Below are 107,095 nucleotides of genomic sequence, written 5' to 3'. Positions count from 1 at the left end.
AGAAAGATAGAGAGAGAGAAAGAAAGGAATAAAGAGAGAAAGATAGAGAGAGAGAAAGAAAGGAATAAAGAGAGAAAGATAGAGAGAGAGAAAGAGAGGAATAAAGAGAGAAAGATAGAGAGAGAGAAAGAAAGGAATAAAGAGAGAAAGATAGAGAGAGAGAAAGAGAGGAATAAAGAGAGAAAGATAGAGAGAGAGAAAGAAAGGAATAAAGAGAGAAAGATAGAGAGAGAGAAAGAAAGGAATAAAGAGAGAAAGATAGAGAGAGAGAAAGAGAGGAATAAAGAGAGAAAGATAGAGAGAGAGAAAGAGAGGAATAAAGAGAGAAAGATAGAGAGAGAGAAAGAAAGGAATAAAGAGAGAAAGATAGAGAGAGAGAAAGAAAGGAATAAAGAGAGAAAGATAGAGAGAGAGAAAGAGAGGAATAAAGAGAGAAAGATAGAGAGAGAGAAAGAAAGGAATAAAGAGAGAAAGATAGAGAGAGAGAAAGAAAGGAATAAAGAGAGAAAGATAGAGAGAGAGAAAGAAAGGAATAAAGAGAGAAAGATAGAGAGAGAGAAAGAAAGGAATAAAGAGAGAAAGATAGAGAGAGAGAAAGAAAGGAATAAAGAGAGAAAGATAGAGAGAGAGAAAGAAAGGAATAAAGAGAGAAAGATAGAGAGAGAGAAAGAAAGGAATAAAGAGAGAAAGATAGAGAGAGAGAAAGAAAGGAATAAAGAGAGAAAGATAGAGAGAGAGAAAGAGAGGAATAAAGAGAGAAAGATAGAGAGAGAGAAAGATAGAGAGAGAGAAAGAGAGAAAGATAGAGAGAGAGAAAGAGAGGAATAAAGAGAGAAAGATAGAGAGAGAGAAAGAGAGGAATAAAGAGAGAAAGATAGAGAGAGAGAAAGAGAGGAATAAAGAGAGAAAGATAGAGAGAGAGAAAGAGAGGAATAAAGAGAGAAAGATAGAGAGAGAGAAAGAGAGGAATAAAGAGAGAAAGATAGAGAGAGAGAAAGATAGAGAGAGAGAAAGAGAGGAATAAAGAGAGAAAGATAGAGAGAGAGAAAGAGAGGAATAAAGAGAGAAAGATAGAGAGAGAGAAAGAGAGGAATAAAGAGAGAAAGATAGAGAGAGAGAAAGAGAGGAATAAAGAGAGAAAGATAGAGAGAGAGAAAGAGAGGAATAAAGAGAGAAAGATAGAGAGAGAGAAAGAGAGGAATAAAGAGAGAAAGATAGAGAGAGAGAAAGAAAGGAATAAAGAGAGAAAGATAGAGAGAGAGAAAGAAAGGAATAAAGAGAGAAAGATAGAGAGAGAGAAAGAGAGGAATAAAGAGAGAAAGATAGAGAGAGAGAAAGAAAGGAATAAAGAGAGAAAGATAGAGAGAGAGAAAGAGAGGAATAAAGAGAGAAAGATAGAGAGAGAGAAAGAAAGGAATAAAGAGAGAAAGATAGAGAGAGAGAAAGAAAGGAATAAAGAGAGAAAGATAGAGAGAGAGAAAGAAAGGAATAAAGAGAGAAAGATAGAGAGAGAGAAAGATAGAGAGAGAGAAAGAAAGGAATAAAGAGAGAAAGATAGAGAGAGAGAAAGAAAGGAATAAAGAGAGAAAGAGAGAGAGAGAGAGAGAGAGAGAGAAAGATAGAGAGAGAGAAAGAAAGGAATAAAGAGAGAAAGATAGAGAGAGAGAAAGAGAGGAATAAAGAGAGAAAGATAGAGAGAGAGAAAGAAAGATAGAGAGAGAGAAAGATAGAGAGAGAGAAAGAAAGGAGGATGTCGGGAAAGAAGGAGTTTGATATGAAACAGATCCTCAGGCTGCGTTGGCGCTGGTTTAGTCATTCATCCCAGAGTTCTGCCGGAGGAGGAGGAGGAGGAGGAGGGGGTGGAGGAGGAGGAGGAGTAGGATGCCTCCAGGAGAGCTTTGATCACAAAGGGACCCCAGTCCAGGGCAGACTGAAGAATCACTCCCGGGACAGAGGTGGCAGTGGAGGGGGACTCCGGAAGCAGAACAGCAACAGTCCGGTCCATAGTATCCTGGCCCCCACGCCTGTCTATGTCAGAGCCAGTAATCAATCATGGCAACAGCAGAATATTATTCAGCACCTGCAGCAGCAGGGCGGCCACAAGCTGCCTAAGAACAGCAGCTCACCTAACAACACCAGGAAGGAGGACTGCTCCAAGAGCAGCCAGGAGAATGTGAAGAGTGTTGAAGAGTCCTTAGAGGCGGATGCAAGAGACAGGTATGTCAAAGCAAGAGACATGTATGTCAAAGCAAGAGACAGGTATGGCAAAGCAAGACACAGGTATGTCAAAGCAAGAGACAGGTATGTCAAAGCAAGAGACAGGTATGTCAAAGCAAGAGACAGGTATGTCAAAGCAAGAGACAGGTATGGCAAAGCAAGAGACAGGTATGGCAAAGCAAGAGACAGGTATGTCAAAGCAAGAGACAGGTATGGCAAAGCAAGACACAGGTATGGCAAAGCGAGAGACATGTATGTCAAAGCAAGAGACAGGTATGTCAAAGCAGGAGACAGGTATGTCAAAGCAAGAGACAGGTATGTCAAAGCAAGAGACTGGTATGTCAAAGCAAGAGACATGTATGTCAAAGCAAGAGACTGGTATGTCAAAGCAAGAGACATGTATGGCAAAGCAAGAGACAGGTATGGCAAAGCAAGAGACATGTATGTCAAAGCAAGAGACAGGTATGGCAAAGCAAGAGACAGGTATGGCAAAGCAAGAGACAGGTATGGCAAAGCAAGAGACAGGTATGTCAAAGCAAGAGACAGGTATGGCAAAGCAAGAGACAGGTATGGCAAAGCAAGAGACAGGTATGGCAAAGCAAGAGACAGGTATGGCAAAGCAAGAGACAGGTATGGCAAAGCAAGAGACATGTATGTCAAAGCAAGAGACAGGTATGTCAAAGCAGGAGACAGGTATGGCAAAGCAAGAGACAGGTATGTCAAAGCAAGAGACAGGTATGTCAAAGCAGGAGACAGGTATGGCAAAGCAAGAGACAGGTATGTCAAAGCAAGAGACAGGTATGTCAAAGCAGGAGACAGGTATGAATGGAACTGAGTCACAACAATCATAGTAATTTAAAGAACAAAGTTCAGTGAATCCCTAGGTGGTTGTATTTTCCAAAAGGTAAGTGCTTTGGCACCTTGTTTCTGTTCACAGTACGCTACGGTAGAAGTTCACCATATAAGTCTGAATTGACAAATGTCAACATGTTAGCCTGTTATTACTCCAAATAGGTGAAGGCCTAAATTGAGTTGCATTATTTTATGTGTCCATGTATATATGGTATATATTTTACGATACATATTGTCAGTCAAATACAAATACAATGATCAGGTTTGTTTTGTGTTTTTTTTGTATTTGAGGATAATTTTCAGCATGAGTTCCCAATGATTAACTATAGAGTAGCTACTAAATTAGCTCTGTAGCTATCATTTTCAAATGAACTCCAACTGGTACAGCTGTCTTTATAACTCAGCTGGGGGGTAGTTCACTGGTACAGCTGTCTTTATAACTCAGCTGGGGCGTAGTTCACTAGTACAGCTGTCTTTATAACTCACCTGGGGGGTAGTTCACTGCTACAGCTGTCTTTATAACTCACCTGGGGGGTAGTTCACTGGTACAGCTGTCTTTATAACTAACCTGGGGAGTAGTTCACTGGTACAGCTGTCTTTATAACTCACCTGGGGAGTAGTTTACTGGTACAGCTGTCTTTATAACTCACCTGGGGAGTGGTTCACTAGTACAGCTGCCTTTATTTCTCGCTCACACAATCTAGTCTACAGGACGAAGAAACGCAAACCAATAAAAAATATTAAATTATTAATTGGACGTCATGCATGGTATCACAGACGAGACGACTTCATGTTTTTGTGCAGATAAAGCTTCCTAAGCCTTTGCTTTATTGCTGTGGGAATAAAGAAGTATATATTGAGTTTGACTCAACCTGGTACCAGACAGCAGCAGCAACAGAGATTTTATTATTAATGTATTCATCCTGGGAGTTAAAGTGGCTACAGGAAGAACACACATTACATCAGAGAGAGAGAGAGAGAGAACACAGTCACCGGCAGACAGACAGGCCCTATAAAACAGAAAGAGAGAGAGAGAGAACGCAGTCACCGGCAGACAGAAAGGCCCTATAAAACAGGTAGAGAGAGGGAGAGAGAAATAGAGAGAGAGAGCGCGCGCGAGAGAGAGAGAGAACACAGGCACAGGTAGACAGGCAGGCCCTATAAAACAGAAAGAGAGAGAGAGAGAGAGAGAGAGAGAGAGAGAGAGAGAGAGAGAGAGAGAGAGAGAGAGAGAGAGAGAGAGAGAGAGAGAGAGAGAGAGAGAGAGAGAGAGAGAGAGAGAGAGAGAGAGAGAGAGAGAGAGAGAGAGAGAGAGAGAGAGAACACAGGCACAGGAAAATAGACAGGCCCCATAAAACAGAAAGAGAGACAGAGAGAGAAAGAGAACACAGGCACAGGAAAGCAGACAGGCCCTATAAAACAGAAAGAGAGACAGAGCGAGAGAGAGAGAGAGAGAAAGAGAGAGACAGAGAGAGAGAATGCAGGCACAGGCAGACAGACAGGCCCTATAAAACAGACCAACCAAGGAGGGCCTACAGCAGCACCTAGATCTTCTGCACAGATTCTGTCAGACCTGAGCCCTGACAGTAAATCTCAGTAAGACAAAAAATAATGGTTTTCCAAAAAAGGTCCAGTCACCAAGACCACAAATACAAATTCCATCTAGACACCGTTGCCCTAGAGCACACAAAAAAACTATACATACCTCGGCCTATACATCAGCGCCACAGGTAACTTCCACAAAGATTTCAACGAGCTGAGAGACAAGGCAAGAAGGGCCTTCTATGCCTTCAAAAGGAACATAAAATTTGACCTACCAATTAGGATCTCTCTGCAAAAACTTGAATCAGTTATAGAACCCATTGCCCTTTTTGGTTGTGAGGTCTGGAGTCCGCTCACCAACCAATAATTCACAATTCATAATGGGACAAACACCAAATTGAGACTCCGCATGCAGAATTCTGCATAAATATCCTCAGTGTATAACGTAAAACACCAAATATCAAAAAGTAACACAATAAAATAATATTACATGTTCTTATGAAAGAGAAGACTTTCAATTGTTCTCCAGAAACATATCTCAGATTCTGATATTAAACTCCCACCGACATATATTCTTTACCTGTTTGGCTGTTCATTTGCTAGTTCCTTTCTGGCATTTTATTTTATCGGAAAGCAACCTCGAAAAGGATTATGTTGAAATACATCCTTGGGAGTTTGGGCTGTGTGATCTTGTGTTGTTGTGTACATCTTATAGCCCGTGTATATTCCAGGGGATTTCTGGGGTGATATCTTGTTCTGCTTGTGTTGTAGCAGGGAAGTAAACAGGTGTTGTTGTTGAAAGGTGAGCACTAAAAGCCAATCAGAGATGAAGATGATCTGTCTCCCTTTATCCTCTCTATGGCAAACTCAGGTGATGAGCCCTTCACAGACACTGATACCAAAACAAGGCTTTCTATACCTGTAGATAACTTCTGGGGACCCCATTTCTTTACCGAGAACTTCTGGGGACCCCATTTCTTTTCTGATAACTTCTGGGGACCCCATTTCTTTCCCGAGAACTTCTGGGGACCCCATTTCTTTACCGAGAACTTCTGGGGACCCCATTTCTTTACCGAGAACTTCTGGGGACCCCATTTCTTTACCGAGAACTTCTGGGGACCCCATTTCTTTACCGAGAACTTCTGGGGACCCCATTTATTTTCTGATAACTTCTGGGGACCCCATTTCTTTCCCGAGAACTTCTGGGGACCCCATTTCTTTACCGAGAACTTCTGGGGACCCCATTTCTTTACCGAGAACTTCTGGGGACCCCATTTCTTTACCGAGAACTTCTGGGGACCCCATTTCTTTACCGAGAACTTCTGGGGACCCCATTTCTTTCCCGAGAACTTCTGGGGACCCCATTTCTTTACCGAGAACTTCTGGGGACCCCATTTCTTTCCCGAGAACTTCTGGGGACCCCATTTCTTTACCGAGAACTTCTGGGGACCCCATTTCTTTTCTGATAACTTCTGGGGACCCCATTTCTTTACCGAGAACTTCTGGGGACCCCATTTCTTTATCGAGAACTTCTGGGGACCCCATTTCTTTACCGAGAACTTCTGGGGACCCCATTTCTTTCCCGAGAACTTCTGGGGACCCCATTTCTTTACCGATAACTTCTGGGGACACTATTTCTTTACCTAGAACTTCTGGGGACCCCATTTCTTTACCGAGAACTTCTGGGGACCCCATTTCTTTACCGAGAACTTCTGGGGACCCCATTTCTTTACCAAGAACTTCTGGGGACCCCATTTCTTTACCAAGAACTTCTGGGGACCCCATTTCTTTACCAAGAACTTCTGGGGACCCCATTTCTTTACCAAGAACTTCTGGGGACCCCATTTCTTTACCAAGAACTTCTGGGGACCCCATTTCTTTACCGAGAACTTCTGGGGACCCCACCCCTACGCAAATCTAATGACACAACCTTCAAATCTGTGAATATTCATTTTTACATCAACAAATAATGTATTTAATGTTCATCTCACATCTCACTCACCAAATTGTTTCATATATTGTCCCATAAAATAATCGGTACACTACCCCCCCACCCCCACCCCCCCAACATGCAACAATTTCAAACATTTTACTGAGTTCAAATAAGGAAATCAGTCAATTGATATAAATGAATTAGGATCTAATCTACTGATTTCACTTGACTGGGAATACAGATATGCTTCTGTTGGTCACAGATACCTTAAAAAAAACTGTCAGTATCTGGTGTGACCACCATTTGCCTCATACAGCATGACACATCTCCTTTGCGTAAAGTTCACCAGGCTGTTGATTGTGGCCTGTGGAATGTTGTCCCACTCCTCTTCAATGGCTGTTGCTGGATATTGACGGGAACTGGCACACAGTGTCATACACGTGCTCAATGGGTGACATGTGTGGTGAGTATGCAGGCCATGGAAGAACTTGGACATTTTCAGCTTCCAGGAATTGTATACAGATCCTCGCATTATCATACTGAAACATGAGGTGATGGCGGTGGATGAAGGGCAAGACAATGGTTCTCAGGATCTCTTCATGGTATCTCTGTGCATTCTAATTGCCATCAATAAAATGCAATTGTGTTCGTTGTCCGTAGCTTATGACTGCCCATACCATAACCCCACCGCCACCATGGGGCACTCTGTTCACAATGTTGACATCAGCAAACCGCTTGCCCACATGATGCAATACACATGGTCTGCTGTTGTGAGGTTGGTTGGATGTACTGCCAAATTCTCTAAAACAACGTTTGAGGTGACTTATGGTAGAGAAATGAACATTCAATTCTTTGGCAACATTCTCAGACATTCCTGCAGTCAGCATGCCAATTGCACGCTCCCTCAAAACTTTAGACATCTTTAGCATTGTGTTGTGTGACAAAACTGCAGATTTTAGTGGCCTTTTATTGTCCCCAGCACAAGGTGCACGTGTGTAATGATCATGCTGTTCAATCAGCTTCTTGTCAGGTGGATGGATTTACTTGGCGAAGGAAAAATGCTCACTAACATGGATGTAAACAAATCCGTGCACAACATTTGAGAGAAATACGCTTTTTTTTTGTGCATGGAAAGTTTCTAGGATCTTTTATTTCAGCTCATGAAACATGGGACCAACACTTTACATGTTGTGTTTATAATTTTGTTTATTTAGACATTTTGCTGACCCAACTGCAATTGACCACAACTTTGAATACCACTGTGTGTAGATGGATAGAATATATCATAGGAACGTGTTCCTTTGTTTTTGCTGAATCTTATTGTTAAAAAAAGGGGTTTTGAATTGAATATTCTGGAGGATGATAAGTATAATGTTACCAAAATTAATAGAATGTTACCAAAATTAATAGAATGTTACCAATATTAATAGAATGTTACCAAAATTAATAGAATGTTACCAAAATTAATAGAATGTTACCAATATTAATAGAATGTTACCAATATTAATAGAATGTTACAAATATTAATAGTGCTACCAATATTAATAGAATGTTACCATTATTACGAGAGTTAAATCAAATCAAATTTTATTTGTCACAGTGAAACTCTTACTTACAAGCCCTTAAAAAACACAGTTTTAAGAAAATAACTAACAAAAGTAAGAGATAAGAATAACAAATAATTAAAGAGCAGCAGTAAATAACGATAGTGGGGCTATGAGATGGCGCTGGAGAAGAAGGCAGACATTTTACATGCCCCCAGCCGATTATGTTTTTGTTCGTTTATTTGCGTTGTTTGTAACAATTTTCTAGACATCAGGACTGCGATTACTCACCATAGACTAGCAGAATCCTTTTTTTCCTTTCACGACTCTGACGAGCCCGATGTGAAGGACATACTGCTTCCTCGGGAACAGGCCCCGATCCCCGTGCTTTGCGTGAAGAGGAGGCGGAGAAAGAGTAGCCGAAGGGCAGGCTGCCTTCTGAGAATTCGTTGGCGATCAAATAATCCCCCACTTCCTTCCATTCTACTAGCAAACGTGCAATCCTTGGAGAATCAAATCGATGAGTTACCCGGAAGATTAAACTACCAATGGGACATTAAAAACTGTAACATCTTATGCTTCACGGAGTTGTGGCTGAACGACAACAATATCAACATACAGCTGGCTGGTTATACGATGTACCGGCAGGATAGAACAGCGGCGTCTGGTAAGACAAGGGGCGGAGGGCTATGTATTTTTGTAAACAACAGCTGGTGCACGATTTCTAACGAAGTCTCGAGCTATTGCTCGCCTGAGGTAGAGTATCTCATGATAAGCTGTAGACCACACTACCTACCGAGAGAGTTTTCATCTGTATTCTTTGTAGCTATTTACATACCACCACAGTCAGAGGCTGGCACTAAGACAGCATTGAATGAGCTGTATTCCGCCATAAGCAAACAAGAAAACGCTCACCCAGAGGCGGCGCTCCTAGTAGCCAGGGACATTAATGCAGGGAAACGTAAATCCGTACAGTGACCGTGCGTGCATGCCCCAACCAGAAGCCATGGATTACAGGCAGCATCCGCACTGAGCTAAAGGCTAGAGCTGCCGCTTTCAAGGAGCGGGATTCTAACCCGGAAACTTTTCAAGAAATCTCGCTATGCCCTCCGACGAACAGGCAAAGGACAGGACTAAGATAGAGGACTAAGATCGAATCATACTACACCGGCTCTGACGCTCGTCAGATGTGGCAGGGCTTGCAAACCATTACAGACTACAAAGTGAAGCACATCCGAGAGCTGTCCAGTGACACGAGCCTACCAGACGAGTTAAACTACTTCTATGCTCGCTTTGAGTCAAATAACACTGAAACATGCATGAGAGCACCAGCTGTTCCGGAAAACTGTGTGATCACTCTCTCTGCAGCCGATGTGAGTAAGACCTTTAAACAGGTCAACATTCACAGGGCCGCAGTGCCAGATGGATTACCAGAATGTGTACTGCGAGCATGCGCTGACCAACTGGCAAGTGTCTTCACTGACATTTTCAACCTCTCCCTGTCCAAGTCTGTAATACCAACATGTTTTAAGCAGTCCACCATAATGCCTGTGCCCATGAACACTACGCTAACCTGCCTAAATGACTACCGACCCATAGCACTCACGTCTGTAGCCATGAAGTGCTTTGAAAGGCTGTTCATGGCTCACATCAACACCATCATCTCAGAAACCCTAGACACACTCTAATTTGCATACCGCCCCAACAGATCCACAGATTGTGCAATCTCTATTGCACTCCACACTGCCCTTTCCCACCTGGACAAAAGGAACACCTATGTGAGAATGCTATTCATTGACTACAGCTCAGTGTTCAACACCATAGTTCCCTCAAAGCTCATCACTAAGCTAAGGACACTGGGACTAAACACCTCCCTCTGCAACTGGATCCTGGACTTCCTGACAGGCCACCCCCAGGTGGTAAGGGTAGGTAACAACACATCTGCCACGCTGATCCTCAACACAGGGGCCTCTCAGGGGTGCGTGCTTAGTCCCGTCTTGTACTCCCTGTTCACTCATGACTGCATGGCCAGGCACGACTCCAACACCATAATTACATTTGCCGATGACACAACAGTGGTCGGCCTGATCACCGACAACGTTGAGACAGCATATAGTGAGGAGGTCAGAGAGCTGGCCGTGTGGTGCCAGGACAACAACCTCTCCCTCAACGTGATCAAGACAAACGAGATGACTGTGGACTACATGAAAAGGAAGACCGAGCACGCCCCCATTCTCATCGACGGGGCCGCAGTGGAGCAGGTTGAGAGCTTCAAGGTCCTTTGGTGTCCACGTCACCAACAAACTAACATGGTCCAAGCAAACCAAGACAGTCATGAAGAGGGCACGACGAAACCTATTCCCCCTCAGGAGACTGAAAAGATTTGGCATGGGTCCTCAGATCCTCAAAAGGTTAAAAAAAATATAAACCACCCCCAACCAATCACTGCACCATCGGAAAGCTCCTATATGCTCATCACTGACATCCAAACGACCTCTCATTGCTGCCAAACAAACAACGTCTCAACCCTGCTTTCTCTGAAATATACAACATAACCCCAAATAAATAGAAACCCTGACCCCTTCTTATAAAACACTAACAGAGGTTTGAGTCAGCAGCTTTAACCATGAGTAAATTATATCTCAATTCCCCCTCAATCGTCTTGGGAGAGAAATATCAAAATCTTCTCTCTATCAACGGCAGTAACTCAGTTGTTTTTCACGATGGCTTATAGGTTCTCAGTTGGTGGTTGACACCCAGTCTGACGTAAAGATCCCATAATGCTTGTGGGAATACGCGAGCAGTAGGAGGATGTATAGCCTAAATAACAAAGGAATTGTTACAGAATTTGCAAGATACAAAGAAATCAAACAATCAACTTTTCAATTAAAATGTTGTTTTGTTTTCTATTCTTTAAATGTGTTGCTATTGATCTAGCCAAACAGTTATCTGTATGAACGTTCTTATTAAAGCAAACATTGTGTGGATCTTAATGTTTCTTAAACCGACATCAGCAAACTAGGGGAAGCGGTTTGCTAACACATGCACATTTTCCACTTAAATGTACATTTCCACTTTCCTGAAGTCCCCCAGGCCTCGGCAGAGTAATCATATAGGTCATCTATGGATGTGGAATGCCAAATCTCACGAAGGAATTGAATGTAGTAGTTTTCCTTACCACTGCAAATACTATATTTCTCCATGTAATATGTTTTCAGCAGCACATCAAGCATATTTTATACACATACGACATGTCAGCAAGTGCTTGGAACACACACACACCGCTGTAAATATGAACGATTGAATCAGCAAACGAAACCACTAATTCTATAGGGCGGCGGGTAACCTAGCGATTAGGAGTGTTAGGCCAGTAACCGAAAGTTCTCTGGTTTTTGACTCAAATCTGTCGATGTGCCCTTGAGCAAGGCACTTAACCCTAATTGCTCCTGTAAGTCTCTCTGGATAAGCGACTGCTAAATTGCTAAAGTGTAAAAAAAAGAAGAAAAAAAGAAGTCAGATTGATGCCTTTCCATTTAAACCAACTCAAGGTTTCCTCCTCCTCTGATATATTATTCAATATTGAAAAAAATGAGTCAATACCTTACCGGCTATAGCCTTCATTATCTATCAAGGCTTGGTAGACATTAAGCTGACAAGACGTTACAACACTACTTTACTGATATAATTTACAACGCACAGTGTTGTCGCAAATAGCACCCTATTCCATATATAGTGCACTACTATTGACCATGGAATAGGGTGCCATTTGGGACTCAGCCAGGGGGGGTCGTAATAGCGGGGAGGGAGAGATATATTGGGGGCAATAACCATTCTCCATTAATTGCCGTAGCAATTTTCCTCCATGTGCTCTCAAACACAAAGAGGCCTGTGTTTGTTCTGCCAACCAGATACCCCTGGTAGGTACAGACACAAAGAGACCTGTGGTTGTCCTCTCAACCAGATACCCCTGGTAGGTACAGACACAAAGAGACCTGTGGTTGTTCCTTCAACCAGATACCCCTGGTAGGTACAGACACAAAGAGACCTGTGGTTGTCCTCTCAACCAGATACCCCTGGTAGGTACAGACACAAAGAGACCTGTGTTTGTTCTCTCAACCAGATACCCCTGGTAGGTACAGACACAAAGAAACCATACTGTTAAAGAAGCTGGCTAGCCTTTAGGCCACACAGACATACCCATATTAAAGAATATCTGTAACAACAAAATGAAACAGCAGACACAAAACCATTAGCTATCTGACTGTCAGTATGGTGAGGATGGTGGGTGACAGAATTATCTGCAGCTCAGGCTTGGTAGTCTCTTGCTTGACTGCTGGGATGAAGTGATATCACTGAATGAATGAATGAATGAATGAATGAATATGAGTCTCTCTGCCCAACACATCTGAATGCTAGCATGGCAGATTTACCATAAAGGAAGCAGAGACATGACATTATCTAATGGACTCGGTTACTCTCTGTGGACTGACTTGGCATGCCATGTGGGTCTTTGTCTGAGTCGTTTCTCTACCAACCTAATGCAGAGAGAGTGGGGAAGTGGGCTAACTGCTGTAATCCTGATCAGACTTATAGTTATAATAGGACTTATAAACCATGACCTTTAAATATTGCTTTGGAATGAGTAATCCTAGGAGACGTGCAAATATCCAAATCGGGTCCTCTGTTGGCTGTTGGTAGACCATGGTGCTTGAAACACAGTGACCGTCGGGACGGCCCGTTCGAAAATGTATACGTGCATGACTGTAAATTGCTTTGGATAAAAGCGTCCGCTAAATGGATTATATTATAGATTATTATTACATAACAAGATATTCTAAAATATTGCGTAGGCCTACAAGATAGGCCTACAAGATCAATAGGAGAAAGGGGAAAGGGGGATACCTCGTCAGTTGTTCAACTGAATGTATTCAACTGAAATGTGTCTTCCTACATTTAACCCAACCCCTTCAATCCAGCAACCTTCTGGTTACTGGCCCTACGCTCTAACCGCTAGGCTACCTGACACCCTAAAGAGAGAGTTTTAATATAGTTGATATTTGAATGTACACTTTTTCAGACTCAGTTTGAATTTACTTTGTCAGATAATGGTGTGAAATAGGTCCCGAAAACAGTTTAATTGTGCTGCTGTTACAGATTGGCATACTGGTAGCTATTTTGTTGAATCTATCATATTAGAGAAATATATTTATGTTGTTGAATCTGTCATATTAGAGAAATATATTTATGTTGTTGTAATCTATCAGATTAAAGCAGTATTTCTGTGTTGTAATCTATCAGATTAAAGCAGTATTTCTGTGTTGTAAACTATTAGATTAAGGCAGTATTTCTGTGTTGTAAACTATTAGATTAAAGCAGTATTTCTGTGTTGTAAACTATTAGATTAAAGCAGTATTTCTGTGTTGTAATCAATCAGATCAGTCGTTATTTCTGCTTATATCAAGCTCCACAGTGTTCAGTGTGGAGGGTGTGGGAGGAGGAAGCTGCTGCATCTGTGACCCTACAGCTAGTAAACAGAAAACTGTAGAATTACAATACTATGGCCCAAACGGCACTCTATTCCCTAGATTGTGCACTATGCATAGAATAGGTGCGATTTGGGATGGACGTATTCTGGAAGGAAATGGAGATTCTGCTTGCAGTGTTAGGTGCTTGACATTCATATGACATTCAACCGCGATGAATGTTTTAAAAGCTGTTATCCACTACCTGTGTCATTCACTACAATGCTGGACTTCAAACAATATCTTGACACTTCCTTCAGGGTTACGAGGAGTAACGAGTATCGTTGCTTTAGTTCTGCAGTACTTACCTATACGTAGTACTTACCTCGTACTTACTGTACCTCTGCAAAATGTATTTACTGTACCTCTGACATATTTACTTACTGTACCTCTGACATATTAACTTACTGTACCTCTGACATATTTACTTACTGTACCTCTGACATATTATTTACTTTACCTCTGACATATTAACTTACTGTACCTCTACAATATTAACTTACTGCACCTCTGATATATTAACTTACTGTACCTCTACAATATTAACTTACTGCACCTCTGACATATTATTTACTGCACCTCTGCAATATTAACTTACTGTTCCTCTGACATATTAACTTACTGTACCTCTGACATATTATTTACTGTACCTCTGACATATTATTTACTGCACCTCTGACATATTATTTACTGTACCTCTGCAATATTAACTTACTGTACCTCTGACATATTTACTTACTGTACCTCTGACATATTATTTACTTTACCTCTGACATATTAACTTACTGTACCTCTGACATATTATTTACTGCACCTCTGACATATTATTTACTGTACCTCTGCAATATTAACTTACTGTACCTCTGCAATATTAACTTACTGTACCTCTGACATATTAACTTACTGTACCTCTGACATATTAACTTACTGTACCTCTGACATATTAACTTACTGTTCCTCTGAAATATTAACTTACTGTACCTCTGACATATTAACTTACTGTACCTCTGACATATTATTTACTGCACCTCTGACATATTATTTACTGTACCTCTGCAATATTAACTTACTGTACCTCTGCAATATTAACTTACTGTACCTCTGACATATTAACTTACTGTACCTCTGACATATTAACTTACTGTACCTCTGACATATTAACTTACTGTACCTCTGACATATTAACTTACTGTACCTCTGACATATTATTTACTGCACCTCTGCAATATTAACTTACTGTACCTCTGACATATTATTTACTGCACCTCTGCAATATTAACTTACTGTACCTACAAAACGTTACAGCGTTCCTTTGAGCCCGTACAGAGGTGATACATATCGGTTTTACAGCCCCAGTCCTTATTCAGTCTAGTTTAGTGGTGCCAAGCAAGGCTGTGTCACAAATGGCCCCTGGTCAAAAGTAGTTCACTATATAGGGAATAGGGTGCTATTTGGTATGAGCGCAAGACTCCCTGAGTCAGACAGGGCAATAAATTACAGATTAATATATCATAAAGCTCCCCAATAAAGGTTTCTACTATAGGCTGTGGTCCACAGCCTCGTATATACTGTATAAAATATTTTCTGAAAAGACGAAAGCCACAAGTTCTCCTGTATGTGTGGATTCTGTTTCTATGGTGGTGTAGACTGATAACATACCGCCATAGAGGTTGACATTTCTTACATTCTCCCATGTACAGTGTGTTCCCAAAAACTTTGAAAACTATGAATCTCCTCATAGAAAAAGCTTTTAGAAACAGTTAATTCTCTCTGACAGTTGCGACTGATTATTCAGTGTAACAAATGACTTGAATGTCAGCAAGTGGATTTGCCCCCCGTGAAGGACACCAAAGTAACTGGGCCTGAATTATTTGCCACAAGTCTGAAGGATTATTTATACTCTGTAAAAACAGCATGGAATCTTCCGGTCTTTGGGGAGCGGGGCTCAGAATACAGCATTAACACAATACTGTGAACGAGAAGCCAGCTCATTTGCTTAGTCCATGTCTATAAAAAACAACAACATTTTGTTTGGAAGGCGAGGCGGGAGTTGCCTAGATTGTAAGCAGCCTGTCCCGTTGGAGTTAGCGCTCCGTTTCTTTATCCGCTTAGGTACGCAGTTTAGTTGTTACACTTTTAATTCGGCTCAGACTGGTGGAGGAAGATGGCGGTTTAGTCTATAAAATGATGTTTGCCTGCCGCATAGCAAGTTGTGTTTTATCGTATCACTATGATGACTGTGTTACTTTGATTATGATACAATATACCTTTTAGGTCTGCTAGGTACGCACTCATTGTACCTAGCAGTAACGAGCATCGTTGCTTTAGTTCTGCAGTACTTACCTATAAGTAGTACTTACCTCGTACTTACTGTACCTCTGAGATATTTACTTACTGTACCTCTGAAATATTAACTTTCAGAGGGGGGGGGGGGGGGGATTCTACCAAATGTGGATTGCATTCCACTTATCAAATAATATGTTTTATTCACAGTCCCATTTCTGGTCTAAAACATTTTGATATTAGTAGCATTAAATGGTCATGTAACTTCTTCCGTGTAGGGCTATAACCATGATTATTTACATATATCCTTCTTCTCCTCCCTCTCCTCCTCCTCCTCCTCCTCCTCCTCCTCCTCCTCCTCCTCCTCCACCTCCACCTCCTCCTCCTCCTCCTCCTCTTCCTCCTCCCCCTCCTCTACCTCCTCATCCTCCTCCTTCTCCTCCACCTCCTCCTCCTCCTCCTCCCCCTCCTCCTCCTCTTCCTCCCCCTCCTCCACCTCCTCCTCCTCCCCATCCTCCTCCTCTTCCTCCCCCTCCTCCACCTCCTCCTTTTCCTCCTCCACCTCCTCCTCTTCCTCCTCTAGGATGAGCTCCAACGGCTCGGATGAGTTCTTCCAGGCTACAAACCATGCGGAACAGACCTTTCGCAAGATGGAGACTTATCTTCAGCACAAGCAGCTGTGTGATGTCGTCTTGATAGCGGGAGATCATAAGATCCCGGCTCACAGGTCAGTGCCTGCTGCTCTTCTTAAATGTAATTTCACCTGCCCACTGGGTTAGAGCTATACTGGAAACACTTCAGGATCAATATGCCCGAGTCCCAAGTGACACCCTATTCCCTATAAAGTGCACTACTTTTGACCACGGCCCATAGGGCTTTAGTTAAAAGTAGGACACTATATAGGGAACCAATATCATTAAGATAGCCACATGTAAGAGTCCTTTCACTGACCACCATCTCAGACAACACAAGACTTTGATCAACTGTACAGTCAATAGTACTGTCTAATTAACCAGGGGTGCTCTTATTTCAGAAGGGCTTGCATCAGATAGCAATTTGAGGGCCCAGAAATGACTGTTAACAGAGTGGGTGTGATTTTAAAAAAGCAACACAAAAAAAAAAATAGACTTTGATAAAACATGTTTGCATGGCTTCAACAGGGCAATCGAAAAACTTGTCATGACCCCTTAAACATAAATAATTGATATGACAGTTAGTACAACCTGAATATATCATGCATTTACAAACGTTGTTCTGTAGAGGACAGACCATAATAACCTCTGATTTCAGTATTAAACACATCTCAAAGAAAACTAATTTCCTTGTGCTAGCAGCTTTTAATTACTCTCCACTTCAGTTCTTACATTAGCAGACTTGTGAAGCAAAGCAGATGGAGACAGAAACACGATAACATCTCTTGAGTCTTTTATCGGTTGGAAGTAATTGTAAATGTTGTTTATGAGTTACTTTCATTTCCATTTTTTTCATGCGCTGGTTCAACAAATTGGATGTCGTTATGCAGAACACAAGGGGAAGCTGTTAGGGGCAGTTAGAGAATCCATGAGCTGTATCCCAACATCACTGAAACATCCAGCCAGCCAGCCAACCAACGATTCTACCTGTAAATCACTGAGGTGTGTCCCAACATCACTGAAACACCCAGCCAGCCAGCCAGCCAGCCAGCCAGCCAGCCAACCATTCTACCTGTAAATCACTGAGGTGTGTCCCAACATCACTGAAACACCCAGCCAGCCAGCCAGCCAGCCAACCATTCTACCTGTAAATCACTGAGGCGTGTGCCAACATCACTGAAACACCCAGCCAGCCATCCAACCATTCTACTTGTAAATCAAAGATGGATTCAGGGCTACATGTGAAAACATGGCACCATAATTGCTCAAGCTGGTAAACTGTCTGTCTGATATACCACCTGGTATACTGTCTGTCTGATATACCACCTGGTATACTGTCTGTCTGATATACCACCTGGTATACTGTCTGTCTGATATACCACCTGGTATACTGTCTGTCTGATATACCACCTGGTATACTGTCAGTCTGATATACCACCTGGTAGACTGTCTGTCTGATATACCACCTGGGATACTGTCTGTCTGATATACCACCTGGTATACTATCGGTCTGATATACCACATGGTATACTGTCTGTCTGATATACCACCTGGTATACTGTCTGTCTGATATACCACCTGGTATACTGTCTGTCTGATATACCACCTGGTATACTGTCTGTCTGATATACCACCTGGTATACTGTCTGTCTGATATACCACTTGGATTACTGTCTGTCATGGAGCAGCATTTGGATAGTAAATACAGGCCATATATTAATGATAAAACGTGCTACTCAAACTGGCCTTTGTACACCAGAACAGCCTCCCTCTCAGCTTCCCCACAGCTCCCTCTCAGCTCCCTCACAGCTTCCCCTCAGCTCCCCCTCAGCTCCCCCTCAGCTCCCCCTCAGCTCCCTCTCAGCTCCCTCTCAACTCCATCTCAACTCCCTCACAGCTCCCTCACAGCTCCCTCAGCATGTCATCATGTAACGGATAATCAATGCATATGAAGACATCAGTACAGCCTGGTTGTGTTGTGTGTGCAGACTGATCCTCATTGCAGTGACTGTGTGTCCCAAATGGCACCCTGTTAACTCTACAGTTATATACTGTAGTGCACTACTTTTGACCAGAGAGTAGTGCACTAAATAGGGAATAGAATGCCATTTGTGACGGGCCCTCTGATTACTTTGCTGGTTGTTGCTGTGTGCAGACTGGTCCTTAGTGCAGTCTCTGACCACTACCTTGTTGGTGTTGTCCTATACAGACTGGTCCTTAGTGCAGTCTCTGACCACTACCTTGTTGCTGTGTGCAGACTGGTCCTTAGTGCAGTCTCTGACCACTACCTCGTTGCTGTGTGCAGACTGGTCCTTAGTGCAGTCTCTGACCACTACCTTGTTGCTGTGTGCAGACTGGTCCTTAGTGCAGTCTCTGACCACTACCTTGTTGTCCTATACAGACTGGTCCTTAGTGCAGTCGCTGACCACTATCTTGTTGATGTTGTCCTATACAGACTGGTCCTTAGTGCAGTCTCTGACCACTATCTTGTTGATGTTGTCCTATACAGACTGGTCCTTAGTGCAGTCTCTGACCACTACCTTGTTGGTGTTGTCCTATACAGACTGGTCCTTAGTGCAGTCTCTGACCACTACCTTGTTGTTGTCCTATACAGACTGGTCCTTAGTGCAGTCTCTGACCACTACCTTGTTGGTGTTGTCCCATACAGACTGGTCCTTAGTGCAGTCTCTGACCACTACCTTGTTGGTGTTGTCCTATACAGACTGGTCCTTAGTGCAGTCTCTGACCCCACTACCTTGTTGGTGTTGTCCTATACAGACTGGTCCTTAGTGCAGTCTCTGACCACTATCTTGTTGGTGTTGTCCTATACAGACTGGTCCTTAGTGCAGTCTCTGACCACTACCTTGTTGGTATTGTCCTATACATACTGGTCCTTAGTGCAGTCTCTGACCACTACTTTGTTGTTGTCCTATACAGACTGGTCCTTAGTGCAGTCTCTGACCACTACTTTGTTGTTGTCCTATACAGACGGGTCCTTAGTGCAGTCTCTGACCACTACCTTGTTGGTATTGTCCTATACATACTGGTCCTTAGTGCAGTCTCTGACCCCACTACCTTGTTGGTGTTGTCCTATACATACTGGTCCTTAGTGCAGTCTCTGACCACTACCTTGTTGCTGTGTGCAGACTGGTCCTTAGTGCAGTCTCTGACCACTACCTTGTTGGTATTGTCCTATACAGACTGGTCCTTAGTGCAGTCTCTGACCACTACTTTGTTGTTGTCCTATACAGACTGGTCCTTAGTGCAGTCTCTGACCACTACCTTGTTGGTGTTGTCCTATACAGACTGGTCCTTAGTGCAGTCTCTGACCACTACCTTGTTGGTGTTGTCCTATACAGACTGGTCCTTAGTGCAGTCTCTGACCACTATCTTGTTGGTATTGTCCTATACAGACTGGTCCTTAGTGCAGTCTCTGACCACTACCTTGTTGGTGTTGTCCTATACAGACTGGTCCTTAGTGCAGTCTCTGACCACTACCTTGTTGCTGTGTGCAGACTGGTCCTTAGTGCAGTCTCTGACCACTACCTTGTTGGTGTTGTCCTATACAGACTGGTCCTTAGTGCAGTCTCTGACCACTACCTTGTTGCTGTGTGCAGACTGGTCCTTAGTGCAGTCTCTGACCACTATCTTGTTGGTGTTGTCCTATACAGACTGGTCCTTAGTGCAGTCTCTGACCCTACTATCTTGTTGGTGTTGTCCTATACAGACTGGTCCTTAGTGCAGTCTCTGACCACTACCTTGTTGCTGTGTGCAGACTGGTCCTTAGTGCAGTCTCTGACCACTATCTTGTTGTTGTTGTCCTATACAGACTGGTCCTTAGTGCAGTCTCTGACCACTACCTTGTTGTCCTATACAGACTGGTCCTTAGTGCAGTCTCTGACCACTACCTTGTTGTCCTATACAGACTGGTCCTTAGTGCAGTCTCTGACCACTACCTTGTTGGTGTTGTCCTATACAGACTGGTCCTTAGTGCAGTCTCTGACCACTACCTTGTTGCTGTGTGCAGACTGGTCCTTAGTGCAGTCTCTGACCACTACCTTGTTGGTATTGTCCTATACAGACTGGTCCTTAGTGCAGTCTCTGACCACTACCTTGTTGGTATTGTCCTATACAGACTGGTCCTTAGTGCAGTCTCTGACCACTACCTTGTTGGTATTGTCCTATACAGACTGGTCCTTAGTGCAGTCTCTGACCACTACCTTGTTGGTATTGTCCCGTACAGACTGGTCCTTAGTGCAGTCTCTGACCACTACCTTGTTGGTATTGTCCTATACAGACTGGTCCTTAGTGCAGTCTCTGACCACTATCTTGTTGGTATTGTCCTATACAGACTGGTCCTTAGTGCAGTCTCTGACCACTACCTTGTTGGTATTGTCCTATACAGACTGGTCCTTAGTGCAGTCTCTGACCACTATCTTGTTGTTGTTGTCCTATACAGACTGGTCCTTAGTGCAGTCTCTGACCACTACCTTGTTGGTATTGTCCTATACAGACTGGTCCTTAGTGCAGTCTCTGACCACTATCTTGTTGGTATTGTCCTATACAGACTGGTCCTTAGTGCAGTCTCTGACCACTACCTTGTTGGTATTGTCCTATACAGACTGGTCCTTAGTGCAGTCTCTGACCACTACCTTGTTGTTGTCCTATACAGACTGGTCCTTAGTGCAGTCTCTGACCACTACCTTGTTGGTGTTGTCCTATACAGACTGGTCCTTAGTGCAGTCTCTGACCCCACTACCTTGTTGATGTTGTCCTATACAGACTGGTCCTTAGTGCAGTCTCTGACCACTACCTTGTTGTTGTCCTATACAGACTGGTCCTTAGTGCAGTCTCTGACCACTACCTTGTTGCTGTGTGCAGACTGGTCCTTAGTGCAGTCTCTGACCACTACCTTGTTGCTGTGTGCAGACTGGTCCTTAGTGCAGTCTCTGACCATTACCTTGTTGGTATTGTCCTATACAGACTGGTCCTTAGTGCAGTCTCTGACCACTACCTTGTTGATGTTGTCCTATACAGACTGGTCCTTAGTGCAGTCTCTGACCACTACCTTGTTGGTGTTGTCCTATACAGACTGGTCCTTAGTGCAGTCTCTGACCACTACCTTGTTGGTGTTGTCCTATACAGACTGGTCCTTAGTGCAGTCTCTGACCATTACCTTGTTGGTATTGTCCTATACAGACTGGTCCTTAGTGCAGTCTCTGACCACTACCTTGTTGATGTTGTCCTATACAGACTGGTCCTTAGTGCAGTCTCTGACCACTACCTTGTTGGTGTTGTCCTATACAGACTGGTCCTTAGTGCAGTCTCTGACCACTACCTTGTTGGTGTTGTCCTATACAGACTGGTCCTTAGTGCAGTCTCTGACCACTATCTTGTTGGTGTTGTCCTATACAGACTGGTCCTTAGTGCAGTCTCTGACCACTACCTTGTTGATGTTGTCCTATACAGACTGGTCCTTAGTGCAGTCTCTGACCACTACCTTGTTGGTGTTGTCCTATACAGACTGGTCCTTAGTGCAGTCTCTGACCACTACCTTGTTGCTGTGTGCAGACTGGTCCTTAGTGCAGTCTCTGACCACTATCTTGTTGGTGTTGTCCTATACAGACTGGTCCTTAGTGCAGTCTCTGACCCCACTATCTTGTTGGTGTTGTCCTATACAGACTGGTCCTTAGTGCAGTCTCTGACCACTACCTTGTTGCTGTGTGCAGACTGGTCCTTAGTGCAGTCTCTGACCACTATCTTGTTGTTGTTGTCCTATACAGACTGGTCCTTAGTGCAGTCTCTGACCACTACTTTGTTGTCCTATACAGACTGGTCCTTAGTGCAGTCTCTGACCACTACCTTGTTGTCCTATACAGACTGGTCCTTAGTGCAGTCTCTGACCACTACCTTGTTGTCCTATACAGACTGGTCCTTAGTGCAGTCTCTGACCACTACCTTGTTGTCCTATACAGACTGGTCCTTAGTGCAGTCTCTGACCACTACCTTGTTGGTATTGTCCTATACAGACTGGTCCTTAGTGCAGTCTCTGACCACTACCTTGTTGGTATTGTCCTATACAGACTGGTCCTTAGTGCAGTCTCTGACCACTACCTTGTTGGTATTGTCCCGTACAGACTGGTCCTTAGTGCAGTCTCTGACCACTACCTTGTTGGTATTGTCCTATACAGACTGGTCCTTAGTGCAGTCTCTGACCACTACCTTGTTGGTATTGTCCTATACAGACTGGTCCTTAGTGCAGTCTCTGACCACTATCTTGTTGTTGTTGTCCTATACAGACTGGTCCTTAGTGCAGTCTCTGACCACTACCTTGTTGTCCTATACAGACTGGTCCTTAGTGCAGTCTCTGACCACTCTCTTGTTGGTGTTGTCCTATACAGACTGGTCCTTAGTGCAGTCTCTGACCACTACCTTGTTGGTATTGTCCTATACAGACTGGTCCTTAGTGCAGTCTCTGACCACTACCTTGTTGGTATTGTCCTATACAGACTGGTCCTTAGTGCAGTCTCTGACCACTACCTTGTTGGTATTGTCCTATACAGACTGGTCCTTAGTGCAGTCTCTGACCACTACCTTGTTGGTATTGTCCTATACAGACTGGTCCTTAGTGCAGTCTCTGACCACTACCTTGTTGGTGTTGTCCTATACAGACTGGTCCTTAGTGCAGTCTCTGACCACTACCTTGTTGGTATTGTCCTATACAGACTGGTCCTTAGTGCAGTCTCTGACCACTACCTTGTTGGTATTGTCCTATACAGACTGGTCCTTAGTGCAGTCTCTGACCACTCTCTTGTTGATGTTGTCCTATACAGACTGGTCCTTAGTGCAGTCTCTGACCACTACCTTGTTGGTGTTGTCCTATACAGACTGGTCCTTAGTGCAGTCTCTGACCACTATCTTGTTGGTATTGTCCTATACAGACTGGTCCTTAGTGCAGTCTCTGACCATTACCTTGTTGGTATTGTCCTATACAGACTGGTCCTTAGTGCAGTCTCTGACCACTACCTTGTTGGTATTGTCCCGTACAGACTGGTCCTTAGTGCAGTCTCTGACCACTACTTTGTTGTTGTCCTATACAGACTGGTCCTTAGTGCAGTCTCTGACCACTACTTTGTTGTTGTCCTATACAGACTGGTCCTTAGTGCAGTCTCTGACCACTACTTTGTTGTTGTCCTATACAGACTGGTCCTTAGTGCAGTCTCTGACCACTACCTTGTTGTCCTATACAGACTGGTCCTTAGTGCAGTCTCTGACCACTATCTTGTTGGTGTTGTCCTATACAGACTGGTCCTTAGTGCAGTCTCTGACCACTCTCTTGTTGGTGTTGTCCTATAGAGACTGGTCCTTAGTGCAGTCTCTGACCACTCTCTTGTTGGTGTTGTCCTATACAGACTGGTCCTTAGTGCAGTCTCTGACCACTACCTTGTTGTTGTTGTCCAATACAGACTGGTCCTTAGTGCAGTCTCTGACCACTCTCTTGTTGGTGTTGTCCTATACAGACTGGTCCTTAGTGCAGTCTCTGACCACTACCTTGTTGGTGTTGTCCTATACAGACTGGTCCTTAGTGCAGTCTCTGACCACTACCTTGTTGGTATTGTCCCGTACAGACTGGTCCTTAGTGCAGTCTCTGACCACTCTCTTGTTGGTGTTGTCCTATACAGACTGGTCCTCAGTGCAGTCTCTGACATCACTACCTTGTTGGTGTTGTCCCATACAGACTGGTCCTTAGTGCAGTCTCTGACCCCACTACCTTGTTGATGTTGTCCTATACAGACTGGTCCTTAGTGCAGTCTCTGACCACTACCTTTTTGGTATTGTCCTATACAGACTGGTCCTTAGTGCAGTATCTGACCACTACCTTGTTGGTATTGTCCTATACAGACTGGTCCTCAGTGCAGTATCTGACCACTACCTTGTTGGTGTTGTCCTATACAGACTGGTCCTTAGTGCAGTCTCTGACCACTACCTTGTTGGTATTGTCCTATACATACTGGCCCTTAGTGCAGTCTCTGACCACTACTTTGTTGTTGTCCTATACAGACTGGTCCTTAGTGCAGTCTCTGACCACTACCTTGTTGGTGTTGTCCTATACAGACTGGTCCTTAGTGCAGTCTCTGACCACTACCTTGTTGGTGTTGTCCTATACAGACTGGTCCTTAGTGCAGTCTCTGACCACTACCTTGTTGTTGTTGTCCAATACAGACTGGTCCTTAGTGCAGTCTCTGACCACTCTCTTGTTGGTGTTGTCCTATACAGACTGGTCCTTAGTGCAGTCTCTGACCACTACCTTGTTGGTGTTGTCCTATACAGACTGGTCCTTAGTGCAGTCTCTGACCACTCTCTTGTTGGTGTTGTCCTATACAGACTGGTCCTTAGTGCAGTCTCTGACCACTACCTTGTTGGTGTTGTCCTATACAGACTGGTCCTTAGTGCAGTCTCTGACCACTCTCTTGTTGGTGTTGTCCTATACAGACTGGTCCTTAGTGCAGTCTCTGACCACTACCTTGTTGTCCTATACAGACTGGTCCTTAGTGCAGTCTCTGACCACTATCTTGTTGGTATTGTCCTATACAGACTGGTCCTCAGTGCAGTCTCTGACCCCACTACCTTGTTGGTGTTGTCCCATACAGACTGGTCCTTAGTGCAGTCTCTGACCCCACTACCTTGTTGATGTTGTCCTATACAGACTGGTCCTTAGTGCAGTCTCTGACCACTACCTTGTTGGTGTTGTCCTATACAGACTGGTCCTTAGTGCAGTCTCTGACCACTACTTTGTTGGTGTTGTCCTATACAGACTGGTCATTAGTGCAGTCTCTGACCACTACCTTGTTGGTGTTGTCCTATACAGACTGGTCCTTAGTGCAGTCTCTGACCACTACCTTGTTGGTGTTGTCCTATACAGACTGGTCCTTAGTGCAGTCTCTGACCACTACCTTGTTGTTGTCCTATACAGACTGGTCCTTAGTGCAGTCTCTGACCACTACCTTGTTGGTGTTGTCCTATACAGACTGGTCCTTAGTGCAGTCTCTGACCACTACCTTGTTGGTGTTGTCCTATACAGACTGGTCCTTAGTGCAGTCTCTGACCACTACCTTGTTGTTGTCCTATACAGACTGGTCCTTAGTGCAGTCTCTGACCACTACCTTGTTGGTATTGTCCTATACATACTGGTCCTTAGTGCAGTCTCTGACCACTACCTTGTTGGTATTGTCCTATACATACTGGTCCTTAGTGCAGTCTCTGACCACTACTTTGTTGTTGTCCTATACAGACTGGTCCTTAGTGCAGTCTCTGACCACTATCTTGTTGGTGTTGTCCTATACAGACTGGTCCTTAGTGCAGTCTCTGACCACTACCTTGTTGGTATTGTCCTATACATACTGGTCCTTAGTGCAGTCTCTGACCACTACTTTGTTGTTGTCCTATACAGACTGGTCCTTAGTGCAGTCTCTGACCACTACCTTGTTGGTGTTGTCCTATACAGACTGGTCCTTAGTGCAGTCTCTGACCACTGTCTTGTTGTTGTTGTCCTATACAGACTGGTCCTTAGTGCAGTCTCTGACCACTAACTTGTTGCTGTGTGCAGACTGGTCCTTAGTGCAGTCTCTGACCACTACCTTGTTGCTGTGTGCAGACTGGTCCTTAGTGCAGTCTCTGACCATTACCTTGTTGGTGTTGTCCTATACAGACTGGTCCTTAGTGCAGTCTCTGACCACTACCTTGTTGGTGTTGTCCTATACAGACTGGTCCTTAGTGCAGTCTCTGACCACTACCTTGTTGTCCTATACAGACTGGTCCTTAGTGCAGTCTCTGACCACTACCTTGTTGGTGTTGTCCTATACAGACTGGTCCTTAGTGCAGTCTCTGACCACTACCTTGTTGGTGTTGTCCTATACAGACTGGTCCTTAGTGCAGTCTCTGACCACTACCTTGTTGTCCTATACAGACTGGTCCTTAGTGCAGTCTCTGACCACTATCTTGTTGATGTTGTCCTATACAGACGGGTCCTTAGTGCAGTCTCTGACCACTACCTTGTTGGTGTTGTCCTATACAGACTGGTCCTTAGTGCAGTCTCTGACCACTACCTTGTTGGTGTTGTCCTATACAGACTGGTCCTTAGTGCAGTCTCTGACCACTACCTTGTTGGTGTTGTCCTATACAGACTGGTCCTTAGTGCAGTCTCTGACCACTACCTTGTTGCTGTGTGCAGACTGGTCCTTAGTGCAGTCTCTGACCACTACCTTGTTGGTATTGTCCTATACATACTGGTCCTTAGTGCAGTCTCTGACCACTACCTTGTTGGTATTGTCCTATACATACTGGTCCTTAGTGCAGTCTCTGACCACTACTTTGTTGTTGTCCTATACAGACTGGTCCTTAGTGCAGTCTCTGACCACTACCTTGTTGGTGTTGTCCTATACAGACTGGTCCTTAGTGCAGTCTCTGACCACTGTCTTGTTGTTGTTGTCCTATACAGACTGGTCCTTAGTGCAGTCTCTGACCACTACCTTGTTGCTGTGTGCAGACTGGTCCTTAGTGCAGTCTCTGACCACTACCTTGTTGCTGTGTGCAGACTGGTCCTTAGTGCAGTCTCTGACCATTACCTTGTTGGTATTGTCCTATACAGACTGGTCCTTAGTGCAGTCTCTGACCACTACCTTGTTGGTGTTGTCCTATACAGACTGGTCCTTAGTGCAGTCTCTGACCACTACTTTGTTGATGTTGTCCTATACAGACTGGTCCTTAGTGCAGTCTCTGACCACTACCTTGTTGGTGTTGTCCTATACAGACTGGTCCTTAGTGCAGTCTCTGACCACTATCTTGTTGGTATTGTCCTATACAGACTGGTCCTTAGTGCAGTCTCTGACCACTACCTTGTTGGTGTTGTCCTATACAGACTGGTCCTTAGTGCAGTCTCTGACCACTACCTTGTTGGTGTTGTCCTATACAGACTGGTCCTTAGTGCAGTCTCTGACCACTACCTTGTTGTCCTATACAGACTGGTCCTTAGTGCAGTCTCTGACCACTACCTTGTTGCTGTGTGCAGACTGGTCCTTAGTGCAGTCTCTGACCACTACCTTGTTGGTGTTGTCCTATACAGACTGGTCCTTAGTGCAGTCTCTGACCACTACCTTGTTGCTGTGTGCAGACTGGTCCTTAGTGCAGTCTCTGACCACTATCTTGTTGTTGTTGTCCTATACAGACTGGTCCTTAGTGCAGTCTCTGACCACTACTTTGTTGATGTTGTCCTATACAGACTGGTCCTTAGTGCAGTCTCTGACCACTACCTTGTTGGTGTTGTCCTATACAGACTGGTCCTTAGTGCAGTCTCTGACCACTACCTTGTTGGTGTTGTCCTATACAGACTGGTCCTTAGTGCAGTCTCTGACCACTATCTTGTTGGTATTGTCCTATACAGACTGGTCCTTAGTGCAGTCTCTGACCACTACCTTGTTGGTGTTGTCCTATACAGACTGGTCCTTAGTGCAGTCTCTGACCACTACCTTGTTGGTGTTGTCCTATACAGACTGGTCCTTAGTGCAGTCTCTGACCACTACCTTGTTGTCCTATACAGACTGGTCCTTAGTGCAGTCTCTGACCACTACCTTGTTGCTGTGTGCAGACTGGTCCTTAGTGCAGTCTCTGACCACTACCTTGTTGGTGTTGTCCTATACAGACTGGTCCTTAGTGCAGTCTCTGACCACTACCTTGTTGCTGTGTGCAGACTGGTCCTTAGTGCAGTCTCTGACCACTATCTTGTTGTTGTTGTCCTATACAGACTGGTCCTTAGTGCAGTCTCTGACCACTACTTTGTTGTCCTATACAGACTGGTCCTTAGTGCAGTCTCTGACCACTACCTTGTTGTCCTATACAGACTGGTCCTTAGTGCAGTCTCTGACCACTACCTTGTTGTCCTATACAGACTGGTCCTTAGTGCAGTCTCTGACCACTACCTTGTTGTCCTATACAGACTGGTCCTTAGTGCAGTCTCTGACCACTACCTTGTTGGTATTGTCCCGTACAGACTGGTCCTTAGTGCAGTCTCTGACCACTCTCTTGTTGGTGTTGTCCTATACAGACTGGTCCTTAGTGCAGTCTCTGACCACTACCTTGTTGGTATTGTCCCGTACAGACTGGTCCTTAGTGCAGTCTCTGACCACTACCTTGTTGGTATTGTCCTATACAGACTGGTCCTTAGTGCAGTCTCTGACCACTATCTTGTTGTTGTTGTGCTATACAGACTGGTCCTTAGTGCAGTCTCTGACCACTACCTTGTTGGTGTTGTCCTATACAGACTGGTCCTTAGTGCAGTCTCTGACCACTATCTTGTTGGTATTGTCCTATACAGACTGGTCCTTAGTGCAGTCTCTGACCACTACCTTGTTGGTATTGTCCTATACAGACTGGTCCTTAGTGCAGTCTCTGACCACTACCTTGTTGGTATTGTCCTATACAGACTGGTCCTTAGTGCAGTCTCTGACCACTATCTTGTTGGTGTTGTCCTATACAGACTGGTCCTTAGTGCAGTCTCTGACCACTACCTTGTTGGTATTGTCCCGTACAGACTGGTCCTTAGTGCAGTCTCTGACCACTCTCTTGTTGGTGTTGTCCTATACAGACTGGTCCTTAGTGCAGTCTCTGACCACTACTTTGTTGTTGTCCTATACAGACTGGTCCTTAGTGCAGTCTCTGACCACTACTTTGTTGTTGTCCTATACAGACTGGTCCTTAGTGCAGTCTCTGACCACTACCTTGTTGTCCTATACAGACTGGTCCTTAGTGCAGTCTCTGACCACTGTCTTGTTGTTGTTGTCCTATACAGACTGGTCCTTAGTGCAGTCTCTGACCACTACCTTGTTGCTGTGTGCAGACTGGTCCTTAGTGCAGTCTCTGACCACTACCTTGTTGCTGTGTGCAGACTGGTCCTTAGTGCAGTCTCTGACCATTACCTTGTTGGTATTGTCCTATACAGACTGGTCCTTAGTGCAGTCTCTGACCACTACCTTGTTGGTGTTGTCCTATACAGACTGGTCCTTAGTGCAGTCTCTGACCCCACTATCTTGTTGGTGTTGTCCTATACAGACTGGTCCTTAGTGCAGTCTCTGACCACTACTTTGTTGATGTTGTCCTATACAGACTGGTCCTTAGTGCAGTCTCTGACCACTACCTTGTTGGTGTTGTCCTATACAGACTGGTCCTTAGTGCAGTCTCTGACCACTACCTTGTTGGTGTTGTCCTATACAGACTGGTCCTTAGTGCAGTCTCTGACCACTATCTTGTTGGTATTGTCCTATACAGACTGGTCCTTAGTGCAGTCTCTGACCACTACCTTGTTGGTGTTGTCCTATACAGACTGGTCCTTAGTGCAGTCTCTGACCACTACCTTGTTGGTGTTGTCCTATACAGACTGGTCCTTAGTGCAGTCTCTGACCACTACCTTGTTGTCCTATACAGACTGGTCCTTAGTGCAGTCTCTGACCACTACCTTGTTGCTGTGTGCAGACTGGTCCTTAGTGCAGTCTCTGACCACTACCTTGTTGGTGTTGTCCTATACAGACTGGTCCTTAGTGCAGTCTCTGACCACTACCTTGTTGCTGTGTGCAGACTGGTCCTTAGTGCAGTCTCTGACCACTACCTTGTTGGTGTTGTCCTATACAGACTGGTCCTTAGTGCAGTCTCTGACCACTACCTTGTTGCTGTGTGCAGACTGGTCCTTAGTGCAGTCTCTGACCACTATCTTGTTGTTGTTGTCCTATACAGACTGGTCCTTAATGCAGTCTCTGACCACTACTTTGTTGTCCTATACAGACTGGTCCTTAGTGCAGTCTCTGACCACTACCTTGTTGTCCTATACAGACTGGTCCTTAGTGCAGTCTCTGACCACTACCTTGTTGTCCTATACAGACTGGTCCTTAGTGCAGTCTCTGACCACTACCTTGTTGTCCTATACAGACTGGTCCTTAGTGCAGTCTCTGACCACTACCTTGTTGGTATTGTCCTATACAGACTGGTCCTTAGTGCAGTCTCTGACCACTACCTTGTTGGTATTGTCCTATACAGACTGGTCCTTAGTGCAGTCTCTGACCACTACCTTGTTGGTATTGTCCCGTACAGACTGGTCCTTAGTGCAGTCTCTGACCACTCTCTTGTTGGTGTTGTCCTATACAGACTGGTCCTTAGTGCAGTCTCTGACCACTACTTTGTTGTTGTCCTATACAGACTGGTCCTTAGTGCAGTCTCTGACCACTACTTTGTTGTTGTCCTATACAGACTGGTCCTTAGTGCAGTCTCTGACCACTACCTTGTTGTCCTATACAGACTGGTCCTTAGTGCAGTCTCTGACCACTATCTTGTTGGTATTGTCCTATACAGACTGGTCCTTAGTGCAGTCTCTGACCGCTATCTTGTTGGTGTTGTCCTATACAGACTGGTCCTTAGTGCATTCTCTGACCACTACCTTGTTGTCCTATACAGACTGGTCCTTAGTGCAGTCTCTGACCACTATCTTGTTGGTGTTGTCCTATACAGACTGGTCCTTAGTGCAGTCTCTGACCACTCTCTTGTTGGTGTTGTCCTATACAGACTGGTCCTTAGTGCAGTCTCTGACCACTACCTTGTTGTTGTTGTCCAATACAGACTGGTCCTTAGTGCAGTCTCTGACCACTCTCTTGTTGGTGTTGTCCTATACAGACTGGTCCTTAGTGCAGTCTCTGACCACTACCTTGTTGGTGTTGTCCTATACAGACTGGTCCTTAGTGCAGTCTCTGACCACTACCTTGTTGGTATTGTCCCGTACAGACTGGTCCTTAGTGCAGTCTCTGACCACTCTCTTGTTGGTGTTGTCCTATACAGACTGGTCCTCAGTGCAGTCTCTGACCCCACTACCTTGTTGGTGTTGTCCCATACAGACTGGTCCTTAGTGCAGTCTCTGACCCCACTACCTTGTTGATGTTGTCCTATACAGACTGGTCCTTAGTGCAGTCTCTGACCACTACCTTTTTGGTATTGTCCTATACAGACTGGTCCTTAGTGCAGTATCTGACCACTACCTTGTTGGTATTGTCCTATACAGACTGGTCCTCAGTGCAGTATCTGACCACTACCTTGTTGGTGTTGTCCTATACAGACTGGTCCTTAGTGCAGTCTCTGACCACTACTTTGTTGTTGTCCTATACAGACTGGTCCTTAGTGCAGTCTCTGACCACTACCTTGTTGGTGTTGTCCTATACAGACTGGTCCTTAGTGCAGTCTCTGACCACTACCTTGTTGGTGTTGTCCTATACAGACTGGTCCTTAGTGCAGTCTCTGACCACTACCTTGTTGGTGTTGTCCTATACAGACTGGTCCTTAGTGCAGTCTCTGACCACTACCTTGTTGGTATTGTCCCGTACAGACTGGTCCTTAGTGCAGTCTCTGACCACTACCTTGTTGGTATTGTCCTATACAGACTGGTCCTTAGTGCAGTCTCTGACCACTACCTTGTTGTCCTATACAGACTGGTCCTTAGTGCAGTCTCTGACCACTACCTTGTTGGTATTGTCCTATACAGACTGGTCCTTAGTGCAGTCTCTGACCACTACCTTGTTGTCCTATACAGACTGGTCCTTAGTGCAGTCTCTGACCACTACCTTGTTGGTGTTGTCCTATACAGACTGGTCCTTAGTGCAGTCTCTGACCACTACCTTGTTGGTGTTGTCCTATACAGACTGGTCCTTAGTGCAGTCTCTGACCACTATGTTGTTGGTGTTGTCCTATACAGACTGGTCCTTAGTGCAGTCTCTGACCACTACCTTGTTGGTGTTGTCCTATACAGACTGGTCCTTAGTGCAGTCTCTGACCACTACCTTGTTGGTATTGTCCCGTACAGACTGGTCCTTAGTGCAGTCTCTGACCACTATCTTGTTGATGTTGTCCCGTACAGGTTGGTCCTAAGTGCAGTCTCTGACCACTACCTTGTTGGTATTGTCCCGTACAGACTGGTCCTTAGTGCAGTCTCTGACCACTACTTTGTTGTTGTCCTATACAGGTTGGTCCTCAGTGCAGTCTCTGACCACTACCTTGTTGATGTTGTCCCGTACAGGTTGGTCCTCAGTGCAGTCTCTGACCACTACCTTGTTGGTATTGTCCCGTACAGGTTGGTCCTCAGTGCAGTATCTGACTACTTTGCTGCCATGTTCACCAGCAACGTGAGAGAGGCCAAACAGGAGGAGATCAAGATGGAGGGGGTGGATCCAGAATCCTTGAGATCTCTGGTCCACTTTGCATACACTGGTGAGTACTCCGCAACACTCAAATATGTATCTCAAATGACACCCTATTTCCTATGAAGTGCACTACTTTGGACCACGGCCCAAAGGGCTTGGTCAAAATAATGCTCTAAATTAGGAAAAAGGTGCCATTTGAACGTATCCATCCAGTAATACCCATGGAGCCGGCTGGTGCATAAAGGGCAGCATCAAATCCCCACGTCTGTCAATCTGCCATTTTCTCCCCTGTGTCCGAAGGCATGGTAATGTTTTTAGTTATTTTCTCTCCTGTTCCCCAGGCCTGGGGATGTTTTTAGTTATTTTCTCCCCTGTGCCCCAGGCCTGGGGATGTTTTTAGTTATTTTCTCCCCTGTTCCCCAGTCCTGGGGATGTTTTTAGTTATTTTCTCTCCTGTGCCCCAGGCCTGGGGATGTTTTTAGTTATTTTCTCCCCTGTGCCCCAGGCCTGGGGATGTTTTTAGTTATTTTCTCCCCTGTGCCCCAGGCCTGGGGATGTTTTTAGTTATTTTCTCCCCTGTGCCCCAGGCCTGGGGATGTTTTTAGTTATTTTCTCTCCTGTGCCCCAGGCCTGGGGATGTTTTTAGTTATTTTCTCCCCTGTGCCCCAGGCCTGGGGATGTTTTTAGTTATTTTCTCCCCTGTTCCCCAGGCCTGGGGATGTTTTTAGTTATTTTCTCTCCTGTGCCCCAGGCCTGGGGATGTTTTTAGTTATTTTCTCCCCTGTGCCCCAGGCCTGGGGATGTTTTTAGTTATTTTCTCCCCTGTGCCCCAGGCCTGGGGATGTTTTTAGTTATTTTCTCCCCTGTGCCCCAGGCCTGGGGATGTTTTTAGTTATTTTCTCCCCTGTGCCCCAGGCCTGGGGATGTTTTTAGTTATTTTCTCCCCTGTGCCCCAGGCCTGGGGATGTTTTTAGTTATTTTCTCCCCTGTGCCCCAGGCCTGGGGATGTTTTTAGTTATTTTCTCTCCTGTGCCCCAGGCCTGGGGATGTTTTTAGTTATTTTCTCTCCTGTGCCCCAGGCCTGGGGATGTTTTTAGTTATTTTCTCCCCTGTTCCCCAGGCCTGGGGATGTTTTTAGTTATTTTCTCTCCTGTGCCCCAGGCCTGGGGATGTTTTTAGTTATTTTCTCTCCTGTGCCCCAGGCCTGGGGATGTTTTTAGTTATTTTCTCTCCTGTGCCCCAGGCCTGGGGATGTTTTTAGTTATTTTCTCTCCTGTGCCCCAGGCCTGGGGATGTTTTTAGTTATTTTCTCCCCTGTGCCCCAGGCCTGGGGATGTTTTTAGTTATTTTCTCTCCTGTGCCCCAGGCCTGGGGATGTTTTTAGTTATTTTCTCTCCTGTTCCCCAGGCCTGGGGATGTTTTTAGTTATTTTCTCCCCTGTTCCCCAGGCCTGGGGATGTTTTTAGGTATTTTCTCCCCTGTGCCCCAGGCCTGGGGATGTTTTTGGAGCTCATATGAAGCTCTGCTTCCATTGTTCTCTGTAACAACATATCTTGCTAATGTTGCAGGTGTCCTTGAATTGAAGGAGGAGATCATAGAGAGTTTATTGGCGGCAGCCTGCCTTCTACAGCTCTCGCAAGTCATTGAGGTCTGCTGTAACTTCCTCATGAAACAACTCCATCCATCTAATTGCCTGGGGATACGCTCCTTCGCTGACGCCCAGGGATGCATGGATCTGCTCAACGTGGCCCACAACTACACTATGGTAGGAATCTAACCAGATTTACACTCCAAAGAATTACATTCACATATGTTTTTTTGGGCTGTTTGCATGTATTCCGTTTGTAGGTTGCATTAGGTTTACATCACATTGTTAGGGGTTGGATGGCCATTGAATGCTTAGCTAAAGTACAAATATAATTTTAAACTCTAGGATTTGATTGAAATACATTTGTGTTGTCCTTTTTTGATCAAGGTTAGCTAATTTGTGGCTAATAATGTTGAGGCATGTCGGCTAACGTTTTGACAGGTAGGTTGGTTTTAACCAAAATACAGCTGTAATATTTATTTCAAACATTTTTTCACAGGATCAAGAAGATGCAGTATTTATTTACTAGATAATGTCCTCTGCTGTCTCCGGCCGACGGAGTAAACAACTTATGGAGATAGCTGTTCTATCTACTGGGCTCTGTTTAAATAGAGCCCAGTCTTAACCTCTGTTAATCTATGCACGAACACTTCCTGTTCAATCCCTCCAATAAGGAACATGGAAGAAATGTCCCAAATTGCACCTTATTTGCTATACCTTTGACCAGAGCCAAGTGCACTATATAGGGAATAGGGTACCATTTGGTACACAACGGAGAGTCACAGAGCTTCCTGTACAACTGTCATCTGGGTTCTGAATCAACAGCTTGTTATTTTGATAAGGATGTTTTTTCCCCCGCTAGTTTACGCTGGATGAATGTTCTATGTTTTGTGAAATCCTGTTCCTTTGTGAGAGGAAGTGTAATTTTTCCTCTATATAGACTCAATCACGCTGTGTCCTAAACCTTGACCTGCTTTCTTTGAGCAAGGCCCTGTTGTTAAAGTCCTCATGTTAGATTTCAGTAGTCTTTTGTCAGAATTAGCCACAAAAAAAAACATTTCAGATTAGTGCCCTTTTAATTGATGCTAGAAGTTCTGTTTCAACTTAAACAAACTCAACCAAAGCATCTCATGCATATTTTTTAAAATCTTTCTTCTTGGGTAGATCAACACGTTTCTTTCCCCCACTGTTTCTTACCTCAGGTTTGTCTTCTTGTATAATGAATGGGGTGTGTCTGAAATGGCATCCGATTCACTATATCGTACACTGCTTTTTACCAGGGCCCACAGGGTTTTGGTTAAAAAGTAGTGCACTATATAGGGAATAGGGCTCTGGTTGAAAGTATTGCACTATATAGGGAATAGGGCTCTGATGAAAAGTATTGCACTATATAGGGAATAGGGCTCTGGTCTAAAGTAGTACACTATATAGGGAATAGGGCTCTGGTTGAAAGTAGTGCACTATATAGGGAATAGGGCTCTGGTTGAAAGTAGTGCACTATATAGGGAATAGGGCTCTGGTTGAAAGTATTGCACTATATAGGGAATAGGGCTCTGATGAAAAGTATTGCACTATATAGGGAATAGGGCTCTGGTTGAAAGTAGTGCACTATATAGGGAATAGGGCTCTGGTTGAAAGTAGTGCACTATATAGGGAATAGGGCTCTGGTTGAAAGTATTGCACTATATAGGGAATAGGGCTCTGATGAAAAGTAGTGCACTATATAGGGAATAGGGCTCTGGTTGAAAGTAGTGCACTATATAGGGAATAGGGCTCTGGTTTAAAGTAGTGCACTATATAGGGAATAGGGCTCTGGTTGAAAGTAGTGCACTAGGAATAGGGTGTCATTTTGGACTCAGACTTTAAATGTCTGTGAATCGAAGAGTCTGCAGTGTAGCCAGCAGAATCAATGTATTAAGTTTGTTGTCAGCATTCTGGCTGATGGTAATTACAAATAATGAATCTATACCAACGTCAAACAACAGCGTGTAGGATGTAAGATCTGTCCTTCTGTATTACCAGAACAGATCAATGAAGGAGACTAAATTTCATTAGGCTTGTCGCTGCTAAGATACTAATGCCCAATCATGATAGATTCTGTGAAGCCAACTGTAATTTGTAACAGATTAATGATCAATTAATAATGCTTACTTTTCGTAGGCACTTGCATCTAAGCAATGTTAAATGCGTCAACGTTTATTCTTGCTGGTGCAATAAATAACAGCTCAGGGTCTTGTTCCTAGACAACAGATTTTGTTCTAGTCCTTTATATCTCCTGCATGTTGAACATTACAGAGCAGCATAAAGGGCTTTTATATAGCATCGTCTGGTACTATCCAGAGAGAATCATTATTGAAGAAGCTAGTAGAGACAATAACACAAAGCCCTAGTATATATATACACATGTACTGTGTTTATAGCCTGGTTATAGCCTGGGATGATGACCAACAACTGGAAAATGAATCTATATAAAGATGTATAGCAAGCTCCAAATTGAACATACTCTTTATTTTCTAAACTAGCACCAATCTGACTGTTACGGGTGTATTTTACCTCATACGGACTAAGTTTCAGACTAACAGTTAATCACTTGCTTGCAATCAGAACATGTTTAGTCATTACATTTCTGGCAGTGTGTTGTCACTATGTTCTCTGCTAGCATAGAGATCTGATAACAGTTACGTGATTAATCTGTGGTAAATACGGAAGACACTATCACGCCCTGACCTTAGAGATCCTTTTTATGTCTCTATTTTGGTTTGGTCAGGGCGTGAGTTGGGGTGGGCATTCTATGTTTTTGTTCTATGTTGTCTATTTCTATGTGTTTGGCCGGGTGTGGTTCTCAATCAGAGGCAGCTGTCCATCGTTGTCTCTGATTGAGAATCATACTTAGGTAGCCTTTTTCCCACCTGTGTTTTGTGGGTAGTTGTTTTCTATTTTGTGTGTCTGCACCAGACAGGACGGTTTCGTTGTGTTCCACTTATGTTATTTTTTGTTCTAGTGTTCAGTGTTATTAAAAGTCATGAACACGTACCACGCTGCACCTTGGTCCTCTCCTTTCTTCTTCAAACAGCCGTTACAGACACATCTCAGTTGAATGCATTCAGTTCTACTATCGACGAGGTACACTTCCCCACCGCCCTTTCCTTTCCGCTCTGTGGCTTACAGGTCAGTTCTACTATCGACGAGGTATACTTCCCCACCGCCCTTTCCTTTCCGCTCTGTGGCTTACAGGTCAGTTCTACTACGACTAGGTATACTTCCCCACCGCCCTTTCCTTTCCGCTCTGTGGCTTACAGGTCAGTTCTACTACCGACGAGGTACACTTCCCCACCGCCCTTTCCTTTCCGCTCTGTGGCTTACAGGTCAGTTCTACTACCGACTAGGTACACTTCCCCACCGCCCTTTCCTTTCCGCTCTGTGGCTTACAGGTCAGTTCTACTACCGACGAGGTACACTTCCCCACCGCCCTTTCCTTTCCGCTCTGTGGCTTACAGGTCAGTTCTACTACCGACTAGGTACACTTCCCCACCGCCCTTTCATTTCCGCTCTGTGGCTTACAGGTCAGTTCTACTATCGACGAGGTACACTTCCCCACCGCCCTTTCCTTTCCGCTCTGTGGCTTACAGGTCAGTTCTACTATCGACGAGGTACACTTCCCCACCGCCCTTTCCTTTCCGCTCTGTGGCTTACAGGTCAGATCTACTATCGACGAGGTACACTTCCCCACCGCCCTTTCCTTTCCGCTCTGTGGCTTACAGGTCAGTTCTACTATCGACGAGGTACACTTCCCCACCGCCCTTTCCTTTCCGCTCTGTGGCTCACAGGTCAGTTCTACTATCGACTAGGTACACTTCCCCACCGCCCTTTCCTGTCCGCCCTGTGGCTCACAGGTCAGTTCTACTATCGACGAGGTACACTTCCCCACCGCCCTTTCCTTTCCGCTCTGTGGCTTACAGGTCAGTTCTACTACCGACTAGGTACACTTCCCCACCGCCCTTTCATTTCCGCTCTGTGGCTTACAGGTCAGTTCTACTATCGACGAGGTACACTTCCCCACCGCCCTTTCCTTTCCGCTCTGTGGCTTACAGGTCAGTTCTACTATCGACGAGGTACACTTCCCCACCGCCCTTTCCTTTCCGCTCTGTGGCTTACAGGTCAGATCTACTATCGACGAGGTACACTTCCCCACCGCCCTTTCCTTTCCGCTCTGTGGCTTACAGGTCAGTTCTACTATCGACGAGGTACACTTCCCCACCGCCCTTTTCTTTCTGCTCTGTGGCTCACAGGTCAGTTCTACTATCGACTAGGTACACTTCCCCACCGTCCTTTCCTTTCCGCTCTGTGGCTTACAGGTCAGTTCTACTATCGACGAGGTACACTTCCCCACCGCCCTTTCCTTTCCGCTCTGTGGCTTACAGGTCAGTTCTACTACCGACGAGGTACACTTCCCCACCGCCCTTTCCTTTCCGCTCTGTGGCTTACAGGTCAGTTCTACTACCGACGAGGTACACTTCCCCACCGCCCTTTCCTTTCCGCTCTGTGGCTTACAGGTCAGTTCTACTATCGACGAGGTACACTTCCCCACCGCCCTTTCCTTTCCGCTCTGTGGCTTACAGGTCAGTTCTACTATCGACGAGGTACACTTCCCCACCGCCCTTTCCTTTCCGCTCTGTGGCTTACAGGTCAGTTCTACTACCGACGAGGTACACTTCCCCACCGCCCTTTCCTTTCCGCTCTGTGGCTTACAGGTCAGTTCTACTACCGACGAGGTACACTTCCCCACCGCCCTTTCCTTTCCGCTCTGTGGCTTACAGGTCAGTTCTACTACCGACGAGGTACACTTCCCCACCGCCCTTTCCTTTCCGCTCTGTGGCTTACAGGTCAGTTCTACTACCGACGAGGTACACTTCCCCACCGCCCTTTCCTTTCCGCTCTGTGGCTTACAGGTCAGTTCTACTACCGACGAGGTACACTTCCCCACCGCCCTTTCCTTTCCGCTCTGTGGCTTACAGGTCAGTTCTACTACCGACGAGGTACACTTCCCCACCGCCCTTTCCTTTCCGCTCTGTGGCCTACAGGTCCTGTTGGCCCATGTTAGCAGCATTGATGTCCACATTTTGTTGCTCGTTAGTTTTAAATAAGTTCACCGTCTGATTTATCGGCTGATTTGTTTCCTATGTCAGTCAAATTCGGAGAATCCATCAACCCGAGTAACAAATGAGGCCTTCGGTCGGTATTGACTGTATATTTAGGGCCTGAGACAGACAGCTCAGGATGTTTCTTAATCACGTTTTCCAAGAATGTATGATTCTACTCCTGATTTCGGGTACGTAGATAATTCTTTGTTGTTGTAAACAACAATACACATACCGATAAAATTGTTTACCCTAGATCTACCTAACCGATTTATCAACCTAATGTACTTATTTACCCAATGAATGATTAACTCCTACATGCAATAAGTGATGTCTTCTTTCATTTATACATTGTATTTTCTATCCAGGCAGCACCTGAAAATTGCATGTAAGTATTTTGCAACTCAACGTCCAGATGAAACTCGGGTTTTGGTGACCCTCATCTGTAAGATTGGGTTGCAGTATTTTCCCTTTCCCACTAAGTCCTCCTCCCTGTTACATCCCTGTTTCAGGAGCACTTCCTAGAGGTGATTCAGAACCAGGAGTTTCTCCTGCTTCCTACAGCTGAGATCGTCAAACTCTTGGCCAGTGATGACATAAACATACCAGATGAGGAGACCATCTTCCAGGCTCTGATGATGTGGGTGCGGTTCGATGTTCAGCATCGCCAGCAGGACCTTGGGGTGCTCCTGGCCGAAATCCGCCTGCCTCTTCTACCTCCACAGGTAGTCAGTAGGTTATCAATGACTTTATCACAAATGGCACCCTATTCCCTATATAGTGCACTACATTTGACCAGAGGACAATGGACCCTTACTGGTTACTGCTTCCTGGTTGAATGTTACTGCTTCCTGGTTGAAAGACGTACATTTATGTTATACAATCACACTGTTTTTTGTGTGTGTTGTGTATTTTCATACATCTTTTTTTTATGCTGCACATAAAATTGCCATTAAGGTATAATAACGATTAACTGAACTGAACAGAAAATAACTCTCCTTTGAATTCCAGCTCCTAGCTGACCTGGAGAACAACACAATGTTCACAGACAACCTGGAATGCCAGAAGCTTCTAATGGAAGCCATGAAGTACCATCTGCTCCCGGAGCGTCACCTCATGTTCCAGAGCCCCAGGACTAAACCCAGGAAGTCCACTGTAGGAGTACTCTACGCTGTGGGAGGCACGGACGCTACCAAGGGTTAGACCTACGCTGCATTCCCTTACTCCCTCTATATAGTGCACAGGGCCCATAGGGCTCTGGTCAAAAGAAGTGCCCTATATAGGGTTTTGCGTCCCAAAGGGCACCCTACTCCCTATTTATATAGTGCACTACTTTTGACTAGAGCTCGATATAGGGAATAGGGTGCATTTCATAGTCTTGGGGTAGAGACAAGAACAAAGACAGGTGAAGCGGATCATGGTGTGACATCCACAGGTTTTGATCAATGAGTTTTGATCATTACCAAGATGGACGCCGGCTAATGTGTGACGTCACCGTCGATCTCGCCCGACCATGACGACGCTTTTATTGTTCCAGACTTCAGGTCTATTAGGCTACTAACGTAATACAGCTCAATCCACACCACGGAGGTTAACCCTTTCATTCCATGGACAAACACACATTTATCTGATACCTAAATGGATCCTATACAGTCTAGATACACACCACCGTTCAAAAGTTTGGGGTCATTTAGAAATGTCCTTGTTTTTGAAAAAGCAAAAAAAAAAAATCCATTAAAATAACATCAAATTGATCAAAAATACAGATTAGACATTGTTAAATGATTATTGTAGCTGGAAACGGCAGATTTTTTATGGAATATCTACATAGGCGTACAGAGGCCCATCACTATTGTGTTCCAATGGCACGTTGTGTTAGCTAATCCAAGTTTATCATTTGATAAGGCTAATTGATCATTAGAAAACCCTTTTGCAATTATGTTAGCACAGCTGAAAACTGTTGTCCTGATTAAAGAAGCAATAAAACTGGCCTTCTTTAGACTAGTTGTGTATCTGGAGCATCAGCATTTGTGGGTTCGATTACAGGCTCAAAATGGCCAGAAACAAAGCACTTCCTTCTGAAACTCGTCAGTCTATTCTTGTTCTGAGAAATGAAGGCTATTCCATGAGAGAAATTGCAAAGAAACTGAATATCTCGTAGAAGGCTGTGTACTACTCCCTTCACAGAACAGCGCAAACTGGCTCTTACCAGAATAGAAAGAGGAGTTGGAGCACAACTGAGCAAGAGGACAAGTACATTAGAGTGTCTAGTTTGAGAAACAGATGCCTCACAAGTCCTTAACTGGCAGCTTCATTAAATAGTACCCGCAAACGTCAACAGTGAAGAGGGTACTCTTGTATGCTGGCCTTTAATGTGCTTTTCTTTAAAAAAACAAGGACATTTCTAAATAACCCCAAACTTTGAACGGTAGTGTACATTTAATAGAACACATTACCAAGTGTGTTTGATAACACACAATATAGGAAAATGTAGATGTTTAATCAAACACTATGATAGATATAGAGGGTCCTAGGAATCAGAACAGAATAAGATTCAACGCTAAACCTCCAAAAACGATCACCTAAAGTCGTCAGCATCATCCTCCGTTTGTATAGGATCTGTAGATCTCCTTGTCTGTTCTTATAGGATCTGTAGATATCCTTGTCTGTTCCTGTAGGATCTATAGATCTCCTTGTAAGTTCCTATATGATCTATAGATCTCCTTGTCTGTTCCTATTGGATCTATAAATCTCCTTGTCTGTTCCTATAAGATCTATTTATCTCCTTGTCTGTTCCTATAGGATCTATATATCTCCTTGTCTGTTCCTGTAGGATCTATAAATCTCCTGGTCTGTTCCTGTAGGATCTATAGATCTCCTTGTCTGTTCCCATAGGATCTATAGATCTCCTTGTCTGTTCCTATAGGATCTGTAGATCTCCTTGTCTGTTCCTATAGGATCTGTAGATCTCCTTGTCTGTTCCTATAGGATCTGTAGATCTCCTTGTCTGTTCCTATAGGATCTGTAGATCTCCTTGTCTGTTCCTATAGGATCTGTAGATCTCCTTGTCTGTTTCTATAGATGTCCTTGTCTGTTCCTATAGGCTCTACAACCATAGAGAAGTATGACCTGCGGACCAACACATGGACCCAGGTGGGGGTGATGAACGGCCGGAGGCTGCAGTTCGGGGTGGCAGTGATCGACGACAAGCTGTACGTGGTGGGGGGCCGAGACGGGCTGAAGACATCCAACATGGTGGAGTGTTACAACCCTTTCAACAAGGTCTGGTCCACCATGCCTCCTATGTCTACACACAGACACGGACTTGGTGGGTTTACAGTTTTTGTTCAATTATTATTACATTTTATACCTATACTATTGCAGCACAAGCACAGCAGATACAGTATGTGTTGTACTGTCTCTACTCGAGGCCCAGGCTTTTGTGGTACAGGACAGTAGACATTCGTCTCTGCACCACAAGACAGTAAGATCAAACAATCCTTTGTCTGTCTGTCTGTCTGTCTGTCTGTCTGTCTGTCTGTCTGTCTGTCTGTCTGTCTGTCTGTCTGTCTGTCTGTCTGTCTGTCTGTCTGTCTGTCTGTCTGTCTGTCTGTCTGTCTGTCTGTCTGTCTGCCTGTCTGTCTGTCTGTCTGTCTGTCTGTCTGTCTGTCTGTCTGTCTGTCTGTCTGTCTGTCTGTCTGTCTGTCTCTCTCTCTCTGTCTCTCTGTCTCTCTCTCTCTGTCTCTCTGTCTCTCTGTCTCTCTGTCTCTCTGTCTCTCTCTCGATTTGATTGACTTCATTGACATGGCAAGTTAAATTACTTACATTGTCAAGGTGTACATATAACAAAAATGGTGGGACCAACAGCAATAATAATAGTAGTAGTGGATAATTGATTCTTGAAGCTAGGGGGCAGAATTTTTATGTTTGGAAAAATAACGTTCCCAATGTAAGCTGCCTATTTCTCAGGTCCAGATGCTAGAATATGCATATAATTGACAGAGTAGGATAGAAAACACTCTAAAGTTTCCAAAACTGTCAAAATATTGTCTGTGAGTATAACAGAACTGATTTTGAAGGCGAAAACCTGAGGAAATCCAACCCGGAAGTGACTCTTATTTTGAAAAATCACTGTTCCATTGCCTGCCTTTCGTCCATTTAAAGGGATATCAACCAGATCCCTTTTCCAATGGCTTCCTCAGGGTGTGAACAGTCTTTAGACATAGTTTCAAGTGACAGAGCTCCAGAATTCCTCTGTGGAGATTGGAGAACATTCCAGGAGGACAACCATTTCTGCAGCACTCCACCAATCAGGCATTTATGTTAGTGTGGTCAGACGGAAGCCACTCCTCAGTATACAGCCCGCTTGGAGTTTGCCAAAAGGCACATGAAGGACTCTCAGACCATGAGAAACAAGATTCCCTGGTCTGATGAAACCAAGATGGAACTCTTTGTCCTGAATGGCAAGCGTCACGTCTGGAGGAAACCTGGCACCAAACCTACGGTGAAGGATGGTGGTGGCAGTAGTAAGCCTGATTACCAACAATGAAATGACAGCCAACAGGGGTGGAGGTGAGGGCCCTGGAAGAGTGGTGCCAGGAAAATATCCTCTCACTCAATGTCAACAAAACAAAGGAGCTGATCGAGGACTTCAGGAAACAGCAGAGGGAGCCCCACCTATCCACATCAACGGGACTGCAGTGGAGAAGGTGGAATGCTTCAAGTTCCTCGGCATACACATCACTGACAAACTGAAATGGTACAGACAGTGAACCACACAGACAGCCTCAACCTCAGGAGGCTGAAGAAATTTGTTTTGGCACCTAAAACCCACAAATATTTACAGATTCACAATTGAGAGCATCCTGTCGGGCTGTATCACCGCCTGGTACGGCAACTGCACCGCCCGCAACCGCAGGGCTCTCCAGAGGGTGGTGCGGTCTGCCCAACGCATCACCGGGGGAAAACTACCTGCCCTCCAGGACACCTACACCACCCTATGTCACAGGAAGGCCATAAAGATCATCAAGAACAACAACCACCCGAGCCACTGCCTGTTCATCCCGTTATCATTCAGAAGGTGATGTCAGTACAGGTGCAGCAAAGCTTTGACCGAGAGACTGAAAAAAATCTCAAGGCCATCAGACTGTTAAATAGCCATCACTAGCACCTTAGAGGCTGCTGCCCTATAAACATATACTTGAAATCACTTCCCGCTTTAATAATGTTTACATATCTTGCATTACTCATTCTCATATGTATATACTGTATTCTATTCTACTGTATTTTAGTCTATGCCGCTCTGACTTTGCTCGTCCAAATATTTATAAATTCTTGATTCCATTCCTTTAGATTTGTATGTGTATTGTTGTGAAATTGTTAGATGTAACTTGTTAGATATTACTACACTGTTAGAGCTAGAAACACAAGCATTTCTCAACACCCGCAATAACATCTGCTAAACACGTGTACGTGACCAATCTGAATATTTATGTAAATGTGCTATTTCAGTTGCTTGGTCATTTTGGCTTATTTTGTGTAGATTGATTAGTGAAAACAACATTTTGAAAAAGTCAAGGGGTCTGAATACTTTTCCGAATGCACTGTATATATAGGCTGGTAACGTTCTGGTTTAGGGCACAACATTATTCTAAAGGAACATCGGGTATAAAACATTCTACATTCTGTACGAATGAAGTTCATCGGAAATAGTCATTTTAATTAAACCAGTTGTGGTTGATTTGACATATCGTTCCTTCTTTTCTGAATACACACAACAGGCTTATAGCCAGCAGCGCATGCAGCTCCTCACATCTTCACAGTAAAACCGTGCTCACCACAAGCAAAGTATATAAGAGCTATCTGCTACAGCCCCGATCAAAGGAGACCCGGTAATACTATTCACTGTAACCTCTGGGGAAAACATGTTCACCCATAGCTCATAAAAGTCAACCACACATCTCACAGACGAGTGAGATGAATACTTGACTAGAGATCCTAGGTGCACAGGTGCATAGGGGGCCCTCTCCGAGCTGAGGCTCTGCGGGTATGGACTCTGGTCTTTGAACTGGAGGGCTGGGCTGGCGAGGCACAAACTGACTCTCCTCCGCACTAGACTCTTTCCATCCTCTCTCTTTCCAATTTCAACTGTGAATCAAGCCATTCCTGATATGAAACGTATGAGAAAAGAGAAAAACAGAGCAGGCGTACGGTAGCCTGCCAAGGTGTTATATAGGAATTGTGTAAGTGAGAGAGAGTGAAAGAGAGAGAGGGAGGCAGAGAGAGAGAGAGAGGCAGAGAGTGAGAGAGGAGCAGAGAGAGAGACAGAGAGAGAGACAAAGAGAGGTAGAGAGAGAGAGAGAGAGAGAGAGAGAGAGAGAGAGAGAGAGAGAGAGAGAGAGAGAGAGAGAGAGAGAGAGAGAGAGAGAGAGAGAGAGAGAGAGAGAGAGAGAGAGAGAGAGAAAGAGCGACAGAGAGAGAGGAACTCTTTTGATAGGTACACCTGCAGCTCACCCCTTGGCAGCAGTACTGTAGACTACTTCATCACCGACCTCAAACCAGAGTCTCTCAGAGCCTTCACAGTCAGCCCACTAACACCTCTCTCAGAGCCTTCACAGTCAGCCCACTAACACCTCTCTCAGAACACAGTAAAATCACAGTGTATCTGAGAAGAGCAGAACCCAACCATGAAGCATCACGGCCCAATAAATTACATGGTACTAAACAGGCCTATAGATGGAGTGCAAACAGTACAGAAATCTACCAAAAAGCAATTAGTAGCGCAAAAATACACAACAAATGGACAACGTTTTAGCCTTAATATTCTCCTACAGGAACAAAGGTGTAAATTTGGCCGTTTGGAACATAAACTTTATATTTAACAAATTAGCCTCCTTGGCTAATCGAAAGTTACATAAGAGTAAACCAAAAAAAATAGATCATGAAAAATGGTCTGATAATGATTGGAGAAATCTAAGGAGGTCATTGAGAAATATATCTAATCAAAAACACAGAGATCCAGACAACAAAAATCTACTCCTTCAATATGGGGAAACACTGAAGCAATACAAACACACCTTTTCAGAACAGAAAAAAGGAACAGCACGTTAGAAATCAACTGGATGTAATTGAGGAATCCGTAGAATCAAACCACTTCTGGGAAAATTTGAACTGGCTATCCAAAATGGGGATATGTGGAGAAATCACTTTGCAAACCTCTACAGCAATATAACAAAGAGCCCAGAATAAAAAAGATATACAAGAAAAATTACAAATCCTTGAATTAGCAGTCAAAGACTATCAGAATCGTGTGGATATCCCAATTACAGAATAATAATTTTTGGGAAAACTATGCACACTCCGAACCTAAAAGGCCTGTGGTGCTCATGCTATTTTAAATTAAATTATCAAATATACAGACCTCAATTTTAAATTGGCTATAGTAAATTCTTCAACATTATCCCCACTGCAGGTATTTTCCCTCGATATTTGGAACCAAGGATTGATCAAACCAATCTATAAAAATTGAGAAAAATTTGACCCAAATAATTATAGAGGAATTTGAGTTAACAGCAACTTGGGGAAAATTGATAAATAGATCATAAATTATTTCCTTGATGAGCACAACGTCCTAAGCAGAAGCCAGATTGGATTTTTTTTTAAATGATCGTACAACAGACCACATTTATACCCTCCAAACTCTAATTGACATACAAGTAAACTAAAAGAAAGGCAAAATCTAGTCGTGTTTTGTAGACTTCAAGAAATAATTTGATTCAATTTGGCATAAAGGTATTTTTATAAACTAATAGAAAGAGGTATTGGAGGGAAAACATATGACATCATTAAATAAATGTACACTAAAAACAAATGTGCAGTTAAAATTGGCAACAAGCAAACAGACTTCTTCTCTCAGGGACGTGGAGTGAAACAGGGCTGCCCAATAAGTCCAACACTATTTAAACTTCTTGTCAATACGGGCGCGCTGTTTTCACTTTGGAAAAAATCGTGCCCAAATGAAACGGCCTCGTACTCTTTTCTAGATCATACAATATGCATATTATTATTACTATTGGATAGAAAACACTCTCAAGTTTCTAAAACTGTTTGAATTATATCTGTGAGTAAAACAGAACTCATTTTGCAGCAAACTTCCATGTAGGAAGTGAAAAATCTGAAAACGAGGCTCTGTTTCAGGGCCTGCCTATTCAACTGGCTTTTATTTATCGATATGCATGCACGTCATACGCCTTCCACTAGATGTCAACAGGCAGTGGAAGGTGGAATGGGGTGTCTAGCTTGATCTGAGGCCGAACGAGAGCTTTTGGAGTGGCAGGTCCGGAATTGTCTTTGTCTTCCAAGGCGCGCCGCGGAGCTCGACATTGGCTTCTGAAAAGCGTTCGGTTTACACGGCAAATATCTCCGGCTCTGATTTTATTTGATACATATGATAATAACATCATAAAGTAGGTTTATCAGTTTATTCAACGTTTATTGGGACTTTTGGAGTTTTCCGTTCTTTGCGTCAAGAGAGGATGGGGATGTTAGCAACCTTGGCTAGCATTGTGGCGCGAATTTGACAGAAGAAATGGACATTCTAAAACCAAACAACGATTTATTCTGGACCAAGGACTCCTTGTACAACATTCTGATGGAAGCTCAACAAAAGTAAGAAAACATTTATGATGTTATTTCGTATTTCTGTGTAAAATGTTGAGTCCTATTCTCCGCCGTTTTGGTGAGCGCTGTCTCGCAATAACGCAAGCTGTATGTTATGGTAAAGTTATTTTTAAAAATCTAACACAGCGGTTGCATTAAGAACCAGTGTATCTTTCATTTGCCGTACAACAAGTATTTTTATGTCAAGTTTATGATGAGTTCTTTGGTCAGATTAGGTTAGTGTCCAAAATATCTCCGGAGATTCTGGTGAATCGATGCTACGTATTCACAATGTATAATCAGGATTTGTAGCTCTAAATATGCACATTTTCGAACAAAACATAGTTGTATTGTATAACATGATGTTATAAGACTGTCATCTGATGAATTTGTTCAAGGTTAGTGATTCATTTTATATCTTTTGCTGGTTTTTGCGAAAGCTACCTTTGCGGTGAATAAATGCGTTTGTGTGTTTGGCTATTGTGGTAAGCTAATATAATTCTATATTGTGTTTTCGCTGTAAAACAGTTAAAAAAATTGGAAATATTGGCTGGATTCACAAGATGTTTATCTTTAATTTGCTGTACACCATGTATTTTTCATAAATGTTTTATGATGAGTATTTAGGTATTTCACGTTGCTCTCTGTAATTATTCTGGCTGCTTTGGTGATATTTTTGATGGTAGCTGCAATGTAAAACTATGATTTATACCTCAAATATGCACATTTTCGAACAAAACATAAATGTATTGTATAACATGTTATAAGACTGTCATCTGATGAAGTTGTTTCTTGGTTAGTGACTAATTTTATCTCTATTTTGTTGGTTTTGTGAAAGCTACCTATGCGGTGGAAACATGGTGAAAATATGCGGTTGTGTGTTTGGCTATTGTGGTTAGCTAATAGAAATACATATTGTGTTTTCGCTGTAAAACATTTTAAAAATCGGAAATGATGGCTGGATTCACAAGATGTTTATCTTTCATTTGCTGTATTGGACTTGTGATTTCATGAAAATTATATTATATGATATCCCTGTCCCGTTAGGCTAGGCTATGCTAGTCAGCTTTTTTGATGAGGAGGATCCCGGATCCGGGAGAGAGAAGCGGTAGAGGTAAAACATCTACATTAATGAATTGGCAAAAACATTAGACAAATCGGCAGCACCTGGTATCACCCTATACAACACTGAAATCAAGTGTTTGCTGTACAAAATTGACCTGGTGCTGCTGTCTCCCACTAAAGAGGGTGTGCTGTACGCAGATGACCTGGTGCTACTGTCTCCCACTAAGGAGGGTGTGCTGTAGACAGATGACCTGGTGCTGCTGTCTCCCACTAAGGAGGGCCTGCTGTAGACAGATGACCTGGTGCTACTGTCTCTCACTAAAGAGGGTGTGCTGTAGACAGATGACCTGGTGCTACTGTCTCCCACTAAGGAGGGTCTGCTGTCTCCCACTAAGGAGGGTCTGCTGTAGACAGATGACCTGGTGCTACTGTCTCCCACTAAGGAGGGTCTGCTGTACACAGATGACCTGGTGCTACTGTCTCCCACTAAGGAGGGTCTGCTGTCTCCCACTAAGGAGGGTCTGCTGTAGACAGATGACCTGGTGCTGCTGTCTCTCACTAAAGAGGGTCTGCTGTAGACAGATGACCTGGTGCTGCTGTCTCCCACTAAGGATGGTCTGCTGTAGACAGATTACCTGGTGCTGCTGTCTCCCACTAAGGAGGGTCTGCTGTAGACAGATTACCTGGTGCTGCTGTCTCCCACTAAAGAGGGTCTGCTGTACACAGATGACCTGGTGCTGCTGTCTCTCACTAAAGAGGGTCTGCTGTACACAGATGACCTGGTGCTACTGTCTCCCACTAAGGAGGGTCTGCTGTAGACAGATTACCTGGTGCTGCTGTCTCCCACTAAGGAGGGGTTACAGAAGCACCTAGATCATCAGCACAGGTTCAGTCAGCCATGGGCTCTGAATGTTAATAACAGGTTCTGTCAGACCTGGGCTCTGACTGTTAATAACAGGTTCTGTCAGACCTGGGCTCTGACCATTAATAACAGGTTCTGTCAGACCTGGGCTCTGACCATTAATCACAGGTTCTGTCAGACCTGGGCTCTGACCGTTAATCTTTAAAAAATGAATAGAATGATATTCCAAAAAAGGTCCAGAAATCAGGATGGCAAATATAAATTCTATTTGGACACAGTTCTATTAGAACACACCAAAAACTACACATATCTAGGACTAAATATCAGCAACAGAGGTAGCTTTCACATGGCTGTGAATGAGCTGAGAGACAAAGCAAGAAGAGCATTTTATGCCATTAAAAGGAACATCAAAATCAAAATTCCAATTAGAATCTGGCTAAACATTTTCCAATCAGTTATAGAACCAATTGCTCTATATGGCAGTGAAGTATGGGTTCCACTCTCTAACAGTGAAGTATGGGGTCCACTCTCTAACAGTGAAGTATGGGGTCCACTCTCTAACAGTGAAGTATGGGGTACACTCTCTAACAGTGAAGTATGGGGTCCACTCTCTAACAGTGAAGTATGGGGTCCACTCTCTAACAGTGAAGTATGGGGTCCACTCTCTAACAGTGAAGTATGGGGTCCACTCTCTAACAGTGAATTTACCAAATGGGACAAACATCCAATCAAAATACTGCATGCAGAGTTTTGCGAAACTGTATTGCAAGTGCAAAGAAAAACTCCAAATAACCCATGTAGAGCAGAATTGGGCTGATACCCCCTCCTTATTCAAATAGAAAAAAGAGCCATCACATTTTACAACCATCTAAAAACAAGTGACCCCAAAATGTTCCATCACACAGCTCTACAATGTCAAGAGATGAAACCAGAGAAGAGTCCCCTTAGCCAGCTGGTTCTGAGGCTCAGTTCACTAACCCAAACCAACCCCATAGAGCCTCAGGACAGCACTCAGAAAATCTGGGCCAACCAAATCATCACAAAGCAAAAATAAAAATATATCACCTATTGAAAAGACACAACAAAAAATCTAAGTAAATTTCAATGCTATTTGGCTCTAAACAGACAGTACATGGTGTCAGATTATCTGACCACTGTGACTGATAGAAAACTGAGGAAAACACTGACTAGGTACAGACTCAGTGAGCACAGTCTGGCTATAGAGACCGGTCGTCACAGACAAACCTGGCTGCCCAGAGAGGACAGTCTGGCTATAGAGACCGGTCGTCACAGACAAACCTGGCTGCCCAGAGAGGACAGTCTGGCTATAGAGACTGGTCGTCACAGACAAACCTGGCTGCCCAGAGAGGACAGTCTGGCTATAGAGACCGGTCGTCACAGACAAACCTGGCTGCCCAGAGAGGACAGTCTGGCTATAGAGACCGGTCGTCACAGACAAACCTGGCTGCCTAGAGAGGACAGTCTGGCTATAGAGACCGGTTGTCACAGACAAACCTGGCTGCCCAGAGAGGACAGTCTGGCTATAGAGACCGGTCGTCACAGACACACCTGGCTGCCCAGAGAGGACAGTCTGGCTATAGAGACCGGTCGTCACAGACAAACCTGGCTGCCCAGAGAGGACAGTCTGGCTATAGAGACCGGTCGTCACAGACAAACCTGGCTGCCCAGAGAGGACAGTCTGGCTATAGAGACCGGTCGTCACAGACAAACCTGGCTGCCCAGAGAGGACAGGCTGTGCTCACTCTGCTCCAGGGGAGAGGTAGAGACAGAACTGCATTTCCTATTACACTGTGACAAATACTCCGACCTAAGACAATATTTATTTCCCAAAATTATAATTCAATACAAAGAATTTGAAACTATAAAAGATAAAGAAAAAATCTAATAATTATTTTGTGAAAAGCCAAAATGTGCAGTTTTGGGACAGCCAGTGAAGAGTGCAATATAATGTCAATAATATTTCCCATTTTGTTTTGTTTTGGCTTTCATACCATGTCATGTTGCTTCTCAGTCAGGTTGTGACTGCTCTACTACTATTGCTTTAACTCACTGTTCTTAGGCTGTCATTGAAAATAAGAATTTGTTCTTAACTGACTTGCCTAGTAAAATAAACAGACCATCAGACCCTTCTTCCCTGATTGCTCAGTTTGGCCGGGCGGCCAGCTCTAGGAAGAGTCTTGGTGGTTCCAAACTTCTTTCATTTAAGAATGATGGAGGCCACTGTGTTCTTGGGGACCTTCAATGCTGCAGAAATGCTTTGGCACCCCTCCCCAGATCTGTGACTCGGCACAATCCTGTCTCTGAGCTCTACGGAAAATGTTTTTTTGCTCTGATATGCACTGTCAACTGTGGGCCTTTCCACATCATGTAAAATGAATGGAATTTTCCACAGGTGAACTCCAATCAAGTTGTAGAAACATCTCAAGTATGATCAATGGAAACAGGATGCACCTGAGCTCAATTTCAACTCTCATAGCAAAGAGTCTGAAAACTTATGTAAATATGGTATTTCTTTTATTTGTTGTACATTTGCTAAAATTTCTAAAAACCTGTTTTCACTTTGTCATTATGGGGTATTGTGCATATATTGATGAAAACAAATAACTATTTAATCCATTTTAAAATAAGGCTGTAACGTAACAAAATGTGTTTAAAAGTCAAGGGGTCTGAATACTTTCCGAATGCACTGGATAAATCTATCTATTGTGTTGTACAGTAACTTCCTATTCATTGTTGTTGGAAAATCACTTTCCTCTGTGACCCCCAGCAATAGCAGGATTAACAGCGTTTTATATCCATCCTGTTTGGAGAACAGACCTGGGTTCAAGTACTATTTCAAATCTTTCAAATACTAAGTTTGCCCTAGCCTGCCTGGTTCTGGGCGTGCAGAGTTTGTAGTTTTGGGATTATTCTATTGGTTCCATTATTAAGCCAAGCAAGCTTAATCAAGCGGAAATAACGTATTTTAAATGATTTCAAATAGTATTTGAACCCAGGTCTGTTTGGAGAATTGAATAGCCTACATTCAGTCAGTTCCACACATCGGTGACTCATCTAACAGCACTTTAGCTGTTCTCAAATGAGCATCATGGTTGATGCCTCTGGTTGGAGACACACACACACACACACACACACACACACACACACACACACACACACACACACACACACACACACACACACACACACACACACACACACACACACACACACACACACACACACACACACACACACACACACACACACACACACACACACACACACACACACACACACACACACACACACACACACACAGAGGTTGATGGTTCCCTCCTCTTTCTAACTCTCCAGGTATAACAGTGTTGGAGGGCCCCATGTATGCAGTCGGTGGCCATGATGGATGGAGTTACCTGAATACAGTGGAGAGGTGGGACCCCCAGGCTAAACAGTGGAACTACGTGGCCAGCATGTCCACGCCACGCAGCACTATGGGAGTCACCGCACTCAACGGAAAGTAAGTGGCCGTCCTAAAACATTATGACAGCATGCAGGAACAGTTATTACTAAAACACAAACTTATTTAAGACATAAGGCACAAAATGAAAGAAGAATTTCTGACACACTGGAAGCCAGTAACCAGCACAACAGGACACAAATAGTTCTGCTTCTTGTTATGTAACACATTTTGGCGAATGCCTGACCTTCGTATCAAAACAAGAATGCTTTTCTTTGTGCGTAAGCCTGGGCCTAGACTACCACAGCTCTACGTTACATAACGCCACACAACAACGGACTGTTCTGCAGTGTGTTTTCACTCTATAAAACCCTTTTAGATCTTCTTCCTGAATCTGGGTCAAATAGACAACAAGGGAGGAAGATGTTTCCTCAACCCTCCTTCCCTCTCTGCCATGGAAGATGTTTCCTCAAACCTCCTTCCCTCTCTGCCATGGAAGATGTTTCCTCAACCCTCCTTCACTCTCTGCCATGGAAGATGTTTCCTCAACCCTCCTTCCCTCTCTGCCATGGAAGATGTTTCCTCAACCCTCCTTCCCTCTCTGCCATGGAAGATGTTTCCTCAACCCTCCTTCCCTCTCTGCCATGGAAGATGTTTCCTCAACCCTCCTTCCCTCTCTGCCATGGAAGATGTTTCCTCAACCCTCCTTCCCTCTCTGCCATGGAAGATGTTTCCTCAACCCTCCTTCCCTCTCTGCCATGGAAGATGTATCCTCAACCCTCCTTCCCTCTCTGCCATGGAAGATGTTTCCTCAACCCTCCATTCCTCTCTGCCATGGAAGATGTTTCCTCAACCCTCCTTCCCTCTCTGCCATGGAAGATGTTCCCTCAACCCTCCTTCCCTCTCTGCCATGGAAAATGTTTCCTCAACCCTCCTTCCCTCTCTGCCATGGAAGAAGTATCCTCAGCCCTCCTTCCCTCTCTGCCATGGAAGATGTTTCCTCAACCCTCCATCCCTCTCTGCCATGGAAGATGTTTCCTCAACCCTTCTTCCCTCTCTGCCATGGAAGATGTTTCCTCAACCCTTCCCTCTCTGCCATGGAAGATGTTTCCTCAACCCTCCTTCCCTCTCTGCCATGGAAGATGCATCCTCAACCCTCCTCCCTCTCTGCCATGGAAGATGTTTCCTCAACCCTCCTTCCCTCTCTGCCATGGAAGAAGTTTCCTCAACCCTCCTTCCCTCTCTGCCATGGAAGATGTTTCCTCAACCCTCCTTCCCTCTCTGCCATGGAAGATGTTTCCTCAACCCTCCTTCCCTCTCTGCCATGGAAGATGTTACCTCAACTCTCCTTCCCTCTCTGCCTTGGAAGATGTTTCCTCAACCCTCCTTCCCTCTCTGCCATGGAAGATGTTTCCTCAACCCTCCTTCCCTCTCTGCCATGGAAGAAGTTTCCTCAACCCTCCTTCGCTCTCTGCCATGGAAGATGTTTCCTCAACCCTCCTTCCCTCTCTGCCATGGAAGATGTTTCCTCAACCCTCCTTCCCTCTCTGCCATGGAAGATGTATCCTCAACCCTCCTTCCCTCTCTGCCATGGAAGATGTTTCCTCAACCCTCCATCCCTCTCTGCCATGGAAGATGTTTCCACAACCCTCCATTCCTCTCTGCTAAGGAAGCCTGAGATTCTCCCTCCCTTAAAAGAAGATTTCATATCAGAGCTACATCCAAAATCCGATTTGTAACGCTTTCATTGTCCTTACAGGTTGTTTGCAGTTGGTGGTCGGGATGGGAGCTCGTGTCTGCGGTCGATGGAATGCTTTGATCCACACACCAACAAGTGGAGTATGTGTGCACCAATGGCGAAGAGGAGAGGAGGGGTTGGTGTGGCCACGTACAACAGCTTCCTCTATGCTGTGGGTGGTCATGATGCCCTGGCGTCCAACCACTGCTCCAGACTCTCAGACTGTGTCGAGAGGTAAACAACCACTGTCCCAGACTATCAGACTGTGTAGAGGGGTAAACAACCACTGTCCCAGGCTATCAGACTGTGTAGAGAGGTAAACAACCACTGTCCCAGACTCTCAGACTGTGTAGACAGGTAAACAACCACTGTCCCAGACTATCAGACTGTGTAGAGAGGTAAACAACCACTGTCCCAGACTCTCAGACTGTGTAGACAGGTAAACAACCACTGTCCCAGACTATCAGACTGTGTAGAGAGGTAAACAACCACTGTCCCAGACTATCAGACTGTGTAGACAGGTAAACAACCACTGTCCCAGACTATCAGACTGTGTAGAGGTAAACAACCACTGTCCCAGACTATCAGACTGTGTAGAGAGGTAAACAACCACTGTCCCAGACTATCAGACTGTGTAGACAGGTAAACAACCACTGTCCCAGACTATCAGACTGTGTAGAGGTAAACAACCACTGTCCCAGACTATCAGACTGTGTAGACAGGTAAACAACCACTGTCCCAGACTATCAGACTGTGTAGACAGGTAAACAACCACTGTCCCAGACTATCAGACTGTGTAGAGAGGTAAACAACCACTGTCCCAGGCTATCAGACTGTGTAGACAGGTAAACAACCACTGTCCCAGACTATCAGACTGTGTAGAGAGGTAAACAACCACTGTCCCAGACTATCAGACTGTGTAGAGAGGTAAACAACCACTGTCCCAGGCTATCAGACTGTGTAGAGGTAAACAACCACTGTCCCAGACTATCAGACTGTGTAGACAGGTAAACAACCACTGTCCCAGACTATCAGACTGTGTAGAGGTAAACAACCACTGTCCCAGACTATCAGACTGTGTAGAGGGGTAAACAACCACTGTCCCAGGCTATCAGACTGTGTAGAGAGGTAAACAACCACTGTCCCAGACTCTCAGACTGTGTAGACAGGTAAACAACCATTGTCCCAGGCTATCAGACTGTGTAGAGAGGTAAACAACCACTGTCCCAGACTCTCAGACTGTGTAGAGAGGTAAACAACCACTGTCCCAGGCTATCAGACTGTGTAGAGGGGTAAACAACCACTGTCCCAGACTATCAGACTGTGTAGAGGGGTAAACAACCACTGTCCCAGACTCTCAGACTGTGTAGAGGGGTAAACAACCACTGTCCCAGACTATCAGACTGTGTAGAGGGGTAAACAACCACTGTCCCAGACTATCAGACTGTGTAGAGGTAAACAACCACTGTCCCAGACTCTCAGACTGTGTAGACAGGTAAACAACCACTGTCCCAGACTATCAGACTGTGTAGAGAGGTAAACAACCACTGTCCCGGACTCTCAGACTGTGTAGAGAGGTAAACAACCACTGTCCCAGGCTATCAGACTGTGTAGAGAGGTAAACAACCACTGTCCCAGACTCTCAGACTGTGTAGAGAGGTAAACAACCACTGTCCCAGGCTATCAGACTGTGTAGAGAGGTAAACAACCACTGTCCCAGACTATCAGACTGTGTAGAGAGGTAAACAACCACTGTCCCAGGCTATCAGACTGTGTAGAGGTAAACAACCACTGTCCCAGACTATCAGACTGTGTAGACAGGTAAACAACCACTGTCCCAGACTATCAGACTGTGTAGAGGGGTAAACAACCACTGTCTCAGGCTATCAGACTGTGTAGACAGGTAAACAACCACTGTCCCAGACTATCAGACTGTGTAGAGGTAAACAACCACTGTCCCAGACTATCAGACTGTGTAGACAGGTAAACAACCACTGTCCCAGACTATCAGACTGTGTAGACAGGTAAACAACCACTGTCCCAGACTCTCAGACTGTGTAGACAGGTAAACAACCACTGTCCCAGACTCTCAGACTGTGTAGAGGTAAACAACCACTGTCCCAGACTCTCAGACTGTGTAGACAGGTAAACAACCACTGTCCCAGACTATCAGACTGTGTAGAGAGGTAAACAACCACTGTCCCAGACTCTCAGACTGTGTAGACAGGTAAACAACCACTGTCCCAGACTATCAGACTGTGTAGAGAGGTAAACAACCACTGTCTCAGGCTATCAGACTGTGTAGACAGGTAAACAACCACTGTCCCAGACTATCAGACTGTGTAGAGGTAAACAACCACTGTCCCAGACTATCAGACTGTGTAGACAGGTAAACAACCACTGTCCCAGACTATCAGACTGTGTAGAGGTAAACAACCACTGTCCCAGACTATCAGACTGTGTAGAGGTAAACAACCACTGTCCCAGACTATCAGACTGTGTAGACAGGTAAACAACCACTGTCCCAGGCTATCAGACTGTGTAGAGAGGTAAACAACCAATCATAGCTCTGGTCTACAATATGGCTGCGTTTCGATTCTTGGGAGTTGCATCACTTCCTGAAAAGCATTGAACAATGGTGAAAACTCCCTCTAGCCCAGGCTTACACCAATCCAATGCTTTTGAATCCATGACAGAGATGTAGGTGCACACTTTTGGGAGAAGTGCAGAGAATTGGGATGCAGCTTATCTCAGTAGTGTACTAGAATTGGGATGCGGCCTATCCCAGTAGTGTACTAGAATTGGGATGTAGCCTATCCCAGTACTGTACTAGAATTGGGATGCGGCCTATCTCAGTAGTGAACTAGAATTAGGATTTTGCCTATCCCAGTACTGTACTAGATTTGGGATGCAGCCTATCTCAGTAGTGAACTAGAATTGGGATGTAGCCTATCCCAGTACTGTACTAGAATTGGGATGCGGCCTATCTCAGTAGTGAACTAGAATTGGGATGTAGCCTATCCCAGTACTGTACTAGATTTGGGATGCGGCCTATCTCAGGAGTGAACTAGAATTGGGATGTAGCCTATCCCAGTACTGTACTAGAATTGGGATGCGGCCTATCTCAGTAGTGAACTAGAATTGGGATGTAGCCTATCCCAGTACTGTACTAGAATTGGGATGCGGCCTATCTCAGTAGTGAACTAGAATTAGGATTTTGCCTATCCCAGTACTGTACTAGATTTGGGATGCAGCCTATCTCAGTAGTGAACTAGAATTGGGATGTAGCCTATCCCAGTACTGTACTAGAATTGGGATGCGGCCTATCTCAGTAGTGAACTAGAATTGGGATGTAGCCTATCTCAGTAGTGAACAAGAATTGGGATGCGGCCTATCTCAGTAGTGAACTAGAATTGGGATGTGGCCTATCTCAGTAGTGAACTAGAATTGGGATGCGGCCTATCTCAGTAGTGAACTAGAATTGGGATGTAGCCTATCTCAGTAGTGAACTAGAATTGGGATGTGGCCTATCTCAGTACTGATCTAGAATTGGGATGTGGCCTATCTCAGTAGTGAACTAGAATTGGGATGCGGCCTATCCCAGTACTGATCTAGAATTGGGATGTAGCCTATCTCAGTAGTGAACTAGAGTAAAAAACCTCAACATTGTGTCTTGTTATAGATATTATAAGGGTGAAGTATAGCTATGTGGATGGAAACAGAGTTTAGACATTTCAGGCTATGCGTATGGAAACAGAGTTGGGACATTTCAGGCTATGCCTATGGAAACAGAGTTGGGACATTTCAGGCTATGCGTATGGAAACAGAGTTGGGACATTTCAGGCTATGCGTATGGAAACAGAGAGTTGAGACATTTCAGGCTATGCGTATGGAAACAGAGTTGAGACATTTCAGGCTATGCGTATGGAAACAGAGTTGGGACATTTCAGGCTATGCGTATGGAAACAGAGTTGGGACATTTCAGGCTATGCGTATGGAAACAGAGTTGGGACATTTCAGGCTATGCGTATGGAAACAGACTTGGGACATTTCAGGCTATGCGTATGGAAACAGAGTTGGAACATTTCAGGCTATGCGTATGGAAACAGACTTGGGACATTTCAGGCTATGCGTATGGAAACAGAGTTGGGACATTTCAGGCTATGCGTATGGAAACAGACTTGGGACATTTCAGGCTATGCGTATGGAAACAGAGTTGGGACATTTCAGGCTATGCGTATGGAAACAGACTTGGGACATTTCAGGCTATGCGTATGGAAACAGAGTTGGGACATTTCAGGCTATGCGTATGGAAACAGAGTTGAGACATTTCAGGCTATGCGTATGGAAACAGAGTTGGGACAATTCAGGCTATGCGTATGGAAACAGAGTTGAGACTTTTCAGGCTATGCGTATGGAAACAGAGTTGAGACATTTCAGGCTATGCGTATGGAAACAGAGAGTTGAGACATTTCAGGCTATGTGTATGGAAACAGAGTTGGGACATTTCAGGCTATGTGTATGGAAACAGAGTTGAGACATTTCAGGCTATGCGTATGGAAACAGAGTTGAGACATTTCAGGCTATGCGTATGGAAACAGAGTTGGGACATTTCAGGCTATGCGTATGGAAACAGAGAGTTGAGACATTTCAGGCTATGCGTATGGAAACAGAGTTGGGACATTTCAGGCTATGCGTATGGAAACAGAGAGTTGAGACATTTCAGGCTATGTGTATGGAAACAGAGTTGGGACATTTCAGGCTATGCGTATGGAAACAGAGTTGGGACATTTCAGGCTATGCGTATGGAAACAGAGTTGGGACATTTCAGGCTATGTGTATGGAAACAGAGTTGGAACATTTCAGGCTATGCGTATGGAAACAGAGTTGGAACATTTCAGGCTATGCGTATGGAAACAGAGTTGGGACATTTCAGGCTATGCGTATGGAAACAGAGTTGGGACATTTCAGGCTATGTGTATGGAAACAGAGTTGAGACATTTCAGGCTATGCGTATGGAAACAGAGTTGAGACATTTCAGGCTATGCGTATGGAAACAGAGTTGGGACATTTCAGGCTATGTGTATGGAAACAGAGTTGGGACATTTCAGGCTATGCGTATGGAAACAGAGTTGGGACATTTCAGGCTATGTGTATGGAAACAGAGTTGGGACATTTCAGGCTATGCGTATGGAAACAGAGTTGGGACATTTCAGGCTATGCGTATGGAAACAGAGTTGAGACATTTCAGGCTATGCGTATGGAAACAGAGTTGGGACATTTCAGGCTATGCGTATGGAAACAGAGTTGGGACATTTCAGGCTATGCGTATGGAAACAGAGTTGAGACATTTCAGGCTATGCGTATGGAAACAGAGTTGGAATATTTCAGGCTATGCGTATGGAAACAGAGTTGGGACATTTCAGGCTATGTGAATGGAAACAGAGTTGAGACATTTCAGGCTATGCGTATGGAAACAGAGTTGGGACATTTCAGGCTATGTGAATGGAAACAGAGTTGAGACATTTCAGGCTATGTGTATGGAAACAGAGTTGAGACATTTCAGGCTATGTGTATGGAAACAGAGTTGAGACATTTCAGGCTATGTGTATGGAAACAGAGTTGAGACATTTCAGGCTATGTGTATGGAAACAGAGTTGGGACATTTCAGGCTATGCGTATGGAAACAGAGAGTTGGGTGTGTGCCTTGTTATGTCCCTTGAGGTGAGGCATTGGCCGTGTTCGAGAGCATCAAAACCGTGATGTATCGTGGGTAAATTGTGACTGACTGATTGATCTACAAATGAATAGTGAGTAGTTATTTATGATGCAAGGTGATTTGTAGATCAGTCAGTCTCAACTCGCCTTTAAAGTTGGCTGCGGTGTCAAACGCAGACATCGGGATTGTTCCACATCGCAGGCGATTAACGACTGACAGATCTACAAAAAAACCTTGCGTCATAAAGAACTAGTCATTATTATTTGTAGATCAGTCACAATTTACCCAAGGCACGTTACAGGTTTGATCCTCTGGAACACAGCCATTGTCTCTGTCTGTTTGCATGTTGATCCTCTGGAACACAGCCATTGTCTCTGTCTGTTTGCATGTTGATCCTCTGGAACACAGCCATTGTCTCTGTCTATCTGCATGTTGATCCTCTGGAACACAACCATTGTCTCTGTCTGTTTGCATGTTGATCCTCTGGAACACAGCCATTGTCTCTGTCTATCTGCATGTTGTTCCTCTGGAACACAACCATTGTCTCTGTCTGTTTGCATGCTGATCTTCTGGAACACAGCCATTGTCTCTGTCTGTTTGCATGTTGATCCTCTGGAACACAACCATTGTCTCTGTCTGTTTGCATGTTGATCCTCTGGAACACAGCCATTGTCTCTGTCTGTTTGCATGCTGATCTTCTGGAACACAGCCATTGTCTCTGTCTGTTTGCATGTACAGGTCAAACCCAAGACACGTCATTCTTTCCATTGGAGCTGGTTTTAGCCGTGTGATTATCTGGCTTCTGCCTCCCTCTGCTGGCTGTTCTGTAAACATCAAACTGTAGCTGAAACACACTGCATGTGACCCTATCAATGAACAGAATACCATTCGTGTCAAAATCAATTAAACAGAAAATATAATTTAAAAAGTCAATAAATAAAAAAAATACAACAAAATATTTTGTCCCACTCAAAATATATTGTTGAATTCATCCAAGCTTAATCTTTGCTCTGTATCTCTTAAATATCCCAGTGCTCACCACACTTCTTCAGGTATGTCCATTTATCCTTGTATTTCCTCTATGTCACTACAGGTATGATCCCAAAACAGACACATGGACCACGGTGTCCTCTCTGAGTGTCCCCAGAGATGCTGTAGGTATCTGTCTGCTAGGAGACAGGCTATACGCTGTCGGAGGATACGACGGAACATCCTACCTGAACAGTGTTGAGTCCTATGATGCACAGAACAATGAATGGACTGAGGTAACTTGAATCATTCCTTAGATCTTCATAGAATGCTTTTCGACCCAGAATTCCAATAGCCAGGCACAACCTTTTATTTCCATACTGTAATAGCTTTTTAAGACAGACTGAATGACCTTTCATTACCCTTTACTGTATGTCTCCAACAGGAGGTCAATCTCAACATCGGAAGGGCTGGAGCCTGTGTTGTAGTTGTGAGAATACCTTGAGGACTACAACTCCCTACAACCCCCAGGAATGGCACACACCACCGATGTCACTGAGAATGTTTTTCCTTCAGTTTTTCAACTGTAAAGACAAACCTCTACTGCATTCCTCACAAACCAATGTTTCCATCAACAGTGATTTTCATTGTCCACTTGAAAGTATTTTATCTTTGATTATAAGAACGTACTTTACCATATCTACGGATCAAGTAAGTGGTTAGCAATGGTTAAAAAAAATTAAGAAAACTCTGCCACACTCTCTTTGGTCTGGTTACTCTGTTAAAATGCTCTATCAGAAAATAATGTTCCGAAAATAATGTTCCGAAAATAATGTTCCGAAAATAATGTTCTCTATATGATACAAAGAAAGAAATTACATTTATTAACTGATACTTTTACATTTATACAGTAACATTCTATATTTGTCTCATCACATAATATTTTTTCGATTTATACTCCTATGTATATCTCTCTTTTAGCCACCGGAAAATTAAACGTACTTTTTCTATTTTTACTACATCTCTGTTGCTAAACTGGATTTCTACTCTTGGACAAAACGTTTTGAAGAAGGATCACTGTGAATAATCCTGAAGATGAAGAGTTTGCAAAGTGCAATACCGGGTACGCTGTACCAGAACAATTTGAGAAAGTTACTCACGTTGCACAACAACTGTGAGCTGGACATAGTTATTTTAGAAAGGAAAGAAATCTAACAAAAAGGTTTCAAAAAGTTTTCTTTTCTTTCTTGGAAGCTATAGCTGAATTACACCAAAGTCATTACCCAGTCTTAGAAATGTTTTGTACATGTTTTAAAAATACGTTTGAATATACAAATATATCATATTGATATTTCGCATAACTACAAAGATGTTAGTAGGTTTGCTAAAATTGCAGTCATCTTTATAAAATCATATCATGCCTAAACCACTGCATTACTGTCATCTCCAGGGTTTCTTTTTATATTTTGGCATGCTAGTTCATATTTATTTGTAAATAAACAATATTGATATTTTATTTGGTGTTTCATTAGGATCCCCATTAGCTGGTGCGAAAGCTGCAGCTACTCTTCCTGGACTCCACGCAACACATGAAACATGACATTACACAAAACATTAATAGACAAGAACAGCTCAAGGACGGCACTACATCAATTTAAAAATGGCACATGTTGCCTACATATCAATACATACACACAAACTATCTAGGTTAAATAGGGGAGAAGCGTTGTGAGGTGTTGCTTTATCAGTTTAAAAAAAAACCAAGTTTGCGGTTCATTTGAGCAACGGAGTTCCACACAATACTGGTTCTGTATAATACTGTACGCTTTCTTGAATTTGTTCTGGATTTGGGGGACTGTGAAAAGACCCCTGGTGGCATGTCTGGTGGGGTAAGTGTGTGTGTCAGAGCTGTGTGTAATTTGACTATGCAAACAATTTGGGATTTTCAACACATAAATGTTTCTTTATAAAGAGAAGAAGTGATGCAGTCAGTCTCTCCTGAACTCTTAGCCAAGAGAGACTGGCATGTATAGATTATATATGAGCCCTCTGATTACAATGAAGAGCAAAACGTGCCGCTCTGTTCTGGGCCAGCTGCAGCTTAACTAGGTCTTTCTTTGCAGCACTTGACCGTATGACTGGACAATAATCAAGATAAGACAAAACTAGAGCCTGCAGAACTTGCTTTTTGGAGTGGGATGACATAAAAGCAGAGCAAATCATTATTATGGACAGTACCCTCACCATCTTTACAACCATTGCATCTCTATGTTTTGACCAGGACAGTTTACAATCTAAGGTAACACCATGTAATTTAGTCTCATCAACTTGTTCAACAGCCATACCATTCATTACCAGATTCAGCTGAGATCTAGAACTTGTCACAGGCCGGCTCATAGCCTGTGGCAAAAATGAGGGGACACGAACAACAGGTATAGGCCAATCAAAAAGGTTCTTTATTATAAACCAAAAACGATTAACTTTAAACAAAGAAAAAGGAATGAGGTGTGGACGTATCATAATGTAGGGTGTATGTAAAGTGCAGGGATGCGTGAATCTGTGTGTGTGAATATGACTGAGTGAAAACTATGTAAAACCACAAAGGAACAAACAAAACAGGATCATACCTGGAGGAGCAGAGAGAGAGAGAAGTGGTTAGTGAAGCAGTTTAAATACACTGAGCCCAGGTGGCTCCAATCACTAACAACCCTCCTCTGCCTGCAGGAGGAACCGCCCCTGCAATGCAGAGGGGCCGTGACAAACTTTAGGAATAAATTGTACCAAATGCAATGCCCTTAGTTTTAAAGATGTTCAGGACCAGTTTATTACTGGCTACTCATTCCAAAACAAACTGCAACTTTTTGTTAAGGGTTTCAGTGACTTCATTAGCTGTAGTTGCTGATGTGTATATGGTTGAAACATCCGCATACATGGACACACAGGCTTTGTTTAATGCCAGTGGCAGGTCATTGGTAAAAAAAAAAAAAATGAGTACAGGGCCTAGAGAGCTGCCCTGTGGTACACCACACTTTACATGTTTGACATTAGAGAAGCTTCCATTAAATAAAAACCCTCGGAGTTCTATGAGATAGATAGCTCTGAATCCTGAGTGGCGCAGCTGTCTAAGGCCCTGCATCTCAGTGCAAGAGGTGTTATTACAGTCCCTGGTTTGAATCCAGCCAGGCTGAATCACATCCGGCTGTGATTGCGAGTCCCATAGGGTGGCGCACAATTGACCCAGCGTCGTCTGGGTTTGGCCGGAGTAGGCCGTCATTTTAAATAAGAATTAGTTCTTAACTGACTTGCCTAGTTAAATATAATTAAATAAAATCCACAATATGGCAGAGGTTGAAAAGCCATAATGCATACATGAATAACAGTTTATGGTCAATAATGTCAAAGGCTGCACTGAAATCTAACAATACAGCTCCCACAATCTTCTTATTATCAATTTCTTTCAACCAATCATCAGTCATGTGTGTCAGTGCAGTACATATTGAGGTCTCCTCTCTATAAGCATGCTGAAAGTCTGTTGTTCATTTGTTTACAGAGAAATAATTGTTGCTCTACAACATTCGCAGAGTACGACCCTGCCTCACGCAGGAAGCGGCGCAGGTCCTAATCCAGGCACTTGTCATCTCCCGTCTGGATTACTGCAACTCGCTGTTGGCTGGGCTCCCTGCCTGTGCCATTAAACCCCTACAACTCATCCAGAACGCCGCAGCCCGTCTGGTGTTCAACTTTCCCAAGTTCTCTCACGTCACCCCGCTCCTCCGCTCTCTCCACTGGCTTCCAGTTGAAGCTCGCATCCGCTACAAGACCATGGTGCTTGCCTACGGAGCTGTGAGGGGAACGGCACCTCCGTACCTTCAGGCTCTGATCAGGCCCTACACCCAAACAAGGGCACTGCGTTCATCCACCTCTGGCCTGCTCGCCTCCCTACCTCTGAGGAAGTACAGTTCCCGCTCAGCCCAGTCAAAACTGTTCGCTGCTCTGGCACCCCAATGGTGGAACAAACTCCCTCACGACGCCAGGTCAGCGGAGTCAATCACCACCTTCCGGAGACACCTGAAACCCCACCTCTTTAAGGAATACCTAGGATAGGATAAAGTAATCCTTCTAACCCCCCCCCCTTAAAAGAGTTAGATGCACTATTGTAAAGTGGTTGTTCCACTGGATATCATAAGGTGAATGCACCAATTTGTAAGTCGCTCTGGATAAGAGCGTCTGCTAAATGACTTAAATGTAAATGTAAATGTAAATAGCATTGTATTTCATCAAGCACCATTTTTCCCCAACAGTTTGATAAGAGCTGGTAGTAAGCTGATAGGTCTGCTGTTAGAACCAGTAAAGGCCACTTTACCACTCTTGGGTAAAGGAATGACTTTGGCTTCCCTCCAGGCCTGAGGATAACCACCTTCCTCTAGGCTCAGATTAAAGATATGACAGATAGGAGTGGCTATAGAGTCAGCTACCATTCTCAGTAGCTTTCCATTTAAGTTGTCAATGCCAGGAGGTTTGTCATTATTGATCGATAACAATAATTTTCCCACCTCTCCCTCACTAACTTTACAAAATTCAATGCTTTTCTTTCATTTTTTTCTTTTATGCATTAGTACGATGGCTCACTGTTCGTTTTTGGCATTTCCTGCCTAAGTTTGCCCACTTTCCCAATGAATTAAAAATAAAAATAATTGGCAACAGGGCCTCCCGAGTGATGCAGCGGTCTAAGGCACTGCATCGCAGTGTTCCCAGGCTGTGTCACAACCGACCGTGACCGGGAGTCCCATAGAGAGCGGCTGGCTTCTGGGTTAAGCGGGCGGGTCTTAAGAAGCATGGTTTGACAGGTAACGTTTGGGAGGACGCATGACTCGACCTTCGCCTCTCCCAAGCCCATTGGGGAGTTGCAGTGGTGAGACAAGATCGCAATTGGATATCACGAAAAAGGAGGTCAAATACAAAAACGTAAAAAATAAATAATTGGCAACATCAAATGGTTTTGTGATGAATAAGCCATCTGATCTGATGAAAGATGGAGTTGAATTTGTCTTTCTGCCCATAATTTTATTTCAAGTACTACAACGTTTTTTCCCATCATTCTTTAAATTATTGTTCTTGGCTTCATAATACAGTTTCTTCTTCTTTTTGTTGAGTTTAGTCACATCATTTCTCAGTTTGCAGTAAGTCAGCTAGTCAGATGTGCAGCCAGACTTATCAGCCGCTCCCTTTGCCCCATCTCCTTCAACCATACAGTTTTTCATTTCCTCATCAATCCATGAAGCCTTAACAGTTCTAACAGTCAGTTTCGGAATAACAGGTGCATCTTTATCAGTAATTGGAAGAAGCAATTTCATAAATTCATCAAGTGCAGCGTCTGGATGCTCCTCATTAATCACATCAGACCAACAAATATTTTTAACATCATCTACATAGGAGTCACAGCAAAATCTTTTGTATGATCTCTTATACACTATTTAAGGCCCAGCTGTTGGAACGTTGTCTTTCCTGGATATAGCCACTATATTGTGATCACTGCATCCAATGGGTACGGATACAGCTTTAGAACAAAGCTCTACAGCATTAGTAAAAATGTGATGGATACATGTGGATGATCTAGTTCCTGTAGTGTTTGTAAACACCCTGGTAGGTTGATTAAAACTTGAACCAGATTACAGGCACTGGTTACAGTGAGGAGCTTCCTATTGAGCCTGACACCTTGATGAGTATCAGTCAATATTCAGGTCCCCAAGAAAGTAGACCTCTCTGTTATCATCACATACACTATCAAGCATTTCACACATATGATTTAGATACTGACTGTTAGCACTTGGTGGCCTAAGGCAACACCCCAAAAGAAAAGTCTTTAAATGTGCCAAGTGAACCACAGCACTTAAGTAACACCCGACATAAAATCTTCTCTAAGCATTACAGGGATATGTCTCTGAATATATACAGCAACACCTCCCCCATAAGCATTCCTGTCTCTTCTATAGAATAGTTATATCCTTGTACTGCTACATCATCAAATTAATTATCGAGTCTCAGAAATGGCTAATATACTGTTTTAATGTTATCGGATATTAGCAGGTTATTGATTTTCATTTACCTTATTTTTAAGGCTACATATATGAATATGGGCTATTTTCAGCCCTTTCCTGGGGAAATTATCAAAGATAGACACATTTTTATTTGACTTCATGTTTGCTACTGTTGTCACTTTTGTCTTTTGGGCATATATTATTATTATATAATATATAATTTTTTTTTTAAATCATGATTTGACACAAATGCAGATCTAGAAATAAGATGACTTCATCGTCTCTTTTAGTGTTTTTTTAGCCCCCTTTATAACTGGTGTTTACATGCGTCCTTTAAACCTGTTGTTGTCCACATTCTGATGGTGCCCACATTTTTAGACAGGTGTAAACGTTTAAAAAAAACGCATCTTCCTGACCACAAGTGCAAACGGATCGAGACAGTCCAACCATTTAAATCATAATTATACCGCCCTCTAAAATCATTGACAGGTAGCACCATTGACTTATTTATTTATTTTAAGACATATTGATGACATAAGTATTATTTTGAAAAGTAAATCTGTGAAATAATTAGCATACAAGGAAATCTGTTCACAATGCGGACACTGTGGCTGGATAAGAGACACATTTTAATACCATGTGTGTGCACGCAACAAACCTTGATCAGATAGGGATTAGATCATACTGATCAGATAAGGAAACCTACATGTTAGCACAAGGTGTAAACGAGGCTTATGTGACACGGTAAGAACCATGTTTCCCAGGGAACCCTAATCAGTTGTGAACATCTAAAAATGTATAGAAGCATCTCAATGGACAAGGAAAGAGGTTTCAACTTTGTACCTGTGCCATTATGGCATCTGTGACAGCATGGGCAGCGCCATTGAGGCTATCTCCATTTAAAGTAGTACATTTTCTTATTTTTTTTGTGTTTGAAAAAAGTGGAAGTGGAGAGTGGAAATGGGGCACAAGCAGTGAGTTGAATCACACCTGCCTTCAGGTGGTTGTCTTTCAGTTTTATGTCCCATACTTTATACAAGGAAACAAATTTAATGGGCAAAATCTGTTGTTTTATTTCTGGTAGGATCTTAACGTGATCACCCTGTTGCAGGAGAACTTTCAATGCAGGACATGTAAAACTTGTAATGTATTTGAGGTTTAAAAAGGCGTTTGAAGTTTGTAATTTCCACTTAGAAATTTCAGACTTGATTTTCCCTTATGAAAAATGTGACCGATTGGCTTGATTCGTGTAGCAACATTTGAAATGTTTTTCTTCATTGGATAAAGGTAGATCACACTACAGTTGCGGAACAATGGGAAAATAATTCTGCTTTGAAAGTTGATAAACTTGTAACCTCACTTTTGACAAAATGGCCCTTGAATGTTTTGGTACACCTACGGGAGAGCTCTTCTTTGTCTTCACCCATTCAAATCAAAGTTTATTTGTCACGTGCTTACTTACAGGCTCTAACCAAAAGTGCAAAAAAGGTATTAGGTGAACAATAGGTAAGTAAAGAAATAAAACAACAGTAAAAAGACAGTGAAAAATAACAGTTGCGAGGCTATAAAAGTAGCGAGGCTACATACAGACACCGGTTAGTCGGGCTGATTGTGCCTTGCGGTCGGAGGCCGAGCAATTACCGTACCAGGCAGTGATGCAACCAGTCAGGATGCTCTCAATGTTGCAGCTGTAGAACCTTTTGAGGATCTCAGGACCCATGCCAAATCTTTTTAGTTTCCTGAGGGGGAATAGGCTTTGTCGTGCCCTCTTCACGACTGTCTTGGTGTGTTTGGATCATTCTAGTTTGTTGTTGATGAGGACACCAAGGAACTTGAAGCTCTCAACCTGCTCCACTACAGCCCCATCGATGAGAATGGGAGCGTGCTCAGTCCTCCTTTTCCTGTAGTCCACAATCATCTCATTAGTCTTGGTTACGTTGGGGGATAGGTTGTTATTCTGGCACCACCCGGCCAGGTCTCTGACCTCCTCCCTATAGGCTGTCTCGTCGTTGTCGGTGATCAGGCTGACCACTGTTGTGTCGTTCGCAAACTTAATGATGGTGTTGGAGTCGTGCCTGGCCATGCAGTCGTGGGTGCACAGGGAATACAAGAGGGGACTGTTCACGCACCCCTGGGGAGCTCCAATGTTGAGCATCAGCGTGGCAGATATGTTGCTACCTACCCTAACCACCTGGGGGCGGCCCCTCAGGAAGTCCAGGATCCAGTTGCAGAGGGAGGTGTTTAGTCCCAGGATCCTTAGCTTAGTGATGAGCTTTGAGTGTACTATGGTGTTGAACGCTGAGCTGTAGTCAATGAATAGCATTCTCACATAAGTGTTCCTTTTGTCCAGGTGGGAAAGGGCAGTGTGGAGTGCAATAGAGATTGCATCATCTGTGGATCTGTTTGCAAATTGGAGTGGGTCAAGGGTTTCTGGGATAATGGTGTTGATGTGAGCCATGACCAGCCTTTCAAAGCACATCATGGCTACAGACGTGAGTGCTACGGGTCTGTGGTCATTTAGGCAGGTTGCCTTTGTGTTCTTGGGTACAGGGACTATGGTGGTCCGCTTGAAACATGTTGGTATTACAGACTCAATCATGGACATGTTGAAAATGACAGTGAAGACACCTTCCAGTTGGTCAGCACCGGCCCAGAGTACACGTCCTGGTAATCCGTCTGGCCCCGCAGCCTTGTGTATGTTGACCTGTTTAAAGGTCTTACTCACGTTGGCTACGGAGAGCGTCATCACACAGTCATCCGGAACAGCTGATGCTCTCATGCATGCCTCAGTGTTGCTTGCCACGAAGCGAGCATAGAAGTGATTTAGATAATCTGATAGGCTTGTGTCACTGGGCAGCTCGTGGCTGTGCTTCCCTTTGTAGTCTGTAATAGTTTGCAAGCCCTGCCACATAAGACGAGCGTCGGAGCCGGTGTAGTATGATTCAATCCTAGCCCTGTATTGACGCTTTGCCTGTTTGATGTTTCGTCGCAGGGCATAGCAACAGCTCTACCCTTTAGCTCAGTGCGAATGTTTCCTGTAATCCATGGCTTCTGGTTGGGGTATGTACTTTGGCAAAGAAGGGGGTCGAGTGATAAATGGCAGATATGTGAGAGCAGAACTAATAAACGGGCTCTGCCCTATCACTAAAATGGCCACCTCGATCAGAACTACAGATCACAAAATGGCAGACTGCCAAAACTGCAATTCCCAGAAGCAAGGGGAACCCTCAGAAGGTGGGGCCGACCCACAGATAAAGGGTCAAGACAAACCAGGAAGAGAGAGAGAAAGGGCTGGAAGGATCTGTGAACCATAGAGAAAGAGACGATATTGGATTTACCGTGTATGAGCTGGACTGTTTGGACTTACCTGTTGGCGTTTGGACCTGGACCTACCGAGAACCCGATTCATGTACCGAACCCTGCCTATCCTTGACCTTGCCTGCGGCCTGGGTGGACCAGGACGGAGAAACAAACAGAACTCTCATTCTGGGGTGATTTGGTGACAGTTTCCCACTTAATTTGTGACAAACGCTCCTAATCTTCAAGAGATTTCCCACAGTATGTACAGTCACTGTGGGGACGATGTCCTCGATGCACTTATTGATAAAGCCAGTGACTGATGTGGTGTACTCCTCAACACCATCGGAAGAATCCTGGAACATGTTCCAGTCTGTGATAGCAAAACAGTCCTGTAGTTTAGCATCTGCTTCATCTGACCACTTTTTTATAGACCGAGTCACTGGTGCTTCTTGCTTAAATTTTTGCTTGTAAGCAGGAATCGGGAGGATGGAGTTGTGGTCGGATTTACCAAATGGAGAGCGAGGGAGAGCTTTGTACGTGTCTCTGTGTGTAGAGTACAGGTGATCTAGAATTTTTTGGGTAGAATTGATTTAAGTTTCCCTGCATTCAGCATTGTTCACACCCTCTTAAGCTTTAGCCCCACCCATCTCTTTAAGGATTCACATGTGAGGCCATGTAATAACCAACCAAAGATTTCAAGACTAAAGGCTGGTTTATACTATGGGTGTGTTCGTAAATTCAATCTGGAGTGCCAGAGTGTGCTCAGAGTACGCTCTGGGCATTAGTAAACTCAGAGCGTTGTCAGATTGTCTGTTTGTAAATTCAGAGTTTTTTGCTCTTGGAGCGCTCACCGGACCCTCTGGCCGAGAAGTAGCGTTGATCCGAGTGTTCTGACCTAACAAGCTTGGCAAGCTTGCTAACTACTTCCAGACACAAATGAGAGAACAGCTCACTCTGACCATTTCACCTGCCCTAGAGGAGCTGGTTAGGCTGTTTTTATGTTATCCAGACCGATGGTGACAGTAACTGTGCTGCTGGCAACAATTTAATTTACTGACACCGGCCTTATTCAACGGATGTTGAGCGGTCAGAAATTTGTCAGTTATTCTGCGCTTTGGCACATTCAGAGGAGAGTGCTCTGAAATCGGAGTAGATAGCCAGAATGAATTTACCAGCTACGTCTATTGACAGTTGTCGCAGTGACATCATGAACATTCTATTGAAATAGTTACTTGCAGAGTGGAGTCTTTTGTTTAGACATGTAGGTAGCTAGCTAAACAATTAATCATAATCCAAACTCATAATGTTACTAACCTGCATGAATCTGCAAGTAACTAACCAACCAGGTTCATGCATGTTAGCTAGCTAGTTAACATTAGGCTATAACTAGCAATGCAAATCGCTCTGAGATGCAAATAATATTACTACACAGATCATATATGTAACATTAGCTAGTGAGCCAGCTAGATAGCTAACAGTTCTCTTTAACTTGCAATGAAAACCACTTTCTGACTTAATTAGAAATGTATAATATCTGAAAATGTAGCTAGTTGGACTATCTTACCTGTATACATGATGCTTCTCCTTCTCTATGGTCGCCATTAGTTTGAAGATGTAAACCGAAGACAGGTATTTTATACAATAAGCTTCTGTGTGTTTTCTTTCTGACTCCCTCTGCATATTTGCGATCAAACGCCAGAATTTTCTCCATCTCCTTAGCTATCATACTCTGCTTTCACCGGAAGTTCCACTGATTTCAAAACTTTCGGTCCTCCAGAAAGTGGAGAGCAACACTGATGCAGTTCTACTACATGATATATTTCAAAAAGCAGCGTTAGAAAGGATTACCTACACATACTGAGCAACTCATGTTATAGACAGAAGCGAGCTACATGGCAGACAATTCCGAACTCATCTCTCTGCATGTCCAGCCCACTCATTATCTCAGCCAATCATGGCTAGCGGGAAGGTTTGTGACTTTTTCCGTGGCTAAACCAACTAGGCTCGTAATTAACCATTTTATTCGTATTTACAGATGGCAAACACGTTTGTTATTAAGGCGCATGAAAGTTCACATGTTCCAGAAGGCATTTCATCCAAAAAAACGCATTTTGATAAAATAATTAAAAAGTTTACGTTCAAATGGCTCTCCTGTGAAGTAGTGACGTGTGACATACGCCTAGTTTCCTGAAATGAGTCACATGTGTCAACCTCTACAAAAATGTCCTCTAATTAAAATGTATTAATTTATGAATTTATTTTTCTGCTGTAGCAAACAGGCTCAAATGAAAGTGCTACATCTATAGCAGGCTCTGTGTACTGTGACCAACCATCTCTGTAGCACTGCGCCATTTAGGCCTTTTTGGTAGAGTTGCTAGACGGAAGCCACTCCCTCAGTAAAAGGCACATGACAGCCAGCTTGGAGTTTGCCAAAAAAAAAGCACCTAAAGGACTCTCAGACCATGAGAAACAAGGTTTTCTGGTCTGATGAAACCAAGATTGAACTCTTTTTGGCCTGAATTCCAAGTGTCACATCTGGAGGAAACCTGGCACCATCCCTACAGTGGAGCATGGTGGTGGCAGCATCACGTTGTGGGGATGTTTTTCAGCAGCAGGGACTGGGAGACTAGTCAGGATAGAGGGAAAGATGAACGGAGGAAAGTACAGAGATCCTTGATGAAAAACTGCTCCAGAGCGCTCAGGCGAAGGTTCACCTTCCAACAGGACAACGACCTTAAGCACACAGCCAAGACAACACAGGAGTGGCTTCGGGACAAGTCTCTGAATGTCCTTGAGTGGCCCAGCCAGAGCACGGACTTGAACTCGATAGAACATCTCTGGAGGGACCTGAAGATATCTGTGCAGCAACGCTCCCCATCCAACCTGACAAAGCTTAAGAGGATCTGCAGAGAAAAATGCGAAAAGCTCTCCAAATACAGGTTTGCCAAGCTTGTAGCATCATACCCAAGACTCGAGGCTGTAATCTGTGCTTCAACAGAGTAAAGAGTCTGAACACTTATGCAAATGTAATATTTCAGTTTTTTTATTTTGATAAATTAGTTAACATTTCTAAACTGTTTTTGCTTTGTCATTATGGGGTATTGTGTATAGATTGATGAAAAAATCTATTTTAGAATAAGGCTGTAGCGTAACAAAATGTGTAAAAAGTCAAGGGGTCTGAATACTTTCCGAATGCACTGTATGTTCAGATGAAAACCAACCTAGAACAGGATACCACTGGTTATCACAGGCTGGATAACAGGATACCACTGGTTATCACAGGCTGGATAACAGGATACCACTGGTTATCACTGGCTGGATAACAGGATACCACTGGTTATCACTGGCTGGAGAACAGGATACCACTGGTTATCACTGGCTGGATAACAGGATACCACTGGTTATCACTGGCTGGATAACAGGATACCACTGGTTATCACTGGCTGGAGAACAGGATACCACTGGTTATCACAGGCTGGATAACAGGATACCACTGGTTATCACAGGCTGGATAACAGGATACCACTGGTTATCACAGGCTGGATAACAGGATACCACTGGTTATCACAGGCTGGATAACAGGATACCACTGGTTATCACTGGCTGGATAACAGGATACCACTGGTTATCACTGGCTGGAGAACAGGATACCACTGGTTATCACTGGCTGGACAACAGGATACCACTGGTTATCACTGGCTGGATAACAGGATACCACTGGTTATCACTGGCTGGATAACAGGATACCACTGGTTATCACTGGCTGGATAACAGGATACCACTGGTTACCACTGGCTGTTACTTCAACCAAAAATATCCATCTATCATAATAGGAATGAGAATACATGAACAATGAAATAATTGTCCTTTATGTGTGTGACTACATTGTCTGTGTATTTGTCACTTTTTTTGTGAGCTTGAAAAAGACCTCTGATAACAGCCATTTATGTATGCAAGGTTTTTTCGACAACATAATCTGCCTGAAAGAGGCTTTGAAAGTACTCTGTCCCTTTGAACGCTCCATGCACTCAGACTAACCCTTCTACACAGGCAGGAAGATGTCCATTTATCTGCTTCCTCTTTGAAATAAACTGTTTCTGGTTTGGGAGATGGTATTTATTTTTTTTATGTTTTTTGTTGTCTGTAATATTGACTTGAATATGTGCTTTCCAAATACGCTCCAGATGTTGGTGTTATATGTTAAATGACCAGCAGAGGGCACTGTTGTATTGTGGAGGACTTGCTGATGTATAACCATTACAGACTGGGGAAATCAAAGATCCCGGTCTACCACTACTGTTAGCAAGAAACGTCAACCTGAATTAAGTGAACCCAGGACAAATATTTCAGCTAATAACCGTGCATAATTATTGAGTTACTATGATGAAATATTAGGAAATTGGATGCTAACTTAACTTTTTTTTTTTTTAATGAGCCTCTTACTGAGTTATAAGAATTATAACTCAAAGCCAAGTTAAATTTGGTCTGGAAGGATCTAGCACTTCTGGTATGGAAGAGATCCTAAACAAATATGACACTGTATAGCTTTTACTGAGGTCATTTAACACAGGCTTCCAGGACAGATATGGTGGTCCTGTTGGCATCACAACAGATGGAGCAGAAGGGGAATTCATCTATATTCATGGGTCTCTGTGATGTGATGGAGATCTTCATATTCATGAATAAGAGCTTGAAGAAAATCCCATCTGATGATGAGGACTGGAGGAGACCTAGATGCCACGCAGAGCTTTTCTGTCTCTAATGTGCTACCTTAAAATACACATTAGCAAAGCATCAAATCATACTGGATATCGGTCAGAATAAATCATACTGGATATCGGTCAGAATAAATCATACTGGATATCGGTCAGAATAAATCATAATGGATATCGGTCAGAATAAATCATGAAATCATACTGGATATCGGTCAGAATAAATCATGAAATCATACTGGATATCGGTCAGAATAAATCATGAAATCATACTGGATATCGGTCAGAATAAATCATGAAATCATACTGGATATCGGTCAGAATAAATCATGAAATCACACTGGATATCGGTCAGAATAAATCATACTGGATATCGGTCAGAATAAATCATGAAATCATACTGGATATCGGTCAGAATAAATCATACTGGATATCGGTCAGAATAAATCATGAAATCATACTGGATATCAGTCAGAATAAATCATACTGGATATCAGTCAGAATAAATCATACTGGATATCAGTCAGAATAAATCATACTGGATATCGGTCAGAATAAATCATACTGGATATCGGTCAGAATAAATCATGAAATCACACTGGATACCGGTCAGAATAAATCATACTGGATATCGGTCAGAATAAATCATGAAATCATACTGGATATCGGTCAGAATAAATCATACTGGATATCGGTCAGAATAAATCATACTGGATATCGGTCAGAATAAATCATACTGGATATCAGTCAGAATAAATCATACTGGATATCGGTCAGAATAAATTAATACAACCTCCAAAAAAAGGAAATAGATTGTTCATGAAAGCAGCCATAAACGTTCAAACAAAACGTTAAAACACTAAAATTATACATTGGTAAACTGGGACTGCAGTCTAGTATCCTCCACTGGATTTGGCTAAACTCTCAAACACACCGCAATACACAAGGTCAAGGGTAGGTGGGTTAGCCAGCCAAAGGGACAGTAGAAATAGCTACACAACACGTCTAGGCCTGTTTTCTTTAACCTAAAATCAACCAGTTAGAACTAGACAAATTGAGTGGTTGATAAATACACAGTAAAACGATATCCATGACAACAGTGGTGATAAAACAGACACGCTGTGTCCCACAATGGCACCTTATTCCCTATGTAGTGCACTACTTTAGACTAGAGCTCTATGGACTATGGGCCCCGGTCAAAAGTAGTGCATTATTAAGGGAATAGGGTGCCATTTGGGATACAGGTTTCACGGTCCGCAGACACCCAGTGAGACAGCTGGATCTCTGATCAAAGACTGTGGATAAGTGCTGTAGAATGTCTTCCCCCCCCGTCTCTTCTCTCTAAGGTTGGTTGAATACATTGTCATCTCATTATCTTTGAAAAGAAAAATGATCTCCCTTTCTAAATAGGAGCGATGTCTCTCACAATAAAATGAGCTGGCGATAGATTGGCCGAGTGTATTCTACTGTCATTATCCCAGTGAGAGGATATCGTATGCATATCTCATCTGGTTAATGTCTTACACACTACACTGTAGCCTGTAGTGTGGACATTATGGTGTACTATCACCTATATAGTTCACTACTTGAACTGGAGCTCTATGGGCCCTGGTCCAAAGTAGTGCATCATATAGGGAATTAGGGTGCAATTTTGGTACAAACTCTACAGTGCATTCGGAAAGCAGTAAGACCTCTTGACTTTTCCCACATTTTGTTAGGTTACATGGATGAATGCTTCTCATTCTCTCCTTCTTAGTTTGAAGATGTAATCCGGCGACAGGAGTTTTATGCAATAACTTCTATGTGTTCTCTTTTTCGATTCCTTCCGCATATTTGCAATCAAACTCCCGAATGTTCTCCATCTCTATAGCTATCACAATCTGCTTCCACTGGACACAATACTCATTTTAAATGTCAAATTTCAGTTGTTAACTTTTTTTTAAATACATTTGTTAAAAAAATCTTAAAAACCTGATTTTGCTTTGTCATTAAGTGGTGTTGTGTATAGATTGATGAAGGTTAAAAACGAGTTAATCCATTTTAGAATAAGGCTGTAACGTAACAAAATGTGGAAAAAGTCAAGGGGGTCTGAATACTTTCAAAATGCACTGGCCTATTGACCCCAGACGCAAATTTTCGATCAAAGCCAAAAGGTGGTTTATTAAATTCAACACATTTTTAATGACTTCATCAATCAGCTTGTTCTTTAGTAATTCTGAATCATTGTTTAGTGTTTCTGTAACAATAGGGGGAAAGAAAAAAAGAATGAAGTCCTTTGGGGTAATTTGGACCCCAGCCACAAACACCTAATTCCGCCTACAGTAATTTGATAGATAGGACCTTTATTTGAATGAAGGTTTCTCTGGAGTCATGATAACAAGTTCTCCATACCACCAAAGGGTGTATGGATAACTGTGTTAGTGATTTTGACAGATAGACAACCTGCAGGGATATATCTCCCCATGTACTCGCTTAAGATTTATACCACGTATCGTATTAATGTATTACAAAACCAAAATTACCCAATTTTTTTGTGCATATACAAACATGCCAATTATATACAAAGTCTGCCTATTGGTATACATACTTGATAGAACTGCAATATCAAACTCATATATACGCTGTACATTTAAACTGAGCTTTAGTGGTGTGTATTCCTCAAAAAGTGGTTATTCTAGGGCGAATCTAAATGTGTATTTATTTATTTCAATCCAGGTTTAACTGGAGACCATAATATTAAGTTACACACTTCACCAGAGGGTAGAGGGGAGCCTACCTGTCACGGCCGTTGTATGGAGGAGACCAGTGCAGCGTGGTAAGCGTACATTCTTCTTTATTTAAATAATGAACACTGAACAAAACAAACAAAATAACAAAACGAACCGTGAAGCTAATATGAGTAGTGCAGACAGACAACTAAACATAGAACAAGAACCCACAAACAACAAAGGGAAAATGGCTACCTAAATATGATCCCCAATCAGAGACAACGATAAATAGCTGCCTCTGATTGGGAACCATATCAGGCCACCATAGTCATACAAATCACCTAGACCTACAAAAACCCTAGATATACAAAAAACCCTAGACAATACAAAAACTAACGTACCCAACCTAGTCACACCCTGACCTAACCAAAATATAAAGAAAACAGAGATATCTCAGGTCAGAGCGTGACACTACCAAGAGAGTGTGCTAAGCTGTAATCAAGGAACACGGTGGGTACTTTGAAGAATCTAAAGTACATTTTGATTTGTTTCACACTTTTTTGGTTACTACATGATTCCACATGTGTTATTTCACGGTGTTGATGTCTTCACTATTATTCTACAATGTAAAAATAAAGAAAAACCCTTGAATGAGTAGGTGTGTCCAAACTTTTGACTGGTATTGTGTATATATACCAGAAATTCCTATAATATCCTCCAATATTATATACAATTTAAGTCAGAATGTTTACATACACCTGAGCCAAATACATTTAAACTCCGTTTTTTGACGTTTAATCCAAGTAAAAATTCCCTGCCTTTGGTCAGTTAGGATCACCACTTTATTTTAAGAATGTGAAATGTCAGAATAATGGTAGAGAAAATGATTTATTTCAGCTTTTATTTCTTTCATCACATTCCCAGTGGGTCAGATGTTTACATGCTACCAAAAACGAATTGAGTGTATTGCCTTTAAATTGTTTAACTTGGGTCAAATGTTTCGGGTAGCCTTCCACAAGCTTCCCACAATAAGTTGGGTAAATTTTAGCCCATTCCTCCTGACAGAGCTGGTGTAACTGAGTCAGGTTTGCAGGCCTCCTTGCTCGCACACACTTTTCAGTTCTGCCCACACATTTTCTATGGGATTGAGGTCAGGGCTTTGTGATGGCTACTCCAATACCTTGACTTTCTGGTCCTTAAGCCATTTTGCCACAACTTTGGAAGTATGCTTTGGGTCATTGTCCATTTGAAGACCCATTTGCTACCAAGCTTTAACTTCCTGACTGATGTCTTGAGATGTTGCTTCAATATATCCACATAATTTTCCTCCTCGTGATGCCATCTATTGTGTGAAGTGCACCAGTCCCTCCTGCAGCAAAGCATCCCCACAACATGATGCTGCCACCCCCGTGCTTCATGGTTGGGATGGTGTTCTTCGGCTTGCAAGCCTCCCCCTTTTTCCTCCAAACATAACGATGGTCATTATGGCCAAACAGTTCTATTTCTGTTTCATCAGACCAGAGGACATTTCTCCAAAAAGTACAATCTTTGTCCCCATGTGCAGTTGCAAACCGTTTTCTGGCTTTCAATGGCGGTTTTGGAGCAGTGGCTTCTTCCTTGCTGAGCGGCCTTTCAGGTTATGTCGATATAGGACATGTTTTACTGTGGATATAGATACTTTTGTACCTGTTTCCTCCAGCAGCTTCACAAGGTCCTTTGCTGTTGTTTTGGGATTGATTTGCACTTTTCACACCAAAGTACCTTCACCTCTAGGATACAGAATGCGTCTCCTTCCTGATCGGTCTGGCGGCTGTGTGGTCCCATGGTGTTTATACTGGCGTGCTATTGTTTGAACAGATTAAACTTGGTACCTTCAGCACTGAGTTTGAAGGTAGGCCTTGAAATACATCCACAGGTACACCTCCAATTGACTAAAATTATGTTAATTAGCCTATCACAAGCTTCCAAAGCCATGACATAATTTTCTGGAATTTTCCTAGCTGTTAAAGGCACAGTCAACTTAGTGTACGTAAACATCTGACCAACTGGAATTGTGATACAGTGAATTATAAGTGAAATAATCTGTCTGTAAACAATTGTTGTAAAAATGACTTGTGTCATGCACAAAGTAGATGTCCTAACAGACTTGGCAAAACTATAGTTTGTTAACAAGAAATTTGTGGAGTGGTTGAAAAACGGTATGTGCAATTTGTTATGGTATTTGGGTTGCTATGACATTTGGTTTGAAGTTCGTATTTAGTTATGCTTTTTGAAGCATCATGCCACAGGCCCTACAACTTCCATTGTTTCACGAGCAGCAATGATAATGCTGGCTTTGGAGGAAGCAAATAAAGAAAACTAAGCCATATTTTTGGTCATTGTCTCTCAAGATCAATCGATGAATTCATTTTCGTCAATAAAATGACGTTTATTTCAAATGTTCTCTTTTTTACAACTTACATTATCACAAAATGTGTATTGACTTGAAACTTCTAAAAATGTAGTGGTACTACAACCAAATGACAGTAAATCATATTTTATGACTTATTTAGAATGTACTTTGGAAGAAAGCTGCAAATTATATAAGGGAAACATTTATATTTGAATTTTACAGAATATGCAAATGAACTGTATTGTTTGTAAAATCTGTCTGTTTTGGTTATTTTTCATTTCAGGTAACATTATTTACATGTCTAATTATGTTTGGATCAGAATTAAGTTGACATTTTTGCTATGATTGTTGCTTTTTTCCAATAGTTTCTTCTTGGGGTCAAAATTACCCAAGTTGGTAATCCATGTATGCGAAATATGTTGATAGTTTAAGGGTTAATACTTCATATATTTTGATAAATATATTGTATCATATGTGACTCGTTTTTAGGAATCTAGGCATATGTCGCGCGTCACAACTTCACAGGAGAGCCATATGAACGTAAATATAATTTTTTTGTCGAAATGCGTTTTTGGGAAGAAATCCCTTTACATGTGAACTTTCATGTGCCTTAATAACAAACTTGTTAGGCATCTGTAAATACAAATAAATCCCAGTTGGTTTAGCCACAGAAAAAGTCAGGAACCTTCCCACTAGCCATGATTGGCTGAGATAATGGATGGGCTGGACATGCATAGAGATGAGTTTGGATTGGTCTGCCATGTAGCTTCTGTCTTTAACATGAGCTGGTCAGTATGTTTAGGTAATGCGGCTGTTTTGAAATCACAAAGAACTGCAAAAGTGTTGCTAATTATTTAATGCTCTCCACTTTCTAAAGGACGACCGTGCCATGCTGACTCTGTCTGAAAATTCATCAGACGATGAGGAAATCCCTGATTTTAGGTAAAAACATTTTAATTGAACCAGACATTATAGTCTTCTGAAACGGCGATCAACAGTGTTGTTGTCACGGAAGAAGTTGACCGAGTTTTGAAATCAGTGGAATGCCCAGTGGGAGCAGAGTATGATAGCTAAGGAGATGGAGAAAATTCTGCCGTTTGATTGCAAATATGCGGAGAGAGTCGAAAAGAGAATACACTGAAGGCTGTTGTATAGAACACCTGTCTCCGGATTAAATATTCAAACTAAGGGAACCATGGCAACCGTGACAGAGAGGGAGAAGCGTTCATCCATGTATATGGGTAAGAGAGTCTAGCTAGCTACTTTTTCAGATATCATACATTTCTAATTTTGTCAGAAAGTTGTGTTCATTGCAAGTTAAAGCACACTGTTAGATAGCTAGCTAACGTTAGCTGGCTGGCTCACTATCTAAAGTTACGTGTTTGATCAGTGTAGTAATATTATTAGTATCTCAGAAAATTATTTGCATTAAGTCAACATATTTAGGTACCCTATTTGATTTTTAAAAATGTTATTCAATCTGGTATGAGAATGGTAGCCCCTATGTGTAAAAGCAGGTGTCTGCGGAAAGCTGAGTATCTTGGCTATTGATCGGTGCCTTTAAGTCTGACACTACCGATAAATCCACAAAAATTGAGAATTTCAATAAGCATGGCCATGCTTTGGCCATGCTTTCTACCTGGCTACCCCTACCCCGGTCAACTGCCCGACACCCTCCACAGCAACCCGCCCAAGCCTCCCTCATTTCTCCTTCACCCAAATCCAGATAGCTGATGTTCTGAAAGAGCTGCAAAATCTGTACCCCTACAAATCAGCCGAGCTAGACAATCTGGACCCTCTCTTTCTAAAATTATCTGCCGAAATTATTTCAACCTCTCTTTCGTATCGTCTGAGATTCCCATGGATTGGAGAGTCCCATGGACTGCCCCTCTTCAAAGGTGGAGACACTCTAGACCCAAACTGCTACAGACCTATATCTATTCTACCCTGCCTTTCTAAGGTCTTCGAAAGCCAAGAGAACAAACAGATTACCGACCATTTCGAATCTCACCTTACCTTTTCCGCTATGCAGTCTGGTTTCATAGCTGGTCATGGGTGCACCTCAGCCACACTCAAGGTCCTAAACGATATCATAACCGCCATCGATAAGAGACATTATTGTGCAGCTGTATTCATCGACCTGGATAAGGCTTCGACTCTGTCAATCACAACAATCTTATTGGCAAACTCAACAGCCTTGGTTTCTCAAATGATTGCCTCGCTTGGTTCACCAACTACTTCTCCGAATGGGTTCAGTAGGTAAAATCGGAGGGCCTGTTGTCCAGACCTCTGGCAGTCTCTGTGGGGGTGCCACAGGGTTCAATTCTTGGGCCGACTCTCTTCTCTGTATACATCAATGATGTTGCTCTCGACTGCTGGTGAGTCTCTGATCCACCTCTACGCAGATGACACGATTCTGTATACCTCTGGCCCTTCGTTGGACACTGTGTTAACTACCCTCCAGATGAGCTTCAATGCCATACAACTCTCCTTCCGTGGCCTCCAACTGCTCTTAAATGCAAGTAAAACTAAATGCATGCTCTTCAACCGATCGCTGTCCGCACCTGCCCGCCTGTCCAGCATCACTACTCTGGTGAATATGTGGACAACTACAAATACCTAGGTGTCTGGTTAGACTGTTAACTCTCCTTCCAGACTTACATTAAACATCTCCAATCCAAAATTAAATCTAGATTCGGCTTCCTATTTCGCAACAAAGCATCCTTCACTCATGCTGCCAAACATTCCCTCGTAAAACTGACCATCCTACCAATCCTCGACTTCGGCGATGTCATTTACAAAATAGCCTCCTCCACTCTACTCAACAAATTGGATGCAGTCTATCACAGTGCCATCCGTTTTGTCATCAAAGCTCCATATACTACCCACCACTGCGACCTGTATGATCTCGTTGGCTGGCCCTCGCTTCATACTCGTCGCCAAACCCACTGGCTCCAGGTCATCTACAAGTCTCTGCTAGGTAAAGCCCCGCCTTATCTCAGCTCACTGGTCACCATAGCAGCACCCACCCGTAGCACACGCTCCAGCAGGTATATCTCACTGGTCACCCCCAAAGCCAATTCTTCCTTTGGCCGCCTCTCCTTCCAGTTCTCTGCTGCCAATGACTGGAACGAACTGCAAAAATCTCTGAAGCTGGAGACTCTTACCTCCCTCACTAGCTTTAAGCACCAGCTGTCAGAGCAGCTCACAGATCACTGTAAATAGCCCATCCAATCTTCCTCAACCCCATACTGTATATATATTTTTTTTAAATCTGGCTCCTTTGCACCCCAGTATCTCAACTTGCACATTCATCTTCTGCACATCCTACCATTCCAGTGTTTAATTGCTATATTGTAATTACTTTGCCACCATGGCCTATTTATTGCCTTACCTCTCTTATCCTACCTAATTTGTACATGCTGTACATTTTTCTACTGTATTATTGATGGTATGTTTGTTTATTCCATGTGTAACTCTGTGTTGTATGTGTCAAACTGCTTTGCTTTATCTTGGCCAGGTCGCAGTTGTAAATGAGAACTTGTTCTCAACTAGCCTACCTGGTTAAATAAAGGTAAAATAAAATAAATAAATTGACCACCAGCCCCGAGAGTCAAAATGTTTATTTTACACAACGTTTTCACCAAACAAAAAACATCTTTCAAGGCAAGCTTCAATTTTGTCTGTGTTTGAGCTATAGCTAGATGGGGGGTATAAAATTAATCCCTATGTTGGTAGGAACAAATCCAGTCTATTGCTAATGTTATCTGATGATGTATGACTTTTAATGGCAACATCAAATGTCCACCGAGTGACTATCTTTCCTCATCAAAAATATGATGTTGCCTGCTTATGCGCTGTAGGTATCCATTACACAGGGGATAGGCTACTATGGCACCTTGACAGTCTTGTAGCCAATGAGATAAGCAGCCCAGGAATATGCAGTTGACCTGGGTGGGACAAAGCAAGGCCTAAAACCTTTTATGCGTAATGCAATCTATTTCTACCTGGTTCAGAGACGAGACGCACCGAGCATGCTACATTACATTGTAAACAGATTTCATCGCTTTAATTTCATTGCGTTAGCATAAAAAATGGCTTCTGAGGAAAAAAACAACTATGTCAAAAAGTAAGAACATCTAACAGGAACCTAAAAAGAAAGCAGCTATGAATAAGCATATCGACATAAGGGGGGGAGCTATTTGGACAACGAGGATATCGAACCGACCAACTACGATTGCTTTGTAGAAGGATTGGATCCACATTTAGATCTGTAAGTAAATTATTTTCATGACTTTATATAGCTGATTTACTATATGTATTTTTATACAAGTTGTCTGCTTTTTGTGCTTTGGATTTAGTTTACATAGACCTATGTAACAAGTCATGTCAATGTTATATAATTCCAAAGTAGTTATTGTCTGTTTCATATTAGTTCACTGTTCTAAGTTTCATCCTTGTTACTTTGGAAAGGCCAGTAAACTCTCATGGCCATTGGAGAGGCCAGTAAACTCTCATGGTCATTGGAGAGGCCACTAAACTCTCATGGCCAATTGGAGAGGCCAGTAAACTCTCATGGCCAATTGGAGAGGGCAATAAACTCTCATGGCCAATTGGAGAGGCCACTAAACTCTCATGGTCATTGGAGAGGCCACTAAACTCTCATGGTCATTGGAGAGGCCACTAAACTCTCATGGTCATTGGAGAGGCCAGTAAACTCTCATGGTCATTGGAGAGGCAGGTAAACTCTCATGACCATTGGAGAGGCCACTAAACTCTCATGGTCATTGGAGAGGCCAGTAAACTCTCATGGTCATTGGAGAGGCCAGTAAACTCTCATGGCCATTGGAGAGGCCACTAACTCTCATGGCTATTGGAGAGGCCAGTAAACTCTCATGGTCATTGGAGAGGCCAGTAAACTCTCATGGCCATTGGAGAGGCCACTAACTCTCATGGCTATTGGAGAGGCCAGTAAACTCTCATGGTCATTGGAGAGGCCAGTAAACTCTCATGGCCATTGGAGAGGCCACTAACTCTCATGGCTATTGGAGAGGCCAGTAAACTCTCATGGTCATTGGAGAGGCCAGTAAACTCTCATGGCCATTGGAGAGGCCACTAACTCTCATGGCTATTGGAGAGGCCAGTAAACTCTCATGGTCATTGGAGAGGCCAGTAAACTCTCATGGTCATTGGAGAGGCCAGTAAACTCTCATGGCTATTGGAGAGGCCAGTAAACTCTCATGGTCATTGGAGAGGCCAGTAAACTCTCATGGTCATTGGAGAGGCCAGTAAACTCTCATGGCTATTGGAGAGGCCAGTAAACTCTCATGGCTATTGGAGAGGCCAGTAAACTCTCATGGCTATTGGAGAGGCCAGTAAACTCTCATGGTCATTGTTTATTTGTGCCATTGTGTCTGTTTTTCACACCTTCTATGTGAGTCACTGTACAGATAAAGTTTAACCTTGGTGTTTTTACTTTACAGTAATGTTGTTTTTGTCAGATTAGTCAGCTGTAATTCTATGTGTCTTACAACAATATATCTCTATATTTTATTCACCACAGCAGGAAGCAGAGTATATGGATGATGACGTTTAGGAGCCACCCCTCCCCAGCAAGCGCCCCCTGCCGGTCAAGGTCGTGGCCCTACTCCTCTTCAACCACCCCCACTCCAGGCCCTGACCCCACTCCTCTTCAACCACCCCCACTCCAGTCCCTGACCCCAATCCTCTTCAACCACCCCCACTCCAGGCCCTGACCCCACTCCTCTTCAACCACCCCCACTCCAGTCCCTGACCCCACTCCTCTTCAACCACCCCCACTCCAGTCCCTGACCCCACTCCTCTTCAACCACCCCCACTCCAGTCCCTGACCCCACTCCTCTTCAACCACCCCCACTCCAGTCCCTGACCCCACTCCTCTTCAACCACCCCCACTCCAGTCCCTGACCCCACTCCTCTTCAACCACCCCCACTCCAGGCCCTGACCCCACTCCTCTTCAACCACCCCCACTGCAGACCCTGACCCCACTCCTCTTCAACCACCCCCACTCCAGACCCTGACCCCACTCCTCTTCAACCACCCCAACTCCAGTCCCTGACCCCACTCCTCTTCAACCACCCCCACTCCAGACCCTGACCCCACTCCTCTTCAACCACCCCCACTCCAGTCCCTGACCCCACTCCTCTTCAACCAGCCCCACTCCAGACCCTGACCCCACTCCTCTTCAACCAGCCCCATTCCAGTCCCTGACCCCACTCCTCTTCAACCACCCCCACTCCAGTCCCTGACCCCACTCCTCTTCAACCAGCCCCATTCCAGTCCCTGACCCCACTCCTCTTCAACCACCCCCACTCCAGTCCCTGACCCCACTCCTCTTCAACCAGCCCCATTCCAGTCCCTGACCCCACTCCTCTTCAACCACCCCCACTCCAGGCCCTGACCCCACTCCTCTTCAACCACCCCCACTGCAGACCCTGACCCCACTCCTCTTCAACCAGTCCCACTCCAGTCCCTGACCCCACTCCTCTTCAACCACCTCCACTGCAGACCCTGACCCCACTCCTCTTCAACCACCCCCACTGCAGACCCTGACCCCACTCCTCTTCAACCAGTCCCACTCCAGTCCCTGACCCCACTCCTCTTCAACCACCTCCACTGCAGACCCTGACCCCACTCCTCTTCAACCACCCCCACTCCTCTTCAACCACCCCCACTCCAGGCCCTGACCCCACTCCTCTTCAACCACCTCCACTGCAGACCCTGACCCCACTCCTCTTCAACCAGCCCCATTCCAGTCCCTGACCCCACTCCTCTTCAACCACCCCCACTCCAGGCCCTGACCCCACTCCTCTTCAACCACCCCCACTGCAGACCCTGACCCCACTCCTCTTCAACCAGTCCCACTCCAGTCCCTGACCCCACTCCTCTTCAACCACCTCCACTGCAGACCCTGACCCCACTCCTCTTCAACCACCCCCACTGCAGACCCTGACCCCACTCCTCTTCAACCAGTCCCACTCCAGTCCCTGACCCCACTCCTCTTCAACCACCTCCACTGCAGACCCTGACCCCACTCCTCTTCAACCACCCCCACTCCTCTTCAACCAGTCCCACTCCAGTCCCTGACCCCACTCCTCTTCAACCACCTCCACTGCAGACCCTGACCCCACTCCTCTTCAACCACCCCCACTCCTCTTCAACCACCCCCACTCCAGGCCCTGACCCCACTCCTCTTCAACCACCCCCACTCCAGGCCCTGACCCCACTCCTCTTCAACCACCCCCACTGCAGGCCCTGACCCCACTCCTCTTCAACCAGCCCCACTCCAGGCCCTGACCCCACTCCTCTTCAACCACCCCCACTCCAGGCCCTGACCCCACTCCTCTTCAACCACCCCAACTCCAGTCCCTGACCCCACTCCTCTTCAACCACCCCCACTCCAGACCCTGACCCCACTCCTCTTCAACCACCCCCACTCCAGGCCCTGACCCCACTCCTCTTCAACCACCCCAACTCCAGTCCCTGACCCCACTCCTCTTCAACCACCCCCACTCCAGACCCTGACCCCACTCCTCTTCAACCACCCTCACTCCAGTCCCTGACCCCACTCCTCTTCAACCACCCCCACTCCAGACCCTGACCCCACTCCTCTTCAACCATGGGCTCCAGAGTGGCGCAGTGGTCTGAGGCATCGCAGTGCTAGAGGCGTCACTACAGACCCTGGTTCGATTCCAGGCTGTATCACAACCGGCCTCAATTGGGAGTCCCATAGAGCGGCGCACAATTGGCCCAGTGTCATCCGGGTTAGGGTTTTGCTGGGGTAGGCCGTCATTGTAAATAAGAATTTGTTCTTAAATGACTTGCCTAGTTAAATACTGGTTAAATACATAATGATCTAGGCCTCACCAGAGAAGTGGGAGAGGCAGCGGAAGCAGCACAACAGAGGGAGATGAAACTGAGGACAGGTTGCGAATGGTCCTGGAAGATGATGAGGAGCCAGAATGATTTAGGTTTAAACCCAAATGACCAGAAGGCCCTAAAATTGATTAGTGATGAAACATACACCCCCTTAGAGCTGTTTCAGCTTTACTTTACCACCTTTGTACTGGAAACACTAATTAGTAATACCAACAAGTATAGGGACAATAAGCAGCAGGGGGGAAGGAAGATGTCCTGGAAACCTGTCACCATGGGTGAAATGCTCAACTACATGTCCTTGATGATTTACATTGGACTGGTAAATGTATCAAGTTGACAACTGGAGCGAGTCCCCACTCTATCGGTTCGAGTTCCCCACCTCCATCACTGATTCTTGGCCATCAACCGTATTCTTCACGAGTGACCCACAAACGGATCAGGAGAATACCCAGAAAAAGAGTTCTGCAGGGTATGATCGTCTTGCAAGAGTCAAGCCCCTTTATCATGACGTGGTGGAGGCAAGCAAAACTTACTTCCAGCCTGCTCAAAATCTATCTATAGATGAACGCATGGTTGCCTCAAAGGCTCGATTTGACTTGAAGCAATATATGAAAAACAAGCGGACCAAATGGGGCTACAAGATTTTTATGCTAGCCGATTCAGCCTCTGCCTACACGTGGAACTTTTTCATCTATGAAGGCAAGATGATCACACCCACTGGGATGGGCCTTAGTAATGACCCTGTCATGCAACTGATGGACTTCACCTTACTTGGCAATGAGTACAAGCTCTTTGCGGACAGTTTTTATACTAGTCCAATGCTTTTCATTGACCTCTTGAAAAAGTAAATAGGGGCTTTTTTCACCATTCATCTTAACATAAGCGGTTTCCCCAAGACCAAGATAAACGACATGACAAAGACAGCGGAGATGGGGACCATACGTTGGATCAGGACTAACAAGTGGCTTTTTGTGAAATGGAAGGACACTAGGGAAGTAACCATGTTCACCACACAGCGTAAGGCATTCAATAACGACCATGTCCCAAGGATGGTGAAAAATGCCAATGTGGCATGGGTGAGGAAGAATGTCCCCATTTCTGTGAAGGACTACAATGCCAGCATGGAGGGTGTCAACCTATCTGATGCTCTGATAGGCTACTACCAGGTCTTCCACAAGACCAGGAAGTGGTATAAGACTTTTCTTTACCACTTTGTGGACATGGCTGCAGTAAATGCTTTCATTCTCCACAAGCAGATGGCCAAAGCAAAAGGAAAAACCCCTCTCTCCCAGTTAGACTTCCGAGAGCAGCTGGTGTTGGAAATGGCTGAATTGGAGGCCCAACGCAACCTCACAAAACCCCCCCACTCAAGGTGAGCACTATCCAACACACATGCCAAAAGACAAAAGACAATCTTTTTTTAATGATAGACATAGGTGTGCAACCAAGTTTGTGTTTTAATACGTTTTTTTTATACTGATCATTTGTATGTGGGACCAATACGTTGGATATGCCTAGGCTAAACATTCAGGCACTTTGGAGAGGTTGAAAAAACACTTGGATTTCACCTGTGTTTGAGAAGTTGGTGTTGTAGAAATGTCGTTTTTATAGTCAACAATAACTTTTAGGCACATCCAGTGTGCAAAAGCACTGCAATTACCACATGCGGACACTTTGGAGAGGTTGAAAGGACACTTGAATGTACCCTGGATACCCCATAACTCCACCACAATGTTTGAGTGAGATTCATTTGGTAGAAATGTTGATTTATACTGAACACATAGCATTTAGGAATTGCAAATATGCAATAGCACTGGAATGATCCAATTTACAGACATATGCCACGTTGGAGAGGTTTAGGGACACTTGGAAACGTCCCGTGACCACAACTGACACCACTTACTAGAACATCTGCCCATTTCTAGTTGTCAGGCCTATCAATCCCTTTTTCTCTTTCTGATATTGTTCACATGTTGTGGAAGCCATCTGATGTGTTTCCTGCTCTAGTCATCAATAACTCACTTATAGCTTGTCAATAAAAGATGACTTTCAAAATAAAACAAATTAAAAACGGTTATTTTGTGTGCTCTTACATTTTACATTTAAGTCATTTAGCAGACGCTCTTATCCAGAGCGACTTACAAGTTGGTGCATTCACCTTATGATGTCCAGTGGAACAACCACTTTACAATAGTGCATCTAACTCTAAGGGGGGGGGGGGGTTAGAAGGATTACTTTATCCTATCCTAGGTATTCCTTAAAGAGGTGGGGTTTCAGGTGTCTCCGGAAGGTGGTGATTGATTCCGCTGACCTGGCGTCGTGGGGGAGTTTGTTCCACCATTGGGGTGCCAGAGCAGCGAACAGTTTTGACTGGGCTGAGCGGGAGCTGTACTTCCTCAGAGGTAGGGAGGCGAGCAGGCCAGAGGTGGATGAACGCAGTGCCCTTGTTTGGGTGTAGGGCCTGATCAGAGCCTGAAGGTACGGAGGTGCCGTTCCCCTCACAGCTCCGTAGGCAAGCACCATGGTCTTGTAGCGGATGCGAGCTTCAACTGGAAGCCAGTGGAGAGAGCGGAAGAGCGGGGTGACGTGAGAGAACTTGGGAAGGTTGAACACCAGACGGGCTGCGGCGTTCTGGATGAGTTGTAGGGGTTTAATCGCACAGGCAGGGAGCCCAGCCAACAGCGAGTTGCAGTAATCCAGACGGGAGATGACAAGTGCCTGGATTAGGACCTGCGCACTTGATCTTGTGTATTCTGAACTATGTAACTCCTATCTATCTTCTGATCATTTCCACATAATCTCCCAGATGTCTTCTCTCCAAATATACCATGTCAGAACCATGTAATTACACATGAATAGCAACTACTTTTGGGTATGCCTATTTAGGCGTAAATCTACATTTTGCCATTTCATTTAAAAGGTTAAAGCATATTGTTAGATAGCTAGCTAACGTTAATTGGCTGGCTCACTAGCTAACGTTACGTGTATGATCTTTGTAGTAATATAATTAGTACCTCAGCTAGCTAGCTAACTAACATTGAACCTAGTTGGTTAGCTTTAGCTACCTGCAGATTCATGCATGTTAGCAAAGTTATGAGTTGGAATTATTGTTAATTGTTTAGCTAGCTAGCTAGCTAGTTTCCATGTCTAAACAAAAGACTTCACTATGCAAGTAACAATTTCACTGTACCGTTTACACCTTCTGTATCTTGTACATGTGACAAATAAACTTGGACTTTAATTGATTTAGTGTGTGTTTACCAGAATGTGAAGAACAACATGACCTGCACCAAAGTCTAATTAGGATATAACATTAGGCCAACGAGACAATGTACAAGTTCTAAAATTCTCAGGTGGAATGCCCTGCTATTATATTGTCACACTCAAAACCATAAGCTATTTTCTGTAATTAGCTCGCCATTTACTTGTGAATAATGAACTTGTTGTGAGTTTATTTTCCTGTTATAAATGAATACAAATTAGCTAAAGTTAAGACGTTGTCAGCTATATGACATGGTCATTATTTTAACTGGCTAGTACTCTAACTTAACATTAGCTAGCTAGCTAACAAGCTAACAAGCTAACAAGCTAACAAGCTAACAAGCTAACAAGCTAACAAGCTAACAAGCTAACAAGCTAAAAACAAACCACACATTGTTTAGAAAGAAGCTTTTAGTTACCTGGTTTGCTAGATTGACATACAGTTGAAGTCGGAAGTTTACATACACCTTAGCCAAATACATTTAAACTCAGTTTAAATTCACAATTCTTGACATTTAATCCTAGTAAAAATTACCTGTCTTCGGTCAGTTAGGATCACCACTTTATTTTAAGAACGTGAAATGTTAGAAGAATAGAAGAGAGAAGGATTTATTTCAGCTTTTATTTCTATCATCACATTCCCAGTGGGTCAGAAGTTTACATACACTCAATTAGTATTTGGTAACATTTCCTTTAAATTGTTCAACTTGGGTCAAACATTTCGGGTAGCCTTCCACAAGCTTCCCACAATAAGTTGGGTGAATTTTGGCCCATTCCTCCTGACAGAGCTGGTGTAGCTGAGTCAGGTTTGTAGGCCTCGTTGCTCGCACACGCTTTTCAGTTCTGCCCACACATTTTCTATAGGATTGAGGTCAGGGCTTTGTGATGGCCATTCCAATACCTTGACTTTGTTGTCCTTAAGCCATTTTGCCACAACTTTGGAAATATGCGAGGGTTTCATTGTCCATTTGGAAGACCCATTTGCGACCAAGCTTTAACTTCCTGACTGATGTCTTGAGATGTTGCTTCAATATGTCCACATAATTTTCCTCCTCATGATGCCATCTATTTTGTGAAGTGCACCAGTCTCTCCTGCAGCAAAGCACCCCCACAACATGATGCTGCCACCCCCGTGCTTCACGGTTGGGATGGTGTTCTTTGGCTTGCAAGCCTCCCCCTTTTTCCTCCAAATATAATTATGGTCATTATGACCAAACAGTTCTATTTTTGTTTCATCAGACCAGAGGATATTTCTCCAAAAAGTACGATCTTTGTCCCCATGTGCAGTTGCAAACCGTAGTCTGGCTTTTTTATGGTGGTTTTGGAGCAGTGGCTTCTTCCTTGCTGAGCAGCCTTTCAGGTTATGTCGATTAGAGGTCGACCGATTAATCGGAATGGCCGATTAATTAGGGCCGATTTCAATTTTCATAACAATCGGTAATCAGCATTTTTGGACACCGATTATGGCCGATTAGATTGCACTCAATGAGGAGACTGCGTGGCAGGCTGACTACCTGTTATGCGAGTACAGCAAGGAGCCAAGGTAAGTTGCTAGCTAACATTAAACGTATCTTATAATAAAAACAATCAATCTAAACATTGTTAACTACACATGGTTGATGATATTACTAGTTTATCTAGCTTGTCCTGCGTTGCATATAATCGATGCAGTGCCTGTTAATTTATCATTGAATCACAGCCTACTTCGCCAAACGGGTGATTTAACAAGCGCATTCGCGAAAAAAGCACTGTCGTTGCACCAATGTGTACCTAACCATAAACATCAATGTCTTTCCTAAAATCAATTCACAAGTATATATTTTTAAACCTGCATATTTAGTTCATATTGCCTGCTAACATGAATTTCTTTTAACTAGGGAAATTGTGTCACTTCTCTTGCAGTCTTTGCAAGCAGAGTCAGGGTATATGCAGCAGTTTGGGCCGCCTGGCTCGTTGCGAACTGTGTGAAGACCATTTCATCCTAACAAAGACCGTAATTAATTTGCCAGAATTGTACATAATTATGACATAACATTGAAGATCGTGTAATGTAACAGCAATATTTAGTCTTAGGGATGCCACCCGATAGATAAAATACGGAACGGTTCCGTATTTCACTGAAAGAATAAACGTTTTGTTTTCGAAATTATAGTTACCGGATTTGACCATATTAATGACCTAAGGCTCGTATTTCTGTGTGTTATTATATTATAATTAACTCTATGATTTGATAGAGCCATCTGACTGAGTGGTGGTAGGCAGCAGCATGCTCGTAAGCATTCATTCATACAGCACTTTCCTGCATTTGCCAGCAGCTCTTCACTGTGCTTCAAGCATTGCGCTGTTTATGACTTCAAGCCTATCAACTCCCAAGATTAGGCTGGACATACTGAAGTACCTATTAGAACATCCGATAGTCAAAGGTATATGAAATACAAATGGTATAGAGAGAAATAGTCCTATAATAACTACAACCTAAAACTTCTTACCTGGGAATATTGAAGTCTCATGTTAAAAAGGAACCACCAGCTTTCATATGTTCTGAGCAAGGAACTTAAACGTTAGCTTTTTTACATGGCACGTATTACACTTTTATTTTCTTCTCCAACACTTTGTTTTTGCATTATTTAAACCAAATTGAACATGTTTAATTATTTATTTGAGACTAAATTGATTTTATTGATGTATTATATTAAGTTAAAATAAGTGTTCATTCAGTATTGTTGTAATTGTCGTTATTACAATTATATATATAAAAATCGGCCGATTAATCGGTATCGGCTTTTTTGGTCCTCCAATAATCGGTATCGGCGTTGAAAAATCGTAATCGGTCGACCTCTAATGTCAATATAGGACTCGTTTTACTGTGGATATACAGTGCTGTGAAAAAGTATTTGCCTCTTCCAGATTTCTTATTTTTTTGCACATTTGTCACACTTAAATATTTCAGATCATCAAACAAATTTTAATATTACACAAAGATAACCCAAGTAAACACAAAATGCAGTTTTTAAGTGATCATTTTATTTATTAAGCTATCCGAAGTATTTGCCAACCCCTTGTTAAATCATGAATTTACTGGTTAATCACATGTTTTGGAAAGCTGAGTTCAATTTCACTAGCCACACCCAGGCCCAGGCCTGATTACTGCCAGACCTGTTGAATCAAGAAATCACTTAAATAGAACCTGTCTGACAAAGTGAAGTAGGACAAAAGATCTCAAAAAGCAAGACATCATGCCGCGATCCAAAGAAATTCAGGAACAGATGAGAAACAAAGTAATTGACATCTATCAGTCTGGAAAGGGTTACAAAGCCATTTCTAAAGCTTTGGGACTCCAGCGAACCATGGTGAGAGACATTATACACAAATGGAGAAAATTTGGAACAGTGGTGAACCTTCCCAGGAGTGGCCGGTCCACCAAAATCACCCCAAGAGCGCAGCGACGACTCATCAGAGGTCACAAAAGAACCCACAACAACATCTAAAGAACTGCAGGTCTCACTTGCCTCAGTTAAGGTCAGTGTTCATGACTCAACCATAAGAAAGAGACTGGGCAAAAATGGCATCCGTGGCAGAGTTCAAGGAGAAGGACCACTGCTGACCAAAAATAACATAAAGGCTCGTCTCACTTTTGGCAAAACACATCTTGATGATCCCCAAGACTTTTGGGAAAATATTCTGTGGACTGAGGAGACAAAAGTTGACCTTTTTGGGAGGTGTGCTTCCCGTTACATCTGGCATAAAAGTAACACAGCATTTCAGAAAAAGAACATCATACCAACAGTTAAATATGGTGGTGGTAGTGATGGTGGTGGTAGTGATGGTGGTGGTGGTGGTGGTAGTGATGATGGTGGTAGCGTGATGGTCTGGGGCTGCTTTGCTGCTTCAGGACCTGGACGACTTGCTGTGATTGATGGAACCATGAATGCTGCTCTCTACCAAAAAATCCTGAAGCAGAATGTCCGGCCATCAGTTCGTGACCTCAAGCTGAAGCGCACTTGTGTTCTGCAGCAGGACAATGATCCAAAACACACCAACAAGTCCACCTCCGAATGGCTTAAATAAAACAAAATGAAGGTTTTGGAGTGGCCTAGTCAAAGGCCGGACTTGAATCCGATTGAGATGCTGTGGCGTGACCTTAAACACGCATTTCATGCTCGAAAAACCCTCCAATGTGGCTGAATTAAAACAATTCTGCGAAGAAGAGTGGGCCAAAATTCCTCCACAGCAATGTGAAAGACTCATTGCCCGTTATCACAAACACTTGATTGCAGTTGTTGCTGCTGAGGGTGGCACAGCCAGTTATTAGGTTTAGGGGGCAATTACTTTTCCACATAGGGCCATGAATGTTCGGATAGCTTTTTTCCCTTAATAAATAAAATCATCACTTAAAAACTGCATTTTGTGTTTACTTGGGTTATCTTTGTGTAATATTTACATGTGTTTGATGATCTGAAACATTTAAGTGTGACAAATGTGCAAAAAAAATAAGAAATCAGGAAGGGGGCAAAGACTTTTTCACAGCACTGTACATACTTTTGTACCTGTTTCCTCCAGCATCTTCACAAGGTCCATTGCTGTTGTTCTGGGGTTGATTTGCACTTTTCGCACCAAATTACGTTCATCTCTGGGAGACAGAACGCGTCTCCTTCCTGAGCGGTATGACGGCTGTGTGGTCCCATGGTGTTTATACTTGCGTACTATTGTTTGTACAGATGAACGTGGTACCTTCAGGTTGTTTGGAAATTGCTCCCAAGGATGAACCAGACCAGACCAGACTCAAATTATGTAAATTAGCGCAACAGAAGCTTCTAAAGCCATGACATAATTTTCTGGAATTTTCCAAGTTGTTTAAAGGCACAGTCAACTTAGTGTATGTAAACTTCTGACCCACTGGAATTGTGATACAGTGAATTATAAGTGAAATCATCTGTCTGTTAACAACTGTTGGAAAAATGACTTGTCATGTACAAAGTAGATGTCCTAACCGACTTGGCAAATCTATAGTTTGTTAACAAGAAATTTGTGGAGTGTTTGAAAAACTAGTGTTAATGACTCCAACCTAAGTGTATGTAAACTTCCGATTTCAACTGTATACTAAATTCATTTTTAAACGGATGAATTTATTGGTGTTAAAATACACCAGTTATGCTATTTTGAACCACCAGGCTGCTGATGTCCTGCAGCCTGTAGTTTTTGTGTTTATGCTTTTTTATAACAACAACGACAAGTTTAATGTCGGACGACAATACAATGTTCATGATGTCACTGGGACAACTGTATACAGACATGTCCATAGACGTAGTTTAACCTGTTATGGCTGCAGCCCGACACCGGTACACCTATGACAACATCCAGCTCAAGTGCAGGGCGCGAAATTCAAAATCTATTTTTTTTTTTAAATATTTAACTTTCACACATTAACAAGTCCAATACAGCATTTGAAAGATAAACATCTTGTCAATCCAGTCAACATGTCCGATTTTTTAAATGTTTTACAGAGAAAACACCACATATATTTATGTTAGCTCACCACCAAATAAAAAAGAGGACAGACATTTTTCACAGCACAAGTAGGATGCAAGTAGCATGCACAAGCCAACCTAACTAACCTAGAACCAACCTAAATAACCTAGAAAAAACTACCTCAGATGACAGTCCTATAACATGTTACACAATAAATCTATGTTTTGTTCAAAAAATGTGCATATTTTAGCTATAAATCAGTTTTACATTACTGCTACAGTCAGAAATCGCACAGGAGTAGCCAGAGAAAATACAGACACCAACGTCAACTACTAATTACACATCATAAAACATTTCAGAAAAATATATGGTGGATAGCTAATGAAAGAGAAAGATCTTGTGAATAGAGCCAATATTTCCGATTTTTGAAGTGTTTTACAGCAAAAACACAATATATCGTCATATTAGCTTACTACAATAGCTAACATCACAACAGCATTGACTCAAGGCAAACGGTAGCATAGCACAGTTCGACAGATATATGAAAAAGCATCCCAAATTGGGTCCTTATCTTTGTTGATCTTCCATCAGAATGTTCTCCAAGGGGTCCTTTGTTCAGAAACGTCTTTATTTCGATCCAGAACGAACAATTTCCCTCTTGAATTAGCAAGCACACTGGCAGTGCGACGCTAACCTCTCCATCTTGAAAAAATTATTGCGTCGCATCACGTCTAAAGTCCAGAATACATTTCAATAATATAATTAAACTATATTGAAATAACATACTTTAGGATGATATTGTGACATGTATCAAATAAAATCGAAGCCAGAGATCATATTCACCTTTAAAGAGTGTTTTCCAGGAGCCGAGTCCAGGTCCTACTTCGCGCCCAGAAAGAAAAAAAAAAGTGCGCACACCTCACTCCAAGAGGTTGTGTTCAATCCCAGGACGAGATAATCAAGTCATTTCTGCTCTCACTTCCGCATGACACCCAGAGGAAGGCGTATGACGTGTTTCTACAGTCCTAAGTGACATGCCCTTTTATAGACAAGGTCTTAAAGAGCGACATCGATTTTGGAAATCTCACTTCCGGATAGGAAATGGGCTGTAAAAATAGTTCTGTTCCACTTAGAGAAATAATTAAAACGGTTTTAGAAACTAGAGACTGTTTTCTATCCAATAGTAATAATAATATGCATATTGTAAGAGCAAAAATTTATTAAGAGGCCGTTTGAAAATTTGCACATATTTTCCAGTTTTTCAATACGCCCCCTGCAGCCATAACAAGATAAACCAGCCTTTAGTCTTGAAATCTTTGGTTGTTTTAGTACACTACCGTACTCACTCTGTTTAGTACATGGCCTCACATGTAAATCCTTAAAGAGATGGGTGGGGCTAAGGCTTAAAAGCGTGTGAACAATTCTGAATTGGTGTAGACAAAGATGAGCTATCCAATAGGTACCAAAACATTCAAGGGCCATTTTCTCAAATGTGGGCTTACAAGTTCATCAACTTTCAAAGCAGAATTATTTCCCCATTGTTCCTCAACTGTAGTGTATGATGTACCATTTTGTAGCTCTGAGTCTCTACTTTTATCCAATGTACAAAACACAATTTCATATTTTGTGTTTTACATAAGACCGAATCGAGCCGGTCGGTCACATATCAGCATGTACGACTTTACAAAAACATATACGCCTATCTATCTCATATAGACATACTGTACTGTAACTTCGGACATTGAAATGTTATTTCACAAGCATTGATGTTGATGTTATATAATTTTATCTTCTTCTCCATTCAGTCTAGTGGTTGTTGGTTGGATCTTGACAATGCCATAGTCTGTCAAGGCTGATTGTCAAACATTCCCACATGGTAGCTACAATTAGACTGCAGGCGTACATGACTCCAACACCATCCTTAAGTTTGCTGACAACACGACGGTGGTAAGACTGATCACCCGATGACGATAACACAGTCTATAAGGAAGAGGTCAGTGACCTGGAAGTGTGGTGCAGTGCGGTGCCGGGAGAACAACTTCTCCCTCATCTTCAGCAAGACAAAGCAGCTGATCGGACGGCCAAGCACACCCCCATCCACATCAATAGGGCTTTAGTAGAGAGGACTGAGAGCTTCAAGTTCCCTCCGTGTCCACGTCACTAAGAAATGATCATGGCCCACACACACACACCAACACAGTTGTGATGAAGACACGACAACCCCCCTAAGGAGGCTGAAACGATTTGGTATATGGGCCTCTCAGATTCTTTAAAAGCTCTACAGCTGCACCATTGAGATCTACAGCTGCACCATTGAGATCTACAGCTGCACCATTGAGATCTACAGCTGCACCATTGAGATCTACAGCTGCACCAGTGAGATCTACAGCTGCACCAGTGAGATCTACAGCTGCACCAGTGAGATCTACAGCTGCACCATTGAGATCTACAGCTGCACCATTGAGATCTACAGCTGCACCATTGAGATCTACAGCTGCACCATTGAGATCTACAGCTGCACCATTGAGATCATCTGCATCACCACCTGGTATGGCAACTGCTTGGCAACTGACCGCAAGGCGCTACAGAGGGTAATGCGTATGGCCAAGTACATCACTGGGGCCGAGCTCCCTGCCATTCCAAGACCTCTTTATTAACAGGCGGTGTCATAGGAAGGCTCTAAAAACTGGACAAATACTCCAGCCAGCCAAGTCAGACTGCTCTCTCTGCTACTGCATGGCAAGCGTTAGCGATGCACCAAGTTTGGAACACACGGGACAGCTTCTACCCACAAGCCGTAAGACTGCTAAATAATTTGTTAAATAGTTAACCAATAATTACCCGGACTATCTGCATTCACCATTTTTGCACTAACTGTTTTTGACTCATCACATAAGCTGCTGCTACTGTTTATTATCTATCCTGTTGCCTAGTCACTTTATCCCTACCTACTGTATATGTACATATCTACCTCAATTACCTGGTACCCCTGCACATCTGTTCCAAGTGTGGCGTAGCAGTCGGACGTGTCTTTGTTTTGTCCTGTCCTGTGTAAATAGTCTTCGTATTTTTCGTATACATTTCGTATATATTTTAATTTCACTTTCCATCTAGGAACTGAATATACATTCCTACACTCCGCCTCACCCAATGTGGTACGGACCTGCTATTTTTTTTATACTTTAGAACCGTAACCCCAATCAGAAGCTAGCCAGATAACTAGCTACTAGCTAGTAGTCAGTTAGCCACTGCTGCGGTCTTCACCCTCAACTCGGACACAGCCAGCTTCAATACCGGGCCAATACCGGCCAGTCTGCAAGCGCGATATCAACCCAGAGCATATAGGACTGCTTTTTCTCTACCACATCACCGGATTCCTGACGCAAGCTCTGGACAATTACACCGTATCATCACAGCTAGCTAGCTGCAACCGAGTGGCTACTACTGGCTAACACCTCTGTCCCGAAGCAAGCACCAGTTAGCCTTGAGCTAGCCTCGAGCTAGGCCCATCTGCCGGCTAGCTGAAGAGGTCTACCAGCGAATTCTTGGGCTACAATACCAGCTACAAGCTAATTTAGCCATTTTTTTTTTTTTTTTGCCGCTGCTAGTAGCTTCTACCTTCTGCACAGACACCAGCCCTGTTATTAGCCTGGATATTACTCACCAATTTACCAGCATCGGACTGTCTCTCGACAACAACGCCGGATTCCTGCCGTAATCCCTGAGCCACTGCTTCCGATCCTCACAGCTAGCTTGCGGCTAGCGCAGCTAGCGCCACTGCCACGAAGCTAGCACCAGTTAGCAAACACAATTCACAACCTCTCTTTCGCCATCGCCATCTGGCTTGGATTCTCTGTCGACACGACCACGTCTGAGCAGACCCCCTCCGTCTGAGCAGACCACCCCCCGGGCTACTAACTTTAAACGCCGCGTGCTAGCTTAGTGGAGGCCTCCCTGCTCCATCTACAGCTGCCCCCTGGACACTATGATCACTTGGCTACATAGCTGATGCATGCTTGACTGTCCATTAATTCACGGTACTCCATTCTGTTCATTTGTGTTTTATCTGTCGGCTCTGTGCTTTAACTCAGGATCTGTGTGTAGTTAATCCGACCCTCTCTGCCTAGTCGTCGCCATTTTTACCTGTTGTTGCTGTGTTAGACTAGCACCCTGTTATTGCTGCTGTTATCTTACCTGTTGTTTTAGCTAGCTCTCCCAATCAAGACCTGCAATCACTTTATGCCTTATTGTATGTCTCTCTCAAATATCAATATGCCTTGCATACTGTTGTTCAGGCTAGTTATCATTATCATTGTTTTGGTTTGCAATGGACCCTGTAGTTCCACTCTCCGTACCTCTGATACCTCCTTGGTCCCACCCCCCACACATGCGGTGACCTCACCCATTGAGACCAGCATGTCCAGAGATACAACCTCTCTTATCATCACCCAGTGCCTGGGCTTGCCTCCGCTGTACCCACGCCCCACCATACCCCTGTCTGCACATTATGCCCAGAATCTATTCTACCACGCCCATAAATCTGCTCCTTTTATTCTTTGTCCCCAACGCTCTAGGCGACCAGTTTTGATAGCCTTTAGCCGCACCCTCATCCTACTACTCCTCTGTTCCTCGGGTGATGTGGAGGTAAACCCAGGCCCTGCATGTCCCCAGTCACCCTCATTTGTTGACTTCTGTGATCGAAAAAGCCTTGGCCTCATGCATGTCAACATCAGAAGCCTCCTCCCTAAGTTTGCCTTACTCACCGCTTTAGCACACTCTGCCAACCCTGATGTCCTTGCCGTGTCCGAATCCTGGCTTAGGAAGGCCACCAAAAATTCTGAGATTTCCATACCCAACTATAACACTTTCCGTCAAGATAGAACTGCCAAAGGGGGAGGAGTTGCAATCTACTGCAGAGATAGCCTGCAAAGTTCTGTCATACTTTCCAGGTCTATGCCCAAACAGTTCGAACTTCTAATTTTAAAAATTAATCTCTCCAGAAATAAGTCTCTCACTGTTGCCGCCTGCTACCGACCCCCCTCAGCTCCCAGCTGTGCCCTGGACACCATCTGTGAATTGATCGCTCCCCATCTAGCTTCAGAGTTTGTTCTGTTAGGTGACCTAAACTGGGATATGCTTAACACCCCGGCAGTCCTACAATCCAAGCTTGATGCCCTCAATCTCACACAAATCATCAAGGAACCCACCAGGTACAACCCTAAATCCGTAAACATGGGCACCCTAATAGACATTATCCTGACCAACCTGCCCTCCAAATACACCTCTGCTGTCTTCAATCAAGATCTCAACGATCACTGCCTCATTGCCTGTATCCGCCACGGGTCCGCGGTCAAACGACCACCCCTCATCACTGTCAAACGCTCCCTAAAACACTTCTGCGAGCAGGCCTTTCTAATCGACCTGGCCCGGGTACCCTGGAAGGATATTGACCTCATCCCGTCAGTTGAGGATGCCTGGTCATTCTTTAAATGTTACTTCCTCACCATATTAGACAAGCATGCTCCGTTCAAAAAATGCAGAACCAAGAACAGATATAGCCCTTGGTTCACTCCAGACCTGACTGCCCTCGACCAGCACAAAAACATCCTGTGGCGAACTGCAATAGCATCGAAGAGCCCCCGCGATATGCAACTGTTCAGGGAAGTCAGGAACCAATACACGCAGTCAGTCAGGAAAGCAAAGGCCAGCTTTTTCAAGCAGAAATTTGCATCCTGTAGCTCTAACTCCAAAAAGTTCTGGGATACTGTAAAGTCCATGGAGAACAAGAGCACCTCCTCCCAGCTGCCCACTGCACTGAGGCTAGGTAACACGGTCACCACCGATAAATCCATGATAATCGAAGACTTCAACAAGCATTTCTCAATGGCTGGCCATGCCTTCCTCCTGGCGACTCCAACCTTGGCCAACAGCCCCGCCCCCCCCGCTGCTACTCGCCCAAGCCTCCCCAGCTTCTCCTTTACCCAAATCCAGATAGCAGATGTTCTGAAAGAGCTGGAAAACCTGGACCCATACAAATCAGCTGGGCTTGACAATCTGGACCCCCTATTTCTGAAACTGTCCGCCGCCATTGTCGCACCCCCTATCACCAGCCTGTTCAACCTCTCCTTCGTAACATCTGAGATCCCCAAGGATTGGAAAGCTGCCGCGGTCATCCCCCTCTTCAAAGGGGGAGACACCCTGGACCCAAACTGTTACAGACCTATATCCATCCTGCCCTGCCTATCTAAGGTCTTCGAAAGCCAAGTCAACAAACAGATCACTGACCATCTCGAATCCCACCGTACCTTCTCCGCTGTGCAATCCGGTTTCCGAGCCGGTCATGGGTGCACCTCAGCCACGCTCAAGGTACTAAACGATATCATAACCGCCATCGATAAAAGACATTACTGTGCAGCCGTCTTCATCGACCTGGCCAAGGCTTTCGACTCTGTCAATCACCATATTCTTATCGGCAGACTCAGTAGCCTCGGTTTTTCTAATGACTGCCTTGCCTGGTTCACCAACTACTTTGCAGACAGAGTTCAGTGTGTCAAATCGGAGGGCATGTTGTCCGGTCCTCTGGCAGTCTCTATGGGGGTACCACAGGGTTCAATTCTCGGGCCGACTCTTTTCTCTGTATACATCAATGATGTTGCTCTTGCTGCGGGCGATTCCCTGATCCACCTCTACGCAGACGACACCATTCTATATACTTCCGGCCCTTCCTTGGACACTGTGCTATCTAACCTCCAAACGAGCTTCAATGCCATACAACACTCCTTCCGTGGCCTCCAACTGCTCTTAAACGCTAGTAAAACCAAATGCATGCTTTTCAACCGTTCGCTGCCTGCACCCGCACGCCCGACTAGCATCACCACCCTGGACGGTTCCGACCTAGAATATGTGGACATCTATAAGTACCTAGGTGTCTGGCTAGACTGCAAACTCTCCTTCCAGACTCATATCAAACATCTCCAATCCAAAATCAAAGCAAGAATCGGCTTTCTATTCCGCAACAAAGCCTCCTTCACTCACGCCGCCAAACTTACCCTAGTAAAACTGACTATCCTACCGATCCTCGACTTCGGCGATGTCATCTACAAAATAGCTTCCAATACTCTACTCAGCAAACTGGATGCAGTTTATCACAGTGCCATTCGTTTTGTTACTAAAGCACCTTATACGACCCACCACTGCGACCTGTATGCCCTAGTCGGCTGGCCCTCGCTACATGTTCGTCGTCAGACCCACTGGCTCCAGGTCATCTACAAGGCTATGCTAGGTAAAGTGCCGCCTTATCTCAGTTCACTGGTCACGATGGCTACACCCACCCGCAACACGCGCTCCAGCAGGTGTATCTCACTGATCATCCCTAAAGCCAAAACCTCATTTGGACGCCTTTCCTTCCAGTTCTCTGCTGCCTGCGACTGGAACGAATTGCAAAAATCTCTGAAGTTGGAGACTTTTATCTCCCTCAACAACTTTAAAAATCTACTATCCGAGCAGCTAACCGATCGCTGCAGCTGTACATAGTCCATCTGTAAACTACCCACCCAATTTACCTACCTCACCCCCCATACTGCTTTTATTTATTTACTTTTCTGCTCTTTTGCACACCAGTATCTCTTCTTGCACATGATCATCTGATGATTTATCACTCCAGTGTTAATCTGCTAAATTGTAATTATTCGATTTATTGCCTACCTCATGCCTTTTGCACACATTGTATATAGATTCTCTTTTTTTCTACCATGTTATTGACTTGTTTATTGTTTACTCCATGTGTAACTCTGTGTTGTCTGTTCACACTGCTATGCTTTATCTTGGCCAGGTCGCAGTTGCAAATGAGAACTTGTTCTCAACTAGCCTACCTGGTTAAATAAAGGTGAAATAAAAAAAAAATAAAAAAAAATAAACATCGACTCGGTACGGGTACGCCGTGTATATAGCCAAGTTAATGTTACACATTGTGTATTTATTCCTTGTGTTATTATTGTTATTATTATTATTTTTCCCCTGTCTGTTTTGTTGGGGAGGGGCCCGTAAAGTAAGCATGTCACAATTAGTCTACACCTGTTGTTTACGAAGCATGTAACAAATACAATTTGATTTGATTTGATCTGCATGATGGATGTCAGATCACAATGAATCCTCCTATAGTTTTACCACGCAACCATCCAAGCAGGCAGGGTTTGAATTAATGCACGGGAAGAGGCCTGTCAGGGCGATAGATGATAATATGGACACTGGGTTTCTGTTTGTCAAGATTTACATTTCCCTTCCTTTTCCCTTGAAGCTTCCAGCCAGTCGCTGTCAAGCAGCTTGCTGCCAATACGCCTGAGAAGCTAAATTCAACATTTGTGGACTTCTCACAGGAATGAATGCAATTAGACTGCTTTGTGGGTGTAAAACGTCCCTTTGCATAAACCGTGACGCAGTGCAATCTATCATTTTAATGGGCCTCAACTTTCCTGAGGGACATTCTGTCATTTGGTGGCTACATGGTGCTTTGCTGTTTGATGTTGTCTACTCCCTCTACTTGAAAAAAAAGTTTGAAGCAAATATACTAGTAATGTTAGCTGAATGGTAGTGTGGGGTATACTCTGCAATGATTTACAAAGCTCCAATCTGTTCCTATAAGTTTGTTCGCCAACTTCCTCTTCCAGAGAATGTATCTTACCGTTCAATACCCTCCCTGATACAGTACAAATAATACATCTCTTTGTATGAATAGCAATACAGTTTCTATTCCTTCCAAGGACAAATACGCCAACATTGTTTTTTTCCCCCTCAAGGGTTGACTAAGAAAGACCATTGTTAGCTCGATTTTCCAATTGGGTCTCAAATAGTCCACCTACCTCTTCACACTGTATGTGGCCCACCTTTGCAACAAATTTGTTACAGAAATGCCAAGCAGAACTTAATCACTTCCTTTGTCTGAGTGGTTGGCTTTCTTTCTAGACCCATTACTGACAAATGATTCCCCAAATGGTACCCTCTTTTCTTTATAGTGCACTACATTTGAGCACTATGACCTGGGCACCTTGTAGGTCCTGGTCAACAGTAGTGCACTATATAGCGAATAGGGCACCATTTGGGACGGTCCTCTACTGCTTTTGTTAGTGAAGATGAACGAGCCATGACAATTAAAGCTGGGGGCCATTACTTTCTCTCAATGGAAGGTAAGGTCTCATGTTTAACAGCCTGAGAGAAGAAGAGTTCTACAGGACTATGCCATATAGATTTGTCGTCCATACCATAATTGAGTAGTTACTATACAGTGCCTTTGGAAAGTATTCAGACCCCTTGACTTTTTCCACATTTTGTTATGTTAGAGGATTATTCTAAA

The 107,095-nt window shown here is 43.7% G+C and overlaps 1 protein-coding gene across 2 annotated transcripts; it reads left to right on the top strand.

The window, feature by feature from the left end:
* The first annotated feature begins 1,473 nt into the window (after nt 1-1,473).
* Nucleotides 1,474-63,464, top strand: LOC139574650 (kelch-like protein 4). Of its 2 annotated transcripts, none has more exons than XM_071399407.1 (11): nt 1,474-2,217; nt 16,477-16,620; nt 32,682-32,818; nt 34,320-34,516; nt 39,990-40,205; nt 40,489-40,675; nt 42,581-42,805; nt 53,420-53,582; nt 55,282-55,494; nt 62,073-62,244; nt 62,394-63,464. In XM_071399407.1, the coding sequence occupies exons 1-11, from the start codon at nt 1,751-1,753 to the stop codon at nt 62,451-62,453; spliced, it is 2,181 nt and encodes a 726-aa protein (XP_071255508.1). In that variant the 5' UTR covers nt 1,474-1,750; the 3' UTR covers nt 62,454-63,464. The 2 variants fall into 2 exon arrangements, with proteins under 2 accessions (XP_071255508.1, XP_071255509.1); XM_071399408.1 differs by having other exon boundaries at nt 1,475-2,217; nt 39,990-40,202.
* The last annotated feature ends 43,631 nt before the right edge of the window (nt 63,465-107,095 follow it).

The sequence above is a fragment of the Salvelinus alpinus genome, chromosome 4 (genome assembly GCF_045679555.1).
Source record: "Salvelinus alpinus chromosome 4, SLU_Salpinus.1, whole genome shotgun sequence".
NCBI classification, from domain to species: Eukaryota; Metazoa; Chordata; class Actinopteri; order Salmoniformes; family Salmonidae; genus Salvelinus; species Salvelinus alpinus.
Note: the sequence above shows the minus strand (reverse complement) of the source record. Positions and strands in the feature narration are given on the sequence as shown.

Excerpts from the sequence above, each read along its gene's own strand:
- LOC139574650 (XM_071399407.1), top strand. The coding sequence starts at position 1,751 with ATGTCGGGAAAGAAGGAGTTTGATATGAAACAGATCCTCAGGCTGCGT. Across the intron at positions 32,819-34,319 it reads GGTCCACTTTGCATACACTG|GTGTCCTTGAATTGAAGGAG; the intron begins GTGAGTACTCCG and ends CTAATGTTGCAG. Across the intron at positions 34,517-39,989 it reads TGGCCCACAACTACACTATG|GAGCACTTCCTAGAGGTGAT; the intron begins GTAGGAATCTAA and ends TCCCTGTTTCAG.